General features: G+C 38.1%; 15 protein-coding genes across 30 annotated transcripts; 7 read left to right on the forward strand and 8 right to left on the reverse strand.

The window, feature by feature from the left end:
- Positions 1–2276: 2276 nt before the first annotated feature.
- Positions 2277–4030, forward strand: LOC108569689 (sorting nexin-16). Of its 3 annotated transcripts, none has more exons than XM_017931332.1 (6): positions 2277–2664; positions 2719–2891; positions 2946–3120; positions 3175–3480; positions 3544–3680; positions 3744–4030. In XM_017931332.1, the coding sequence occupies exons 2-6, from the start codon at positions 2740–2742 to the stop codon at positions 3799–3801; spliced, it is 828 nt and encodes a 275-aa protein (XP_017786821.1). In that variant the 5' UTR covers positions 2277–2664; positions 2719–2739; the 3' UTR covers positions 3802–4030. The 3 variants fall into 3 exon arrangements, with proteins under 3 accessions (XP_017786821.1, XP_017786820.1, XP_017786822.1); XM_017931331.1 differs by having other exon boundaries at positions 2731–2891; XM_017931333.1 differs by having other exon boundaries at positions 2731–2891; positions 2976–3120.
- A 4697-nt stretch (positions 4031–8727) lies between these two features.
- LOC108569699 (b(0,+)-type amino acid transporter 1-like) lies at positions 8728–14968 on the forward strand. The gene is made up of 8 exons (XM_017931356.1): positions 8728–9654; positions 13044–13247; positions 13316–13588; positions 13653–13881; positions 13965–14009; positions 14074–14301; positions 14358–14773; positions 14835–14968. Exons 1-8 carry the CDS (start codon positions 9645–9647, stop codon positions 14900–14902), a joined length of 1473 nt encoding a protein of 490 aa, XP_017786845.1. The 5' UTR covers positions 8728–9644; the 3' UTR covers positions 14903–14968.
- LOC108569700 lies at positions 14961–17194 on the reverse strand. The gene is made up of 5 exons (XM_017931358.1): positions 17113–17194; positions 16577–16762; positions 16045–16521; positions 15695–15979; positions 14961–15606 (listed from the first exon to the last, which is right to left on the reverse strand). The coding sequence occupies exons 2-5, from the start codon at positions 16703–16705 to the stop codon at positions 15103–15105; spliced, it is 1395 nt and encodes a 464-aa protein (XP_017786847.1). The 5' UTR covers positions 16706–16762; positions 17113–17194; the 3' UTR covers positions 14961–15102.
- Positions 16771–18885, forward strand: LOC108569701 (probable malonyl-CoA-acyl carrier protein transacylase, mitochondrial). The gene is made up of 4 exons (XM_017931359.1): positions 16771–17755; positions 17839–18056; positions 18131–18358; positions 18664–18885. The coding sequence occupies exons 1-4, from the start codon at positions 17176–17178 to the stop codon at positions 18829–18831; spliced, it is 1194 nt and encodes a 397-aa protein (XP_017786848.1). The 5' UTR covers positions 16771–17175; the 3' UTR covers positions 18832–18885.
- A 209-nt stretch (positions 18886–19094) lies between these two features.
- LOC108569697 (sodium-dependent nutrient amino acid transporter 1) lies at positions 19095–36751 on the reverse strand. Of its 5 annotated transcripts, none has more exons than XM_017931350.1 (12): positions 36475–36751; positions 31095–31463; positions 23419–23662; positions 23069–23211; positions 21419–21462; positions 21264–21356; positions 21019–21184; positions 20855–20958; positions 20560–20788; positions 20276–20501; positions 19946–20214; positions 19095–19888 (listed from the first exon to the last, which is right to left on the reverse strand). In XM_017931350.1, exons 1-12 carry the CDS (start codon positions 36529–36531, stop codon positions 19313–19315), a joined length of 2520 nt encoding a protein of 839 aa, XP_017786839.1. In that variant the 5' UTR covers positions 36532–36751; the 3' UTR covers positions 19095–19312. The 5 variants fall into 5 exon arrangements, with proteins under 5 accessions (XP_017786839.1, XP_017786840.1, XP_017786843.1 ...); XM_017931351.1 differs by lacking the exon at positions 36475–36751 and adding an exon at positions 31546–31792 and having other exon boundaries at positions 19096–19888; XM_017931354.1 differs by lacking the exons at positions 31095–31463; positions 36475–36751 and adding an exon at positions 30130–31031 and having other exon boundaries at positions 19096–19888.
- Positions 36752–37493: 742 nt separating this feature from the next.
- Positions 37494–46351, reverse strand: LOC108569690 (E3 ubiquitin-protein ligase MYCBP2). Its single transcript, XM_017931335.1, has 19 exons — positions 46270–46351; positions 46019–46204; positions 45579–45962; positions 45188–45518; positions 43226–44950; positions 42721–43172; positions 42496–42664; positions 42231–42438; positions 41479–42172; positions 41291–41408; positions 40876–41234; positions 40401–40819; positions 40110–40338; positions 39461–40054; positions 39214–39399; positions 39047–39154; positions 38785–38994; positions 38452–38719; positions 37494–37918 (listed from the first exon to the last, which is right to left on the reverse strand). Exons 1-19 carry the CDS (start codon positions 46273–46275, stop codon positions 37803–37805), a joined length of 6762 nt encoding a protein of 2253 aa, XP_017786824.1. The 5' UTR covers positions 46276–46351; the 3' UTR covers positions 37494–37802.
- Positions 46352–46723: 372 nt separating this feature from the next.
- On the forward strand, positions 46724–55788 carry LOC108569692. The gene is made up of 5 exons (XM_017931339.1): positions 46724–47100; positions 53456–53707; positions 53813–53983; positions 54042–54334; positions 54394–55788. The coding sequence occupies exons 1-5, from the start codon at positions 46912–46914 to the stop codon at positions 55541–55543; spliced, it is 2055 nt and encodes a 684-aa protein (XP_017786828.1). The 5' UTR covers positions 46724–46911; the 3' UTR covers positions 55544–55788.
- Positions 55789–56320: 532 nt separating this feature from the next.
- LOC108569693 lies at positions 56321–62440 on the forward strand. Of its 3 annotated transcripts, none has more exons than XM_017931342.1 (3): positions 56321–56529; positions 60509–60728; positions 60913–62440. In XM_017931342.1, exons 2-3 carry the CDS (start codon positions 60549–60551, stop codon positions 62113–62115), a joined length of 1383 nt encoding a protein of 460 aa, XP_017786831.1. In that variant the 5' UTR covers positions 56321–56529; positions 60509–60548; the 3' UTR covers positions 62116–62440. The 3 variants fall into 3 exon arrangements, with proteins under 3 accessions (XP_017786831.1, XP_017786830.1, XP_017786829.1); XM_017931341.1 differs by lacking the exon at positions 56321–56529 and adding an exon at positions 57702–58279; XM_017931340.1 differs by lacking the exon at positions 56321–56529 and adding an exon at positions 58287–58406.
- LOC108569691 (E3 ubiquitin-protein ligase highwire-like) lies at positions 62354–70146 on the reverse strand. Of its 3 annotated transcripts, none has more exons than XM_017931337.1 (19): positions 70053–70146; positions 69304–69967; positions 68931–69248; positions 68709–68876; positions 68266–68656; positions 67857–68207; positions 67520–67802; positions 67256–67466; positions 67060–67201; positions 66408–66998; positions 64624–66344; positions 64374–64568; positions 64105–64311; positions 63913–64050; positions 63443–63856; positions 63209–63372; positions 62914–63105; positions 62603–62862; positions 62354–62535 (listed from the first exon to the last, which is right to left on the reverse strand). In XM_017931337.1, the coding sequence occupies exons 1-19, from the start codon at positions 70124–70126 to the stop codon at positions 62387–62389; spliced, it is 6633 nt and encodes a 2210-aa protein (XP_017786826.1). In that variant the 5' UTR covers positions 70127–70146; the 3' UTR covers positions 62354–62386. The 3 variants fall into 3 exon arrangements, with proteins under 3 accessions (XP_017786826.1, XP_017786827.1, XP_017786825.1); XM_017931338.1 differs by having other exon boundaries at positions 67304–67466; positions 69304–69970; XM_017931336.1 differs by having other exon boundaries at positions 69304–69970.
- Positions 70147–70439: 293 nt separating this feature from the next.
- On the reverse strand, positions 70440–71583 carry LOC108569695 (negative elongation factor E). Its single transcript, XM_017931345.1, has 4 exons — positions 71438–71583; positions 70896–71386; positions 70786–70840; positions 70440–70728 (listed from the first exon to the last, which is right to left on the reverse strand). Exons 1-4 carry the CDS (start codon positions 71516–71518, stop codon positions 70543–70545), a joined length of 813 nt encoding a protein of 270 aa, XP_017786834.1. The 5' UTR covers positions 71519–71583; the 3' UTR covers positions 70440–70542.
- A 60-nt stretch (positions 71584–71643) lies between these two features.
- LOC108569694 (queuine tRNA-ribosyltransferase subunit QTRTD1 homolog) lies at positions 71644–73133 on the forward strand. Its single transcript, XM_017931344.1, has 4 exons — positions 71644–71830; positions 71888–72505; positions 72563–72762; positions 72827–73133. The coding sequence occupies exons 1-4, from the start codon at positions 71714–71716 to the stop codon at positions 73095–73097; spliced, it is 1206 nt and encodes a 401-aa protein (XP_017786833.1). The 5' UTR covers positions 71644–71713; the 3' UTR covers positions 73098–73133.
- Positions 73134–73327: 194 nt separating this feature from the next.
- LOC108569696 (titin) lies at positions 73328–82406 on the reverse strand. Of its 4 annotated transcripts, XM_017931349.1 has the most exons (6): positions 81878–82134; positions 81388–81773; positions 78234–80877; positions 75534–77373; positions 74082–75452; positions 73954–74023 (listed from the first exon to the last, which is right to left on the reverse strand). In XM_017931349.1, exons 2-6 carry the CDS (start codon positions 81419–81421, stop codon positions 74015–74017), a joined length of 5898 nt encoding a protein of 1965 aa, XP_017786838.1. In that variant the 5' UTR covers positions 81422–81773; positions 81878–82134; the 3' UTR covers positions 73954–74014. The 4 variants fall into 4 exon arrangements, with proteins under 4 accessions (XP_017786835.1, XP_017786837.1, XP_017786836.1 ...); XM_017931346.1 differs by having other exon boundaries at positions 73328–75452; positions 81878–82131; XM_017931348.1 differs by lacking the exons at positions 81388–81773; positions 81878–82134 and adding an exon at positions 82241–82406 and having other exon boundaries at positions 73328–75452.
- Positions 82407–83007: 601 nt separating this feature from the next.
- Positions 83008–91773, forward strand: LOC108569704 (phospholipid phosphatase 6). Its single transcript, XM_017931364.1, has 5 exons — positions 83008–83177; positions 83236–83367; positions 83455–83554; positions 83616–84017; positions 91677–91773. The coding sequence occupies exons 1-4, from the start codon at positions 83169–83171 to the stop codon at positions 84014–84016; spliced, it is 642 nt and encodes a 213-aa protein (XP_017786853.1). The 5' UTR covers positions 83008–83168; the 3' UTR covers position 84017; positions 91677–91773.
- Positions 84026–95544, reverse strand: LOC108569703 (alpha-tubulin N-acetyltransferase-like). Of its 3 annotated transcripts, none has more exons than XM_017931362.1 (7): positions 94676–95544; positions 93029–93181; positions 89613–89784; positions 88737–88909; positions 88535–88643; positions 88400–88446; positions 84026–84193 (listed from the first exon to the last, which is right to left on the reverse strand). In XM_017931362.1, the coding sequence occupies exons 1-7, from the start codon at positions 94777–94779 to the stop codon at positions 84148–84150; spliced, it is 804 nt and encodes a 267-aa protein (XP_017786851.1). In that variant the 5' UTR covers positions 94780–95544; the 3' UTR covers positions 84026–84147. The 3 variants fall into 3 exon arrangements, with proteins under 3 accessions (XP_017786851.1, XP_017786850.1, XP_017786852.1); XM_017931361.1 differs by lacking the exon at positions 84026–84193 and adding an exon at positions 84271–84994 and having other exon boundaries at positions 94676–95536; XM_017931363.1 differs by lacking the exon at positions 84026–84193 and adding an exon at positions 85054–85106 and having other exon boundaries at positions 94676–95537.
- LOC108569702 (putative mediator of RNA polymerase II transcription subunit 26) lies at positions 85738–88393 on the reverse strand. Its single transcript, XM_017931360.1, has 2 exons — positions 85981–88393; positions 85738–85927 (listed from the first exon to the last, which is right to left on the reverse strand). The coding sequence occupies exon 1, from the start codon at positions 87546–87548 to the stop codon at positions 86037–86039; it is 1512 nt and encodes a 503-aa protein (XP_017786849.1). The 5' UTR covers positions 87549–88393; the 3' UTR covers positions 85738–85927; positions 85981–86036.
- Positions 95545–106672: the final 11128 nt, after the last annotated feature.

Below are 106672 nucleotides of genomic sequence, written 5' to 3' on the forward strand. Positions count from 1 at the left end.
ACTTTCTGAACTGTCACTTGTCATATACCAAATATTATTTTCTGTTTATAAAGAAAACTACATAAACTACATACAAGCATTTATTCTCATTTTAATCACTGGGTTTTCAAGATCAATTTCCATGTTTCAATTTCTTTTGGGAGAAAATTGTAGTATATAGAAAATTGTATGTTGAGTTGTCTATACATTAGGCGCAAAATTCAAAATACCAAATATTTTATTCTGATTATAAAGATAACTATATTAGTTACATAGACGTATTTATGCTCATTTTAATCTCTGGGTTTTTAAGATCAATTTCCAAGTTTCAATTTCTTCTGGGAGCAAGTGCTAATAAAAATATAAACGTTTTTTGAAAACGTTACTTTCTGAAGTGTCACTTGTCATATACCAAATATTATTTTCTATTTTTGAAGAAAACTGTATTAGCTACACACAAGTATTTATGCTCATTTTAATCTCTGGATTTTCAAGATCAATGTTCAATTTTATTTTTTTTCTGGGAACAACTGTTAATAACAATATAAACGTTTTTCAAAAACGTTATTTTCTGAACTGTCACTTGTCATATAACAAATATTATTTTCTGTTTATAAAGAAAACTACATAAACTACATACAAGCATTTATTCTCATTTTAATCACTGGGGTTTCAAGATCAATTTCCATGTTTCAATTTCTTATGGGAGAAAATTGTAGTATATAGAAAATTGTATGTTGAGTTGTCTATACATTAGGCGCAAAATTCAAAATACCAAATATTTTATTCTGATTATAAAGATAACTATATTAGCTACATAAACGTATTTATGCTCATTTTAATCTCGGAGTTTTCAAGATCAATTTACAATTTTCAGTTTCTTCTGGGAGCAAGTGCTAATAAAAATATATACGTTTTTCGAAAACGTTATTTTCTGAAGTGTCACTTGTCATATACCAAATATTATTTTCTGTTTTTGAAGAAAACTGTATTAGTTACACACAAGTATTTATGCTCATTTTAATCTCTGGGTTTTCAAGATCAATGTCCAAATTTCAATTTCTTCTGGGAGCAAGTGCTAATAAAAATATAAACGTTTTTCGAAAACGTTACTTTCTGAACTGTCACTTGTCATATACCAAATATTATTTTCTGTTTTTGAAGAAAACTATATTAGCTACACACAAGTATTTATGCTCATTTTAATCTCTGGGTTTTCAAGATCAAATTCCATCTTTCAATTTCTTCTGGGAGCAAGTGCTAATAAAAATATAAACGTTTTTCAAAAACATTACTTTCTGAACTGTCACTTGTCATATACCAAATTGTATTTTCTGTTTATGAAGAAAACTACATAAGCTACATACAAGCATTCATTCACATTTTAATCACTAGGTTTTCAAGATCAATTTCCATGTTTCAATTTCTTCTGGGAGCAAGAGCTAATAAAAATATAAACGATTTTCAAAAACGTTACTTTCTGAACTATCACTTGTCATATACCAAATATTATTTTCTATTTATGAAGAAAACTATATTAGCTGCAGACAAGTATTTATGCTCTTTTTAATCTTTGGATTTTCAAGATCAATGTTCAATTTTAAATTTCTTCTGGGAGCAACTGCTAATGAAAATACAAACGGTTTTAATGACTATACATTTCAAATTATCACTTGTCATATACCAAATATTATTTTCCGTTTATGAAGAAAACTATATTAGATATTTCTGTTAGATTTCACACGCATTTAAATACTTTCTTATGATTTATATATTTTACTTTCATTAATCTATCGAATGACGGCTTTCGTTAATTCTATAAACAATAATTAAGCTAATTATAACTGTTTTTAAATTTTGGAACGAGACAATGTCATGTTGATTAATGGAACTAACCAATATTTTAAATTTAAATATTATATGCAAATTGTTATATTTTAAATTATAATCTACTGTTCATTAAATAACTAAAGTGTTTTCATTATAATTATGAATGAAATATGTACTAATCATATAAAAATATTTTTTTGTTAAAGAAATATTAGAAAATTGAATTAATTAATCAACAGTTTTTTATTTTCACTAAAAGTTGTTTATATATCTAATTTTAGATATTTGCCATTTAATTACGAAATTTCAAGCAGAATGTTTGTTTCTTGAGTAAGTATAATTACTTGTAGCATTTATAGTTCAATAACTGCAGCAGTTGTTGTGAAGAATCACAAAGTAAATAGAGTAGATGAACATTTAAAATTCAATTACAGTCTACAATGTAACTGTAGTATTATTTCTAAATAGGAATTACAATGTGTGTCATTTAAGAGTCGGTAATTGAATTAACAGAGTGTGGAATATGCATGCACTCGATTTCGCTAACGCAATTAACTGTAAATATCTAGTACAATTTGCGAACGGCCAAATCAAATGTTTTCGCTGCCGCGCAAACTTGAGTGCCTCAAATTTAGGCAAACAAAAAACACTTTCATCCTTGATCTTCAAAGGTATTTGTTACGTTCTAAACAGCATCACGCGACTTTCAACTTTAAGCGCAACTTAAGTTTGGACCAACCATAGCGTTCAGTTAGATAAGTACTGTTGTGATTTATGGTTAAGTCAACTCAAAATAAGTGAATCATCTGGAGAGTGAAATGTTGTTGTTGTTGTTGTTCTGAGAGGGTCATTAAGGTATTTATCAACAACATTAACTTGCTTATCACAGCACAACAATGAACATGCAAGTGTTGATTCTAGTCTTTCACTATGGCAAACACAGATAATGAATTGGCAGAGAGGTTCACTGAGGTAGACTTGAAGGGGGTGAGGGATGCAGGCCTGAACACCACTGCTGATTTGGATTATTGTGAGGAGGCGGTCACTTCAGATTCAGAGGAATATCTGTCGGACACATCAAGGTTAGTAAGAGTATGATGCATCAATTGCCTCAATTGAAACCAATTTAAATGCAGATTTGAGAACTTTATTACATCTACCTCCAGCGAGATGTCTACTGTAACGCTGACGTCCCAACTAGCAGCAGATGGTGAAAACAATTATAACCTGTGCAACGGCAGCTTCAACCTGAGCAACATAGAGATCCCAATTGTAGGCTACGAAGTGATGGAGAAGAGAGGCAGATTCACAGTGAGTAATCATTTTACAATCAAATTTCCTGAATTACATACTATTCAAATTAAGGTCTACAAATTGAGAATAGAAAATAAAGCTTCTGGAGATTGCTGGTACGTCTTCAGGCGGTACACGGATTTCGTGCGGCTCTGCAATCGCTTCAAAGATTACCCTAACATCGTACAGCATTTACCGCGTAAACGATTGATAGGTAACAACTTTGAACCAGCTTTCTTGGAGGAAAGAGTGAGCAGCTTGCAGACTTTGGTGAATGCGCTTATCACCGAGCCGGAATTAGCTAGCAGCCAACAAATACAAGATTTTTTTTGCCTAAATGAACCCCCAATTTACTCAGAAACCAATGAAGAATCTAGAGTGAGTTTCTATCTACTACAGTTGATTTAGTTACAACATTTAAAAAAAAACATAATTTTTCAGGCTATTTTTGAAGCGCTGGAAGACACAATCTACCAATTAAAGCAGCAATTGATGGAGAAAGACGGTGTTATTGATTCACTGCACGACAAGTTGCATCAGCAGGCAAACGAAAATGAAAATTTAAGGAAACTTCTCAAGTGAGCAGATTTCAACTTTCTAATGCAATAACTAAATTTCTACAGTCTGCACTTATTTTATAGAGATTCAAAGATGAACAGTCAGAAGGATAATGAGGACATCAGCAAGATGCTGAAGTAGCAGAGCTAATATTGTACCTAACTTACCATTACCATTAATTTTTATAATCATTTCATTTTAACATTTATTATTTTCAAATAATTTATTTAGTTTTAAGAGTTTCGTATGAGCACCAAATAAGAAGTTCTTTGATGATTATGTCAGATGTACATAGGGCTGTGTATTACATATTTTTATTATAACTTTGTAAGTATAGAAAAAAAGCAGGTACTTAAATGATATATTAATGTTATATTTTGGTACTATTCTATGGGCATGACTAAAATTATAAATAAATATATATATTTTATCATTACTGCTAATTTATTTACTCTTATATTCCATAATTACAAAAATACTTTCTTAAAAATTTCAATGATTCTTGTAGGCAACCAAATGTACACAATTATGAAAATATTGGGATAAAATTTAAATTATGTAATAAACATTCTGTTGATGCAATCAACTTATGGATTTGATGATTTAATTAATTTGATAATTAACGAAATAAAGTAAAAAAAAACAATATTAGAAATATGATAGTTCAAGCACTTTGGCGCTGCTAACAGTTATCAAAATTGTATACAGGCAACCCAATATACAATAAATAATTGTTTTTCAAAAATTGAAAATATTTACACCAGTTGGTTAATTTGCCAACTCATTTTTGAAATAGCAAAGTTTGTTAATCAATTATGAAGACACCATTGCAGTTACAAATTAATATAAACTCTCAATTTCAACAGTGTATATTCAAGATCAATATCCATGTATAACATTCTTATGAGAGCTTATGTTTACAAAAATACAGGTCATTATCTAAGACGTTTTTCTATTTGTTCATTAAATTGTATATGTATGTTTGGCTGCCTGCATTTTAGGCGAAAAATAAATTTCCAAATTTTTGTGACAACTGGCGACATCTGTTAGCAATATTTCAAAGGTTATAGTTCAGGCATTTTGGCGCTGCACAAAATCCACTTCCCTTAAAACGTTCTATTTTAAATAAACAAACATATCAAAATAGTGCTTGAACAATTGTAATCTTATTACTTTAGTCTAATAATTAAAATACTAATTAGATTACGAGTTATAAGCATTTTAATTAAGAGAATCAGCAACATCTGCCGGAATTTCTAGGAAATAGTCTGCAGCAGGCATACGTATGTGTGGTTGCAGACTGTTTCTTCATAACTCCGACAAATGTTTTTGAATCGCGAAAACTGCTAACTCGTTAAAGTTTAATAACTTTCTTATTGATTGGCAAAAACTAATATGTTTTGAAGCAAACGAAAGCGAAAGAAATATTTTTTAAAAGAGTAAATTAAAAGTTTCAAATATATATGAATATAACCATTTATTCAACTATTTGCTGCAATAACTTTACATTTTTCAAATTAATCGATTAACACTCATTAAACCATCAAATACGCAATTAAAGAGAAAACTACAACCTTTCCAATGAGCTAACTGCCGGCATTGTGGTTTGATCAGTGCATCTACTATAAGTTATCAAAAATTAAGCATTTTAATTTCATTCTCAATCCAATTTGGCGAGATAATTATATCATCGACCAAACACTTTAAAGCCGAATACCTCACCTTTCCAACGAAACTATTGGCATCTTCGTGCTGTCGTCAAATCACCTGAAACGACCTGTAGAAATTGGAAAAAAAAGCCAATAGGATTTTCTTAAAAATCGTTGTTTCGTTGAAATCCGATGAGTATTCACGTTTGTCCTTAATTACGTAACTTTTGTTGCATTTCATGATTGCGTAAGATGGGTGCCACATTTACGCAACTTTTTATGAAACAAAATTTACTTAATGTTCGTTACTTAACAGGGAATAGACAATTTTTGCGATTTTTTTTTCAGTATTTCGTGAATTTCTCGACAACCCCTTAAGATAATTACATGATCGACCACTCAATTGAAAGGTGAATGTCTCACCTTTCCAAAGAGCCTACTGTCACCTTCGTCAATTTGCTCCTAGGGCCTCGCAAAGTCATGATGCGAGGACCGGTCAACATAAAGCAGCAAGAAAGTTGCCTTCTCATTTCCCTCACAAGAAAATATAAATATTGCCGTGAGGAAGGACGAAAATATGCGTGTGCTTCGGTGACAAAGCGCGAAGTCTTTTGGGAGGGAGGACGCGGTAATTAAATTAGAGCCCGAGCAACAAATTGCGAACGGGACGGAACGTAACCTAACGTAAGGAAGGATACACACACACAAGTCTTGTGAAAATACGCGCTCTCTTGGTATTTCCATTATCTACTAGTTAAAGCCCCATTAACAATTCCCCGAAGTGCACAACATCTCACGTAATCCCTTAATTGAACCATCCTGTTTATTATTTGCCATTTACCTCTCTGTCTCTCTGCGTTATTAGCCCAAGATTTTTATTATTAAATTTAATGCGCTCCAACCAACGCCCGATTACAAGAAAATAAACCATAAATAAAGAGCGACTCGTTACGCAACCAAATTCATTCATTTAAATAATCGCAACAAAAAAAAAGCTGCGTATTCTCGTACAATTGTAGCACGAAATAACTCGATTCACTCTATTTATAAATATACAAAATAAAACGTTTCAAATTTATTTATGTTATTATTAGTTGTTCCATGTATTTACATGTATTTTTTAACGGAAAACATATTTTTTGGCTTTTAAGTTTTCTATCCTATTTATAAAAAAATGTTCAACAAAAAAAAATCAAGTGTTATGACTGGAAGATTTGTTTAACTTTGTCAGTGAACCAAAAATAAAAAAAGAAAACATATTTTTTACCATATGCGAAATAGAGACAGTAATATTTATTATACAGTGTACACAGTAGGATAATGACCGACATTTTTCGCCTTAACTAAGCGTTTTCCTTTATGAAGAATCAAAGGCTTATTTTTAGACAGCGCAAAGCGAATAATCACCTCCACCTCATTCTTTGTGAACATTGTTTACGAATTAGTAAATCATTAAAATTATTTATGTTTTTCATCCGAATGAGAATGAGAATGCATTCGGAATATACAAAATACCTTAATGTTATTTGATTAATTCGCACCTTGAGACAGTTTATCTTGACTTCAAATAAACGTCGCAGTATAAATTGTAAGCCTTCGCAATTAATATCAATTTGTAAGACATTTATTTTGGCCAATTTCTCCGTAAATATCGAGTCAACATATTTTAGTTATCGATAAATATTTGTTAATTTGTTTTCGTTTGCATTTGGTGATTAGAAAAAAAAAGGTCGTAGAGTAAACAAGTCATTTAGTTAATGAATGAAAATACGGATGTTGCAGATATTCAATGAAGTCATTTGCGTTTAAATGTGGATGAAAACTGTAATTGCATTTCGTAGAAAACCGTCCGATATCATAGTAAACATTACTACTAGACTTCCTAGAGCGTAGATGAACTAAATATTGAATCTGAGATTAAATCTTGTTTGTGGTACTTATCAAGAAATTGCAGTTTACTTTAACCAAATGCGCGTTGAAAATATAGCAAACAATTGTAAAAGTCAAAAGTTTCAACTTTAACATTGATTTACAAGAATACCATTTGTACATATTTAATTCTATTTAAGCCTTCTATCTTCAATAGATTTAGCTCTAATATACATATTTTACAATTAATCTATAATCATTATTTTTCAAGTAATGGATAAAAATGTGAAGATAGGTCAAATTTTAATTTTAAAACTTTGCAAGAGATTTACTCAAAACATATTAGTGCCACAATTGTATACATATACACTTTTTTACTCTTCATAGTTTTAGCTTCAATATACATATTTTACTATTAATCTATAATCATTATTTTTCAAGTAATGGATAAAAATGTGAAGAAACGTCAAATTTTTATTTTATAACTTTGCAAGAGATTTACTCTAAAAATATTAGTGTTGCCATTATATCATATACACTTTTTACTCTTAATAGTTTTAGCTTCAATATACATATTTTACAATTAATCTATAATCATTATTTTTCTAGTAATGAATAAAAAATGTGAAGATAGGTCAAATTTTAATTTTATAAGTTTGCAAGAGATTTACTCTAAACATATTAATACCACAATTATATACATATACACTTTTTTACTCTTCATATTATTAGATTTAATATACATATTTTACAATTAATCTGTAATCATTATTTTTCAAGTAATCGAACAAAATGTGAAGACACTATTGTTCCAAATCATCAAATGTGAATGTTTCTAATTTGTTGGAAATTTACACGAAAACTGTTAGTGCTAGAATTATTTCCATATAAACTTTATATTCTTCATAGTTATAGCTTTAATTTACATATTTTACAATTAATCTGTGATCATCATTTTTCAAGTAATTGATTTAAATCTGCAAATATTTTATTTTTGAAAACGTCAACTTTATAAGTGATTTACACGAAAATTGGTAATGCTACAATTATTTCCATATACTCATTTTATTCTATATAGTTTTAGCTTTAATCTACTTATTCAATAACTAATTTGCCATTATTATCTTACAAATAATCGGTTAAAATGTGAATACGCAACTTTTTTTTTTGTAAAATTTTAATCTTTCAACTTTGCACAAAGTGTTTGATGTTTTCATCATACCATTATCATTGATATATCTTGAGAAATGAATTAAAACTATGACGATAATGTGTTAGTAAAGTTTGATCTAATTATTATGACAATCCAAACAGAAAGAAAAAGCACATGTGTATCCGTTTCCTCGTCAAGATTCTCATCGAACGTAAACCAACTAAACGCGAACTTTCGCAATTAAATGCGAAGTAATACAAAGACAGAGCGCGCGCGATTGCGAAAAAAAAAAATAAACGCTTGATTCATGAAAAAAAAATTATAAACAAAAACCGCGACCGATGGAACGTCAGTAGCGATTCGAATTCCGCGCATTCACACATAAAAACATGTAGAAAATGAAAGAAAAACTTAAGTCAACTATTGTATAGTTAATATGTAATAGAAACGATGATTGAAAGTGAAACAGATTTGCTTTGATGCTTTGAAAAAAGAGGATTTGGAAATGGTTTTGATTTATACAAAGTTGAGTTGAATATATGGAATAAATGCATTTCCATTGTTCCATTTCCGCGGAGACAAAGATAGAGCGCGGCGAGTGCAGAATATAGGATAGTGTGAGACAAAGGATGAACGCGGCGCGACTATAAATAAAAATACAATTTCACCCGAGTGCGTTTACAGAGAATAATCAAAATGCGGTGCGAAACGCAACAAAGTTAAAAAAAAACCCGAGGTGGGAGAGTGAACGAAATTTGTGCATTCATCGACTAGGGATAAATAGGCGTATGCGAAACGTAGCAGATGTTGTTGTTGTTGCTGTTGTTGATGTTGTTGTTTCGGCGCTGCAGAGCGGTGCTGTTATCAGAGCGGACCGTGATTGGTGCAAAAGAAAACTCCTCCACGGTGCACGAAGAGCCATCGAGGAAGAAGTGAAACGAAGTGCGGCGAAACGCGATTGCCAGGATCACATCATCGCTTGAACTCTTATCAATTATCATGCAATTAATCTCTGGCTGGTATCTCTTCTCGCCGAGACACATTTCTAAATCGTTAGTGGCATTTAGTTAGTGGTCGCAAGTGGGAGCCTCACTCACTCCTGTTCACAACATGAAACAGACTTCGTAGTAGTTCTGAATGCAACTTCTAATCGCCGCTTCCACATTAGTATTATTTTTTGTTAAAGAACAAGTAGAATAACATTCTTCAATTCGGCTGAAGATCTAAAGAGACGATCCAACAGCAAGATTCCATCCGAGCGGGAAGTCGAATAAAGGAAGGAAACGAAAAAGAGAGAGAATACAAAAAAAAATATGACCGAAGGTAAGTTTGCGTTTCCACTTTCGGAAACTTATTTATTTTAAATATTCTCAACTGGACGTGTCACAAAAAGGAGCAGCACGTGCCCTTTTTTCCGCACCTTCGCACAATCAATTCACGCGTGCCACGCACATCTTCGTCCGCGCGCGCCCGCCCGCCAAAAACTTTCAAAACTTACTCAATTTCCCTTGACGCTAGCACGCGTTATCTAGGAACAGACTTTTCCGTGCGAAACGCATTGAAAACAGCGACTCTTTACACACATACAAGTAGAGAAAAATACGAGCGCTCGATAAGATTACAAAAGCATCAACAATGTTGTTCGGGTTAGTTGACCGAAGAGCGAGGAAATACCAATATAATTGCACTCCATTTACATTCTCAATTGGGCCGCATCTGAACATCACAATCTAATTAAGGAAGATCATTTCTTCATGCTGCTGCTGCTGCTGTTATCATTCATTATCGTCCTTCAGACCATCCGAAAATAAAAAAATTGCGCGACCTCTGACAAAGCCGATTTACGGTGGAACCATAAAATATTAAATTACGTTTGCTCGCCATAAAATGCTGCACGCAATTTCAACACTTACATAACTTGGTAACAATACTTTTTTTACGCTCAAAAACAGTTTTTTGTCCAAAAAGAAAACCCATTGTTTCGCTATAATAATTCGCTTCGAATCAACGGAACATTAATTTTAATTGAAACTGAAAATTAATCAAATCCTATACTGCGACAGTAATTGTGAAATATCTTTCATTTAGTTTCAATTAGATTAACTCGACTGAAATTAGCAAGGAAGAAACTTTGAAACATGTGAAGAACACAATTTTCGCAATCACGAATTGCTAGATCAATAGAATCAACAATAATTTCAATTTACAATACAAGTTTTCTTATTTTTCATTAAGCAAATTTTCAATTTTTGATTTATGAAATTACTAGATCAATAGAATCAACAGTGTTTTCCTCATGTCTTCATCTTCTTAGAAGTTTTCAATCTTTAAATATTCCTTGTAAGTCCTTTGAAACGAAAAGTTATGTAAATAATTGTTGAATCTGAGAATTCGTAATCTGCGATAGAAATGCAAACATAATGTCAGTGTGCATAGGGGGGAAGCCTTAACAAATAATTAGGTGAGCTTATTCTAAACCGTTTACTTATATAATCTTGTTACTCGCGTTTCGCGAAAAATCACTCGAACCGAAAAATTGTGCTTGTTTTTAAACCGAAATCAATTACAAAACCATTATCTTAATATGTGTAAGCAATATTAATGATGTTTACGAAAACCTCTGCGAAAACTTTCCATTTAAACTTCATCACTAACTTGCTTAAAATTCACATTGAAAATGAATATTTCCGAATTCCAACAACAAAATAGTGTAATTACATGCACACTAGTGAAATATAGAAATAATTATGAATAATCTCGTTATTATCGCGCGACACGTGCTGCATAAATAACTATAATACCAAAAAAGGAAACAATTATAGTTTTACAAATTCTTTGTAGAACAAAGAAATAAACGATGATTGCACAACTTTTTCTAATAAACGATTTTCAATCTCGTTTTCAAGGATTCTTCTGTGTTTCGCAAAATCCAGAAACATTTCTCAACGATTTCCTTGTTCGAACAAAACGAAAATTATATATAGTAAAATTGTAACTGTTGCTATAGAAATCTCGGGTTCAATTGAACTTACTGGAATAGATAAGAATATACTTTGTAATTGGGAAACGCGAAGGTGTACGTACGTACGTAACACTGATGTATCAATAAAACATAAGTGCTGATAAGTTACTTAATAACGTATTTTTTTTTGTTCCTTGTTTGACTTGGCAGCCATATAGAAATAAACTAAAACCAAAGCACACGCTTCAAATTTCGTGCGTTACATGTGCATTTACGATTACGACTTTTCGAATGTTGAAGCAAATACAATAAATTCATCTCGTGACTCAAACTTAATGCTGGATACAATACGAATTACGATAATGCAGGCTTGACTCATTGCAGGATGCTCTACATTGGATATTATTATTATTGCCGCATACATTTAGCAATAAATCAAACTTCAAACAAATTACATTCAAATTAAATGCCTATTAAAACTACTGATACGATAAGAACTATTAACTTAATTCTAAACTACTCGAGAAGCTTACGCAATCATCAAGTTTGTTGCGATTTAAATGTTGTTTGTTTGTTTGTTTTTTCAGTTATTTGATTAAGATGAGATTTGAACAATTATGTTATTTGTAGTTAGAATCAAGTTCAGATGGAAACATTTGAAAGTCGAATAAACCTTATGCTATCTGGAATCGAAGCGCGCTTTACTATTAATCGCAGAATTGATAAGGCCAAGGTTTTTTTATTATTATTTATATAGACTCGTGCATTACGAAACACACGAACGAACGTTTAAGGGTCTTTCGTAACCGATGTGTTTGTTTATTGCACGTTATGTTATGTTATTATTATTTTTATGTGCGTACGTCCGAGAGGGCATTGATGTAATAATTATTTATCAGTAGGTAAATAAGCGATCTCGGATAACGGGTCGACGTAATCACATATTTTTGTTCATCCAAAGACATTCATCATCGACGATTTGATTGATCAAACCGTTGTCGAAGAGACCTTAACATTCCGCATAATTATTGTACAATTACCATTTCAACGGCGCTTTCGAACACGGATTTCGTAACAATTTACCAATGGCAAAAAAAAACGATAAAGCTGATAACAATTTTTCGCTTCCGATTCGCGCAAATCTGTTTACTGCATGGATACACTACGTATCGTTTCATACAAAGTTCGATCAATTCCGGGCTCATTCATGTCATAAACACACACACACCTAGACTGTATTATGTCACGAGTTTTAAGGTGCCGAAATTACGATGAGCGCACTCGAAACAACTAAAAATTATCAATTGTAACGGTGTTGATAATCTAAAAATAGGTTTTTTTTGTATGTTAAGCATCAAGAACGAATTGAAGGTCGTCTTCAAAAAATCAACAAAAAAAAAAGTACTCGAATTGATTGATAATTGAGGTCTCGAGCGAAATTGGTTTTAAATGAAAATCGATACAGCGATTGGAAATATTCTTAGATGAAAATCACATCGGACGTAGAAAATTGCAATGATTGGGACCGAGTAAACAATAGCTGCGGTTTTTCCTATATCTTCGCGACTCTATTTTCATGTAATTGTGGTTTATGATAAAGTTTCTACAAAAGAAACGTGGGACTTTAATGATACTAGTCTCATTGGATCATGGGTTGTGATTTGTATATTTGAGCAAGTAAATATGGAATTAGCATGAAAATCCTATCAAGATAGATGAATACATAATATGATCATGTTTTCTTTTTCAGTGTCGAAATCAAAGCAGTCGCTGGAGAGCGGTGGCGGCGTGGGGCTGAAGAGAGAGCTGGGGCTCTTCTCGGCGATAAACATGATCCTGGCCGTGATGATCGGCTCGGGTATCTTCATATCCCCAGCGACGGCCCTCAAGCATTCCGGATCGGTGGGAATGTGCATAGTGGTGTGGACGGTTTGCGGATTGATCTCGCTTTTAGGTAAAAACTTAGAACTTTTGTTGTAAATTATTAAAACTAAACTAATTGAAATTTGTGACCGTGTAAAGGTGCCTTGACTTTCGCGGAATTGGGAACGGTCGTGCCCAGATCCGGAGCGGAGTACGCTTATTTCATGGACTCGTTCGGACCCACGCACAAGTTCTGGGGTAAATTACCAGCTTTCATCGCCTCGTGGGTTTACGTCTTAGTCCTCAGACCAGCAGAAGTGGCGGTGATCACGCTAACATTCGCCGAATACCTCTGCCAACCCATTTTGGATTTGCTGCAAGTCGACGTGGATTCCAGTCAGATCAAGACGTACGTCGCAATCCTCGCATTAGGTATAGATCTACAACAAATTTAATTATTTTTATATTAAACATATTCTAATGTGTGACTTTGCAGGGATCATCACTTATATCAACATGAGCAGCGTCAAACTGTTCGTCAAGATACAAAACATCTTCGGCTCATTCAAAGTCGTCGCCTGTCTGATCGTCATCTTCGGCGGTCTCTACGAGCTCGTCTACATGGGAAACACAAAATATTTGAGCAAAGGTTTCGAAGGCACCAAGTTCGACATGAAAAGCATCGCGCTTGCCTTCTACAGCGGCCTCTGGGCTTACGACGGATGGTAAATATCAAAAAAACGCAAATTCGATAATAGAAAACACAGTATATTTGATTCATCCGAATCTACGCTTCGTTTTTTTTTAGGAACACAGTTACAACGGTTACAGAGGAAATCAAAAAGCCCGAAGTGTAAGTTTTCGCAAATCTTCAATATAAAAAAACAATCAATTATATATATATTTGTTTTTTGCAGTAATATTCTGAGGAGTATCATCATCAGCGTGCCGATCGTTACGATCCTTTACGTTTTCATGAACATCTCGTACATGACTGTATTGGATATAGATGAGATGGTGAAAGCGCAAGCCGTCGCCGTCGTCTTCGGAGAGCGCGTTTTGGGCGTCTTCTCCTTCGTGATTCCAATTGGTGTAGCCTTGAGTACGTTCGGTTGCGCTCTCAGCATCCAATTCAGTGTGACACGGTAGGTGTCTTTAGAAATTAAATTTGGAATGGATGATGTTGATTGCTCTGTTTCAGTCTGTGTTACGTGGCCAGTCAGGATGGACACATGCTCGAAAACCTGTCGTACGTCCACGTGCGAAGGCTGACCCCAAGTCCGTCCGTGGCGATGCAAGGTCTCATCTCGTTGGGCTTCATCCTTGTCGGCGACATCGAACAACTCATCGAATTGGCCAGCTTCCTCATCTGGATCTTCTACGGCGTCGCCATGTGCTCCCTGCTGACCCTCAGGAAAACGAAAAAGCACACGCCGAGACCGTACAGAGTTCCCACGTGGATAGCAATCTTCATCATCCTCGTGGCAATCTTCCTGTCCGTCGTCCCGATCGTCACGGATCCCTCCCCGAAATACCTATTTGCGGTAGCCTTCATTCTGTTAGGCGTTTTAGTCTACTACTGGTTCATTTACAAGAAGAACAGGCCGGCAATCATGGGTAAATATTACAAATAGAAAACATTATTTAAAAAAAAAACTCATCTTTCGTTCTTTTCCAGACAAAATTACTTATTATGTACAAGTCCTGTTCGAGGTCGTACCACCAGGAACTTCGCATTCGGAGTAAAACAATATTGTTGATTTTTTTTTGTATAAATGTTTGTAATATAAATAAAAGATGAATTTATACCTATTTATGCACTACGTATACTGCGAACTAAAGAAAATGAAAAAATATATGTGGATGGATGGACTTGCGAACAATAATAATAATATTAATCATGATAATACAACTACTAACAATCTAAGTTTGCGTACAAACTTCTGTCAACTGTCCAGCAGCAGGCTAGAATGCAAGTAGTTATAAGATACCCTTTGCGAGTCAGTCAGTTTGATGCCGTTGCCGTTGTTCATGCTCGTATCATCACCGGTTTCAAATATATTTACTGGGCAGCTCTCACTAATCTTTAAACTAAAATCACTGCTTTCCGTGAACTGATGCTGCTTCGGCGGAGATACAACGGTCTCAGCTACCTGAGGTGGTGGAGGAGGAGACTCGTCTTCGCTCTCAGAAGACTCGCTGGTACTGAAGTTACTGCATTCGTCGTTCTTCGCCGAACTCTCGCCGCTCTGCGAATCCACATCAGAGCTGCTCGAATTCACGATCTCTTTGTCGCTACGAACTATGATGAACTTGTGGCTAAGCGAATGAGGCGTTTCCGAATACAGCTGCGACATCATGCAATCCGTGCAATAGTCCACCGAATCGGAAGAGCAATTCGTGCAGTGCCATCGGCTACCTTCGATAGGATCTTCTTCGCAATAATCGCACTGCAAATACAATAAAATACATACATTACTTTCGTTACTACAATGATGACGGCATAAAATAATAGGATCTATTAATATGCTTATTTACTTTGTATCCGTAATGCTGGAACTTTTGGTATCCATCAGACTCCTCGTACATTTTCTCCAATCTGATTTTCTTGAGCAAATCCAGTTGAATGTCGACGTCCGATTTGACCGGTTCCGATTTGTCTTCGTGATAGTTGTTGGAGAGTAAGTAGTTGGATGTGTTCGGATCGGGCAGTTTCGACGCTTGACTAGGACCTGGTGCATCTTCGCATTCGTTCATTACTACAGGAATGTCTAAGTCTGGAAAGAATGTCGATGGCTTCATATACGCATGTTTCCCGAATCTCTGCAAAATAAATAAAAATAAATAGTTGCTATTCAAATTATTAATAATCATTTTTTTTTTCTTACTTTTGACTTAAATGAAGATTTCTTGTCATGGCTTCTGGACTTTGGCAATCTGCCAGGAACAGGAAGTCCAGCCTTCACCAACTTCAAATAATACTTCTGCAATCTGCTGGATACTTGTTTCTGTGTTCTAGTCCCTAATTCATTTGCTATTTTACGTATTCTCTTGGACTCCATCTCTTCAGGAGGATATTTGATTAGAAGCTCATCCAGCTTTCTTTGTTCTTCTGTGGTCCAAGAACTGCTTCTTATTTTATTATCTTTCTCCTCCATCCTAACATCTTTGTTCATGAAGTCATTTGTGATTTGTTTTAGATACTGTTGCGGCACCTTAATGTTAAATTTTGACCAATTGATCTTGGGTATTTCTGCCAGTATCTGCATGTTCGGTACACCCAGGTCTCCTTCCCTGAGTTTCTGCACGCACAGCAGAGGGTCTTCCAGACATTCATTCTTTAACTTGATCACTCGATTATAGTCCTAAGATTAAATTTGATAAGTTTACAGATTTCAAACATCCATTATTTATGTATACCTTGATGGCCTGTTGCCTCTGCGCCTCCAGAACGAACATGGTTTTCAGAGTTTCGCTGTAGTCCCTGTTTCCTCTTAAAGCCAAGTGATCGGATTCAAAGTTGAAGAGATCATTTTCATTGTCGCTCATCTTTCAAATAAACCGCGACGAGCTGCGACATCTGCCGAGTGGCGGCGCGACCACTGTCTGGAAAAGCGGTGGGTTTATTAATAACATTGAAATCCTAGAATATCCGGAAATTCAGGCTATGATCTATACTGAGGCCATCGAAAAGCAAAGGAAAACGAAACCCTGGCACTCTTTCACGCTGTATTAAACGAAATTCCGCTACCCTGACATGTGATAATGACAGTTAAACAAACATAACCTCGGTGAGGTCTGTTGAAAGTGTGATTTTAATTAGTTCCAAGGCAGTTTTGCACCAGGGTTTCAGTTGGTCCTCGTTGGAGAAGGCTCTGAACTCGGCGAATCTCAGCAGCGGTTTTAAATTGAGAACGGTTAAAGGGGGTGAATTGTTAATAAAAGGAAAAACTTACTGTGTCGTTGAATTTCGCCGCCTGCGATCTTGTAAAAAGAGCGCGAAATTTGAATATGTAAATATGCTCTCGGCGAAGGCGCTGGGGCGACTGCTACTGCCTAAAAATAATTTTAATTTCGTCTCGTCCACTACGGTGCGATGCCTGTGCAAGGACGAATCTCCGCTGAAGAAGCTGTTGGACGATTCCGCCTCGTTCGAAGATGCGAAGGCGCAAACACCGGAACAACAATGGGCAACACTACCGTACCTCGATGGCACTAAAATACGGAGACAAGGGGAGGTCTTTCACAGGGAGAAGATGGACCCCAGGGATTCGAGCGTAATTCTGTTCCCTGGTCAAGGCAGTCAATTCGTCGGTATGGCTAAAGATCTGATGAAGTTTCCAATGGCCAAAGATCTCTTTGAACTCGCCAACTATATCCTCAAGTATGATCTGCTGAAGATGTGTCTGGAGGGTCCCAAAGATCAGCTGGATCAGACCAAATACTGTCAGCCGGCTGTGATTGTCACCTCTTTGGCGGCGCTGGAACGGCTCAAGGAGGAACGACCGAACGCTATCGAGAATTGTGTAGCGACTGCCGGTTTCAGTCTGGGCGAAATCACGGCCCTGGTCTTCTCCGGTGCTTTAGAATTTGAACAGGGTATATTGAGAACGTTTAGAAATCAGCAGTACCTTCTTTATACAGCCGACGCAATAACACTTTTGACCTTTTTTTGTCCGTAGCCCTGAAGCTGGTCCAGCTACGCGGAGAGGCGATGCAAATGGCAAGCGACAGCACGAAAGGAGCCATGGCCACGGTCTTCTACGGACCCGACAGCAAACTTAATTTCGCCTGTCTTAAAGCCAAAGAGTGGGCATTGGATAAAGGGGCTGAGGTGGCCGAGTGTCGCATAGCCAACTACCTGTTCCCGCATTGTAAGGTCGTAGCAGGAAACGTCGAGGTCTGCAAACGAAACGCACATTTATTGCCATGCTAATCGCTAATCCTCTCTCCCCATTGTATGTGTGTATACAGGCAATCGAATTCCTGGAGAAAAACTCATCTGAATTCAAATTGAAGAAAGTCCGGCGGCTTCCGGTGTGCGGGGCTTTCCACACTGACTTGATGCTACCAGCAGTTCAACCTTTCAAAAGAGCCTTGATGAAACTCAAGATCTCCGATCCCGTAATTAGCGTTTACTCTAATGTCGATGGAAAGAAGTACAGAAACGCCGACCACATCAAGAAACAATTACCTAAACAGGTAATAACAGTTTGTCAACTTTCTGAACAATTAACATCTCCTTTACAATATGAAAATAATCGGCATATAACACAAACATTATCCTGCTTTCAATTACGCAATAACTCAAATGCGCGTGTCGAGAGTAACGTATCAATTGGAGAGTATTTTTAATCTATATTTACTCTCTAATTAGTATAGAATTACAAGAGACACACCTGCTTAACTGTGAAACAATGAAGAATGTTGATTTTAATTATCAGTCTCAAATATACAATTAAGAAACTTCGATTCATGCAAATAATTAAACTCGATAATGATTTCAGATTGTAAAACCAGTGAAATGGGAGCAACTGTTGCACGTGGTGTACGAACGAAACCCCGACGATTATTTCCCGCGAACGTTCGAATGCGGTCCTGGAAAGTCCCTGAAGACGATCCTCAAGCAGGTCAACGCGAAAGCCTGGAACAGCTGCTTCAGCATCGAAGCTTAATTAGATATTTAGGTGTTTGTATAAATAAGAATAAACGTGTTTTTATAAAGATATTTCAATCTCGTAGACTCAAAAAATTCTTCCATATATTTTTTCAGAGAAAGTCATTTGATTTAGTCCTAGACAATATAAAAAAAATAATAATAAAGTTAAGTAAATATATATATATATAATAAGTATTACATAGAGCAGTCTTCAAGGTATTTACAAAAAAAAAATATTGGTAGTAGCATTAGAAAATAATCAAGAAACTATATGCAAAATATATATATACAACAAACGGTTTTCGCATTTAAGTACATTTTATAAAACGTATAAAGTCCCTAAATAAATAAAATGCCGAAATGCTAAACGATAATATTTGGTGTAAGGAAAATGTCGCCTCGGGTTGACTTCAAATGGAATGGCACTATCCGTTTTCTCTCTTTCATTCTTTTTCGTCTCTCAACGTATTTACAATCATTCAATTACAATTTTCCATTCAAAGTTCCGTTGCCTGCTCGTTGAAGCTGCTCCTCCTGTGACAGACGTGCTCCAAGCCGTCGTCTTCAATGACGAAAGGCCCTTTCCTATAAGTCCCGTAACCCTCCGAAGTCGATCCATCCGTGTGACCATCTAAATAACTGACCTGCACGGTCTGCGTGTTATTTACATTCGCCAGAGGATTGTAGTTGGTCTTGTATCCTCCCGACACGCTGTTCCTCTGAAAGGTGTTGATCGGCGTGGAATCCATCACGTCGATCAAAGAAGTCACCCTCAGCGGTTTTTCGTAACTGTTGCTGCGCAAATAGGATTCGTAGTTCTTCAGCTGATCCCCTTTCTTGTAAGTCAATGTTCCGGATATCGTGGAGGAATCGCTGATGGTGGGCGTGTAGCTTTTACTATTATACTTGCTACGATTCTTCACCGAATGCGTGTACTCTTTGGTACCGCGCCTCTTCAATGTGAAATCTCGCTCGCCATCCTGAGCCTTGCTCTGCCATTGCATCCAGTTGTGCAGCATCATCGGATCCGTAGGTCCCCAATTCCTCGACGGCTTGAAAGAAGCCACGAATTTCTAAGAAACAAATCAAATTATTTATATGCATTTAAAGAAAATAATTACCGCACTTACATCACCAAATGTAAAATATTCCACTTGCTGGGCGGCCGTGTAAAAACCAACGATTACTATGAAGACTAGTGCCCCGGCCACAACGGCCCAACCAGTGGCGTACACCCAAAGAGGATCGTCGGAATCGTATCCGGTCAACGGCATCGTCGCCAGACACCAAATGAAAATACCCAGTAAGAGCAGGGGACACAAATACCAGAGCCCCAGCCAAACCGTCGTCAAGCTATTACCAAGTATGAATTCAAAATCTGATTGAAGACGTTTTGGACCTAAAACAAACAAAAAACAATAATAGATTTGCCAAGTTCGTGATAATGAGAGCACACTCACCATAGAAAATCATAAAAGAAAGTACTTCCAATATAACAGTGATCATGATCAAGTTTCCTACGATGTAGTAATCGAAGATGTGCAGCACGTCCAGATCGGGGCAAAGAAGGGTCGCGCATCCCAGCACAAAGCAGATGAAGCTCAGAACGAGGCTCAACTGCCACCAACGTAGCTTGTTCTTCGTCTCGAGACTCAACGCTTTAATGATTGTATACATTATGGTTATCTGTTGGAGAACATGCGATTAGAAAGAAAATAAAAGCAACGATTTAGTTATTACGTACCATGCTTATAAAACCAGCAAACACGATGGTAACATACGCGACTACAGACCAGATCTGCATGTCCGCATCCTCCGCTTGCAAAACGACATCGTAGATGTGGGTGAGCAAGTGGATTTCGAAGATGGTCGTGTTGCTCGGCGCCGGATCAATGTTGTGTGAAACGGCGTAGTACAAGCAAACGGCCAGCACACCAAACACCAAATTCAAGAAAATGTAACCCAAAGAAGTCCTGCAATTAACGTATATAAATATGAACAATTTCAAATCAATTAATAAAATAAAAATTAAAAGTTACCAGAAAGGATTTGATTTTTTGTAGATTACGCCTGCGTTAGAGGTGAACACGCCGAATCCGAGATGAGTGGAAAAGAAGACTTGGATGGCCGCAAAATACCATACCTAATTATAATCAATTCATTAGTACTTAAGATCTCTCCTCCATTCACACTCAAAACTCACCTCAGACTTGGCCAAGATGTCCCAATCGACGTTTGTCACGAATCCCTCGATGCCTTGGAACTGGTTGGTTTCGATTGCTTTAACAATTAGAGCAATCAAACACGCCAAAGTGCACAGAAGAAAAACTATCAAAGCTTTCTCGTACGTTTTGGACCGTTTTATGCACCTGAAAAAAGCATAGAAATATCATCAGTAAACCATCATCTTTTATCAAGTTAATATTAAAAAAATGTAATTGTAATTACCAGGCCATGACGATTAACCAAATCAGTAATATCAATGCTGAGTATATCCCGAACCAGGTGGGCTCTTCAAAAGGTGATTCAAGAAACGTTTTCCTGCAAAAACGAAAACAATTAATTAAACAAATCCCATAAATTATGCAACGCAAAACACTCACTGGATGCACTCCTGTCCGCTGATTCCGTCGGCTTTGTAACCATCCTGGAAAGGAGATAATAAGAGTGCTGTTTAATAACGATAAATTGGAAATAATTGCTTAATTGTAAAGACTTTCATCCGGCAAAGTGCGATTCCATGTAAATTCGATAGGATTATATAACAAGTATTTTGTTTTTTTCCAAATCTAAACCATTTGATTATTAAAGCATGAAAAGTGTTTCCTTTTTCGCCAATACTTTCTATTCGAAATTTAATAAAGTAATAATTAATGAAACGACTTCGCTGCTAACTAATCTCGGTTATTATTATTAATTTGATTGCACTAAACGGCAATAAAGTGATTCATATTTAATTTACTAATTTTTATTTTCGAGAATACTTTCTATTTGAAACTCATAGAGGTAAATAGTAATTAAGCACTTTTTCCTTCTAAATAAATGCAATTATACTATTCATTTCTCTCATTGCAGATTCTTTTTTAAAATATCAACAAACGCGATTTGTCAATTGTGGAGAGAAGAAACGAATTCCAGCATCCGCGTTTCCATCTCTCCAAATCGCACGGTTTGTTTTAAATATAATAATAATCCGATGGAAAATAGGAAATGCTTTCTAAAAAATGAAGAAACGAACGCGCTTCATCACAGCCGTTGTTCCAATTGATCAGTAAATGTTGGAAGCCGAAAAGCGTTTCTTCAACGCCGATATCGAATTTGTGAAAGTGGAACCGAAGTCACAATGGTCATCATCATCATTATAATCAACATAACCGCAGCTGCTGCGACAAACGAAAACAAAGAAGCGGCCTTTGTTTTAATTCGCTTTTATGATCTAATTAATTGCGAGAGGCGGAGCGAAACTGCAGTGAACGAACAAGAAACAACAAAAAAATAAGATTAAGCTAATATTTATGTATGTATGTATGTATGTATGTATGTATGTATGTAACGCCGAGGAGAATTAATTTTAAAATTATTGAAATCAGGCTTTAATAGAGCGAGCACGTTAACTGTTCTTCACTGTTCTTTTTAATTATTATTATATATGTATAAATTCGCTTAATATTAAGCTCGAAAACCATGAAGAGTATGTGGTGGAGGATTACCTAACCGAGGACGCAAGTGCAGGTGAAATTCGTTTCGCCCGACAATTGCGTAATTATGTGAAGAAACTCGATGCACCGAAATTCTTCATCGCTCCACTTGAAACTCTCGTTGCTTCATCAATGCGATGATATTCTTTTCATCAATCTTTTCAGTTCTTGTTCTCATTGAGAATCAGTTTGAATTGAATTGATTGTTCGCTCCAGAAACTCGAGAGCCGTTGTTTAATCGTTCTCGTTGAAATTCAATTGGGATAGAACAGCATTATTACGCACGTATGAATATGTTATTCAGGATCTTTATCTTTGTTGTTGTTTTTTTTTTTAGAAAGGAATTTAAATGTAATGAACGCATCTCTGCGGTGAATCGGAGAGGATCATCATCATCATCAGAATTCCTCGTTTCGCAAAAGATAAAAACAATTACGGACGATGACGATGAAGTGCTCGAAACAATCCTTTTTCTTTGCATCATTTCGTAAAAGGCGTACGCAAATCAAGCACGTGTGGAAATCAAGTGTCTTCATTTGTAGGTGGACATATTACCTTTTCCATCCGGACGGTGGCGCATTCCAAGAAAGGCGGCGAGGCTTTCGCGAACCAAATCAAATAGTACAAAGACATCGCCATGTGCAGGGGATAGTAGACGAGGATCAGGCAGCCGGCCAACAGCTTCACGTATCCAACGCCTAAAACAAGGAAAAACATTGCGTTGCATGAAGAAATAAATAAATTTCTAAGCAGAAAGTTTGCGCATTCCTCCGGTCCGTCTCGGAGAGTTCCCGATAAGGCTTTTACGCAAGGAGAATTTCGCAATTCCACGCGGACGGATCGGAATGAAAGTCGCAGAAAACTTTCCTCCGAAGAACGTCGTCATTTTCGTTTGTTATTCTTACCTTTGAAGAATGGAACGGCGCGCCATGTCTTCATGAAGCCATCCTGCACGATCTGCCCGATTCCCAATTCGAGGAAGAGCAGTGGGAATCCGACGAAGACGAGGAGAATCGCGTAGGCGACGAGGAACGGAAGTCCGCCGTTGGAGATGACGGTCTGCGGGAGTCGGTAGAGGTTGCCGATGCCCGCAGCCACAGAAGCCGTGCACAGGAAGGTCTCTATCAGCGACAGACAGCTCTTGCATGACTGGAAAGAGAAGACAAAACAATGTATTAATAGCAGACAGGAAGCGATGGTTCTCAAGATGCATTATTGCAAAGCGGCCTTCACGCATGGACATCACGAGATTGTACCTACAAAAGTTTACAAGAATCTTAAATTTTGATAATTGCGTGACCGGTTGGTAATTGTGGAGCGATTGTGCTCGTATTTCTTGGCGCAATTAAAAGAAATTGCTGTATGTCACGTGTAACGGTGAAGTGAAATGTTTTATGCATATAAATCATTTACTTTTGCGTGCTGCTGCCGCTGCTGCCTTTATTACGTTTATGGAAACGAAAGAAGGAAAAGAATCGCGCCTGGTATTATGCAACACGGACGGATCGACCGTTTGCATTGCAAATTCCCATCTAACTGTTAATCAACGTGAAATTTTCGATTTTATAACTATCGATAAATGCCACATTGTTAAAGAAGTCCTCTTCCTATACGTTTCGTAAATCTCTCTTCGCACGTAATCCATGTAAACATATCTCTTAGAGATAAAGAACGTATAACGTAAGTCGAACTGGTTCTGGAGATTAAGTGCATTCTACGTATTAAGCAATACTTGATTACGGACTCGAATCGAAAACAGATTTCATAAATTTATTTTATTTTAATTAAACAAACTAACATTTACGTAATGTAACTATTATCAGATAAATTAACAAAATTTACATCATCTTCAGATATTTCCTTAACTATTGATTATCCTAGTCTAGGCAATTCATATTCTTGATGTGTATACCTAATATTGAAATGTACAAACAATCAACCTTCAAAGTACAATTTCTCTAAAAGCAAACGCAAGATTATTCATACTTCCACAATAATGATAATTGTATTCACATAATTATCAATCACAGAGAGAGAAAAAAATGTAAATGCATTCAAACAAGCATTAATATTTCTTCAGGTAATGGTGTAATTAAAACCACTTTGAAGGTATTTAAAGTACCATAAACCTAAGAATTCCGATCTAATCGTCCCTTGTCCAAAAAAAAAAATATGTTAAAAACCAAATGATTGACGACCTTCAAACTGCTATTGGCGTACGCAACAAACGAAAAGCACAGAAACCGAACGTGGTGGACGTTATTTTTGGCGCTACACTTGACCTACACAGCACGACGGGGTCTTGTTTGTAAAAATATTTCGAGAGCCGGAAGGATTTCTCTATGCACACATTTTTTTTATATGTTCGTTTTTCTTTTACATTTCGTCCTCCGACTCCGTTGATTGGACATGCTCGAGTCGACTCGTGTGACACAAGAAGTGTTATTGCACAAATCGCCTAATTATACACGCACACTCAATCCCTGTTGCGTTCAAATTGTCGTAATTCCTTGCATAACACATCTATGTATGTATGTACTTCCGAAAGAATTTAATGGGCAGCGCTCTCATTAATTGGACTTTCGTGTGGAATCATTAACAATTACAATTAGGATATCCGGATACCTTGGGCCCAATCAACATCATAATCACACAATTATAAACCTTCTTCAAAAAATTCTCCCTTTCTACGCCAATTAAAATAACTGATAGATAATTATAAACCGATACAAATTTTATATTGCAATGTTACAGCAAATTATTACGAAACACGAACTTTAATTTTCGAAATGAGTGTAAAGTGCATTTACGAAAACTCGTTTTCCGACCATTCCTTAATCCAATTACCTACTTTATTTCCATCAATTAGTTTTTATTTTTATATTTGTACCTTTTTCACGTACATTATATAATTGTGGAACAACAACTAATTAAAATGATTTCATAACTTCTTCTCTATAAATTTAACACTTTAACACATAAAGTTTTTTTTTAAACTAATGTAAAGTGAAAATTGAATAATTTAACTCTTTTTAATCGAAATTGTTTAATTATTTGTTGTTAAACTAAATTAATGAAATTTTAACATAAAACAAACGTAAATAAGATTTGCATACAGTTAACTAAACTGAGTGTCTTTGTAATTGAGGTTGTAGGAATTTTTTAAATGTTTTGTTGTCCTTACTCGTATTTTATTTTTGATCCACAACTTGATGCAATCTTTGGTGCTCAAGAAGTACTTGTACTTGTATCCCCAGTCGCCCGCATCCTGCGCCCGTTTCAAGTAGAATTGGGGCGGATACGTGTGGTACTGGTAGAAGTCGTACTGCTTCGGATTCGGATGGTTGAGGATCATGGCAAAGCGCCCTTGGGACCATCATCATCATCTCATGTCGCTCCCGGATCTTCGACAACTTTTCGTCGATTCTATCGTTGTCGTCGATGTTATCGTTGCGGTATTGTGTTGAGCCGTTTCCGTTTCCTTTTTTTTTAAAGCGGAATGGGGTTCAACACTGTCGCCGTTGCCGTTCAAACTTTCTCATGAGCGTTTTGCGGATTGTGCATGTGCATTGTTTTCACCGGGAGGCGCACGCGAACACTAAAGAACTAAAGAACAAACGTCCGACCGCGTGCACTCAGCAACAACAACAACAACACAACCACGACCGACGAAAGAAACCCCCCTGAAGGAGCACCGAGAATTCGGAATCACCAGACTGTAAAGAGCCGGCTGCCACACGAAAAACGAAACGGACGACCATCGCTAAAGAAGGAAGGAAGGAAGAAAGGCCGCCGTTCCGTCTTCGGTTCGGCATACAAAATTTTACTCCAATTTCTTCTTACTCGTTTCAGTTCAAGAAGCGAACAGATACGATCTTCGTTATCTCTCTTTTTGGCTTTTAACTTTGAGATTGTTTAATTGCGCTAATTTGCCACGAATTGAACGCGGCCAAGTAGAGTGCAAAACTGCGTTCACCAGAAACGCGGAAAGAAGTTCCCGGCTGTCGCGAAGATTAATCGGTTTATTTTTACTTCTTTCCGTATCAGTACGGGCGTTTCAAGGCAATGCAAATTGCATAGGGAAAAAAGCTACACAAATGCACTTTCTTGCCAACTCTAATCACTCTGCTTCAATCAATTCCGAACTTTGCTCTTTAAAGAAATATGCATAGCTTTAAATTGGGTTTACAGTGAAATTGCTCATAGTAAAAATACTCCACTAAACTAGAGTATTTATAACTTTTTTATATCGATTCATTCAGTCTTTAGACCTTAAGCACGTCAGCTTCAAATATATTAAACTTGCATCAATCATTTAATAACGTATAGTAACAATACTCCACTAAAACAGATAATTTAAAACACTAATTTTAAAATGAAATAAAAATGTTTTGTGTTTTCGAATCATTGGTTGAAGGTCAACACGTTAAGAATAAATAAAAGTTGAGAACACATAACGATTGATTAATGCTCAATTCATAGTTTTTTAGTATTCAATGCACTGGCAATCGATTACCGATGAATGGAAAAATGTCTGCAGAGATTTACACATTCACAACATATTGATTCAAGACATTTTTTTCAATACGTAAAAGTTCACGGTGCAAAATTCGAATTCATTCAATAAACAATTAATCGAAAGTTTCTTCATAGATTTATCAATTTCTTAACATTGTTTAAAACAGTTTTATTTTGTTATAATTAAGAACAAATCATTTTTAATATTATAAAGTCTAATTTAAATCGATTAATAAATTGAAAAACATAAGATTTTAAATTAATTCATCATAAATTTATAAAAAAAAAAAATCATAAAATTATCTAATAATTGAAATATTTGTACAAATATCACAAAAAAAAAACATGAACGAGACTTTCTATTTCTTAAAACTTATGCAATATATACTCAATAGGTTATTAATTATTCCTTGATTAGGTAATTCATTAATTTTTTTTTTAATAATAACGAAATCGTATATAATATTGTCTTTCATTCGAGGGTGAAATGAATGATGCAAGTTTTTTGGTTGAAACATCGTAAATTGTTGTAGTTATAATGGGATGGGAAACACACATGGCTTGGCACAAAGGGATATTAATTTTCTACAAGGAAATGCATAAATCTCGACATAAAATAATAGTTCTAATTAACATTAAACGAGGCCATCATCCTTCGTGTACGGAGAAGATTTCGCCTCAGAAGAAGAAAACAGATAAACGATTTATGTGTGTACATTAATTGGCATTATCTAGGATTAGCAATAAAACTAATTGCGATTAATAAACGCTGCTTGCTCAATACGTGTGTGCAATTAATAATAGCTTTGGCGAAACGGTTAAAAACTTCTAGTTTTGGGAGTAGCAAAGTGGGTGACTTCGTTCTTCCGTCCTCCAAGTAAAGCGCATTCGATATTTGGTTGTAAATTGCCGTTGCGATAAAAAAGAAACATCGTTCCAAGAATAGAACAAAGCGCTTTATTTATATTTACATCCCCCTATTTAGATAGTAATCTCAAGAACTATTCCCTCTAATGCCGCTTATCTAATCAGCAAACTTACGCAAGATAAACAAGTCGTTTAATAACTGCTCCTCTCAAGAGTCTTCATGAACTTTATTTATTAGTAATCACAATACCTGGTATAATTACCAAGATGTGTATACGAATCTAATAGCTGTAACACGTACAGTAAACATCCAGTTAACTGCGATAATAATCTTCGTATAGCAAATATAATTTATGGAAATCTGCGCACCGGTTTTTTTGCACTTCCTTTTTAATTGCTGCTCATCGCCAAACGTTAATTACACATTCTTCGATCGTTTCTTCGACTACCGCTCGCGCTCAAGACAATGCCTTCATATTAACCAATTAATTATGTACACGAAGAATCGCAATACAAGAAGAATGAAGCCCGTCCACCAAAAGTTATGACCGTGAAGAAACGATTCTGTCGCAACGAGAAACTTACACCATACTCGCCATCATCATCATTATTATTATTACAATACAATATGCATTATTTACTTTCGCGCAAAACGAAATTAAAAGTGTGATTTTTCGAAAAAAAAAAGCGACGACCTCCGATCTTTAAACGCATTATGTACGATCAAACAGAAACGCAATTACAGCGCAAATATTTGCAGCATCAAAAAACGGAATGAAATGCAAATAGCGACGCACGACATTGCGCAACATTAATTAAAAATCTTGTTTGTACAATGAATAAGTAAAACACAAACATTTCAATGCCGTGAACTCATTTCAACATTTCAAGTTTTAAATAAAACAAGATTTTAAAAAACTCTTCATAGATGATTACAAAAGAAATATTAATTTTAACACGAATATTAATTGTTCTATGATTAATCTCTAATGATAATAAAATGTTAAGCAAATAATCTGAATTATTATGAAACCAACAGTCTACTTATTAATAATTAACTAATCTTAAACCCATGCAGAGAATTTAATTGTGGAGAGAGCAATTTCTTAATTGAACAATTCGTATTTTATGGGATAAGAAATTTACAAATTTTGATTAATTTTATTGTTTAGTTTTGATTCGTTGCGGGTGATTCATGAAACTACTTAACCGGATTATAACATAACAAAGCCATTAATTGCTTCGAAAGTTTCTGCCATGAGTCGAGCAAATTGCGAAATGGAGCAGACGACAAATCACTGCGCAAACAACAAATGCGTTAAGTTATGATTGAGCCAGATGATATTTAATTGGCGCAGATGCATTCCTGCAATTGATAGAAATTACTCCAAGGCTTTTTTCACACCAATAATAATAATAATAAATCTACATAGTTTCAAATGCAAATAATATACAGCAAACATTTTGACACACTTCGATAAGAGGACGAGCAGTGATTTTTTTTTTGTTGGTTCGTTCTTGACACAAAACCCCGAAACTTATTCATAATTAATTAGATTGAAATTAGATTTAAATCTTTTGACCTTCTACATAACATTAGTTGCTGCTACTGCTGAAAAACATGTTCACAGATTGTCTCAAGTCATCATGTGATGAATGGGGGATACTTTGAATGAAGTGGAAAGTGGAACCACATGGCTACATCTTCGGTTTCGCTTGAAATTTTTAAGTATTTTTTGAAACAGGAGATAAGTACATAAAAAGTTTAAGACTGAATTGCTTAAGTAATGGTAAACTATTGTATAAATTAAGTTATTTTCGTTGATAATATTTATGGTGACCCATTCGTCTGGGTTAAGGAAATTAATGGGTTTAAATCCAATAAGTTAAAGAAAAAAACAACTACCTGTGTAATGGGTTTAAAGAATATTCTAGAGGATCAACAGTAAAAGGGGATTTCCGCCCGAAATGACTAACAATAAAAATATGTTGCTGGTCAGGTTGTTTTCTTCTCTTCTCAGGTGTGTAATTTATTGCGGCACGTAATTTCTAAATTACTGCGAGATGTTGTTAACATTGGATTTACTTCCTGGATTTAGCGATTGGATATTGTTGTTTTTTTTTAAGTTAATTGTTGGACTAAAATTGTAGAATGTTTGGGGTTGGATGAATTTGGGATTTCGCATTTCGAAGAGATCGTTGTAAAAGGGGAAGAAAATATTAAATTATACCTGCTGCGCGTTGTCCATGTTAAGAATGAAATGGACCCAACGAACCGAACCACCTTGGAGAGTCAGTCAGCACCTACACACGCACTAATCACCCATAACTTTGGCCGGCAGACGGGGACGGACACAGACACCACCGAAGAACACGCACGGATGGGTTCCTTCCCCTCTGATCTCGTTCTGCATACGACTCTCGTCGCTCTCATGGGTTGTTAAAGGAGAAGACGAAAATTTGCGCAACAGCTCCAAAAATTTACTTGAATATAATGTGTACATATGAAATAGATGAAGAAGATTCCCACACAGCAGACAGATTGCACAGAACAAAACGCACACACCACGAGTAGAAGACACAAGAGACGCCCGACGCGCTCAGCCTCTCAGCGACAAGTGATTCTCACGCGGACCCAAAAATGTTCCTGTTATCAAGGGGTCTTTGGAACCGATCGGTTCGAGGAGCAAAGAAATAGAAGGAAGGTAGAAGAAGTGAGATGGACAAAAAAAAAAAAAGGTGAACAAACAACAATAATAGTAAGTAAATCTCGGTGCGTCCGTTTCTGTTGTATTCCTGTTGTGTATGTACGAAAAGAGAGAGACGGAGAGCACAGGCAGTAGAAGCAGAAATGCATTTCCATTGGCCTTCGAATCCTGTGTGTGTTTGTATGTGTTATATTGCATTTTCTATGCCGAGGCCATTGTGTTTACCATTTCGTGTGTAGCCTGAAATAGTCCGATAAGATGGCAAAAAGGGGAAGAAGAACCGAGCCAAACTCATGCACAAGTGCTGTTGCTGCTGCTGCTGCTGCTGTTGTTCCGAAAGGAATTCGCGAAACCTGTTCTGCAATCTCTAAGCGCGCACTGAGGGCCCGAAAATGTTACGCAACGAGCGCTCAGGCTCCGGTGGTAACGCGAGCCGCTTACAGCAATTGAAGACAATTAGGATTGGATGAGATGAGATGGAGACTGACCTTTTGGACTTTCGGAGAGACCAGCTTGACGGTGGATCCGAGCTCCTCCTTGCCGCTATCCGAACTCATCACCGTATTCGACATCGAAGATTTCGAAGCCATGGTTCCGTAGCAATCCTCCGTGGTGTAAATGTGCCCGGAAAGAGTCATATCACCGTGTATGTTGCACAGATCGACGATCCTTCCGTTCCCCGAATCCTTGGCGTGGATATCACCATCCTCCTTGATGAAAGTCAAATTATCGTAGCATTCGCTCATGTCCGCATCCGTGGAGATGTTGTTGTAATTCTTGACCACCCTCATCGACGGCGCCTTCCGCAGCAGTTTCGGCTGGTAATCGTCGGAGAACAGCGTGAACTTCGTTGCAATCTAAAAACACAAACAATTACATTAATTACCAAGTCTCGAGGAACCGTGACAATTAGCAAGAACAGCAAAAAAACCCACTAACCCAGTAATTTCGGCGCTGCTTCAAACGAAATATCGCTACAACAACAACAACAACTAACTCTCAGATACGAACCACTCGCCGCACACGTTACGAAACGAATGAAATTATTGCACCTAGCGAGTGCCTCCACCGATTGACATTAAAAATTCCCCTCGGAATAATTGGGTTTTAAGTGGGCGCGCGATTCCCGGAACACCTTTCGCTTCTGGACGAAAAACGCAGCACCCGCTCGATAAGAGATAACAGCTCCCGTTGACGCGCTTGATCAAACAAGAAGTTACGTTTGCGAATCGATAATAACAGCAGAAAACAAGTAAGCGCAATTAGAATTTATTTTTTTTTGCGAAGGTCGACCTTGCCTGAGTCATCCCACTTGTATAGCTCGGAATTTCGTGACCTCAAAGAAGAGGTATCCGCATTTCTGAAGAGATATGTGATAAGGCTTCAAATGAGTCGATGATGAGGATGATGATGATGTTGATGATTCGCGTGATTCAATCATTAATTGTTTTTAGCGGAATTTGCGCTCACGAAAATATTATTCGGAATTGATATGCGCAAACGAAACGAGTTTAACGACCGTTACCTTTCGGTTTTACAATTAATTATTTATTTATGCAAGACGCTATAAAAGTTTAAAATTAATAACAATTTCTACAGTCTCAAAAACATATAATATTCAGCATTCTGGAGAAATAAATACGAAAGTCCTATTAATTAGAAATAATTGCAATTTGCAAATTTCGAAAGTTACTGTTTTATTTATTAAAAATCATCGAAATTTTAATAAAATCTGTTTTTTTTTTAAGTTCAAAACCTATATAAATGCACCAATTTAACTAATAATCAACTAATATTTAGCATTAATTTATTCTGGAAACAAAAACGAAAGATCTTCGTCGTTTAACAAATCTTCAAAGTTAAACTTAAAACCCTAAAAAACATCTTCATTGATAATATTTGTGTTCTCGCAAGTTTATGAGTAAATTGAATAATTTTTGATTATGTAGCATATCTGTATATAACATTTTAATGTAGAGTTTCGTGAATCATCCGAATTACTTTTGTTATCGCCCGGACAAAGAGTCGATAAAATACCAACGCACGCGAAAATAAATATACGCTCACACAATTTTACTGTACGTAATACGATTTTTTACAGAAGTTCCTGTATAGATTCGCGACTTCCTGTCCCACTTTGATCCCAGATGAATCAGCGCGCCAAGTCCATGAGAAACGTTTTAGATGTATATACATAAATATATATAAAAAAAAAAGAAAAAGAATAATAGTTAGCGCTGCAGCCTTCGATATTGAGAACATTAGTAAAACAATTAACTTTGCAATCGTGTTTTCTCTTACGCTTCGTGAAAATAAACATTATTTTAGAAAAGCGCAACAATATTTGCGACTTATCGACTTCTTATCGTTGCGCTTTTGATCGTGCACAAGAAATATGCGTTCATTGTTTAAAAACATCCGGGACGACATGTGGAAATTAATCATCCTCGCTTATTCACAACAATTTCTTAATATAATTTTAATATCATCTTTTAATTGTAATTTATTTTTTTGTGAAAACATTGAGTAGATTTGTTCGATGACTTTAAAAACTTTCTCAATTCAATATAAGAAAATCTGTATACTTTATCTACTTAGTCATAATATGTTAATGGATAATTATGATTTAAACTAAACTAAAAACGTTCTTTAACTAATATATGAAATTGAGATTTATGTAAACTAAATTGCATATGTATTCTAAATAATAAATTTAGAAATTTGAATATAGATTGAAAGTGGATGGAGAGAAGAATGCGAAATGAAATTGCGTGCAAGATTTTTGCGGAGAACACAAAACGGGAGCAGAAAATGTGAAATTTAATTTCTTCTCGTTGAAATGCAAGTAAGAGGATTTGCAAATCTCCGAGATCTATGTAGTGTACATACGTACACAATACGTAGTCGTTTAGTTATAGTTTTATTCACCAATGGGAAATGTAATATTTTACGCTAGTCGTTCATTAACGTAATGTTAAAAAAAAACATGCACACACACAAACCGTTTCACCTTGATGATAACGAAATTAAATAACATGCCTGGCGCTCACTCAATGCCATCACCTCATAACTAATACGTTTTCATAAGCACGTCAGACAATTAAATCATCGAATGAAACTTGCGTTTCCTTCCATTATATTCTGTGTGTGTTTTTTTAAACCGAAGCGTTAATTACTTGCAAGAAAGCTTTATTAAAAGAGACTCCACGATTTGTATAAATAGAATGGTTTTCCGGATCGTTTAGGCAATTATCAATGAAATATATGATTTGAAAAAAAAAAACGAACGTAATTTTAACGTGCGCGCGCGATGTTACGTACGATGCAAGTCAATTGCATAAGTCTGTCTCCGCGTTAAGTAAGTAAACCAGAATATTATTACTAGCACGCGTTTTGCTTCAGATCGATTCGACCGGTTACGCAATCCACCAGAAATGATTTCATATTCCGAGGAAATAATTGAACTCTTACAAAACAAAACACTAAATGAGAAAGAAAAGAAAAAAAAAACAAGTACAGAAACAATTGTTTCCCCTCCACATTTGGTAACAGATTTTGCATGTCGCGAACGGGATTACGTAATTACCGTGAAAAACGAAAATCGGATTAATTGCGTTCACGCATTATTTCTCTCTGTTTCTGTTTCTTTTTTAATTTCCGCTACAAAACGTGGACCTGTTTGTATTATTATATTGAGAGCAAATGAAAAAAAAATAAAAACATGTAATGGTAAAGGTCAGAGTGGTCAACGAGTCGCCATTAAATCCGCAGACATAATATTATCATCGTCGGTTGACTCATGAAGTAAATAATAAAACGGCGCTGAAAGTGCGTCCGTAAACATACACACATTCATATCTACAGGTGGCGTTTGTAAATATGTATGCAGCCGTGTTATTGTTATTGGACCGGAATCGTAAACCGTACAAATTTAATTAAATTACAAAAAAAAAGTATTTAAAACCAATCGCTTTCATTCTGACTTTGCGAGCTAACTTTTTACGTTGCTATTAGCATTCGAATCAAATATAAACATTTTAGTTGTAGGATTTGCATTCATTTTACCTCCAGAATTGAACATAGAAACGCAAGGTTCTCAATTGGTAAAGAATAATAATCCAACTGATATCCGTTACGCGCGTTGCTAAACTTCCTCCTAGAGCCGTGAAAAGTGTCAAGAGAACATGAGAATGTTTACGCAACGTATTACATAGTTAGCGGAATCCTCGACGATATTTAGCAACAATTAATTAGATTCCGATCTAATATGAAAATAATAATCAAAGGACAATGGGATAATGTATTCGCAGCGAAACATTCAATTAGAATTAATTCTTTCGCATACTTCTGCTGCTGCTGTTGTTGTTGTTCTCTTCGTATTGCGACAGCGATGGGAGTTGCGCAAGGGACGATTCCCACTCGGTGATTGTGCAAAACCGCTGCACCATTCTTCAATTCAAAATTTGCTCCTCCACCATATATAATTTTTTTCCCGCATTCATGATGTGATGATGATGATGGTTATGATGATGCCGATCGCGTAAACAGTTTCAAGGATCCTTCCGGGATAGCGGCGCGGCCGTTGCGCAAACCCGCGGATGACTTCCGGCTTCGGCGATTCTATGCTTAATTGGAGAGCGAGAAAAACCTTTCCGATCCGATTCTAGGCTAATGAGGAGGTACCATCACCGTCGTCGTCGTCGTAAATTGGTTTCCTTTTCCGATCGGTTTATTAGATTCGATTAAAAGCAGTTTGCAGATAGTTAGAACGATGTTCTTCCTCATTAAACATGAACTTAATTTCATTCATTTCATTAAAAATCAAACTGCAAATGTGCATATTCTGAGCAGTTGGTGCTCTTATAAGTCTTTTAGAGAAGAACAAACATTTCGTTAAATTAAGTATCGAAAATATTTGCTTATATAATTATAATTGCATTAATGTATGGGATAAGAAAATAAATGACAAAATTTAACAAAATGGAAATTAACTTTCAAATACATGAATTTATCAATCATTTTCAAATATCTTTTTTTTTTATCTAATCTTATATTAATATGTACTAAATTGTTCCATTCTTTATCAACAAAACCTTCTAGTTTATAACTTAAATTACTGTAATGATTCGAAACTTTACTGTTTATTTACAATGAATTTAAGTAAAGATGAGATTACAATTTTGAAGAAAATTACATTAAGATTGCAAAATTTCATATTTCTCGGAAACTTTAATACTCTTTAATGACTACAGCATATTCAAATGGATAAAGAAAATAACGTTGATTGAAATATTAAGGATTGGTTTTATAACTGCAAATAGACATTGATTGGATTCGTCGTGAAATATTCATAGTGGAAGAGTGGATTTTCAAACGAATTACAGTAAAATCAATGTTTATAAATAAATTGGATTAAAGCGGATCAACAGTTATAAAACGTGTTTATCTATATATTTTATTTTAATTAAATTGTGAAGGTGATTTGATAAACTAATTGATAAATAAAATTACAAAGTATCTAAAGAAACAAAAAAATGTTGGTAATTGCGGTTTTTAATTTTAGTTTCTGTTGTTTAATTGGGTAAATAATCGTTTATGTTAATATTTAGTTTTGGATTTTAAAATTGTTACAATTTTGGATAATTTGGATATTTGAAATGCTCGATAAATTAGTGCATTTGGTGATAGATGAAGTTAATTTTAGTTGATTTTAATGAATTTATTAGTAATAATATATCGCGATAAGGGATATCAATGCTTTCTCTCCGTCCTATCCAATATCGTTTTATCGATCGATTTCGCAAAAGCATGATTGAATAAAAGTAATAATATTAAATTAGTATTGGCAATAAGATATGATTGACTCACCGGATTGCCATCGTTGATCCTGCTGTTCTCGCCCTTTTGCCACCACTTTTTCCGCATTTTCCACTGCACGCACGCATTAAAGTTTCACAAATTTCTCACAGAACAAATTAATGCCGAAATATCGGTGAGAGTCCGTTATCTGCAGCTCCGTGTGCAATCGCGACCAGATAGTGTGTTCTAATTAATAACAATTAAGTCGTAAGATCTCGAGAGAAACACGAATTTGTTGCGATGTTGATCGCTCCAGAGCGCGACGAAGAATGCTCTCTGATAACGTTGATTAGTCGTCGTAGAGCGCGGCGTATTTTCAGTCCCGTTGATGCGGAAATTGCGCTCTCCGCGTGTACTTTCATTTTTTCCTCTCTGTCCTCTGTGTGTATTATATACATGTATGGATGTTTGAATGTTGTATTGCATTCAACAAAAAAAAAATCCTCGACTTCACGGTACAGGTGCTTCGTTTCGGAAGCAGCCTTGGACTCCTCCAATAATAAAAAGGTGGTATAATCTTCGTCCTTCCGGTTTCGGATTCGCAGCGAATCCTTACGACGACGACGACACGACATTCGATACACTCTTGAACCCGCATAGAATTAGCAGTGAAAAAAAAACATATTATAAATATATGTGTGTATACAAACATATATGTGTCCTTGCGAATTACACAAAGGGATGTTTTGGTCTTCCCCCGAGGTCAAATTACAAGCCACGGCCGGGTTTCGGGAGGTGAAGGAAGTCCGTATGATTTACCACTTTAATAACAGCAATTATTTCTTCGCTTCACGAAAAAATATATATACATATATTTATTCTCACAGAAAAATAAAATACGTAACTGTTTCCTGATTCTCGTCGTGCCATGGTTCATTAGCAACAAAAATCTCCCACAAATTTATACTTTTTTTGTTGTTGTATTATTTCTTTTTCGTTCGTTCTAATTTCACGGAAAATTGGAAATCGGGAAACGGATGATTTGCATGATGGGAGAGAGAGAACAAAAATAAACAACGTATCCTGTGACTGCGGCAAACATATTTTCATTTTTCGACTAATAGACGCTAAATGGGCTCAAATTGCAGCCGACACAAATTTCTTAAATAAACAGGCAATGCGAGCACTGCTACGGACTAAATCTATAAAATAAATAAATACATTAATTATGTAAATAGTCATCACAAAATCATTAGATAATATATATATATATATTAGTTAAATATACTGAGTGGCTCCTGTAAATGTTATAAAATACTCGAGTGCAGTCTTAAAAAGGGATTACAAAAAAAATGAAGAGACATGGTTTCCTTCCTTATTATTTAAGGTGGGTGCGATTAAAAGGTATGGGCGTTCCTGCAAACTCCGCAGCCCAATGCAAACTCTTCTCCTGTGGGCGGATGTTTCACGTGGAGCGGACACTCCTCACCATCCAATTGCTTGGCTTTCGGACCTACAAATCGAATTGAAACAAATTATTCTCCTAAAAATCATCTTCAACCTAAAAAAAATAATAATAATCAACTGTAACTAAAGATAATTGGTGTATCTTCGGATTTTATAGATGTACACTCAAAATGAAATGAATCGCGTCTACTATGTCACTGGGACGCTCTAACGGATATTCTTCGGGACAAAGTATGTTGGCCTACAATGGTTTTATAAAAATAATGCGAAGAGAATATATCGCGTTACAAATTGGCAGCGGCTGCGGAACTCGTCGTAGAGCACTTTTTTTTCCTTATATTGTTGTTTTGTAAACCTAATTATTATCCATCATCAAAGCTGTCGCGTATCGTTATAGAATTACCATCGCAAATGCAATTGAAGCGCACCATAATACAAACACTCTCGCGAATGTTAATTGGAATTTTGAATAAAATACAATATACTGTGCGCATTTGAAATGTAAATAGTTAATGCAATTAATTTATTCCTCGATGAACTTAATAAGGAATGCGGTAGAAGCTGAGAATATTTAATTACCTGCTGGACAGGAGGGTAACTCGTTACGTGGCAGATTGGTGACCCTCTGGAAATCGTCGTGGCAAGGATTGCAGAAATGCGTGCTTCCGAAACAGAAGAAGACGGCGACGGAACAGCAATATCTGCATTTATACTCGAGGAAATCGGTTCCATGTTTTGGGCACATTTGGGCCCTGGCCACATCGGAACAGCCTCCACAAACTAACTCTGCTGGATCGTACTGCTCCCCGACCTCGGCATCGCACCGAGCCTCACCGCCGTAATATGCCTTCGAAACGAACAAAAAAAAACATTATAAATCGGTTCTAATTGATGACCACTAATCATAGGTACCTTATTGCATTTGAAGCAAACATAATAAGCGTATCTATCCATAGCGTAGGTGGCAGGGTCGTTGAAAAAACGAGCGCCCGGCGCTACGATGGCTTCAGTTGTATGCAACCCCTCGTACTCCAATCGCATCAAAGCCTTCCTCCTCACGTCCTTGTAGAGATCCACCACAGGCTCCAGCAATTCCTTGAGCTCCTCATGCTCAATGTTGCCCTACAATAAGACAATTAAACGCTGATTTTTATAGCTACGAACAATCAATTACCTTGCAAATAGGACAAAGCGAGAAGCTGAAGGTGATCCTTGGCCCCGCCCATCTCTTGGTCAGAACTGTTTTGCAACAATGCAAATGGAATACATGACCGCATCTCAACTAAAAAAAATATGATTTATAAATTAATTGTACAATGGCACAATTATTGTAATCGGTACCTGAATCGCGGGTGCGCAGGATAGTGCTTCAGTGAAGCAGATCATGCACATATCATCAGCGTCTTGCCTCAAATTGGAATCGGAAGAACAACCGTGCAAGCATGGCAAGCAGTTGGTTTCATTTTGAACTCCGCCGCACATGTGGCCACAATTCATGAGTTTACTGCATGCAGTCTTTGCGTATTCCTGAAACGAAATTAAAGATGTAATTTAAGAGCAATCATCAGGACTATATTGAAACACTCACTTGACATTCTTGATCGGCGCAGACGTTGCCAATAGCCAGAAGACCTGAGCTGCCGACGGCTCCGCAAAATCTGCAAACACCGCTAGTCTCCGCCCCTCTGGATCTGGTTCCACCTTCTCTGTATTCAATCAGGGCTTTCAGAGTTCGGGCATCTGCCAAAGCCAATAACCAGAACAGTTTCGTTCTTCCGCATCCTTCGTGCAATTCGACTTTGATTGCCTCTTCCTCTTCCTTGCAAACCTGTCGGTGGTGGTTCCGAGTCTTCCGATGCAAATGCAAGAAGCGATCACAGTCTGCACATAAATTCCCACAAGAGGTGCATTGGATCACTGCGTTTGTTTCGCCGTCATCGTGATTGGTGCATGTCGGCCTGGGCGGAGTTGGTTGACCATCTGATTTGGTCCATTGACCAGAAGATAACCTTTCAACATGATCTTTATCCAAAACGCAGAGCGAAGCCAAAGCCAACCAGAGAGTTGGAGTGCGAAGGCAATGCGTCGGTACCCTTTGTTCATCACTTAGATGAGTCAAATAAAGAATATTTTGAGCTATAGCACCTTTGGTGATGTTACCCCAAGATTCCGAAAGTTTTCCCTATAAACAAACACATAATAATATACATATTGCGTAAATAAAAATAATAATTTACCGAAGCTAATTCTTTAATTAAGTTCACGATAACTTCAGCCAACTTTCTGTTCGTGCATCCTCTTAACCACCACCTGTTGCCGACATAATCCTTCGGATGAATCGAAGTTGCCAAAGTCACCGTGTTAATTTCTTTGGTGGCAGCGCCGGTACCGTTCTTACCTTTAACTTTTACCTGTACAGTTAAAGATTTAGCAATGACACTCAAGAAAACGTCCAAGATTCCCATGCTAAAACAAAACGCAATTATATTTTAATAAATATTTTCAGTACATCGATTTGTTAATCGTACCGATGAGTATCGAAATTGCCCGATTTGTTTTCAGCAGAGACAATGCTGAAATCTCTTGGCGGCAAGTTATCTACCGCAACCATCTTAGCGAAGGATTCCGGATGTATTTCAGGTAAGATTCTCTTTAACAATGAGGTGACTTGTCTTTGCACTCTAGCACTTCCGGTGTGCAGTAAACTAAGCAGATCTGAGATAAGACCTCCTTGATGGGAAAGATATGTTCGACCGACGGAACTTCCAGATAGCGCCAAAACCATCGATAACATTTCAAAGCAGTACGTGTCTGAATTCTTGGCCACGTCACCGCTCAATCCAGAGCTTCCAGTTGAATTACCTGTAGCACTGCAAAGAAAGCTTTCCCATTCCTCTCTAACACGTATTGTTTCCTTGCGGATTGCTTGCACGATATGCACGATCACCTTAAATTTAAAAACATTTACATATATGTTTCAATAACGAAATAACTAGAGTTTACCTGTTTTTGAAGGTGGGTCAACTTGCTACGACTAAATAATATCCCAACCATATGTTCGCGCAATTCATTGCTTTCCTCCAAAGGTTCTCCACCTTCCACAGTAGAAGACAGGTGGTTGTTTTCTTGGCTGATATCGCCATCTCCCATTATCAATTTTCCAAACACCTGAGAAGTGATCAACCTGAAGACCCTTAATGTTTCCCCTTCGCAGTTCCTCTGCTGAATAGTGGAAGCACTGTAGAGTTTTCCAACTTTCAGGCTCTCTCCATCGATTTCACCTAAAATAGATATTTGCCGAATGCGCACCGAATTGTCGGGACCTTTCAATTCCAAACGCAATACGCTGTCGTGATTTCCATCTGAAAATGTGAAAAATATATTATTTAATGCAATAATCATAATTAATGAGCAGTACCTAACAAAGGACAATTTACCCAACCACCTAGTAATCTTGTCTCAATTTCAACACTTCTTAGTTTTGTTAGTTCGTCAGAATTAGGTCCTGAATAAAATATTATATTTGATATTTTATTCTGAAAGTTAATGTTATTATATTAGTCACAACATTTTGATTAGCATAACAATTATAAAAAAAAAACTTACCGCCAAATCTCGACAATTGTCTATATGGACACAGATTAATTTTGGATGGTGACCCTGAGCGCAAGCAATAGTGATGCTCTTAGATTTATTGCGATCTTCATCTCCGGACTCCCAAAAGGTTTCGGTAGATCCATCTGTTAAACTACCGACCATGGCTTGTCTGCTGCTTGCTTTGATATCTAATAAGGGAGTTAAATCTTTGAGACCCTCGACAGAGCAATTAATGATATTGACACTCTCGTGCATGGACACAGCCGTGTCCTCCAATTCCTCGCTTCTCGACAATATTTTGCTGATATTACTGAAGACCTGCGATCGATGCAGGAACGTATGATCAGATGTAGCAAATCGCAATCCCCAGCATCTCACAGCCATCTGCTGTAACCCTGAACCCATAGGTAGAAGTACCATGAGATCTGCTATGGTTTGCAATAAACTGTGAAAAGTTCCTGGTAGAGGATGGACCGCGTCTCCGGCGATGGTTATATCAGAAAGAGGATGCTCGCAAACGTTCATCTCCTGTTCGTCCAACTTCTTCGGAGGTTTATTGTCGTCTTCCGTTTCGAGCTCTACATCTGCAGGGGTTAACGATGTCACGAACCACCAGAGCAAATCGTGCAAACATATTGGTTGCGTCACCGAACGCAGCAGCCAATTCAAAGCTTGCATCGCGTACACTCTGCACATCGCCTTCCTTTAATAAATTAAACAAATTAAATGGAATCGTACTATTGTTGCTCATCAATAAATACCTTAATGCTTGTTTCATGGCCAATTTTAACGATATTAAATCGTGCTGCTGCACTAAAAATTGCATGACCGGCCTTTGCAATAACGATATTCCATCCAATAATTGTTCAGAATTCAACGAATGATTCGATACAATTGCTGAACTGTCCATTTTGGGCACTAACTTTTGTAGCGCTGGCGACGGATTGCAAAGAAGCGAAGATCCACCCTCTGCAATTAATAATATTAATGTTAACGTATACATGTTTATATTTTAAGAGTTATTACCATTTATCATTTCCGAACTGCTATTATTTCTCTTTCTCAACATTATAATCCGACCATCCAATCCACCTTTGGCCCAGGGAATTCCATTGGTTCCCATTGAAACGGATCTGTGGAAACGCATGCCTTTCCCAAAGTCTCCATCATCGGATAAAGATACTTCTGACAATGGCTGCAATTATTTTAAATTAATAAAAGTAAATAACATTGTGTGTCGTCATTTTTTACCCTTTGACCATTAGAAGGACCTGGTAGGTAACCATCTATTAAAGCACTTTGCCTACGAAGAACTTCTTCGTAGAAAGGCGCATCCCTAGCGTCATGAGCTCCTAAAGATTGTAGACATTGGAAGGGCGGGATTGGACTGAAAGGCCCGGACACTTCCGGAGGAGAACTGCCATTCTCGGCGACGGAAGGCATAACTGTCGAGGACGGTCTTCTGGGATGTGTAATGCCGGTATCTGCTGAACTCGCTAATTCCAATAGAAACATAGCGTTGTTCTTCATGATGACATGAGCCTCGTTCCCTGCAGTCGCGCAAGGCGATATCAAAGATCTCACAAAAGCATTCTTCCTTCGGCAAGACGCACTTTTAGGTTTGGCAGGCATACTCTTATTCTTGGAAGCTTTCAAAAACTTCTCACGACATCCTTCGCACAGCAAATACCAAGAACTTCCAGCTAAAAATATAAAGTTAAATATTGAAAAGCGAATTATAATTATAATCACTTACGCGTTCCACCCTCTCCGCAACTTCCCGCCCATCCTAAACAATAATTTCCACCTGAATTATACCCTTTACTTCCTGCATGCTGCCCGCATCCTGGATGCATTTGTCGCATGTGGTACGTAACCGGGTGAGAAAATAATTCTCCGCACAATTCGCACAGTGTATCCCTCTCACTGTTGTTTTGCACAGGGGGCACACCAATCTCCTCCATATAGTTCTTCGGCACGACTTTTTTCTTTCTACTCCGTTTGCTCTCCTTGTCCAGAGCCGAATTCTTTTCTTTCTCTTTCATGGAACCCATTTTCTCGTACTTTTTAGACTTGCTAGTCGATGCTTCGTTTGTCGTCATCTGCTGGGTGATTGCTTGCAGACAATTAGTACTCAACTCTTCCCAAAGGAAAACTAAGCATTTTAAAGCTGGAGGAAGCACCGAAATCGTGTGGTAACCATAGTTCTCGCCACCAGTAGCAACGTCTTCTTTAATTGTGCTCTCTGTAATTTTTCTACTTCGATTTCTATTCGCACTGGCGTTGGCTGCTGAACGGGTCAGCGATTCCAAAACTGATGGTTGAATGTGTAAATAATTTCCCGTCACCTCGACGGAATGTCTTTGTCTCGCTCTTTCCTCTTTAGTTAGTTCCTGCTTGCGTTTATCCACTGGGGAATCAGAATTGGGATGTCGCGTAACCACCTGTGCTCCTTCTTTCGGTAAAGTTGGATGGAACTTGAGGAAAGAAGCGCAGGCCATGGCATCGTGAACGATCCCTTCGTGCCACAAGAATGCGGCAAATACAGCCCTGAGAGATTCAGCAACAGACGGGCTCATAGCTTCCTTGACAACTTCCACAGTTGGATATTGCACTTTACTGGTTGTCGGAATTTGCTGGAAACTTGTGGGTGAAATAGCTCGCTTCGATCGACCCTTACTAATTGCTCTATCTTTTCTTATCATTTTCGGGGAAACTCGGTCTTCCTTGCTAACTGTACCTATGGAAAAGGATCCTTTCAAAGGAGGTGGCGGAGTTTGACTGCTGTCTTCGGGAGACGTTTGTGTTCCGGTTTGCGTTAGCAATTTCGGTGCATCATCTGAGATTGTTTCTATCTTGGAACTTTCAGATTGAGTGTGCAATGAACTTCCACTTGGACTAGGAGATAAATCTTTAGCTTGGGTTACTTGACTAGACTGTGATAAATCTCTGGTAATACTGCTGACAAGCGCGCTTGTATCCGATTGATTCGAGCTGCTCCTTACTAACTCATGACCCGCGACTAAAGGAGAAATCCCTATGCTCTTCGGTGATCCAAAAACTGGAGGACTACTTGAGGTGCTATCCTGGACTAGATTCGTTCTTGGAGGGATCGCAACTGGACTGGAACTTCTGCTGCTCATAGGTTTCGGAGAGAAATGTCCCGCACGAGGACTGCACGATCTTTTAGGAGTGTCTGGAGGTGTTACTCCGTTACCATTTGCACGTGATTCGCCGATGGCTTTAACCAAGTCTTTCACTGAGACACCGGTTAATTCAGAGTCTTTGACGTCACCATCGCCTTTGAACCATTTCGGCAAACTCGTCAATTTAGCATCTTTTTTCTCGCGTCTGGGAACTTTCGGAGAATCTGGTCTACCGCCATCGCCAAATACAAAAGGATTGCTTGAGGTTTGCGGAGGTTCCACCGGTCGGGCCGGAGGTGTCGGGACTGGATTCACTCCGAATGTGAAGGGGTGTTCTACAAAAGTTTGAGTAGTGGTGTTGAAATCAAAGCCTTTAGTTTTAACCGAAGATATCGATGGGGTTGAATCTGATGGATTTACTGTTCCCAAATACAGGGTGTTATTGTGACCCATGGCCAAAGACCAGGCCTCCCCATCGATATTAAAACAATATTTTTCTTTGGTTGCTTCATCTAAAAGCACCCAGCACCCGTCAGGGTTTACAATGTACTCGCTAACGCCGATTCTGTTACCTAAAACGAGCATTCCAACGGGCGGTGCTTTCAAGCTGGGCCTGGATCGGACGTTATGTCCGGAAGCACCGCATTTGATCACCTGGTATCCACCAGAGAACCCATTGGATGGCGTCTTTCGCCTATCCTGTATTTCCGGGACCGGAACTTTTCGCATACTTTCATTTAACACTTGATCTAACATCGTTTTAGGTTCTTCTACTGGTAATAGTAATGTTTTGCCTAGATGTTGATTGTATTGCAAACACCAAGCTTCGATTATAGCGCTATTGCAATACTGTTTGATGGTGTCAGCGGAAAGCCTCAACCAAACACCATCATCATTATGTATCTGAAATTTATTTTTATTAATATTTGAAACGTGTTCATTATCGGATAAAATGAAATTTACTTCGTCGATGAAAGCTATGGTACCGTTAACATGTACCACACCGATCTGTTCGCTTTGTAACGAAGGATGCGAACGGATTCTTAAACCAGCTGAGTTTTTCGCGACGAATTTTCTCAATTTGCTTGGCTGATACGAAGACTTCTTAGCCAAGTTTTGACTTGGCGGCGTCATGCCCTGTGGAGGTTCGTTTACTTCCACTTTGAATTGTTCCTCCATTTCGTAACCATCGATGTTGACCATTAACGAATAGCAACCGACGGAAGCTGGCGTCCAAGTGGCGGAGTAAGTTCCGTCTCCGTTCGGTCTGACCAGCATATTCTCGCTTGACCTCTTCACAGGTGGCGAGGTGTATCTGAGCTCCTCAAATGAATAATTCTGATACGGCTGGAAGATCATCACACGTGTAAATAGCTGCCACGGAATGCGATTGAATTAATTACCTTCATCACGGTTATGGAATGGAAGCACATTTTATCGCGGACAGTGGGTTCGTAAGGATGATGGAGCGGTGGAGGCGGAAGCCCACCAAAGGTCAACGGATCCGGTTGGCTTACGCGCCTCATTTTCCGGCCTGCATCGCAGTCACCCAATTCCTTCTTGTCAATGGGGATGGCCTTAATTTCCACCTGAAAGATGAATGAACGATAAATGATCGGACAGGCGGCAAAATTTATTAAGATGTTGAGCGCACCTTCATATTGGGGACGTGCACGACATCCTTGTGTTGGTCGCAGGTGAGCAGTGTGATAATAGCTGGCCATCCGCAACGAATGTCTTCGCGCGAGTAAATTACGTGACATTTAGAAGGATCCACGCGACTTCCTGGCTGCAGCCACTGGGCCAAGCGACCGCCGCTTGACCCGGCCACGCATCCCACGAAATCTCGGAGAAACAGTCGCTCGTTTGATTGCACTCTGCAGAGAGAAAATTTAACATCATATATACATTTTAATCTAAAAAAAATGAAAAATAATAATAATAACATTAATAACGAAAATGCAACGCGATAACGAGTAGATAAAGGGAGTGTCGTTCGTGTCTTTGATGACCGAAACCATCGGCATGCTTGAATCCTTCGAGCTGAAGTCTCCTCCCACCACAACAACACAGTCCAATAGTTCAACGAGCGGCGAGCGGTTCTAAACTTGCGACAACCAGTCTTGTGGTTCGGCCAGTGTTGTTGTGTACGAGAGTGCGTGTTGTAACCCGTATACAAAAAGGGGAAAGGAAAACTTATTGCAGTTTCTGTTGTTGATCTGATCATCAAGATCTCATCGTCGAAAGAAAAGCCGATGTGCGTCGCGAATTGACTAAATAATGAAGAAAAGTTATTATGGGTGTTCAGTGGATTATCGTCCAGTTTATGGTGATGGTGTGCTGTTCGGTGATGTTTCTGGATGGTGTATCCGCGTACAATTCCAAAAGGGATTATAGCGATGAGGAATTATGTCTGCACTCGGCCTGCAATTGCACCAATACCGCAAATTGGAAGACCATCAATTGCACCTTACAAAACACAGAGGCAAGAGAACGAAAACCATACTATATATATTAACTATACTATATTAACATAGCGCACCTATTTAAATCCTATTAATAATAATAATAATACAAATGGAATAACATTAGATTAGATTTAACTACCGAATATCTTTCGGTTCGCTTTCACTTGCTTATCGCTTTAGGCTTATCTGAAATCTCGTTATTCTTTCGACTTTTGACCAAACGTACAATTATTACCATCTGTGTGCTTTGTAGATAGTTCAAAGTCTTGCAGAAAAGTAAAAGCAAATATGTTTAGGACTGAAATATTGTTTCCTTGGTTGGCTGATCAGGTGCAGCGCTTCCGGTTTTATCAAATATTTACGGCTATAAATACCGGCGAAATGAGCAGGAAGAAAAAAACAGATAAACAATGTTATAATTAGGTATGAGTCGGAGAGAAAACCATTCATAGTCCCTTGACTATTTTTAAACCGTAAAGGCTTTTATGCGTCTGTCTGGGCCGGTCTAGGAGCTATTACTCAAAAGAAAGACTATCGAGTTATATAGAGAGAGTAGTCGTTCCAAAAACGGATAAAATAAATCACTCCGCCTTGGAATTTTGTGTAAATTAAATGATATTTCGTAATGTTGGACCAACGCATCGGGTTATTAATTATCGCCTTTTCCATTAACAAAGAAAACATACTAAGCGATAACACATTTTCCCACTTGATGAGCCCACATCCCCTTTTGCGTGCGAAGAATGAATGTGCGGTAAATGTTATTATGGGAAAAAAAAATAGCGAGAGAGTCCTTTCACGGTACGTTTCAGACGGCATTTCAGCGAAAATCATTACAATTCCACGCCAACGCTAGCGCATTATCAAATTCAACAAATTAAATCTCCAAGAGTAGTAGAGAGGTTGTTGTCCACGGTGCTGTTGCACGCACAATCGTTCCATTCTTGTCTGTCTCCCCCATCCTTCGGAATTCCATCGCCCCCTAGTTTATACCCTACTTAGAATCATGGGGGATGGATTACATCTTCTTTTCCCACACACATTTAGATTTTTTTTTCTTCATATTTTTTTTTTCTTCCTCTACTCCAATCACGTCATAATAGTGATAGGTCGTAATGGATTCACATTTTTTCGGAGACTTATTTTTAAGTTATAAAAATAAACGTCCGCCGTTCGTATTGGATAACATCGTTGAAAGAGCGACGAATTGTATACAATGCCAGAGAAAAATAAAAAGACAAACTAAATTTAAATGCTCCAAAGGAAAGGACAGTTACAGTTTTCTGGATAAAAGCAAATAAAATATAGGAAATAATTAATAAACCGCAATCAACGGAGCGTTAACAGATTTACTAAAAAAATCTATCCCAAGAGGTGTTATTTATTTATTTTTATACAACTACTCCTCTTAACAACTCAACCCAAGAAATCTCGATTTATGGCTATTTCGGAACAATATTTAACAAGAGATTAACTCGTATTGTTTGTATAAGTTAAAAATTAAAAAATTTCAGGTCACAAGTGTAAGACAATAAATCACACTTGAAAATATATATAAATTTTAATTTATGATTACGACAGTCTTGGGTTAGCTTCTTAGCAAAAATAGTTTTACGTTTCTAGGTAAGGAGAGAACCCGTGATAAATGTAAATGCAAATACATAATGGAAATGGGTTTCTGCGAAGTGCTGCAAGGTCGCAGGTGTTTAGCAGCTGAGATTATGAAAAAGTACGATTATCGTTCATTGGGAAAAAGAGATTTTAAAGAAAAAACGAGGCTGCATCCTATAGACTGAGATAAACAACAACACCACACACCGATAATAACAATTGTAGTGGGCGAAATCTGTTATTTTGCGCAGCTTAAACCCCCGATGTTTACATGGTCTACCTGACTGAATTTTCTACCTGTATTTTCTTGAAAAAATAGGGAGACACCGAAATACGTTTCGACAGAGCGAGGAAAAGGAGATTCATTCATTTTTCGTTTGGCTTGAGAGAACAGGTTGTGTGTCGGAGCTGCAGCATTCGTAGACGCACATTAAATATCCTTATAAAGGGGGATATATGCGAGAGACAAGAACTAGAGCTGTACGTCACGCCGTATACAGAGAGAGAGTTCTCCACTCTTTATACATTTCTCGTTTTTTTTTTTATGTTTATTTATTTATTTTTTCCATCTTCAGCGTGCTGAGCAGCCAGCATCTCCTCTCTTCCCTTTCGAACATGTGCAGGCCACACAGCATCTCACTCTCTCGAGAGAAACGCTCTCCTCGTCGTTTCACTCCTTCCTTCTCCTTCTACCTGCTCGATCTCGATGATAATAAAGTGGACAAGAAGAAACCGCTGCGGCTCGGTGAATGGTCGTATCCTTGAATCGATTCCCGTCTTTATTAATTAAAAACGTCGAATCGAGGGACGTGTTCGTAATGTAATAAGCCCAAGTCAGTCGAGCCACTTCCGGCTTTGCCTCTTATTTTTAACTTTATGAATAAATTCTTTAATATTCCCTTCGGAACGGCCCAAAAGCCCAACGCGTCTCGCATTTTAAAACTTGTTTATGTTTATAATAATCATCAACCTCTCGTTTCGACGAAATTTGTGCGTATTTCGTTCATAATTATTATTAAGGCCACATCAATTCTTCGCTGCGTTTATTTGTGCAGGAGGAGCGGAGACAATCGGTGATGTGTGCTTCGTACACAGCATGCTATGTTGCGACACCGAAACCAACGAAAAAAAAAATCAGTGTTAATATCATTAACCAGAACATCGTAATGGAAAATGCCGCCGCCTCAATTTATTTCGAGACATCCGACTAATTCGATCAATGCGAATGGAAACAATTACCATCAACTCTTCTTGTTTTCTTAATGCTTTTTTTTCTTCTTCTTCGTTGTAGAGTCAAACGGTGGAGGTGTTTGTTCGTTTTCCGTGGGCCAAGTCTATTTCGGTGGTTACGGCATTGTTACACAAAAACATTACGCGTTTCTTGATGCATTGAACCCATCCAAAATAACACTTGGCACTTGGGTGCCGAAGGACGAGCAGGATGAAAGCTCCGACGAACATCTCCGATTGTCTCAGATCTCTCCTGCTTCAGAAATAAACACTCTTTAATGAATGACTACGAGCGACTGCCATAAGGTCATGGCCCGTCACATTATTGACCTTTTCACACACATATATATGTGCTCGAGTTAAGATAATAATGAAGTGGATCGTGTCGAGGTGCGGTGCATTTATTTAGGGGAATTGAACGAAACCTGAAACGTGCATTGAACCGCGCGCGCTGACGCGACCCGTTTTCTCTTCCTTCTTCATCATCATCTTCTTCTACTACTATTACTCGGGGAGGCAAGCAAGCAAGTTGAAGGTGATCTTCGTCCTGAAAATCGTGTGCACTCTTCTATTTACGAAATACGATCGGCGTCTCTTTGTTTAGCGGAACGCACGTGGAGAACATGCATGAATCATCATCGTCACCGAGTTCTTGCGATTCTCATTAAAACTGGAGATGTTCAAGAATTCCGATACACGTTTTTTATCGCGTACACCATATATCCTCCTCGACTTCCTCCAACTGCATTCGACCTTCCAGCGATATCAGTTTCACAAATGCTCCAACGGACGCCGATGCAAAATAAAATCGTTGCTGTGTGTTAATTCGAAAAGGTTAAAAGCAAACGCAACAAGTAATAATGTTTCAAGCATCGTTTCACTTGGATATCATTTCTGCTAAGCGTAAATATCGAAATACAATACGTTTCTCTGTTTTCCTTCCCCTCAGGGAATTTGTTTTGAATTGCTCTTGTACACAGAAAGGACACAAGCGCTACTCTCTTCGCATAACTTATTGGTCTTCGAGAGTTAATTGCGTGCCACTAAATATTAGTTATATGCCACGAACAATAGATAATTGAGTTATTAAAAGTAACGAGTCTATAATGATGTCATCTATTGTACGGCTAAATATATTAATGTTTCATACATAACTTGATAATTTATCTATCAAATATAGATAATGTTGTGTACATTAATTTTATCACTTTCGTTCAATATTGTTTTCTGTAGAAATTAATTTAATGTTAAAATTACAAAAATAAATTTAGTAAAGCGCAACCCAATTGGAAATTCGATCAGCGACAGAGTATAACTTTTAAGACATTGCACACAAAGCGAAAAGATTAATTAAGTTTTGGAAATTAATTTCGTGAGAAACAAGTAACTCATTTTTCATCAATAATGTCGGGAATAGTTTCCTCGTATTGGGACAGACTCGAGTTTTCTTTAATAGAACGTACCCTATTTTTACTTGCTTCGACCAAAAAAAAAACAACGACAAACATTCTTTGTCCATCTCGAAAATATGCGCATCACGAAAGGAAATACGAGGTAAATATGTTCGGCATCTAAAATTGCAAATGATGAGCAGATTTCGCTTGTGCCGCGATCTACTTTTAAATGATTTGGCTTTACTAGAGTTGGCATCCAATTTAGACTAAAAATACCAGCTTACTCAATGTATTAAATTTTAATACACACAAACACATATTTTGTGTAAGTTTCAATTCGAAATGATTCATTGTACATCAAGAAAATGATAATGATAACAAATATATAATTATGTGCACAACATCTCTTTATTGATAACAAGTATTTTACACAATATTGATTAATTAATGTTTGATTATTTACAAATGCCAATGACAAAGATATGTAAAAATAATCAAAGCATTTATCTACTGGAGTGTTGTTATGCGATGACTAAAGTAGCCAGTCAATTGTTGAACAGCAATCAATGGGAATTGAAACAATCGGGAGATGATAAAAATATAATAAATGGTTTAATAATAGTCTGGAATGTTTGTGGAAATAATCCAACATTGTTGTAATAAGTTCGATGGTCTGAGAAACTAACTGGAGTCCGGAAATGATTTGCCAATCGATTCTGCGTTTTGTTATGGTTTGGGAGGATCTGTGTGTGTGTCTGGCGAAAATCTCTGGATGCGTTCTGTGTTTCTGATGGTTTACGCCTAGGAGCTGAAGAATGCCTCCAGGTCGTATAAATCAACAGAGAGAGAGTGGAAGACGAAGGAAAGAGGGCGTGTGTCCGGGAAGAGGAGAATGATGAGGGAGGAAGAGGTGGAGGAGGGACCGCAAAAGTGCTAATTTTAAATGGCACTTATAAATAGTGGAAATTCGCGTTTCTCGTCGGCCAACTGGTTAATCAGGTGACTAAATAGATGACTCAAAGCAACCCCCGAATGGAACCGTCCACAGGAATTTAATATTTTTAGCATACGCTCGCTCATTGCACGTACTTCAGCTTCAAACAATAGACTATTTGCCTTCGTGGAAGATATTAAGAGTCGAAGACCGTTGTCCCAATATTTGTCATAGATTGATACAATGAACTTACCGCAAAGATTAATTTAGACTATCTTCGTCATCCCGGCTAAAAGCTCGTTAAGAGCACGATAATTCGTTTATAATCTTTATTAACTCGAAGAGAGATCTCATCGGCACGGAAAATGGGACGCTTTCACGCACCGCCGCGTCCAGAATCGACAAACACTTTCATCCTCAAAGTAAATTTTGTCCAATTATAAAGTGAAAATCTCCTCTTCTCTCTTGAGACTCCATCCACCCAGATAACAGCGACTTGCGTAACAGTTTGCTTTAATTACTAACAAAATAGTTACATCACCGCTGTTTTGCATCCGCAAATTGCCAGTTTCCGTTTATTAAAAACATATTTTTTTTTGTTTGTATTGTTTCGTTTTGAATTGTCTTTTGTATAGGAATGCTGAGCCGGTTAGTTTAGTTACAGACTGTTCACAAATATCTCTAAACGCATCCGGTTTTCTATGTTACAAAAAAAAAATACATAGTGGTGTAGATGCGACAAGAACAAAACGTAACACATCTGTTCGGTTGGTTTCAATTCCAGTTGTCGCTCCAATAATATTTACATACACCGATCATCTGTAATTGCTGCCTCTGGTTTACTGAGATCAGATGGAGAGCAGGAAGCGGCTCTTGCCTGCTCTCTTCCGCCTCGTTTGACGCCCTTATGCATCAATTTAGTTAATTGATGGCAGGGGTTGCATCAATTACGACAACACTCGACGATCCCGAAAAGTATTGATTTATATAATGTTTTGCTCCATTTGCTGGGAATTGTATTAATAGTATATTCCAGATGAGTTGCATTATTGGGCGAGGCAAGCGACTCGGCCTGCAGAATATGTGTATGCGCGAATATCTTTCCACAGGATTAATTAATTTATGTAATCTATACTATTTTAATAACAACAAATGATTAAAAATAACAAATCATATAATAATCACATTTTGTATGTCCAACAGAATTTACAAATTAGGCATGGATCTATCCCTGCAACCACCATAGAACTATCCATATCCGGAGGAAACAAGATCGTCATCTCCGAGCAAAGCTTTCACATGCACAGAGGCTTCAATTTGCTGAGGGTCGAAGGGGCTAAGAGCTTCGTGATCAGCAAACATGGCTTTAATAATCTGAACTCGACGGCGATGGACCTACAGGTGCACGGCTGCGAAAGATTCCTTCTAGAGAAGAACGCCTTCAAGAATATGGAGGTAAGAGAGCGCGAGGAGAGCACGTATTTCCTGTTTGCGCCGAAAATAATAAAGCACGCAGGTGTTGTTTTTAGAAGGCGAAGGATAAATGTTGAGTGTTTTCAGACGCCGATCAGGGTTTCCATATCGAACACTGCGTTCGTCTCGATCGAGAATTCCGCCTTCGGTAGATTGCAGGACGCTCGGTTTCAAGGCATAAAGAAGCTGGTGTTCGCGGAAGGTGCCTTCACCTTCGAGAATCAAGGGGACAACGGCAGACATGGTCCTGTCACTAATGTAAGTGCATTTTGCAAGTGGTTATTTGTAGTTATATATGTATGTGTATATTTTACAGTTGTCGTTTAACAATGTTAAAATACCGGAGATACCTCGTGCCACCTTTGTGTCCGCTCTGGCTTTGGTGAGCATCCAGGATTCGGAGATTCAAAACATCAATATGGAAGCGTTCAAGGCGACGCAGATTAATGAAATCTACATCAACCACACGACCATCCATAAATTACGTTCGGGTGCTTTGAGCGAAGGCACCTTGATCGTCAACTTCATCCTATCCAAATGCTCGATCAACGTGATCGAGGAATACGCTATTTTGGCTGCCATAACTAACCTGACCATACAATTTTCGAGGTAAGCAGACTAACACTAAATTAGGATGGAATCGTAATAAATTGATCGTTCCTTTGTAGTATAACGGAAATCCACACCGGTGCCATAAATAGCACGATGAACGTGAACATCATGATCTCGGATAATCAGATCAACTCTCTGGCCAAGTCCAGTTTGGTCTTCAACAGTTGCAACCGATTCGCCATGGAGAATAACATCATAAAGATCTTGAAAGAAAACTTCTTGGAGGTGCCATACAAGGAGGACGTGATTGAGTTTGTGTTCGCTGGGAACGAAATTCACGATGCGGAACGAGGAGCGTTCGTCGCACTTCCGTTGCTGCAAAAGCATTTGGTCCATTTCAAATTCAACAGTAATTCTTTCAAGAAGACCTGCTACTGCAACATTTCCGAGTGGCTTTCCGAGTTGCTCCTGAACCCGAACTCTTATTACGTTTACGATACCAGTTTCTGCACAGTCGACAACCTTCTGGCTCGGTGCTTCGTATTGAATGAAGGGCTGATCAATATGAAGAACTTTACTGCGTTGACGTGCGGCTCGGGTAGCGACATTCACTGCGAGCCGTATCGCGGGGAAACCAAGAAACTGAACACTACAAAACCGTTCCTGGTAGGGGAGGAGGGCGACAAGAACATCCACCATTACGTGACCGCACTCAGCATTCTCCTACTCTTAATCGTAGTTATCATTATATACATTTACGTTATAAGGCCGAGATGTCAGAGGCGATCGAGCCTCGAGTACGAGGAGCAGGAGGTCGTCCCGCAGGACGGCGACTTGGATTTAGAGCATGTAGATTACACAGACATTCCTCCATTAACTGAAGAGCTTCTGGTGCGATTGCGCAAAGAACTGAACGATCCGGACACTGCGGAGAACGCCGCGACGATGATACAGAAGCTGTACGAGGAAGTGGTGAAAACGGACAGGGTGATCAATAACAATAGGCAGGACGATGAGGCACATCTGTACGAGGAATTAGGGAACATGCATTCGGGTCATCATAGCACGCAGATGAACAGGCCATCGGTGAACGACTATTCGGAACCCAAGGATGCCGCTCACCACGTCTACACCGAGCTGAGGACAAGGGGCGAAGACAAAAGGGCATCCCTAACATCCACCGGAAGCAAAATGGCCACAAGGCCTTTACCAGAACAACCCAAAGACGAGAACGAAGAGGCTGGCCCGTCGTCTTCTGCGCGCTGATCTCCAAACAACCCCCTCACTCAGACCCACACCTCACCCAGTCATCCTTCCCCCCCCAATGTAATTCCAAATAATAATTAAAACGAGACTGTTCCAACGATCGCAAGCGAATTAAAAACACTTGCCCTATCGGAAGCCCAAGGCATTGTACATAACATAAATAAAATATAAATATAAAATTATATATGTATATTTACACGTAAAATGTCTTGGTCTTTGAATCAACTGTGATAAGTGGACACAATCTCATAAAGTCTGTACATAATTCTTTAAAGAAAAAGAAGAAAAAAAATGAAGATATATATATTAAAATATTTAAAAAAAAAAACAACAAAAGTGCTAATATTTTATTTACTGTATTGTGAATCCCTACAATTAGGGATGTTTGAACAACTATTGAACTACAACGCCAAAAGCGTATGGATTTTTGGCCATATCTTTTAAGTATGATATTACATTTCTTATAAATAAATATACATAATGACTAAATCACTTCGTACAAAGTATGCAGCAATTCGTTGAGCTAATGACGCTCTCCGAATTGAACGAATTATTTTATCCTACGTGTCTTTTTGTATGTACATGTTAATTCGTGCTGTGACCCCGCGGGGAGCGCGAGGACGCGACAATAAGTGGACGTAGAAAACAAATCAACAACAAAAAAAAAACAGGACGAACAACCAAGATGTAGATATGCAAGGAAACGAGATGGAGCAAACCACAAGAGTGTACAAACAAGTGGAACAATAATAAAAAGCAATTTAGAGCAAGTTCGTCGGTCGTCGGGCGCGAACCAAAGTTTCGTCGCGGTCCTTCCTTTATTTTTTTTTCACCTCGCAATGAGCGCTAATGAATTCATCCTGTTCGTGGTGCGAAGTGGATGAGGATGAGGCTCGTCGCTCCAGGATTTACATTTACAAGATCTAGCGCATTAATTGATTTTGGTATTTGCTGAATACCGGGTGAATTCCCGCACCAACAACAGAGTAAGTCCGAGTCGATGCACCATAAACGCATCGAAGTGTAAATAAATGATTGAGACATACGAATGCGCACGAAGACAGATAGATAGACCTATCCATTTCTATAATTAGCCAAGGACTTGCATAATACGTGCGCGGGAATGTTAAGAGGAAGGCGGAAGATGGCGTACCGCGAATATGTACCGCCTTGGATGATCAATTCGAACTGAAATAAAGCACCCAACTTGGATGCAAATAAATACTCTCATCTTTGACCCATATACAACACACAGTCAGTCACATACACAACAGCGAAATCAATACGCGCGAGCCACCGCGATATTCTCCGAAAATAAATCAAATAAATATTGTTCAATTGGTTTCCAGCTTCTGCTGATAACACAATTTAGTGTCATTTTTTGTATAAGTGTTGTTAACTGAAACCTAAACAATTAGTCATTAATTTGGAATTTTGATTATTCATATTCGGTTACGGATTAATAGTAAACATTTCTTTTATTTATTAAAAAAAATGCTGAATCTAAATAATTAATTGCGCGATGAATCATTCAGAGATAACTAAAAAGTAATATTTAAACATTATTCAACTGCAAATTAAAACAACAATTAATTTCGATGGAAAATTCTATTAAGGCGAACTCTACCGAAAATCCATATTTGGAAATATGCCAATTCGTTTATTTTAGATTCAACCTTAATATTCTTATTCATCTTCAAAAATACATCTATTCGCTATTGCGAAAATAAAAGTTGTTTGTTTCAAGCAATCTTTTCAAATAAGTTAACTTAATTTGAACTCAGAGCTACGTAAATAAAGTAATTAGAAACATCGACTCGAGTACTCTACTTCATGAACGTCGACGTCTATTATAACATGAAAATATATAATGAATTTTGTAGGCAACGTCATGGACCATCTAGGATACTGGAAAGAATACTTGACGTTGTGTTGAAATATAATATTTTGCTTTTCAATTTTCTTTGAAATATTTCATTATATACAAATATTGTGTAGGCATTTTCATTTACTTCTAGTCCAAAATGTATGTGATAAAAATTAATGTTTATTTAGTATTTATATGTTTCTAGAAGGAAAGTATAAACAAAGCGTAAAGTGATATGACTTTGATTTCCTTATAGTGTGAATTGTCCTTAAATCATTCGAATGGTGTCGAGTATAATCGAGTATATATTTGGACAAAAAGCGAAGTAGCAATCGAGCGTATAATCAGACATTAAACAATGATCAATCTGGCGCCTATTGTAACAAGGTTCCGGATGTGATATCGTAAATGGAATCTGCGCTTTGTGATAATTACAATTATTGTTTGATCAAACGCTGCATGCCATGCGTAGAATTGATAACACGATCCTCAGATATGCTGTACACATGCATGTCTACTAATAACGCCCGTCTGCCAATTCAAACATGTACATAAAAAAAGTTGGAGAAGGAAGATTTCAAAGTCTGGAAGCTGATGCCTGTTCCGGGGATAAAATCAGCCAATAACTGTAACTCCAGCATTTTCTTTCGGGACGTAATCGTCCCGCAGGATTGCTTCAGTAAATCTCGACCTTCCTTAAAGGATCTAAACGTATACGTCTGCCAGTATGGACTACGACGACGGCGGCGCCGCGACGCCGTTCCCATGGAGACGTATCGTCAAAACAGTATATCCAGCGGCACAGAAACACACATGAGTCCATAACAACACGAGCCCCGACTGCGCTTCCACCTCCGCGTGAAATCCTTGTGAGTGTTCGTTCGTTCGTTCTTTCTTTCTCTCTCCGTGACCTCGGCAATGATTTGAAAATGCTTTGAAACTTCTACCGCTCGTACTCCGTTTGACCATTTTGACGAGTCGCAGAACAATTGGACAGTAAGTCGCAAAAATCATAATACTTAGAATATATTGCGGACGCAAAAAGTGATCAATAACCGTTGTTATACATACATACAAGAGTTGTTGATCTATTTTCGTTGTTTGCTCCCGTCCACAGGTGTTTCCAAGAAAACGGTAGATATCACCCAGGAGGGCGAAGCGACAAACGTTCGTTCTTGTTTATTTGCCCGCCACCCATATTTTCTTAACATGCTTGCTTTACGTAAACACATGGGAAAGCCTGACGAAAACACAATTTGAAAAAGAGCTGCTTTGAACCTTGCCCAAACCGATTTCGCTTCATAATCAACTTTGCGCGCTTGTCCTCTGTCTCATTCTATCTGGTTTTTTTTTTTCGCGCTGTAACAACTGCATACAAAATTACGTAATGCCGATCATAGAGAAAACAAGAATGACGATGATCATTTTCGCTTTTATGCTTGAAACAACAGGATCGCTAATTGGAATGGATATTATTCAGGATTTCGCGTGTCGATGCACAATTGCACAATCATCGCCACACTTATAATATGCCGACCATAGCAAATGCACCACCAGATTTCAAATCCGCCCTTGGATAATGCGAATCTCAATATTTCTACAAATAAAAATAAGAACGTACAGGATAATGAAAAAGAAGGTTACAAAGAAACTAATATTGGTTTAAAATGATGTCATATATTTGCTTTGCGGAAATTGCAAAAATACGTCTTCCGAGTAAAAGCGAAGCTAAAAAACATAACCACTTCGTCGCGGGGGTTTAATTATCAGCTCTCGCAATTGGGTCAAAGCTAACAAATTGCCGAGAAATCCAATCGCGGGAAGCCCCGAAAACCACTATTTCTTAGCGGAAACAACTGTCTCACGTAGAAAATTAAAGGCGAAAAAAGAAAAGGAAACAAAATATATATAAAAGGTCGATTATAGTGTATGTGTGGGAATTAGCGGTTGATGTGTGATTTATATCGTGGAACGTGACTTTGATGGCATCCAGGACGTTTGCATGGAATGCAAAACGGCAGATGCCCGAGCTGCAATGCCGAAACACAATGGTCGACGAAACGCTTCTGTGCTCCACTTGATTTGGTTTACTTCTATTTCACTTCGTTTATTCTTTCTTTTTCGTCTCTCTCTCCAGTTACTCTAATTGAAACTGAGCTTTGCAAACAATTTAATTTGCACATGCTTGCAAACTTCCCGAAATAAGCACAATCTCAAACTAACGACCTCGTTATTGCATAACCGGCAGTTATTCAACTTCTATTTAAATTGTTCGCATTGTTTTCGAGGATGAAAATAATGAGAAGAATTTTAAATACGGTTAAAGGAAAAAAAAATAGCAAACTTTTAAATGTTTTAAGTTTGATCTTTGACCGCGGAATCAATAGGTAATGAGAAATTATTATTGTTAATTATTCGCAATTCGCATTATTGTTTCGTTAAATATATATATGAATTTATACCAAATTAATTACCATTTATTATTGTGTTTTAGAAGAAACACGTGTAAATTCCAGTTCAAAGTTCTCCAACGTACGTAAATGGAAAACAAACAAGGCTCGTAAATGCACGAAGGGTTTTCTGTTTAATTATCGAGTCGGTAATAATGTACACACAGATGACGATGATGATGAGAAAAGGCGACATGCAAAGCAGTCTGGTCGCGTTCGACACTCCAGTCGCATCTTCTGGTTGTCTTTTCTTTTTAATACCGGGAAAGCCGCTTTGACCCGAAGATCCCTTTGGCGCGTCGCAATTGGGAATCGTCATTCATCCATAGAAATGTACTCGTTTTACTAGAGAAAAATATGTAAACCTTTCGCCAGAATGATTACTCACCTAACATAGTGAGTGAGTCGCGTTGATAAGATTAGAAGTGTTTGTATGAGCTGGAGGAGTGTGCTTAGTTGTAGCGCGGATTCAGTGCAGCGTTGTTCGCAGCAAATTGCGCGCCTCCTATTTAGTTCATTTAAATTTCTTTCTTTTTTCAAAGCGCTGCTAATTCATTATTACTTGAATTATTGATGTGTTTGGTAATAATATTGGACGAGAGCAGTGACATAGTGTATTCAGATAAGATTAATGTGTTTACGTTTCAGGTTTGACATTGAGCATTGTTATAATGAGAATACTGTAAAGATGTGGCGAAAGGTGACAATATCTGGAGTCGCGTTCTTCTGGCTGGTGGTGGCCACTGCGTCCGCGATCCTAAACGGTTTCGAGACCACCAAAGACTTAACGGAGGATCCGAATTTCAACTGCAAATGGTCGGGAGGCACGGACTCACGATTGGAATGCTCTTGCCTCACCGGGAACGAGGTAATTATCTTTATTTTCGTTTTTAATCGAAAACTATTTCGAAACATTCTCTAACATAGCAACAGACTGATAAATACGCCCGGTATTTGGGAAACAAAAATACAACAAAAAAGAAACAAAATCTGTGTGAATAGCCGTTCAATATTTAGAGAGCGGCCAGAGCTAATATAACAAATATTTACAGGAATTCTACATAAAGAAGAACTCGATACCGGCGACCGATTTGTACGCGATCAACATTACGAATTGCGGCAAGATCCGTTTCGGGCCGAACGCTATTTCGGACATGAGGAATCTGCGGATTTTGGAATTGAACGGAATTGGATCTTTATTCTTCGAGGAGGAGTCTTTGCTTTGGACTGGGTATACAAGGAACAAAGAGAAAATTGAAGATTGGGACTCGACTATTCCATCGTTGAAGATATATGTTGTTGGGGGCACGATCAAAAAGATCTCTAGTCACGCGATCAAGGGCCGCATCAACCGCATCCGGTTCCAGCACGTAGAAATCGACGAGATAGCCCCATTCGGCTTCAGCTCGTTGGAGCAGAATCAGGAAATACAATTCGATCATGTCAACGTCCGAGAACTTCTACCGCAGAGCTTCAAGAAATTCCCCACTGAAAAACTGGTGATTACTAACTCGGTGTTTGGAGAAATTCCCAGTAGGGCTTTCTACGATGTCCTGGTTAAGCATGAGTTTCTTCTTAAGAATGTCACGATAGAGACACTGAAGCCATCCGGATTTATCATCGTAAACCCGCACATCTTCGAGCTCAGGGATTCGACAATTGTGAACTTCAACGGGGAAGGTTTTAAAGTGACGACGCGTGGAAACGTGCACGTCAGGAACAACGAGTTCTTCAACGTTGGAATGGGGGCATTCCGCAACATAAATCTGAATAGAGAGGAAGTCCCTGGGCTGCAGCTTTTCGTGCTAGAGTCGAATACTTTTCACAAATTGAGCAGGGATGCGTTGGTCATTAACGAAACTAGTTTCATACCGAAGTTTAGCGGATTACGACTGCAGGAGAATTGCGATTGCAACAACGAGGACAAGTATATGAAAAGCACGCACGAACTCAACTGCTTAGTAGACAACGAATGGATTAGCTTCAACGATTATAAAAACATGCACTGCTCGGTGCTCACCAGCAAAGTTGGCGTTACCATAATCGTCGTCATAGTATGCTCATGTTTATTAGTGATCGGTATTATCGGGTTTGTTTGCTACTTCCGTAGATTATACAGATGCGGTAGTTATGGTAAAGAAGGCGCGGAAAAGCAGGGCAAGATGAGCATGATCGTACCAGATGGCAGGACATACAGGGAGACGGAATTGCATGTTATAGTTGAAAGAGCAGATTTATTGACTACCGACTTGTAATGACTTATACACCCCAAGCCAATACCTCTATATTGTTTGATTCAGTATTGTTTCTACGTACATTTACTTATTTGTATCGCGTTAATTTTCTGTGATAAATTAAGTTTAGAATTATTTAAATTCAAGTTACCAAAATTAGATAAGACAATAATGTTAAGTATACAAAGGTGCATGTAACCATTCTAGTAACTATAGACTTCTGTTACTGAAAACTTTTAAGAGAAAATCTCAAATAGACATGCATCTTCTAAAAAATGTAAAGAACGAGTACTCACCCATAGGGAAGTAAACCATCCAAAGCTTGAATTACGGTCGGAGGACAATTTAGAGCCAACCCCTTAGAAAGTAGCGAACTGTGCGATGCCAAAGTCTGCGCCGCTACCATTTCTGCCATATCTATATCCACCTCAACATCATCTACTGAAATTAGTTAGAAATAGTGATTTAATAATAATAATATACAACTTTACTATATGTTTTTAATTACCTCCTCCCACTGGTAGTATAAGATCTTTTTTGATGAGACTAGCAGCGCACATTCCACCTAAAAAGGACAGTTCAGCTTCGAGCTGTTTCAGACCTGCCAAAGAGGTAGCACCACCCACCGGTGGCGATTCATATCCAACGACCAGACATTTGAAACCATAAGAACTGGACTTTTCGTCCTTCAAATAATCCGATGCTGTTTCTAAAGAGAACAAGACCTCATGGCCCGGCAAAATTAGGGAATTTTGCGGCCACTGCATGCTGAAATATAGAAGTGAAGGAGATCCACAGAAAGATATTTAACGGACTCACCAGCTCGTGAATTTGTGAACCACAGGCCAATATGGTAAAGAGACAGTCTCCTCGTTTTCGTTTTCATTTTTTTTCGCATGATCTCCTCCAAGGCTGGGAACGTACAGCTGGAGCGAGTCCTCTGGTTGTGCAGTCGAGCATATTGGATCGAATTCAATTGACATCCACTTCACGCTTTCTGGAAACTTAACTCTGAAAAAAAAAGTATAATATTATATTATTTTTTTTAATTATTTAAAATAAAAATTCATTAAATGAATTAAAGTTATGTTTAGAAGGTATTAAATTAACTTACCTATAATTAGATACGGTTGCTGGCTTGTAAGGATGATCGCTTTGAACCCATGTGTAATGGTGACTGGTAGTCGTAGTTAAATCGTCACCTCCGGAAGATAGTAAATTAAGCGCAGCGACGTGCGGCAACATTTCTTGGATCAAGTTCAATATTTGTACGGCACTCTGAAATATTTAAAGAAGAACAAAATAATAATAGAACAATTTGGTTTCAAAACATTGTAATAAAACAAACCCTTGGATCCGCCGTTACTAATGGGCTTATATGAGCCATAACCAGTGGTAATAAGATCCTAATTATATCAGCCGATCCTAAAATTTCCGAAGAAGCCACCTCGTCCGCTCTTTCCCGCGCTAATGTTAACAGTTTACATGAGCTTTGTATGATGGAAGTTGTCATCGCTAAAGCCCCTTTCCTAGCCTGCTGCTCGAGTTTTCCACTAGTAACACGACCGCTCTCAACGGGATTGCTGTAGTACAATATAATAGGGATTTGTCCGCGCATTATTGTAGTTCCATTAAAGCTTAAAGAACATGTCGAGAAACAGAATGTGGTATTATCTGATCCCTTAATGGAAGTCAATCCACCATCTCCATTATTAGTTCTTCCGCCGTGATTTCTCAATCTTATCGCGTATTTAATATTTTCCTAAAATTGTATGATTTTTTTTTTAAATTTAATAGATATAATCCAAGAAAACTTACTTTAATCTGTATGGGTTTGTCAAACTTTATCTCGGTCATATCGGGAGCGAAATCCTCAGGACCAAAAGATCCTCTAGTAATTTCCATGCTGTTCCAGCGCTGAGTATGAGTGTGGCTTTCACTTCCAACAGTGCTTTGCTAGGTAATGATCATAATGTTATTGATGAATTATTGTTAAATCTTCAAACTTACATCCTCCAAAATCTCCAACTCATAATCGTAATGTCCAATTCCCCCGTATACACTAACTCCTGCAATGGAAATACCTGGCCTGTCAACTTGAAAACTAATAGCATCCGGAGAACCGTTCCCAGTATTCCAAGTTCTCGATTGATTGGTTCTTGTAAACCGAGAAGGCGTCATGTGTAAAATCCTACCGCATCCACTCTGCATGTCATCCTACGAAATATTAAGTAAAAATTGATCTGCAAAGCGTTTTTTTATTAATTCAAGCTTCTCACCTCATTAGCGCTGCATTGATGTACCAATTCTGCAATTACTCTTCCCAGCAAATGGCAACAATTTTTAGTCAACCCCGCCAAAGGTGCTATTTTATTACCTTGCAGCACTTTATAAACTGGCTCTGAAACAAGGTTCAGCAAACAATCGAGAACTTCACGCCAAGACCAACTGAATCCCGTTGATAGCGATTCCATCTACAAAATATGCATTAAGTTTGTCTAAATAACATATAATATAATAAATAAATACCTGGCTTCTGTAACTCATTTGCTCTACCAATATTGGATAATGGTGAGAATCTGACCCACTCATCATTGGTAAACCAGTGTTATCGGAAGGGCTCAAACCTTTGTGCAAAGAGCTGTCATTGGAAATGTTGCCACCAAGAAGAGGAAACGTAGAACGCAAACGGACGGTAGGACCACAAAGAGCACAAAGGACGGCGCTCAGAAGTCGCTGACTATTGACGCTGGAAAAAGATTTGCTCTCGTTCTCTATATCAGCCAGTAGATCACATAAGCAGGTCCACTTCAAGAAAGCAGTTGGATAGAAGGCATGGAAGCAGGACACAAAAGTTTTATGGCATTCATCCAGGATCCCGTTAATCATTTTCATGTATATACTGCTCGTTTTAGCTTTGCATTTACTAGACTTTTTATTTCCGAGCATTGGCAAACTGTCAGATAGTATTTGCTTAAGTAGTGATCGAACGTCACCGATGCTTTCTGCCAAGTGAACATTCTCCAGAGGATTTTTCTTGTTAATTTGATTCGGATAAATCTCGTTAGTGTACGTTCTGATCAATCTTAAACTAGCGCGAGAGATGTAAACCAATCGCTCCAGTTCTAAGGCAGTGTACATGTGTTGAAGAGACTGACCATCCGCTATACCTATCTTGAAGGTATTCCAGGACCACTGCAGTAGCGATAGCAAGCTCTGGAAACATTCCTTAGTTACGCATCTTGAGAATTCTTTTGTTAAAATGTGTATTGGTTCCCCTAGGTCTAGAGGTCTTGGAGGGCTTTGGTTTTCCGGAGTAATAACTTTGTAAAGTAATTGTGGAAGCTGACCTGCGTTCACGTCTGTCCCATTATTTGATTTCTTCGAAGATTTAAAATAAAATAAAACTTGATCTTCTGTAGTGACCATAGTTTGACCTGAAGATCCGCAATCACTGCTTGGACCGCTGATTCTGCACCAAGCGACATACCATCTATGTGCCTGCAATTGGACTGGTTCCTCAAAAAGCATAGGGAATTTTTGCCTGGGTCCGCATTCGTAAGGTACTTCTTCAGTTTCCGCTAACAAATCTCCATCACCTTCCTGTTCACCCCCATCTGGCCCAATGTCCAGAAGCTTTAATTTCCCAGTATACTCCCCCCGACCACCAAACAAACCAAACCCTCCTAACAAAATATCTGTATCAGCCATGAATCTAATTGCCTCGATACTATGCGCGGAGTAACCCCAACCGCCACCGTGACTTTCAAACCTATTGACCATTTGGAAATCTTCTCTGCTGTACTGCTTTCCAGATACCAATTGCCTTTCCTCGATCTCTTCTTTAATTGTACACAATTGCAAATCATGCGCCACCGTTAAAGTGTCTAAGCAGCACAGCAGATGTATAGCAGCTTGAAGCCTAGTAATATGACAGCTCGAAACAAATGGCAAAGCTAATTCTGGTGTTAAAATTGACGACATTTGGAAATTATCCACTTCCTCAGAAGCATTTCTCTTATTCTCTTCATTATTTGTTCGCAAATCGGATGAAATTATATTGAAATAAGACATCTCATGATTGACTGGATTATATGACCACAGTACGTTGTGTATTGGATCTAAGCACACTATCTTATTGTAGAAATCGACTTGATCCTTACACTTGAATGAATTGCAATTGCCGTCACGTTTATTAATAACCAGACACTTGAAACTGGCCGCACTTTCCATTTGATTAGGAATCAGCACTGAAATTAAATTGAAATAAATGAGAATTATATCAAATGAAGTCCAAATGTATGTTATCTTACCAATTGAGTTATTGTTTGCCGTAACTGTAGACTTGGACAAGCTCACCGAGTTGATTAAACTCTCGTCGATCTTTAAGTAGGTTTGATCACCAGATGCTCCGACCCATGTGGCTCTTCTTCCGTGCTTCGGACCTACGTTCGGTATAGAACCAGGGGTAGAATACCAAGGACTTCTGGGGTTTGGATATTTTATAGATGAGCTTTGACCCGGCTTTGAAGTATCCGTAGGTGAATTTGGAGGAGGCGACCGTCCCAATTGTCCTTTCTGATAATTTCCAAAAGTGAAGATTTCGCCTTTGGATGTTAATATCGCCGAGTGGTTGCTTCCAGCTGCAATGTGCGTAGCGCTGCATGGTAACTTCACCAATTGCATACTCGCCTTCGCCAAGATATCTCCACATCCCAGTTGTCCATACTGGTTTGAGCCAAAACTGTAAACCTGTCCATTTTGCAAAAGCAGAATGCTATGGTGTAGGCCACATGCTATTTGAACTACAGGACTCTCTGAAGGAACTTGTATTTTACCTGGCGGTAAACAAGCAATCCTCGTTGTATCTCTTTCTACATCAGATCCAGTTTGCTGACTTTTCGCTAAAATATATCAAATTTTAGATTAATTAAATATTACAATTTATTGAATATATCATCATACCTAAATGACTAGATTGCCGAATGGCATTGTTTATGCGATGAGTCGGTGTGGCCAATATATTGTAAGTTTTCATTTTTAGAGCTTGCTTACTGGGTCCTGCCACTGGTTTTCTTCCTCTGACTTTCTTTTCATCGACACGAGGCTAGAAATTACGAACAATTCATTGAAATTCTATAATAATCTACAATTTGCATACCTGTTCCGGTACTTTTACCCTTTGTTTAGGTTGAACCAATTCCTTTACCTTATCACGCAAAATCAAATCCAACCTCATCATACCGGCCAGATTAACAGCACCGCTAGGTTCAAATATCGTGAGCTCAGAATTATCCACATTTTCTTGAGCGCAAATCCTGCAACAGCCGCACACTGAACATCCGCTGTCACCTTCTCCACATCCACACTCACTGAAACATTCAAATTAATAAAACATTATAGATTATGAAATGATGATACGCACTGTCCAGGATTACGATCCGGTCTCATGGAACTTAAACAGCTAATCGAATATCCAGTGCATTCTCGACACACCGTGCATATCATACACATTTCATGGTTCCAGGTGTGCATTCCAGCTGGACAAACGTGGTGATTGTTTGGTTCGGCCTCGTTATTAGCATCCGAACTCCCTGGTTGGTTTTCCAATTCTTCGGCAGGTCGATTGACTTCTTCCACCTCTTCATAGATATCCTGATCTTCGTGGCTTATACAAGTATCCATGGCCACTATTGTGGGCGTTTGATCTAAGGTAAATCAATGAAATCAAATAATAATGGAAAAATATATATGTAACAAACCTTCTTTGATTGCTATAAAATCCCTTCCGCATTGATACTTGTTGTTGATTCCGAAAGAGAAGACTTGTCCCTTGCTGTTCAATGCAACTGCGTGCGCCTTACCAAGAGCCACTTGCACTATAAATTCGCCTTTCAAATTATTCACTATTCCAGTACTACTATCAGCATGCGTAGTATCTTTTCCAAACATCAAAAGTTCTCCTTCGCGGTTTATCAAAGCCGTCGTTCCATTATTACAGGCGGCACATGTGATGCTCTGTCCATCAACTTTGATCATTTTCTTTGGCTTCACCGGCTTCGGTTGTCTACGAACTTTACTCTGATCTCCATCTTCACCTCTCCTAGCGGTACCTAAAAGTATAAACATTATGAATATCGTGCAAAAATTATCTGAATAGAAAGATAATACCAGCAAAGAATACAGAGCCATCTTCAATAATTAAAATGGCATGCAATCCATCGTGTCCAACGGCGATATGTGTTACTTTTGGGGATTTGCTTAAGGCCAACTCGGACCATTTGCTGGTTCTGACACCAGCCTGTTTTATTCCTAGACTTGAGGCTTTTCCACAATACATGACTTTCCCATTGACAGTTTTAATTAATCCGAACTCCTTTCCGGCGCAAATCGTTGCAATTTCTTCATCGTTACAAGAGTTGACGGTGTGGAACTGGGGTTCTTCTTCAAATGGTGCAGTGCCCAGTACATCGATACATTTCCTCGCCAATTTAAGAGGAAGTTCTAATGCCAGAGATGCTGGCACCGTAGTATGATTTAACATTCGCACCACAAAACCGTCCTTAAATATATAAAATTAGAATTTATAAAATTTGGTAAATCCATAAACGTACATCTTTAGCAGGTGAAATGGTTCCTAAATGTTCACCATCAGAGAAAACCACTGAAGCCATAGCATCTCGACTGTGGAGAGCTATAGATCCGCAAATCAGTAAATTCTGTTTTTCGACTATAAGGAATTCTATTCCTCTTCTTCCGGACAATTTAAGATATAAATTACCCTAAAAAGGTAATTATTTAAAATCATTCGTTTAATTTAAATTAAAGGAACTTACGGAGCAGAACAATAAGAATCCTTTATCACTGGGATAAAAGTCGGGTTTCCAAACGTATACGTGCCCCTTCAAAGTACCCCCGTATCCAGAACCAATTTTGAATAAACCTTTGGATGTAAATAAATACAAGTATTGTCCATCGCATGCGAGCGATTTCAACACCAAAACAGTGTTCTGGATTTCGGAGGGCATACGAATTGGAAATGTCTCTATGTGTGATGAATCAGGAACTCCATGAGAAATCCAATCAGGCCTAACTATTTTCCCCAAGAGAACTCCATGAATACTCCGTTGTAATGACGTTAATACCACCGGCATCTATATATTGAAAGAGTTAATTAACAAATAGCTTTACAAATTGTTGAAAATTTACTTGTATATTCTGCATGGCCAAAGCTCTTGGACACATAAGTAATGCAGCGGTTGCAGCTAGAAATTTTCCTGTGTCGCCGCGCACTACAACCAGCGATAGCAAACAAGCACAGGCTATCGCCGTTAAGTGGCTCCCGTCGTTGGGATAGGTGCTTTCAGGTCCATGTAAAGTTGCTAAATCCAATAGCAAATCAAACAATGGATCAATAACATCTGGAGGTTCACTCTTTAAACCCTCTGGCGCCTGTCCTTGCAATACATCCAATAGAGCCAAAAGTGCTTTGCTGCATAACTTTGGGTGACTGTTGCGACTCTCCTTGATCAACTCAAACACAGACCTTAAGCCTAGACCAACTATTTTTGAAACCTTCATGGGGACGTAAGTGCTGCTCTGTGTATTATCCTCAGTGTCACTCTCGATTTCACTCTGCTCAGCCAATGGAGCACTGCAGCTGCTCTGCAGATACTCTTGATTAGCCTGCCTCATCCATCTATCCAATACAGCCAGTCGGATTGAGGCAAACATGGCAAAAGCAGATGCATTCCCTGGGAGCTCCATCTCAGGGGGATTCAGAAAGTCTGTCTCATTCATCATTTCCAATTTGCTTTTCAGCTTGTTACTGTGCTTGACCTTTTTCTTGATCTTCTTCCATTCCTGCCTCTTTCTGCTCCAATACAAAAAATATATACATATAAAAAAAAATGAATAAATTCTGACTAATATAAATTGGAAGGAAGAATTCCAATTACCTCTGTTGGGTCTCTGGGAATTGTCTGTACAATTCATGGAAGTATTTCTCGAAATCCTTCGGCTCCGGCAGCATTTTGCAAAATAACACAATAAGGGATTATCGATTTTTTTAGTCCGCTCACAATTCACTTCGCACGTAATGAATCATCACTTGATATAGCGGGCAGTTGGTTCCACGCACCACCGAACGCCACCCTACTTCGCTACCCTCCGCAGATGGACTGACAACAATTCGGGGAATAATCAAGGTACATTCATTTGTTCAATAAATTCTATTTGATTTTGCGCGAAGCACAGCCGTCGAGATCCATTCAAACTGGATTCAATACAAAAAGTCGCACAATGCTACCAACAACAGGATGCGCAACTGAAGAAATTTGCAACGATTTTCTTTTATTAGCGTTTCAGGATTAATTTATTTGTATCGATTATATGCACATATATCTCTATATCATTAAAATTTAAAAACAATAATTATATCTGATTGATTCAATCAAACATATCATCATACGTAACCAGCTCCCTCTTGTCTCTATGATTACCCTTTTGTGAATGATTTGCAGCAACTGTGGACCATGCCGTTGAAGATGTAGCATCATTGATTGGCTCAATTTGGGGCTGCCTCCTAGCCAAAGATACTTTCAACTCAATTCCGGACACCATACAACCATCCATCTGAATAAAATAAAATTATTAGCAATCAATACATTTTTGCTCTCATTAAATACTCACTTCAGTTATAGCCCTGTCAGCACATTCCACCTTATCGAATGTAACAAAGCCCCTACTGCAAATATAAATAAAATAAATATGGAACAAATAAAACTTACAAAAATACTAACTTCTTTTCAATTTCCATAGAAATATTGACAATACTGCCAAAAGTAGCGAAATGCTTTTTCAAGAATTCATCAGTAATTTTATATCCAGTAACGTAAATGGTATTGCCCTGCCTAGGTTTATCAGGTTTGTCTTTAGGCTTTTCACTGATCCCTCTCTCCTCTCTATCACGAGCAGATGCAAAACTATCATACAAATTCTTAATCCTAGGTGGCTTATTCTCTGGATTATCTGGACCCACTTCATTCTGTACAGCTGAGAAAGGCTGATACCCACTGACGGTCTTCTCTGAGACCAATTTCCTTTCAAGTCCCCTTGGTCTCTTAAAACCTTGTTCGGGTTGCTTCTGCTGCTTGGGAATTGCTGGTATAACTCCAGACTTCAACAATTTCTTAGCGACTTCCTTTGCATCTCTTGCCTCAGCTGGCCTCTTTGGAATGATCGGTTTCTCTGGTTCAGGCTTCGGAGCTCTTAGAACCTGCAGAGCTTTTTTCTAAAAATAAATAAAATTAATACACAACAAATTCTGCATAGAGACACAAACCTTTTTCTTTAATTTCTGGTATTTATTCTGCAGCATCAGCTCCTCTTCAGTGAAATTTGCAGGAAAATGTATATAAACCATCTTAGAACATAACCTTTAATAATTTCGTTGAGAAAAGAAAGAAAACAATAATATTATTTAGGGAGAAACAAACACAGCTGATTCGGTTGGCAACATTTATCCCATGTGTTCGTAAACAAATTCATAACCTATTATTATTTTATGTAGTATTAAATTTTTGAATTGTGATTTTATTGATTTATATACAAAAAGAAGATGAAATTTATTTTGGAGGGTTTAACGAAATGCGTGCCTCGCATCGGCGCCTTGAAGGAAATCGAGGCTCATCCTGGGCTTTCCATTGAAACACCAATGGCAATGCTCTACACTCGGGTATGTAATACAAGAAATTTAGTTTCTTATTTTCATTGATTAACATCCTCGTTAAAGGGTGGAAGTATACCACACATAACGCATGAAGTGTTTAAAATTATAAGCAAAGAGCCACAAATCATCCAAATCCCAATGGTCAGTACTTATCATTACCAGGAGGTTATGGAAGAATATGATGGGAATATATCCGAATTTGTTGGTTTGAAAGATTGCTTAACTTGCGTTTCAGTGCAAGATCCTGGTGACTTGACTCAACCTGGTCATCATGCCAAGGATCACATTCCTTTATGGACGAGATCAGGGAAAGTTCTGCTGAATGCTGAACAATATATGAACACAGTGGAGGCATTTAAACCAGACATGTATTACTTTCTGTCTGATGGAGATACCAACGCCAAGAGCGCTACAAAGCGTATATCAAAGTCTGTGGAGAATACAGTCAACTTCTTCAAAATCTGCTTGGACAGACACAGGAAATCAGAGGTTTTAAAAAATTCATTTGTACTTTCTGCAATAGCTGGTGGCTATTGCACCAAGGCCAGAAAGAAGTGCATAAATGAGGTCACCAAAGATGATATAGTCAAAGGGGTTCTGATTGATGGTCTGCACAATAATGGACCTGAGGTCGAATTTATTGCCTTTGAAGAACCAAAGTCTATTGTGGAATTTATAGTGGTCAGTGAGACAATATTTTCACACAGTTAATGGGAATTAACTTTGAACAAATTTTAGAACTATTTACCTGAGGATAAGATGAGAGTTGTTCAGGGTTGTTGGAATCCTGTTGTTATACTTAAACTTGTGCGGATGGGCATCGATGTTTTTGATACATCATATTGTAATTTAGTTACTGAAAGATCATCGGCTTTAACGTTTAATTTCGATAACGTTAGCGAAACCCAACAATACGAGATTAATTTACGACAGAACCAGTGAGTTTTACGCGATAATTATTTCGTACATTAATTGGTTTAAATTGTTTCAATATTCTTTTAGGTTTGCTGATGATTTTAAACCTATTATTGAGAATTGTGCATGCTTAGCGTGTAGGAAACATACGAAGGCGTACATTCATCATTTAGTAACGGTGCAAGAGCTGTTGGGACCTCTGCTGTTAAAGATACACAACAATTACCATTTTATGAAATTCTTTGAAAAGATTAGGGAAGCAATCAGGAACGATACCTTAAAGGATCTTGAGGATGTTGTCGAGAGACAGTTCATGGCGCATCAGCGAATGCTTTTGAACACGAAAGCAACCAACTGACCTAATTTGTTTTATTGGATACATAACAAATCATTAACCACATAATATATTATATAAAAAATATTTACAGTAGTTTTATTTTTGGACCTCGCTAAAAAAAACTTTATTATTTCTTGTAACTAAAAGTTACGTCGTATTTTTTTCTTTTTAAAACTCGTTATAATTAACAATAAATTTTATTCATACAGATATAAAGAAACTTAAAATATTACAAACATATTTTCTTCTCTTTTTTTTTGTTATTTTGTGTGTTATGACTAGATAAGGATAGAGCTAAAATGTAATGAAATGAGCAATAGAGAGATAGAGTGAGGATTAAATATCCTTTGGAGGATTGAAGTATTCCCAGTGATGATGATGAACGTTCTTGCCGTTGCCCCATCCCAGCAGTATGATACTTGCCACGAGGACCAAGAGAACGACGACGGCCACGTTGACATCCTGTTTACCATCGAGGCCGGGTATCGAATGACCGATGATCAACTGTGTGAGGTGCCGCAGAAGTCTCTTCAGCTGTTGATCAGCAGCGGTCACGCAAGCCCTGGTCAGCTGACCAGTGAGCTGAGGAATCGAAGGTTCCGGCGTCCGGTGTCTTCTCCTCGAGGGAGGTGCCGCCGCCTCGTCTTCGCTGCTGGACACCGATGGTACTGCAGCCTTGTGTGGACGACGTCTTCGTGGTGCCATAGGAATGTCATCGTCAATGTCAAAGTCTTTGAATGCTACTGGCGGTGAGCGCAAAGCGTAAAAGCTCGGCGGCGGTTGCGAAGGGAGGTAAATGGGATCCAAGGCAGGCTGTGGTGGTCTAGGAGGCGGTGTTTCCTGTGTTTTAATCTCCTCGTAAATAGGAGAAATTTCCTCTTTGCACGCCTCATCGACTTGTTCGACAGTGGTCTCTACTGTTTCCACTTCTTTCGCATCTACAGTTTCTGAAATTTCTTCATGTGTTTCCTCCACAATATCTTGTGGCTTGCTTTCCTTACTTACCGAAGGTTCCTCTTCATCTATGGGTTCGTAGATGTGTTCCTGCACTCTTTCCGGGACTTTCTCTGCTGGCTCAAAGGTGCGGGGCGGTTTCTGGGGCGCTACGTTTTCTTCAATCGGAGTTTTTTTTTGTTCGGCTTTCTCGGCTTCGTCTTTCTCCTTCTGCTCCTGCAGCTTCTCCACCAACTCCCTGAAGAAGCTCGGTGGCAACTCTATGCCGCTCACCACCAAATTACCAGAATTGCTGTTTATTTCGTTCACGTTAATACTGCTGCTCTCGATTTCCCCGACTTTAATCTTGCTCGCATGTAATTCATTTACAGCCAACCTGTCCACATCCAAATCGGCAACCTGTAACTTTTGTGTCTTCAGCAATTCAACTTCTTGATTTGGCTCCAACTGGGTGGGGACGTGTCTCTCGATTATTCTCTCTATGACCGCCGGAGATTGTAGTAACTTAAACTCTTCGGGGATTTCGGAATCCTCATCGACTTCTCTTCGGATTGTTATGATACGTTCAGTTGACTTTGAGAAAGTTTCCATTGGCGTTTCTTCTATTTCTCCACTGAAAGGTTGCACTATCAGAGCTCCATGTGTAATGGTCTCTTGATGTTCGAATTCCCTGATCGGTTTCTTATCCACACTAGGAGTAATCACCTTGTCGTGTTCCTCGTGTACCAATTCTTCGCAAACGAAGTCATCGGGTAAGGGTTCTGTTTGAACTGAAACCTCCGCTTCTTGCAGATTTTTCTCTGGAGTAATATCTCTTAGTGGTGCTCTTTGCACGTCTTTCCCTCTTCTGGGAGGTCGAGGTGGCGCCGGTAGTGGTCTGTCCCTCATCTTTTGAATAACATCTCCGGACTGCAAGTTCTTCGTATGATAATCATCCTCCATTTCGATGTATTGGCTACCAGTCACGTTTTCCTTCTCTTCGTCGGTTAAATTCGGGACGGATCTCTTTCTGGGTGGTCGGCTTGGTCCTAAGGTACTGTAGTTCCTCAGAGGTCTTATTGGCTGTTCGTTGTTATATAATCTTCTGGGAACCGTGAAAAAGCGTTCCTGTTCTTGCTCAGAAACATTTGACTTGACTGATCTCTTGCGTCTGGGAGCGCATGGCGGTAATGGTGGGTCTCTTATCCTTGACTTGTCTATAACTGAGTAACCCATGTAGTCGCAAAGTACTCTTGAGCATGGTTCTTCCGCGCATGGAACGCATTCGCTGTCCAGAGAGTCCGTTCTCTTCGAAGATAAATCTTCTTCCTGTTGAATGCTTGTGGATTGTGAGCGAGTCCTCGAACGAGTCCTGAAAGGTCTTTTCGGTGGCTCATCTGGAGTGGGTATTTGGTACTCGTGTTCCATACGGTACCGTTCGATCTGCAATTTCAATTAATTTAATTTGTTTATTTGTTTTAGTTTATATATGAAATAAAATGTATTGATAGCAAATAAACTTACGCTATTTTCCATGTTCTCTTCGTTGATGGAATCGTTGAGGCTCTTGAGACTTTTGTGTTTTCTTGGTGGAGCTGATGGATTGACGTGGAAGAACGCTTCCTGGTAAGGATCGGACACGACTATGCCCGGTTGCTCTATTCCTTGCATGTGTTCGTTTTCGTATAGAATATTTTCATCGGATATTTCGCGATTGAGTTGCCTTATGATTTGGTCCTCGAGACCATCCAAGTCGACGTCATCGTTTTTCTTGTTACGTCTTCTCGGTCTTTCCGGTTCCGGTTCATCTTCAGGATAGTATTCCTTCGGATACTCTTCCGGCTCAGTGTTTATCGAATCTTGATCGTAATGGATGGCTTCTTGTGATACGTGCGGAGTCTTCTTGCGTTTGGGTTTCTTCATGGGTCGCCTCTTCGGGGCTTCGGGAAGAGAATGATTCGATGATCGGATGTTGTCTTCCATTTGGTTCAACGCGTTGCTGGGTGTGCGGAAGGCTTCTCGTATTTCTGAACTCAGGTAAGCTACCACCTCCATGTTGTCCTCGGAAATACCTTTCTGCCTTAAGAAGAATTCATCGGAGTTGATTTCTTCCAAGACGCCACGTCTAGGCAGATCACCCGAGCTACTGGACTCTTGCGGCGGCAGTTCTTGTGGTGCATCCAAATCGGTGATCTGCGGCTGGAAAGTGCCGCGACTCCAGCGTTCGTTCAATTTCTCGTTCATGGAGCTGGCGCGTTGAATCTCCTGGTTTTCTTTGATGTAATCGCTTTCGAGTTCCATTTCATCTCGGTACCTGTTCTCCGCTTCGATCTTATCCAGAGCCATTCGTCTTTCCAGCGAATCCTCGCGGCGTGATCGCTCAATGCTTTCGCGCGCTTCCTTTGAGCGAAGGTCCAGGCTTTCCCTGTCCATCGACTCATCGGAGTGGAGCGGGATTCTGTAGGAATCGCGTGTATCTGTGCTGCGTTCGCTTTCTTTAGACACCACCGAAGTGCTGGATTGTACCGGAACGTCCTCCACTTTGGCCTTGGTAAACTTCCCTTTCCATCGCGAGAAACTAGGCAAAGTGGATCGCTCCGAATCAGGAGTTATGTCCGTTCCGTTCCTAGGCGTCTGCACCTCTTCTTCGTCCTGCTCCTTCTTTTTCTTGAATAACCTCGGATAGGTGCTAAAGTCGAATATGTTTCTTTTGGAATCACCGTAGTTCGATTCCGTCGAGTATTGTCGGCTAGTGTGCGCGGTGCCGCCGCCGCCACCCTCCTTCCTTTTGGGCAGTGTGAAGCTGATGTTGGGTTTCTTGATATGCGGTAGATTCGGTTTCTTGAAATGAGGCATCGATGGTTTCTTGAACTGGGGTCTCTTGAATTCCGGCATCTTCGGCCTGTTGAACTTCGGCATGTTCGGTTTGCTGATCTTCAGTGTGGGCAAATTGGGTTTCTTGAACTTCGGCTTATCCATTTTCGGTCTCTTGATCGACTTGACTCGCGTGTGTATCTTTTCCGCTTGACTGCTTGCTTTCTCTCCAAGGATGCTCGCTTGCCTCCTCAGATTCGTAGCTTGATGTTTGATCGCTTCTTGGAACTTCTTTCCGTGTCCCTCCGCCGGCAGTTCCTTCTTCTCCTCCACTTCCGGTTCCTTCAGTGCCGATGAGAGTGGCACGAAAATAGCGTCCACCCCCTTGGATTGTTGATCCTGCACGGTGATGATTCCCGTCGTCCTCATCTCGATGTCAGCAGCCCTCGCTGCGAGGAATTCAATGTCACTATCTGTGACCGGAGTGGACGCCTTCGTCGTGCGGTGTAGCACCTCTTCTGGTGGATTGATGGGCTCGTATTCATGGTCGCTGCAAAAATCCATCTATATTTATTTATGATACATATATATATGTAAATGGTGAAGTGTAGTGAACTTTGCGGTCGCTGCCAAGTCTCCCGCGATCCACTATTAATAGTGGCTAGCGATTGCAATTTCTACATTATTACCGAAACCAAAAAAAGAGAAAAAAAAAGAAAAAGAAAGAGGAGAAGCGAAAAACGAGTCGTGTTCATGAAACATACCGAATTAGATTGACCTTATTGATGGCGTTCGCTCTATGGGTTTGTTGGAATTTGCGGTCTGGCAATAGAGAATCGCATTGGAAATACTGACAACCGCATCGTACATCCAAAGAGATCGCCGATGACCCATTGGAATCCTGACGCGTTACGTTCGGCCGTCGCGGTTTTCTCGCGGTTCCTTCGGACGTCGATCGTCCGTGTACCAGCGCATCACCAGAAGGTACAGATCTTCTTCTGTAGCGCGAGTTTGGAATCGCCGGCCTCGATGGCTCCATAACTCACAGTTCAGCCATTCTCAATCGCAGTCTTTTTATCTCATTCTCAATTAGTATTAGTGTATATATATATATATCTTCTTTTTTGCGTACGTCTGTTGCTGCTTCCCGCTTGGATCTCTATTGACCACTAGTTAAATTTAGTCGAATCTATTGTTAGCCGCAAAGTCCGAGATCGCCGAGTCCGTCCGAAACGAAACGCGGTTTTATTTTTGTACGAGATGCCTCTAACATTGAAACAATATTACATTTCTTCTGTCGCCTGTCGCCGTGCCAAAAAAATACGTCCGAAAAAAAGCAAACTCGATGTGTCAATCTTTCCTAATGGAAGATGAGACCAATAATAAAAAATAATAAACTAGAGTACTCACTTTACTTTGGACCATTTGTCGTAATCCTCCTCAAGAGACGTATCTTTCATGATCTTTCCATCTAGATAAGTCTTCTCTTCATCAACGGACATGGATTGGCTTATGTTCGCGTTGTCCCCAGCAATCAGCACGTCCTCGTAAATACCTTCCTTTTCTTCTTTGGATCTCCGCTTGAAGGATACTCGTTTCTTGAGAATTGGAGATAACTTCTTTAGCTCTGTCACATCCTCCTTAATTATCTCGGCTAGTACCTCAACTACAGTTGATTCCGTTTTCAATCCATCTTCTTCATCCACTGACATTTTAATTTCATCCTTAATACGTTCTTTTTCAACAACTGGAATCACTTCCTTCTCAATGCTTACATTAATAGGTTTAACTTCCTCTTCAACATTCACCTCATCAACAGCTTTAATATTTGTATCATCTTGCATAATCATATCATCGATTGGTTCTTCTTTTAAGGTAGTTTTGTCATCAACCTCACTTCGCTTTTCATCGATAACATCGATAGGTTTCTCTTCTTCTACGAGAGTTTCTTTTTGTGTAACATCTTCTAAATTTGGTGTAGCAATTATGTCAATTGGTTGATCACTAATGATATCTTCCTTCAAGCGCAGGTCTAAGCTCTCTCTATCCATCGACTCTTCAGAATGTAGTGGGATCCTGTAAGATTCACGTGTATCCTTGTTTCGTTCACTTTGCTTGGCCACCACTACCGGAGTTTTGACCGGAGCTTTAACCTCTTCAACTTTAGTTTTGGTAAACTTTCCTTTCAAACGTGAAAATAAAGGTTCTTTCTTATTTGCTTTACCAGCAGATTTATCATCAACTTTTTTCACAGTTTCTTCCTTCTGTTTATTCGTTACTTTCGCAGATTTATCATCCTTTAAAATACTCTTTATAATTATAGGTTTAATTTCTTCTGCACTTTTCTCGCTAGTATCTTCAGCTGTCTTCACTTCTTTTAACTCGAGCTTAACGTCTTCCATTTGCGTATTACGTTTATCTACGTTATGCTGTTCATCTAATTTAACAGCTTCATTCACTTCCATTGGTTTATCTTCTATGATAATCTTATCTTGTTGATTCACTTTAATTTCCTCCTCTTCCATGTTATTTTTATCTTGTTCAACAATTGTCTCCACTTGCATTGGTTTATCCTCTACGATTATTTTATCTTGTTGTTTTAAGGTGACATCATCCTGTTTTTCGGCGACTTCTGTTATTTGGTTTTTGGGAACGTCCATTGGTTCATCATCCTTATTTTTCTTAACGAGTTTAATATCTTCGCTCACTTGGTTATTAATAACGTCGATTGGTTTCTCAGCTTCGCTAATATTAGTGACTTGTTGCACATCCTCATTCACTTGCTTGGCAACGTCCATTTCTAGAGTTTCTTTCACTTTTGCGTCATCATTAATGTTCACTGCCCTTTTAATATCGTCTTGTTCCTTCAATTTATCATCGTCAGTTTTCCGCGATTCTGGAATTTTCAATTTAGGTGCCTTCTCCTTTTTGCCCTTTTTCTTCTTCTTGATCGGTTCTTTAATTTCGATTTCCTCAGTTTCCATCGGATCATCTGCTACAACGCTTTTAACTTCTTCCACCACTTCGACAATTTCAACTTCTGATTTTTCTTTTACTTCGACCACGGGTAATTCTTCTTTGATTTCCTCGATTATTTCCTGGTTAGGTTCTTCGTCTTTCAAATCGAGTTCGTCTTCGATTTCTTCGATGATGACTCCTTCCTTATTGGTGATGCTCCTTCGTTTGGTTTCCGGCGAGTATCTGTCCACGACATCCCTGGCGATGGTTTTCAACTCGTCGATTCGCTTGTTGTCGAAGAATTTTTTATCCGTTTCCGATGGGGTTTCTGGGATTGGGGTGTCGTCCAGGATTTCGTCATCAGAAGGAGCGGTCAAGATGATGAACTGGACCGGCGAGGTTGGATCTATTGGAGTCTCGGGTGTTTCCTGTTGTTCAGTTGCTTCCTCTTTGGTTTCCTCTTTGATTGGGGCGATGATCGGTTTGTTCTTCTGATCGTCGAATTCCAAATGAGAAAATTCGTCGGTTTCGCCTGGCGGCGGTTTCAAGGGGATGTGTATGTACATGGGTCCTTCGTTCTTCCTCGGTTTCTCTATTTTCTCTTGCGGCTTTGCAACTTCGGCTTCGATCGGTTTCGATTTTTTGTTGAGCCTGCTGTCCGATTTGGAGAAGCTGAATTTGGGTAGTTTGATTTTGGTTTCTTTCAGGCGTTTGAGAAAGCCCAACTTGGATAGGCTGTATTTGGAGACGCGGCTGTAGCTGCTGTCGATCGAGAGTTTCCTCTTCCTTCCCGGTTCTTCGGATTTGGCGCGTTTGCTTTCCATCTGCTCCGGAGATGCCGATATGCTGGGTTCCTCCTCTCTGCTCTGCGATGGGTGGACGTCCTTGTCCAAGTATTGGGAGACGCTGACGTCGATCGAGCTGGTCGAGCCGACCATCAGCTTGTCCTCCTGGGGTTTCTTCTTCTCCTCCATCTTCGCGTTCTCATCAAAAGGATCTTTATCGATGTACGTCCACGGGTATCCTCCTTTTATTCGGGCCCGCCTCACGTCCTCCCACTGGTAGGTTTTGATAGGCACGGGCGGATTGTGTTTTACTAAAGTTAAAATCACAATTAAGGTGCGTGAGAGACAGAGTGAGTTACATAATAATTTTTTTTGGGGTTTTCGCTGCTTTATATCTTTGGTTTGTTTAGTGATAATTTTTTCGCGTAAACAAATTAGCTTTGCTCGGTAAAGGAGGAGACGGAGCAGCGCGCGTGGGCGTCCACGTTCTCGGCCCGTAGTTATTTCTGGGATAAACTCGCGAAACACGTATTTATTTAGCGGAGTCGAGGATTATTTCACAGAGCCCAGCTCTCGCAGCCGTATTGGAGGGGAAATAATAATAATAATAAAAAAAAAAGTATTACGAGCAGAATTTCGAGATTGATAGAAAATGATTTCGACGCTTTGACCTATTTGCAAGGCATGCCAAGAAATATTGGTATACCAAGAGTTTTGAGCGCGCTTGTGTTTTTATATATATATATAAATCATATGCGGTTGCTTCATTAGTGAGCGACTATAATTAAAAAGAAAAGAGATTTGTAATAATTAGGTCTCACCTTCGGCGTTCGAAGCCGTTTCAGCGACGTCCATCCTGACGGACCGCGGTTTTCCGACTCCAAAATTCCATGTTCATGCCAAAAAATCGCAACGGGTATAGAAAAAAAAAAGCGACGCGAACGAATGAGTTTGTCTGTGTGTGTGTATGGATTCAAAAATAAATATAAATCTCCTCCAATGCGGGGGTTGATTTGCGATGATCAAGTGAAAAAGAAAAGAAAAAACTTGTCGCTCTCTTCGTCCAACCCGAAGGTAGAAAGGTGGAGCAGGTCTTCTGCTCTCTTCTCTTCTCCTCTCCTGGCCACTTCCTATCTCTCTTCCCTGTTGTGCACACGCGTGAAACAATCTTCGGCGACTGCGGTTCAGTCCGGCTCCGACGTCGCAACTGGACAGAACGGTTTATTTTTGGGGATGCTATTTTCGAGATGTGTAATGAAAATGACGCCGTTTCGCGAATCTCGTTTTATTTTACCCACCTAGAACACTCACCTACTCTCCCTCCGTCCACCGTCTACTACGATGATACGATATTATAGTCTGCTGGTTGCCTGGAGTGAACGGATGCTGCGAAACCGCCGATTTATTGATTCCCGTGGACCACGCAGGAGATGACGCGCTCCGACGCTACCATCCACCACCGACTCGACTGGACTCTCCAACCACTTCCTTCTTACACTCCTCCTTACTTACACCGACTCTCGCGAAAACCAATTGTATTTGAATTACTCGTTAGCGAAGTCCACAATGGTCGGTGAAATGCCGTCCGCGTGTATTTATAGAGTACACGCGTAATATGATTCAATGCGCTCATGCCTTAGCCACCAACTTCCTCATACCAAATATTGCACTCACCTTCCTGGATTCTGGATTATTCTGGATAGGTCGGATGCACCTGTGCCGTTTTGTTCCCTGACCGACTCCTCCTAATTGTATTATTAAAGCTGATTACACAATCGCTGGACCTCAGGGCTTCCTAAACTGCTGGATGCGCGCATCTCGCGCGGCGTCATCTTTATTGTTAGTAGCAGCATTCGTCTTTGGACGCGCTCTCAAAAGGGGACAAACATTCATTCGGCACCAAGGACCCAAACAAAAACATATTCAATTGCGTCCAATCAAGGTGTTTTCTCTACATATCCTCTGGGCGTTCTGCCAAAGTAAATAAACCTCTGCGGGAAATGCAGTAAACCCATCGACACAATTCAACATCTCAACTACATTTAAATATGAATTTCATAATTACAGAGAATTCGAATCAATTCACGCAACTTTTTAAAATATTTTATCTCATAAATTTGGAATGCGGATTTAGTACAGTTTAAAATCTTTGTAATATTGCTAAGTGCTAAAAAGATGTTCAGCATCTTGCCAATGATCTAATTACTAAAGCAAATACTTGCATAACTATTGCAATACACATCGTATCGAAATCTTATCGCAACTGCTTATTTAAAGTATTTATTAAAACAATTCATTAATATTGTGTTAATAATATTTATTGAGTAGAATAAGTTAATTTTTTGGCCTGGAAATAGTGTTAAATAAATTGAATAAGAAATTATGAATATTGCAGAGTTAGCTATGAATAGAATATTCAAAATGAAACAGGCTGCTCCCCCTGGTGGTGGCATTCCTACATGCATTATTCATAATAATAGAAATAAGGAGTTCTTCGTAGAGTGATGTACGTGTCCGCATATCTATACTTTGATGACTAATTAATGTGATATAATATAGATAAGTACATAGGTGAAATTCTGTGATACAAGTATTTGCAGTGATGTCGCAGGTAAGGGATCTCTGAGTTTAAAAGACTGTACATTTTACTATTTGTGTATATTTTTAAGCCAAAGAGAGAAGTGCCGCCCGTACTAAAGGCTATCCTCCAGAAGGATGTGGAGGTGACGAAGAAGCTCGTTATAATGGCGTCCAGGAAGATGAATTTGGCTAAATGCAAAACATATTTTAAAGGTTTAGAGGTAAAATGGGGTTATGTTAATTGATGACATTTATACATATGTATATTTGGTTGCGTTCTTTTGAATATTCAATTGGTTTCCAAATAGATTTCTTGCCACGGCATCCCCTGGTTTGCTTTCTGGATCGGTTTTACATGGTTATTCAATGATCCATCGCTTATACAAATGCAGGTCAACATACTTTTAGGTAATGTTTGCAATTGCGAGTTTGCGTTTATTGTTTTATTAATAAATTGAATGTGTTTCAGGTTTACTTCTTGATATTGTGTTTGTGGCTTTGCTGAAAGCTTTCACACGCAGAAGGAGACCAGTGAAGAACACTGATGATGCTCTGGGTCAGGTTGGACCAGATGTGTTCAGTTTTCCATCAGGTCATGCATCAAGGGCTGTATTTGTGGTGTACTTTTTTCTGAACTTGCATCCAGCACCAATAATCTTTGCTCCTCTTCTGATCGTCTGGGCTACAGCTGTCTGCATTAGTAGGCTCTTAATGCACAGACACCATTTGCTTGATGTGATAGCTGGCGTCTTCTTGGGATTGTTTGTTGGAATTCTCATGGGATTCTTGTATGTTGAGGATAGTACTGCCAGATGGATGATGAACTATTTATCAGATGAAAAGTTGGATGGAGGAGAGTACCATGTTTAAAGTGAGTTGTTTATACAATATTGTTTGTTCTTTATTCAATTCTTACATGTATAATGCGAAACAAATAATAAATTCGGAAATTATTTATATTCTGAGTGAATGCGTTTTAAAAAAATTAAATAAATTGGTTTTCAGTGTATCATAAACAGATCGATATAGATGTTCCTATACATTTTTCTGCAAAAATTAGAAAACATTATTCTATAAACACATATAGTATTATAAGACGAATATATAATTATATAATATATATATATCAAGGTATAAAAACGTGCCAACTAAAAATTTAACACTTAGTAATCGTTTAAAGCTATCAGCTATGCACTTGAATAAATATATTTCCATCAAGAAATAAATAAATAAACTAAGTGGTAACAGACTCTAACGCTAAATAAACCGAACGACTAAATAAACTAGAATTGTGCTAAAATAAATTATGTATCCTTCTTATTCATCTCTTTCCATTATATATTCTCGTTATAATAAATAAGTACACATTATGTAAAAAAAAAACGTATGTAAAAGGTACCTTCTGTAAAATAATCACAACAATTAGCATTGCACAATGAAACAAAAAAATAAAAATAAAAAAAAATAATAATTTCCCAACCCAAATGCTAGTTTTACCACAGTTTGTTGTGGTAAAATTTCAAGTCGAAGAAGCCCTGGTCAGTGAGATGACTGGGCGTGGCCTTCTTCTGGGGCGTGTCACTAGAATGTTCGCCCGCCTCCTTTTCACGGGAAATGTGCAATTTGTCCAGCTCGTCCACGATTTTGGGTACCACCTCAATCTTCAGCGTCTCCTCGACTTCTTCCACTTCGTGTCGCACGTCGTTTTTAATATTGTTCATGCCTTCGTCGGTGCTAGTTTGCAGAGACAACGTTTGCGGGCGGTCCAGTTTCGGATGGAGCGGCGGAGCCTCCAGGGCTTTCGCCTCATCCTGCTGAGGTTGATGTTGCGGCGTTTCTTGAGACTCACTGGAATATCGGAATTATTTTTTTTTTGTTGCGTGTCGAACCGGATGAATTTTTGTTTGTTTGTTTGTATGTTGTGTTTGCTCGTTACATTTATTGGGACGCTAGCTGCAGCCTGTTTTTGGTTTTGTTTAATTCAATCAGCAGGGATAAACATAAAATAAAAAAAGAAAAAAAAAGAGTAAATAAACAAACGAGAACGTAAACGATACACTAAACAATAAGTAAATAAAATCATGCCGAACTTACATAACACAGAAGGAGGGAGTGTGGATGGAATTGCATTTAAAGGTGAGGGAATTTGGGGGTATTAACGGATGATTTTGTGGTGTCGCGTGTGGGGGTTTATTATTATTAATACAACTTGGGGGAGACCATACTCTGCATGTCCCTGAAAGATGATTTATAAATCGTAATTTTTTTAGCTTTAATCTTTGGTTGGTTTTCAAGTTTGTTCTAACCCAGTGGCCTTCGGTGAAATCAATCGCAATTTCGACTCGGTCATGTCATTTTCCAAAGCGTTGAAGATTTTCGACTGGCGCTCAAAGTTCGCCCCTATTTGGCTTTTGCGTAACGCCGACGTTATATTCCTCTGCAGACTATTGACAGACTGTTGCGGCCTCTTGTGCTGGTTTTCTTTTGTCAGTTTGTTGTGTGCCTTAGCTTCTTCAGATTGGCAAACTTTTGAGGTCCTCTGCATTGCGTTCGGAATATTATGTTGGCTGGCCACGAATGATCTGGGTCTGTTGCTATTCGATGATTTTGCGCTCATCTGATTTGTGCGAGACGGTGTGACCGGATATATGGGTTCCAAATATGGTGCAGATTCAGGTTTCATCTTTTCCGACTCATTTCGCAAACTTTCATGGTCCAATCCTTGTCGGTGTTCATTCTGCTGCGGGGAAGGATACTGCTGTTGCTGAGACATTTCTATCTCTAAAAATCGGTCTATCAGAAAATAATATAATATACACTGAATGCAATTTTACGTTGATTATTCGGCGATTGCTGTTGCTGCATTTCTGCTACTTGATTTGCCTGAAATTCAACCGTTACACATTTCTAATAGTTGATTTAAATTATTGAAAACCTGTTGTTGTCTGTTGGCTTCATCGGCATTATTAAAGGCAATGGCGTCCTTTTGCGACGTTTCACTTTGATGCGCCGTAATTTGTTGTGGCTCGCACGGCTGCATCCTGGGATAATTCTGATTTTGTACAGTTGTACCTTGCAGCATCATCCTTTGTGGCACGTTTTGATTCCCGTAAAAATTAGCATACTGTTGTTGTTGTTGATGTTGCTGTTGCTGCATCCAAGACGGCTGCATTTGATTCATCATATACTGCTGATTCATAACCGGCATCGCGTTTTGATTTTGCATCGTCGTTGGCACTGCTGTTTCTTGAGGTTGTCGGGATTCTTGCGGCTGCGGTGTTTCCTTCTCGGCAACATTTTCATCGATTTCGCCTTGATGATTTGCAGGTGGCGGCGGTATGTGGTCTGGTTGCTGCTGCTGCTGCGTCATTTCTCCTTGTGCACCGGTAATTTGTTCTCCCTGCCGAAAATCCGCAAGCTCGTTGCGACGTTCCCCTTGCCCGATTTCCTGTTTGTACGGTTCGTTTACCTTAACTTTGCTCTCCTTCTGATTTAGAACCCTTTCCCCTTGACCGCTCTCAGATATTTCTTCCGGTTTTCCCTCTAAAACCGGTTGCTCCTGCAATGGTTGCTCCACAGGCTGAGCTTGTAGCGGCGCTTCAACCTGCTGCTGCGGAGTTTGTTGAACATTCATCGGTTGCTGTTGTTGTTGATACTGTTGATGCATGTACGGATTGTGATATTGTTGTTGCGGCGGCATCATCTGCTGTTGCGGTTGATAGTATAATTGGCTATTGTAATATGGTTGTTGCTGGTAATTCGCATAGTTAATAACGCGCTGTTGATTGTTCATATTAGCATATTGTTGTTGCTGCTCCTGCTGCTGATTGATGAATGTATTCGGCATATTACCTTGCCGCTGATTGTTCAAATTTCCTTGCATTTGCTGCGTACTATTCATACCGCCAGTCATAGCATATTGTTGTTGCTGTTGATTGTTCATTAGATTTTGTTGTTGATTATTCATCAAATTTGTTTGCAAACCATCAGCCATCGTATGCTGTTGTTGATTGATCAAAGTATCGGGCGCAATATTTTGCTGTTGATTACCAGTGTTTAGTTGTTGTTGATTATTTACATTGTTAGTTGTCAAATTTTCTTGTTGCTGTTGGCGATTTATGTTTTGTTGATGCTGATGGATGTTTTGCTGCGATTGACGTGTGGGTTGTTCCATGATCTTCTGTGGTTCTTCCGAAATATGCTGTTGGTGAGCGGATGACGAGGGTCTTCGTTCGACGTGATGTAAATGTTGCTGGCTGGGGTTGCGTGCTTGCTGAGCACTATCCTGCTCGGGAATTGCCTGTAATTGGCTCTGTCTCCTCGATAACACCACCTTCGTTTGCGATTGCGAAGCGGAGGGCGCGTTTTTGTAATAACTATAAGGTTGATTCACGTTAGTCATAGATGGATGATGGAAGTAATGCTCGCCCTCCTTGCTGAAGCTGTTCAGCAAAGTCCTGTAGCTGCCGACGTCGTCCAGCAGCGTATTAGTCTGAAGCCGTTTGCTGGACGAATGCAACGTCGAATTCAACCCAGCCGAATGGTGTCGTCGCTGCTGAGGATGTTCCTTCTGCGTTATGGGAATACCGATCTCGTCGGTGGGGACCTTCTGCGGTTTAGGAGGCTGCTGATGCGTGCACTGATTTGTTATGAGCTCGTGTATAGTATCGCAGCAGGGTTTCGCGTGCAATTGAGACTTGTCAATCGATGGATACTCTTCGGCGGGTTTCGCGAATGGCCAGTAGTACTGCAGAGATGGTTCTTGCGGTGGTTGTTCTATCTGCCCCGTCGCAATAATAGGTTCGGGCGATTTATCCCCTAAACCATTCCCAACTGTTGCAACCTTTGAGATGTTTGTAGCTGAAACCGTACTAGTAGTAACTGGCTCGCCGCTCGATTGCGCGCAAGGCTCTACAGGGCCTTTGCTGTACACACATAGGTTTGGATATATTCGGACATGGATAGGTAATCATAATGGGATAGGTTTTGCTACTTACTTTATCACCCGAGGCGCGCACCTCGGCTGCTCGTCGGGTCTTATGTTCAAACTAAAACTAGGAGTTTAGTAAGCGTGCTCATGCGAATATTAAATATAAACAACACGAGTGCAGCTCCATTTGAATGAATTACCCCACTCTGCGTGCGTGTTTTAGCTTACACCATCTTTGTTGAGTGGTTACATAATGGGCAGTAGTTTCAAGTGGAGGTGCAGCAGTTCTCAACGTTTATGAATAATAATCCATTATTACTCACCCTGTAGGTTCCTGCGCCGCAACAGCCGACGATTGGTTATGTATTATCTAAGCAAATTATTCGATTTAGTATGCGCACAATGTTTGTTTTGAGAAGTGTATGAACGGTATGGTAATTGCGTGTATTATTAATTACCTGTCCCATGCTGCACGCCGGTCTCGGTGCTCCGTAACGGCCGTAAGGTGATGTTACAATCTGCGCTTGCAGTCCGTTCGCTCCTCGCATGTTTTTATTTGGTGAATTGCTAATTATTAATAATTTAGTATTTATAACAACTTTAATCTTCCGCCCTCCACCGTCCAATTAGATTTGCCATTATTAGTGCAATCATCGTTACCTGTTGTTATTGGTTGCCTCCATCTCTTTAACGCTCGGGAAGAATCCGTCGTAGACGACGTAATTGTTCATCTGCTTGATCGGATCGACGAGGCTGTAGTGCTTCTTCAAGAAACCAAGAAATTTGTCGCTAGGCCTGTCGATCGCCAATTTCTCCGGATGCACAGTCTCTTTCTGCAGAGAAACAACAAAGATTGTTAAAAATATGTTTAGTTTTGTTTTCCATTCTCATTCGTATTCTTTTCTTTTTTTTGTAACGCCTTTTTAAATGAATCCACGATGCATAACGATGCATACCTAACAGTAAAAACCTTCCTCGACAGAGTTACACACACACAAACACTCAGCAACTTTGAACGCTCGGAATAGCAATGACCATAGAAGGCACTCAACCTTGCACTGCCAGCTCAGCTCAGCTCGCCCGAAGAACAGAGTCTGAATGTCTGTGTCTGTCGCCTCTCTTCCTTAAAAACAAATGGATCGATCCTGCGTTTCACCTTCGGAAAATTCGGAGATCGGAAAGCCGTTATGCAAAACGATTACGTGCAAATACTCCTGTTTTGTTACATTCTTTGTTTACTCAGCAAATCACGAAACACGCAAAATCTCATGCGTCACGGGCATTTCACGAATTCCCAAAAGATTTACAACGTACAAACGGATTTTGATTCGCGCGGAAATATATTTAGAAAATAAAATAAAACCGTATTTATTTATTTTTTTTGATAGATAGTTGTCGCAGTTGCTGTGATCGCAACGCACTCGATTCCCAACGGGAGCAAACAATTATTATGCGGGTCCGTGCGTGTCTACTGCTGCTTTAGCAACTTGCATTTTAATTGTACTTTAAATGGGGGAGAAGAGATTTGGATCTTACCTGGAGCATGTGCTCGAATAGGGTTTTCCCGAAGCCGGTCCTTTGCCTTGACTCATGCACGTAAAAGTCGAGGATGCATGGCGCCTGCACGTGGTAATGGTGGCCGTCCCTATCGAAGACGTAGAGGCCCTTCTGTCCGGTCTTCAGCAGTCCAGTCACGGCCCCTTTACCGCTGCAAGAAATAACATTTAAATATATATATACACAGACGTCGTCGTCGTTAATGGATGAAATTCAATTCGAAGCAATTAATTCGGCGAGCACAATGGGCTTTAACCCACTTCTGCGGAAGCCGCTCATCCATTGTTCGCAATGCCGCAGACGCAAGGAGAAGAGAAAGCCAGAAAGAGCACAGTTACACACATTACATAATCAAGAACGAATTCAATTCGCTGCCTGCTCGCGTAGCCTAATTAAATGCGATTTTACATCCCGTGCGCGAATTCCGTTTCCTCCTAAAAGAAAAAAAAAACCCTCCAACGAACGAACAAAAGATAAATGTCTGTAATTTTTACGTCACCTTCTCTTTACATGCTTAATTAAATTACTACCAGACCTAGTTTCACAAGTAACTTGCCCAATATAAGCTAGCGTGTAAATACCGATTTTAAAACAAAGAAAATATCTGGTGTATAAACAAACAAACAAAACAATCAAATCCCATAACAACAGAAATACACGCTAGAATGCAAATTCTTGATACATTATCCAATCGCGATTGGTATTATGTAATCTGGCATTTCAGACACCCACTCCAGCTAAGGTTTCTGAATATAATTATAGCTTTCCACATTCCTTCTTTTTTTTTTCACCTCTAATTACATTGAAAACATATAATTTAGCGTTTTTCGATTGCGCAATCGGTGAAGTTATATATATCGTGCGGTTTATGTACTTGTAGGCGACAAGGCTGGATGCACGCGATTCCAGCTCTAAAAATAATAAATAATTCATTTCGCATCAAATCGAAGCCAAATATTAATATTTTAAATTCACTTATGTTCAATTTCCTCCCCCCCCAATAAAAAAGAAATTAAATTTTTAGTTTAATATAAATTTAGCTCGTTGAAATATTTTATAATATGCGAAATTATTTTTGCACAGGAATGCGTTTGGAATTCAATATGCAGAATATGTTAAATATTTAAAATTTTCATCTAAAATCTATATTATATTACAGTTTATAAGCAACATAATTGACATTTGCAAAGAATGTATTATTATTTAATACAATTAATGAACAAACGATCAAAGTTCAAACAAATTACGGAGAATAATTACCACCGTCAACTTGACCCATCTTCGCCATACACACACACACACACACTACCCTCCTCTACTCCGTCTTAATAATTCTCCGAAGGTTTCCCAGCATCGATTTTATCCTCCCCCGTCCGTCCACACATACACGTGGTTTAATAATTAATTTAAGAAAAGCGGCCTCATTAAAACGTAATGATATACTTGCCGTCCAATTACAACAATTCAAATTGCATCCTTCGCTTTCTTGCACGATCCCATATTGCTACAATAATAATAATATAACATTAATAACGACGTCAGTGGACGTGCTAATTCCGTGCTAATCTCCGATTTATTGCAAACAGCGTTCGCGTGAAAGTTGAAAAGGTTAAACCTCGATAAATGCAAAATTTAAATAAATAAATAACATGCATGCACCGTACATTTCCATTAACAAACGCTGTGACACGATCGTTACGTGTTGCTGAAATTCAATTTAACACCACATCGTGTGTTTCTCTATTTTTTTTTCCCTCTGTATACATTAGTTTTATCTTCTTTTTTTATATCATCCTCCATCATTTACAATCTATTCCATTATAACTTTGAGTGACTGTTATTTCTTTTAGTATCGTAACAATGGTGCAGGTAGCGTTAATCAAATTGTAACGGTTCGTGCAAACGTTTCAATCGTTGAGTTATTAAGTAATTTATACTTCATTTTCTCTTTCAATTTGAAGGTCTACCTAGATTTTGATTAATGATGTGTTTTTTATATATTTATCAATTTTATGTATTAATTTTTATATTTCTTTGTTCTAGGTTTTGAATTTGAATGCCGCTTAAATCAAACCACGCACTGTGCAAAAGTTAGCTGTTCAGAAACGCAATTGAAATTAAAATTATCCGCAGATCTTTAGTGCGTTTTTCATTTAACTTTCGAAAGTTAACATGTTAGAGGAGATCATCAAAATCTCTCGCTAATTAACGACTCTGGTTTGCGGTGTGGAATAAGGAGAAGGAGACCGGTCGTTAGGCCTTATGGTTTTTGTGGCAGATGCGAAGCGGCTCTTTTCCACTTCCATTTGAGCCCATCATCATAGCGGTACGTCGCTTTGATTAGAGCCAAGAAAAACAAGAATATAATGAAGAAAAAGAAATGAGCAAACTCGTCCGAGCATTCCATTATGTATATATATATATAAAATATGCCACGAGCTCTCCGACCAATATTGACTGCAGTTTCTCCGGCGCTAAGAAAATTTAATAACAAGCCGAGGAGAAGAAGTTAATAGCTTATCGATTCCTGCGGCCCTCGAAACGTTAAATAGGTAACAAAAAAAATGTGTAATATAGTTATGATATATTTCGAAATTACTTTTCCATCGATTTTCGGCCGTGTGTTTACGCAGCGTCGAAAGGGCCAACGACAAGAGAGAAAAAGTATAAAAATTAAACGCCGATTGCGATTATATAATGTATATTTATATAATGGCGATCTCGTTATCAGCGCGATCCGCTCGTTATTTCCACGCGATAAGAGCAATTTTGATAATGGCACGTCGGCAAAGTATTTGTGTTTATAAGGTAATTAGAATCTCGAGATTTTTATCGCGAGGTGTGTTTCCAAACACGAATCCGTTCTCGTAATCGTCCTCTGACCTCAATCGCGCTACCGCCGCCGTTAATACATAATATTTATATCATAGTTCCGATTGCTTGCTTCCTAAAAGCAGCGAAAAAATAACTAAATTACAAATAAGCGAAAGTTCCATTTATAGCCGTGATCTCATCGCATCGACGCGCGACGGTAAATTAACATCTCATTATTCCCGGGGTGTCCACTTCAATTAAGATCGTGGAACAAAATGTCGTTACGCGGATTGAATGCGAACGAGAAGGACGATCGTGTCGCGCGACTTCGACACGAAATACACTCGTAAACTCTTGTTCTTTTACTTCTTTTGCGTTGCCATAATTTCGTTCTTTGAATGAATCACGACCCACACGATGTCGAAGAATTAATGGCTTCGCAAAGTCTCGTACTACGAAGGCGGCACGCGATTTCTTACCCCGAAAAAATAAATAAATAAATATAATTGTAAAGTGGACTAATTAAATTAGGCATCGCGTGGAATTAATGAATGGATGGGTTGGCTTGGTATTATACTCACTTGCATGCGTTGGGCTCGATGAGCAGGTAAAGGTTCTGGTTTTCGGAGTTACGCAGTCTGTCCGCACTGGTTATGGGTTTGGTCAAACCTTGGGCAGTTGCAGAGGCCGAGCCCATCGCGTTCACTATGTCCGTTACTTTGCTCAAAGTATCCCTAAAACAAACAGACACAAATGAAAACATTAATTAAAACCACCAGGTGCGCTATGTTTAAACGTCCATCAATTTGTCAACGATCTCTCAATTACTACCAAAGAAAATCGAAACAACTAAATTCTTTGCGCATCTCATTTAACACGGAAATTTCACACAAACTAATTATTTCTTACTCGATCCTCAAAATTATATAATAACCCAATTTCTCCTATTCATAATAGAAATTTACATATTTGTTAATTTACTTTCAAAATAATCATTAACATAACGAAACAACAATACAATGTGAATTTCCCATTTAAATACACAAAGACAATAATAAATTTTCTTAAATTTGAGAAAAAAACAACAGTAATTATAATAGATTTAACAGTCTTCAAACAAAGACTGCAAATCATCAGTTATAAAAAGATTTAATTAATTCCAGATGAAATCATGCGTCATCGAATATGTTTATACATACAGTTTACCAAAATTGATTTAATTGAATACCAGCAATTAGTTTACAAATGAAAGAAATAAATTAATTACAAGTAAATAATTTTTTATGGGCATTTCACATCGAAATACAACTGACCGTCACGTTACAACGAATCCGCAGATCCGACAATGACACACATCAAATCACTTCGGAAGTTTCTAATTGGAATAGCCGCTTCGAGATCGAAGGTAGTCTCATTGAATTTGCAGATATTCAATAGTTGCCTAAGGTCGACGTTATTTCATTCCAGCAATTCAATTAAGTCAACTTCTATTAATAAGTTAGTTAGATCACGGTTCATAAATAATCAAAAAGAAAGCATCCGTTGTGTTTACAAACAACCATATCCACTTACACAATAAGAGATTGAGAAGAATTTGGGGGAAACCTGTTCAAATAAGTTGAACAAAGTCTCAAGGTTCGCATATTCCATTGTTCATAAGTCGTAATTTACTTAGATGATTTAATAAGATTAGACAATGATGAGTCAGTGAATTTGTAATTAAATTAAAAAAAATAACAGACCAATTAGCGAATTTTCTTTTTCTGCGTCCAATTAATCAACAGCTCGCTTTATTTGCGAACGATAAGAGAGTGCGCGCGATAAACGAGATATAAAAATCACGGCAAAATTGATGAACATATGGAATAAATGTTTGGGATGTGTGTTTTTTGGTAATATTTTAACAATTTCGGTATCGATTGTGCAATTGTTGCAGCGGTGAAAGTAAAGTCGTTCCGATGTCGCCTACACGTTTTACGAGCGGCGCGCGTTTTATTTTTTATTATTTATACTGTCTGGCGACGGATATGGGCAAGACGAGGACGCCCTTATTTTCTCAAGGGCCGCCCAATTGGTGCGAAGGATCATTACTTCATCCATGTCTCGCCTTTAGCATCTGTCTCCCAAATTGATAGAGATGCTAATCTCTATAATCGTAGTAGTTGCAATTGATGGTAATGATGATTGAGAGGAGGGTGTAAAGGATGGAAGGAAGGCGTGATGATTACCATAGCGCTCTGCGGTCCCCTTTGAAGCCCTGAGGGATGAGAGTGTGTCCCACCTGGACGATGGGCTGCTTGAAGATCTCGTTCACGTTGAAGCGGAATTCCATCTCGGAGCAATTGAATAGATGATGCAGCGATATATATGCGAGATGATGAGATCTATAAAACTATACTCGCGAAAAACTCTCGTGCAATGAATCGCGCCCGTGTGCTTCGAGTGCGTTTTCGAATGAATCACTCCGATGAAAACCACATCAAAAAACGCGCGCGCTCTCCTCACTCCTACTCTCTCTCTCTCTATATATATACCCTTCTCGCTTGCACCCAATGAATTCTAATGTACGGGGGCGGCGGGATTTAATACGTTTCGAACAGAGTGTCTCCCCCTCGACGATATTCACACAGACTCCTTAGTTCCGGCACTTTCTGCTAATTATTAATTACAGTTTCCGCTGCCGCTGTTCGTTGTTGTTGTTGTTAATTTTTTGTTCTTGTGTGTCTGTGAACGCGCACCCCCGCAAACTCGACTGACAAAACTGTTTATTTATTTATTTACTGTCACTGTCTGTCGTTGTTCTGGCAACGCTTTTGTTGTTCGAAAGGAAACAATGTTTTTTCCTTTGGCTTCTTCCACTTTGTGGTTTCTTGTTGCTGTTGCTTTCGTGCGAGTTTCTTCTCTACGAATGTATGTGAACGGAGTAGAAAACCAGCGCACTGGGTTTCCTGCCAGAGGCGTTTCCTGTCGGGTGGGAATCCCCGCTCCTTTCTTAGCGCTCTTTCAATATTACGCATTTAAAACAAGGAGCAACGAAGCAGAGAATTCCATTATTATTTGCTTAGTTTTAGAAATTCACTCATAAATATATTCATAGATAAGAACAATTCACTTGAAAACACCACATAGAAATACTCAATTGATTATAAAAATGCGTTTTAAAAACCTCGAAATGCAAATATATTTCAATATATTTTGCAACTTTTTTAACATTTAAAATGTTCTAGTTTCAATGTACTGAAAATTTAAAAAAAATAAATAAAGTTTTGGTGCTTTAAAAACTATGAAATTCTTTCAGTTTTCACAATGGAATCAAGAACAATCAAATGTTTCAGCCATTTACAACAAAATAATAAAATGAATTAACAAATTATTAAACTATAAAACAAATTAAGTTAAGTTAATAATACTTAAATCTATTTGCCTAAGTATAGGGTATTTGTGTAGTGAAAAGGTATTTTCCTGAAAATGACGATGATAAAACTGAAATAAATGGATTTTCATAGATGAGAACTATCCTAGTTGGGACGTCAATGGTTTTATAGGATGTCTATTGATTGTTCCGGTGGTTTTAGGGTATGGCAGACTTGCGCTCTCGCCGTTGCAGCACACATGGCTAAACCACTGAGAGTTAACTGCATCTCCGCATCTCGCCTTTCCCAATGCAGTTTCCATTTGAAGGACTTCATCATCGCCGGAGTAAGCTGAGAGAAGGTCAAGTTTGTGCGACGAAAGTACATTGCAACAACAGCAACAATTCATAAAAAGACAGCATAAACAATGACAAAAAAGGAAACAGGTGGAATGGTTTTTGAATTAGCAGGATGGAAATGATTGGATTTGCGCATATGCAGGAACGCAGTTTTGAATGTTTGAAAAGATTCCTGCTGGTCAATGCTTTCGGTCGATGATAGATGGCAGCATGTACATCGAAAGGATCTATTAAGGATAATTTCATAATACAGTAAGTCCTCGACTTACACGGTTTCATATATACGCGGTTGAGCGAACTTTCGTGTATGCAGGAGAGGTTTTAATATTGCTGCAATAAGACACAAATTATTTTTGACTTAGACTGAAACTTTTGGGACGAATTGACCGTGAAAGTCAAGGATTTAAGCAAAATAAGAAGTGTATATTCATACAAAAAAACTAGTGTAGGAGGAAAAAGAATGAATTAACAATTTATTTCCTAGGTATTAATTTTAATGAAAATATAAATACTACAGAAAATATTATTAAGACAATAATTACATCAACATATAGTTTGACAATATTAGTATAAACAAATTGTTAGTAAAAGTATTAAAATTTTGCTAATGGGTTTCCTTCCTAATTGATCATTGAGGTTTTTCGAATATTGACACTTCAAATCCACCACATAATCATTCCATTTAATACATTAATTTCAATATCAAACTCAATACATTTTACTTAAGTTATTTCTTCTTAAGTTTCGTTACGTTAATGATCAAACAATTAATTAAATTTAATTCAATTCATTTATGTAGGCAACCCAATTAACTTCTTATTGGAATCTGAAACACAAACGAATTGTATCTTTTATTCAAATTCAATGCAATTATTTCTGATTAGTTTATATTATACACAATATAAATGTAGACAATATACACTAACAATTTAATTCATAACTTCAATTAAAATTAGTTTCACTTTTGACATGATATGTTTTGTTTATTCGAGATAGAAAACCCAATTAACTTTTTAATAAAATATAAAAACATGTATCTCTTTTACATGATTTTGAATGAAATCTTTGTTTTAAAATATATCGTATTAAGAATAAATGTAGTAACTAATATTGAATAAGTACACGAATGAAGAAGAACTAGAGGAATTAGAAATCTGCATACGCGACGTGGTGAAATGATGTAAATGAAGGTAGATGTAAATTAGATGAAGATATACATTCATTGGTTTTTCAGCTGCTGAAAGATAGATGGCATTAGTTGCTGCAAAGTTAGTAATTTAAAAGTCACTGATTTTATAAACATTTCATATATTATAATAATATTAAGCGTTTATTGTAATAGTCGTAAAAACTAATTAATAATTCTAATAATTAAAACCATTTCGAACTAAATAAATTTGTTACAATTTTTTTTGTAATGGTAATTGGACTGACTAAAGAAAGTTTTAATTGTAGCAATACATTTTAATTAAGCAATTGTCTTTGGATTAGTTAAAACTTGATTGTTTCTTTTTTGAGACTTTATAAGATAGGAACGAGTTGAGGAAGAAAGTTTATAATTGAGTTTAATGAATGGTGTGTTGGGTAAAAGTAGGGAGTTATGATTAAGTAAACTAAAAAGTGGTTTAGTTTGGGTGCAATTATAAAGGAAGAAACACGACATTCGAAGAAGAAACGTCTCGTGGGTTGTTATTACCATATTCAACTTCTTCGTTTTTTGTTTTTTTTTGGAGGGTGGATTGTGAAGGGTTGGTAAAGGGGACGAGGTAAATATTAAGTAATTGTGGGTTAGCTGTGTGCGAGTGGGCCAGGAGGAGCCAGAAGAGGAAAAAAAGGAGCAAAAATTAAAACGTTTCATGTTATCCTTGCACGGGGGAAGGAGTGAGCGTGACATGTAAATTATAAAGAAATAGCATGTCGATCCGGTACGGCATGTAAATACACGAATTACGTCTTCAATAGTTAATCAATCGCAGAGAGATTCGATGACTACTGTCCGAAGTCACGGAAATGTATGCCGTGTGGTATAAACGGATGGAAAGAGATGGATGAGGAATGGGAAAGGACGATGAAGAAGGAAGGAAGCAGCCTTCCCACCTTCATTTCCAGCCTTTGATATGCTGGATATCGTGCAGCGATAAAAATAAATACCTCCTTGATTGATGTTGTCAAGTAAATTGTTCTTTGCATAAACATAGAGAGGGAGAGAGAAAGAAGGCGGTGGAGGTGGAGGAGGAGGAAAACGATCGAGAACGATGGGAAAACAAATGGAAAAACGGGAGCAAACAGATATCAAAAAAGGGATATGCATAAATGTTTCTTTACGTTATTTGTGTGTCCAAATACGTTGTAGAAACATAAAAATCACTATGCAAATAATGCATTCGAAACGGGATTAATTCGATCCATTCTCTTAAATAAGTTGTGTGATTGTGATCGGTTAACATGCATGCTCTTTTTCATTCAACAACAATTTATCATCCTTTTGTAATTTCTCAACATAATTTCCATTTATTTTAATACATTTCTTAAGTCGGTAGAGCCACATTTCAAAACATTCCTCAAAGTCGACTTTTTGGATCTTTTCAAGTTCGAAATTAACTGCATTAATGATCTCCTCATTCGAACTGAAGACTCTTTCCCTCATTTTTTTTTTAATTTCGGAAACAGCTACCACTTTTGCCCTGATAAAGCAAAACTTTACATGAAATAATCCATAAGATATTGACTGTAATAATTTGTCTAATAATTATAACAAATCTAAAAGCAACATAAAAATTATCGTTAGAACTAATAACACTTCCAATCAAAGTGTCATGAAAGAAGCTTTACTATTTCGTCTGTCTCCATTTTTTCTTCTATTGCATTTAAATCAGTTTTAATTTAACTTTTGGACTTTCTTTATATTCAACTACAGATAAATGAGAATCTTATTGGAACGCATTCACTCAAACGTTACGCTTAAAGATTGAAGCGGTTATTTCATTATTCAAAGAAATAAATAATTGTGCGGCGCTTTAGGTAGAGGAGGGGACGCCAAAAATTACTCTTGCATGAGAACTACCCGACGGAAATAATGGCGGGCGCCGTTTTGGCGTATGAATAAAAACTGGTGCAGTTCTCATCCTCTTCATTTTTCATTGTTCCCTCCTTTATTCTTACACATTCTCCTCTCTCGTCCGCGAGGAGAAAGAATGAGGTTTTTTTTTCGTCCTCACGGAAACGTATTGCCCATAAAGCGGAAATAATTCGCCATTACGCGAAATATAAAACAATACCATCCATCCTTACGTCCCAAACGCACAGTTTCGCTCACCCCCGAATCACCCGCAATGAACTATAGAAGAATGCTAGAAGAAGAAGTAGAAAAAAATGTAACAAGTTTGTTCAATTACTCACATTTTTTTTATAGTCGATTCGCAAGTATAAACATTTTAGTATTTGCTAAATAAATACGCAAATATGTATACAATTATAAACGTAATGAAATAATATGTACGAATATACAAATATTTAACTTCAACATGAAACAGCTAAGATTTTCATTGAAATTAAAATTAAAGAATTACTATTATTCCACATTTCCTTGACATTTCAAGTCTTCTGTAACAAAAATGTAAGGATTTTATTTCATAATAAAATTAGATTCCATTAAAAAGTTTTCTACTGAAATGAAACGATTTAACTAAATAATTGATTATTGAATTAGTTTTGCGTTGAAATGGAAGTAAATGTTGGGATTATGGAATTATTGATATGCGAAATGTAAATGTTCTTTTATCGTATTCACTGCGGTTTTTGCAGTTTCGTGTTGTAATGATTGTCGTCGCAAATTGTCTTCAATTTGCGGAAAAACGCCGGGCAAATCGATTGAAAATTGCAGCAATCATTGTGACAATCGAAAAGGGGAAAGATAATCAAGGCGTTTGTTCGCAGGATTAAGGCGAGAAAATACGACCTTTAACGGTTTTTTTCTTTGCTCTTCTTCGTTTGTGTGTACAGGTGAGAGACATTTTCCGGAAATGACTGTGTGTGCGCGCCATCTATATCCGCCGGCACGTCCGGCCGAGACATAAAGCCGGGACGGAATTAAAGAAAGGAATGGCCGTCCCCGCGAGTCTATAAACATGGGGCCCCATAAATTTGATAGCCCGCCTTCCTGAATATTGATGCAAAACTACACAAGATACAACCTAAGGAAAGAGACCGACCGACCGACCTCCTCCACCTCTTGCTCCTTCCCATCCTCCACCCAATTCTAGATGTTTGCGGGTGTATATAAATGTACGCAGCCCGAAATTGCATAGACCACCAAGAAACGGATGAAACAAGACGAAGAAATAAAGAAAAGGAAAAAAACGATTTTTTTTTGCAAGCATAAAAGAATTCCCAGAACGAAGAAATTTAATTAATATTAAATCATTCTCGAAACACTTATACGTTACGCCAGAATTGTAATTGTGTCAAATAAATCTTATATAATAACAATTTCAACAATTATACATAATGTAAGTTTATTTAAAAAAAATCATAAAAATAATAGAATATCAAGTACAAACTTATTACATATTTATGAAACAAAACGAAAACAAATGAAGAATCATAGTAACAAGCTACCTCTGAAGTACAGTGGAACCTCGCTTAACGAGCAAAATGAATTGTAAGAAAAATGACTCGCTTAACGAGCGACGTTTCGCATAACAAGTGAGGATGAGAAGAGAAATCCCTAATTGCTTATATACACTTATGTACACATATTATGTGTATTTTTTGAATATATTAACCATCTTCGATTTTCTTTGTTATCTTTGCTTAAATCAGACTATAATTTGCAAATATAATTTGTGTTTGCTGTAAATGTAAAACACAAATATATTGTGTCCAACAATTATTATAATATATAAACACATTATGTACGCTTTTTTATATAAACAAATATTAAAAGTATAAAGAAACTTCCAACAAATCCCCGAATTGATACAAGTAATATAAACAAATATAAACTCACTTCACCGTGTGTGAATTGGAAAACAGTTCTTAGTGTTAGTGGTCATTCTAGTTGTATCCTAGTGTTGTTTGTGATCACAAAATATCCAAACTTGTGTTCAGACATGTTATTTGTGTTTTTTTGAATAAAATTTTAATAACAGCCAAAGAATAAAAAGAACCATACATCTGAAAAGCAAAATCATTAAAAATCGAGACCAAGTTATACTTTTTTTTTCTTCGGCATTAGTTTATATAGGAAAACGTGTTTCACTATACGAGTAAAAATCCGGAAATTTCGCAACGAATTAAACTCGTTAAGCGAGGTTCCACTTTATTTGAAGAAATGTAAAGAATGCCCAATGTTTGTTAAAACAAATAATCAGATGTAAAAAGTTGCTTGATATGCAAATAGAATGTGTTTTTTTTTTATAAATTCGTAAAATTAGTTAGATCTGAAGAGTGAAAAGTTTGATTTTTGAAATATATTAAATCTTTCAGTATTTTCTCCATATCATATTTATATTCTTTTATATTGCCTTCATTGATCTTTACAATTATGTTTATTATTAAAATCCAAAAAAATTAAGTAATTTAGTTAATAAAAAAATTAGCAAAACGAAGTAGATTTAATAAAATGTAGATCACTTGACAAATTGACATTAAGTTATAGAATTCTTTAAAAATGTATACATTTTATCAAGTTTGATTTTTGAAATATATTAAATCTTTCAGTATTTTCTCCATATCATATTTATATTCATTTCTATTGCCTTCATTGATCTTTACAATTATGTTTATTATTAAAAATCCATAAAAATTAAATAATTTAGTTAATAAAAAAATGTAGATCACTTGAAAAATTGACATTAAGTTATAGAATTCTTTAAACTTATATAACAATTATAATAAAATGTATAAATTTGTATACGTAATAAACAGGTCTTAAAGCGTGAAGTTGTTTTGGGGAAAGTTTTTAATTTTAGTAAAAGTTTTCAGACTCTCTTGAGTGTTTTGTTTGTTTTTGGTCAGGTTTCAAGGGAGACATATCCGCGTGGCGTTTGCTACTTAGGTTCATCGCGAAAAGGGAAAGAGAACGTCGGATGGTATCCAGCGGTCAGCTTAAAGCGTCGGCGGTGGTGGAATATTCAAGAGGGCAATTCTAATTTTCGTGGCGTTGAATAATTGTGCTCGAAACTGGGCCCTGCATGCATATACATCACAGCGTGTGAATATTGCATGCGGACGGCGTGAAAAATGCATCCCGACTGGCCGACAAATGTATATAATACACGGGAGGAAAACGCGGAAATAATTTATTCAAAATATAAAACCGCCGGCCAGAGCAGGTCGAGAGGATGAAATGAAGTGAAGAGGATGCGGTGGTAAAGGAGAAGGAGGAAGAGTTGAGGCTAACGTAGGAAGAGTATATCTTAGGCTTGCAAATGAGGAATGGCCGACGTCCGAGCGGCCCTCCGCGGTCTCACAAATCATCCCTGGCTGACCCATTCATCTGCATTTCAAACGGCCTCATATTAAACTATTTAAAGGCAAACACAGAGCGAACACCGCTACGAATCCATGGAAGAAGATGTAAGGTGGAAACGGAACGAAGCGAAGCAACGATTTTCATTGAGACCATCCGAAGCCAATAGGGCTCTAAGGCATGTATCTTATTCGGACAGTCGGAGGAACAAGTGAGGAAGATTCGACGGTGGCCTGATTTCCCTGGAGCTCGACCACAATACTACCTATCCAACCAACCAACCAACCCAACCTTCCTTCCGACCAACCAGAGAAAAAGCACAGACTTGTATTTGCAGTTTACCTACACCACTCCACTCCACTCTCTCTCACACAAACTCTTTTTTTTTGTACTCCAACACAAACCCTTCGCCCAATGCACGAAATGAGATTTTTCAATAGCCTCCAATTTGCACTTTAACCCGGATAAAATAAGTCCACGGCTCGCTTTCGCTACGGGTTTCACTTTACATTTAGCCGCCTACTCTTGTTTCTTTCTCCTTTAACCTCCCGCACCATCCCTTTCCTCTTCTATTAATATTTTTTTTTTCTCTCGTCTTTTGTCATATCCCAACCCCCCAGGAACCACTTTCGAAATGCTCCAGAAACATTTATTCTAATGCAAACAAAAAAAAAGTCAAAAGACATTTGTATAAATTAAGTTCCTCCGGTTCCAGCACTCGCCTCGATTGCTAAGCGAATACAAAACAAAACAATAAAATATAATTAACTCTTTGCAATATCTAGTCCATTTTTAATTTTCATATTCATATTCAATTTCAATTGTCAATTTTTCTCTTTAATTATTTTATTTACTCATTTTTATTTGAGATCAAAATCTTTGAGATTTTTTTAAAATTATTATAACAAAAATTGGAAATTAACGAAATCATCAAGGTTTTATTGAATAAATAACGATTCTATGTAAATTAAGTAAGAACATTGATTCATTTAGTTTTCAATTAGATTTCAGAAATAAATTTCAAAGAATTTAATAAATTAAATAATTAATTAATTTAATAATTTTCAAATATGAGACGAATATAGTTTATACATTTGTTTATGAAAAACAATTTGTTACAGTCTAACGATATTTCATGCCAAATTTCAAGAAGATCGGTAAGAATGGTTAGGAGAAAATGCAAGTAGAAAATTGGTGAAAATTCCATCAACACTGCAAAAAATTGTTTTGCCATTCTCTACGGATTTCGACGTCAACTCAAGCCTATGCAAATTTTCCAGGAATGCCAAAATGCATATGGTGTGAATGCATCATCCCTTATGACTATTTCCAAGTGGTTTTGAAGATTCCAAACCGGGCATTTTTCTGTTGAAGACGAATCTTGTGATGGTCGCCCGAAATCTTTCACCGACGACACAAATGTAGCCCTGGTGAAGGCAAAAATTGACGAAGATCCAAGAATGACACTGGAAATGGTTGGTGATGAACTGGGCTTGAATTTCATGGCTGTGTCATCACTTGGGCTACACGAAGAACTCCGTTAATGTCGAACTTGAAAAGCTCCAAGAAGACGATTTTGGAGGAATGTTTTGAAAGGTATTAAAATAAATGAAAATTATGTTGAGAAATAACAAAAGGATGAAAAATTAAATATGTTATAATCAATTGAATTAAGATTTCTGTACAAAGGTTTATGCATAGCATTCGGTTAGCTTCCTGAAGTTGAATTCGAGATGGATGTATTTCGTTCGTGCACTTTTTCTTTCTTCTTTACGTTTTACGTTCGGCAAAGGAATAAGTACAAAGAGGGAGAGTAAAAAAAGGGGAGAGAAAGCGAGAGAGAGAAGTTAAGGTGAAAAATGTAGGGAATGTGAAATATGGGGTGAATGAAGAAGGAATAGGAGGAGGTAGAGCAGCAGCAGCAGGGATCAGGCCCTAAGTGTACGAAAATCCTATAAAGTGGGGTCTGTAATCTAATCTACGGAAGCTCATAGACCATGAATAGGAATAACAGTGATCCAAAAACGATTACAGCTGCCAAAAAATGAGCAGCGCCACCCCATTTCGCTCGCTCCGATCTCTCGCGGGATTGATAATATACAACAAACATGTCGCATATAAAAAGAAAAAACGAGTCGAACGAGGGAACAAAAGGAATTTTGGAGGAAACTGCTTCGATATCATTGACTTCCCCTGCCAAATGTACTTTTTCTCCCCAATTTACATCTTCCATAGAATGCGTATAAACTTGATGAAAATTGTCATAAAATAAAACTAAAGCATACAAATAACTTTAGTTTTAAACAAATCTTATTCAAATCTTTAGTTAACTAAAATTTACAAATATTATACCTGTTTTATAGATTATATGTAATTGTGAATTATATAGTTTTGAACATTATAATTATGTTTTTTTTTTAAGAATTTTGATGAAATTAAACAAAAATTTACAATTTACTTTATATTTAATCAATTATGAAAACATGTTAAAAACAACAAGAAAATAGTCTAATTCGATCAATTCTTATTCAATTTTGAAAATGTGCGAAAAAATAGCAATTAGTCCACAATAATTTGTAAATCTCATATTTTATGTTTAAATTAGTTAAAATTTGATACAAATGTTCGTAACTGATGGTTGTAATCATGAAAAAAAAGTTATATAAAGTGCAGTAGTTTTTTTAGTTGTTGTTGGAATTAAGAGCGTGTAACTTAAGATATGAGAGTGCATTTGCGTTTGATGAATAATGAAGATGGTTTTCGGTGTACGGATCTTCTCAGAACACAATGATGAAAGTAGTAGTCGTAATAGTGGTGGTGGTGGTAGCAGAGATGCCGTTTGAAGATGGACAGTGTCCACGGGGGAACGGCGAACGAAATAATAATTTATGGATCGTTTGCGGCCGGACGGGAAGCAACATTTCTTACTTACATACGCAACGATCTTCTCAATGTGTTTGTGTGTGTATGTATGTACACGTATGTTATGTGTGTGTGTGTGCGGTGTGGCGTTCAATTCAGTCAGGACGCAATAAGTTGCGATGTGGCAATTTGTATCTATATTTGATGCGTGTTTTCTTGGCAAACGCCGGGCCCCGACGCCATACATATTTAATGGTACGTCATGGACTGGAGCGGGTGGTCATCTCTGGCTACCCGACCATAAACCAAACGAAACCCTCTTCCTCATCCTCAACATATCCTTCTCTCTCTCTCTCCCTCTTCCTCATTTCACATATATCTATCTCTTCTCTCTTCTTTTTCCATCTAGTTTTCCTGCGAATTGCAGTGGGCGGTGGCGGCGGCGGTGGTCAGAATAATAATAAAAAGAAAAAAACAATTTCGAAATGCAATCAAAGTTAAAACGATTGCTGTGCTAATTGAATTATTTAAAAAGCGTTTTCGGCCGCATCTGTCGAAGCTCCGGACGTCCGAATGAATAATAATGCTGATGATGATGTTGATGATGATAATAATAATAATATTTCTGGTGCGATTAATTCGAAAGCCATAACTTGCAAACACCATTACAGACCATTAAATAATCAACGTTGATCCATAATAATTTTCGTCAAATCGCATTCATAAGCACTATCAATTATGGATGTGATATAACTCACTGCTACCATCCACCGATATATATGAATTAAATCATGGATACACACACACATCAACAACATCAACGAAACGGACATCTTTTCATTAAATTTCCTTTCAATTTAAATTTGTACATACACAAACACACACATTATTTATTTAATAAATTGTAAATTAATTTATTTACACTATTCATTTTAGCTTCGAGTAACAGATTTAATATTACAATTACAATTAGTATACTATTTTCAAATCAAAATTTTTGTTGTTAAATTATGAATATAAGAGAAAGATTTTCATATAAGAAATTCAATATTTTCAGTTGATTTTTTTTAATCTTCGGGAAACTATAATTATTATAATTACTAAAATTAGCATGCGAAAATGGACATAGATTGCTGTAAAAAAAATTGAAATAAGAACGTTCGAAAAAGCAGTGTTTTT

Source organism: Nicrophorus vespilloides, unplaced genomic scaffold (assembly GCF_001412225.1).
Source record: "Nicrophorus vespilloides isolate i.1.1-1 unplaced genomic scaffold, Nicve_v1.0, whole genome shotgun sequence".
NCBI lineage: Eukaryota > Metazoa > Arthropoda > Insecta > Coleoptera > Silphidae > Nicrophorus > Nicrophorus vespilloides.

Bases quoted from the DNA above. Each gene is read 5' to 3' on its own strand.
- LOC108569689 (XM_017931332.1), top strand. From the start codon at position 2,740: ATGGCAAACACAGATAATGAATTGGCAGAGAGGTTCACTGAGGTAGAC. The intron at 2,892-2,945 runs GTTAGTAAGAGT...ATTTAAATGCAG, and splicing joins TATCTGTCGGACACATCAAG to ATTTGAGAACTTTATTACAT. The intron at 3,481-3,543 runs GTGAGTTTCTAT...ATAATTTTTCAG, and splicing joins AAACCAATGAAGAATCTAGA to GCTATTTTTGAAGCGCTGGA.
- LOC108569699 (XM_017931356.1), top strand. The intron at 13,882-13,964 runs GTAAATATCAAA...GTTTTTTTTTAG, and splicing joins CTCTGGGCTTACGACGGATG to GAACACAGTTACAACGGTTA. The intron at 14,010-14,073 runs GTAAGTTTTCGC...TGTTTTTTGCAG, and splicing joins GAAATCAAAAAGCCCGAAGT to TAATATTCTGAGGAGTATCA.
- LOC108569700 (XM_017931358.1), bottom strand. From the start codon at position 16,705: ATGAGCGACAATGAAAATGATCTCTTCAACTTTGAATCCGATCACTTG. The intron at 16,522-16,576 runs GTATACATAAAT...ATTTAATCTTAG, and splicing joins AGAGGCAACAGGCCATCAAG to GACTATAATCGAGTGATCAA. The intron at 15,607-15,694 runs GTAAATAAGCAT...TTGTATTTGCAG, and splicing joins TCCAGCATTACGGATACAAA to TGCGATTATTGCGAAGAAGA.
- LOC108569701 (XM_017931359.1), top strand. From the start codon at position 17,176: ATGCTCTCGGCGAAGGCGCTGGGGCGACTGCTACTGCCTAAAAATAAT. The intron at 18,057-18,130 runs GTCTGCAAACGA...GTGTGTATACAG, and splicing joins TCGTAGCAGGAAACGTCGAG to GCAATCGAATTCCTGGAGAA. The intron at 18,359-18,663 runs GTAATAACAGTT...TAATGATTTCAG, and splicing joins AGAAACAATTACCTAAACAG to ATTGTAAAACCAGTGAAATG.
- LOC108569697 (XM_017931350.1), bottom strand. From the start codon at position 36,531: ATGCGGAAAAAGTGGTGGCAAAAGGGCGAGAACAGCAGGATCAACGAT. The intron at 23,663-31,094 runs GTCAGTCTCCAT...TTCTCTTTCCAG, and splicing joins TCTCTCCGAAAGTCCAAAAG to TCATGCAAGAGCTGTCTGTC. The intron at 20,215-20,275 runs GTGAGTGTGCTC...TGTTTGTTTTAG, and splicing joins TTCTTTTATGATTTTCTATG to GTCCAAAACGTCTTCAATCA.
- LOC108569690 (XM_017931335.1), bottom strand. The intron at 42,439-42,495 runs GTAATAACTCTT...TATTAATTGCAG, and splicing joins CAGTTCGGAAATGATAAATG to AGGGTGGATCTTCGCTTCTT. The intron at 40,820-40,875 runs GTAAACTCTAGT...TTTAAATTTAAG, and splicing joins TGACCCACCTTCAAAAACAG to GTGATCGTGCATATCGTGCA.
- LOC108569692 (XM_017931339.1), top strand. From the start codon at position 46,912: ATGGGTGTTCAGTGGATTATCGTCCAGTTTATGGTGATGGTGTGCTGT. The intron at 53,984-54,041 runs GTAAGTGCATTT...TATATTTTACAG, and splicing joins GACATGGTCCTGTCACTAAT to TTGTCGTTTAACAATGTTAA. The intron at 54,335-54,393 runs GTAAGCAGACTA...GTTCCTTTGTAG, and splicing joins CTGACCATACAATTTTCGAG to TATAACGGAAATCCACACCG.
- LOC108569693 (XM_017931342.1), top strand. From the start codon at position 60,549: ATGTGGCGAAAGGTGACAATATCTGGAGTCGCGTTCTTCTGGCTGGTG. The intron at 60,729-60,912 runs GTAATTATCTTT...AAATATTTACAG, and splicing joins CTTGCCTCACCGGGAACGAG to GAATTCTACATAAAGAAGAA.
- LOC108569691 (XM_017931336.1), bottom strand. From the start codon at position 70,126: ATGCTGCCGGAGCCGAAGGATTTCGAGAAATACTTCCATGAATTGTAC. The intron at 64,569-64,623 runs GTATTTATTTAT...CATATTTTGTAG, and splicing joins AAATGAGTTACAGAAGCCAG to ATGGAATCGCTATCAACGGG. The intron at 64,312-64,373 runs GTGAGAAGCTTG...AATATTTCGTAG, and splicing joins ATCAATGCAGCGCTAATGAG to GATGACATGCAGAGTGGATG.
- LOC108569695 (XM_017931345.1), bottom strand. From the start codon at position 71,518: ATGGTTTATATACATTTTCCTGCAAATTTCACTGAAGAGGAGCTGATG. The intron at 70,841-70,895 runs GTTAGTATTTTT...TTATATTTGCAG, and splicing joins TCTATGGAAATTGAAAAGAA to TAGGGGCTTTGTTACATTCG. The intron at 70,729-70,785 runs GTGAGTATTTAA...TATTTTATTCAG, and splicing joins CTGACAGGGCTATAACTGAA to ATGGATGGTTGTATGGTGTC.
- LOC108569694 (XM_017931344.1), top strand. From the start codon at position 71,714: ATGAAATTTATTTTGGAGGGTTTAACGAAATGCGTGCCTCGCATCGGC. The intron at 72,506-72,562 runs GTCAGTGAGACA...AACAAATTTTAG, and splicing joins CTATTGTGGAATTTATAGTG to AACTATTTACCTGAGGATAA. The intron at 72,763-72,826 runs GTGAGTTTTACG...ATATTCTTTTAG, and splicing joins ATTAATTTACGACAGAACCA to GTTTGCTGATGATTTTAAAC.
- LOC108569696 (XM_017931346.1), bottom strand. From the start codon at position 81,421: ATGGACGTCGCTGAAACGGCTTCGAACGCCGAAG. The intron at 80,878-81,387 runs GTGAGACCTAAT...TTTTAACTTTAG, and splicing joins AACGGCTTCGAACGCCGAAG to TAAAACACAATCCGCCCGTG. The intron at 75,453-75,533 runs GTAAGTTTATTT...TTGAAATTGCAG, and splicing joins AAGAGAACATGGAAAATAGC to ATCGAACGGTACCGTATGGA.
- LOC108569704 (XM_017931364.1), top strand. The intron at 83,368-83,454 runs GTAAAATGGGGT...GTTTCCAAATAG, and splicing joins CATATTTTAAAGGTTTAGAG to ATTTCTTGCCACGGCATCCC. The intron at 83,555-83,615 runs GTAATGTTTGCA...AATGTGTTTCAG, and splicing joins GCAGGTCAACATACTTTTAG to GTTTACTTCTTGATATTGTG.
- LOC108569702 (XM_017931360.1), bottom strand. From the start codon at position 87,548: ATGACTAACGTGAATCAACCTTATAGTTATTACAAAAACGCGCCCTCC.
- LOC108569703 (XM_017931361.1), bottom strand. From the start codon at position 94,779: ATGGAATTCCGCTTCAACGTGAACGAGATCTTCAAGCAGCCCATCGTC. The intron at 93,182-94,675 runs GTAATCATCACG...TGTTTGTTTTAG, and splicing joins GGGGACCGCAGAGCGCTATG to GGATACTTTGAGCAAAGTAA. The intron at 88,910-89,612 runs GTAAGATCCAAA...GTTTCTCTGCAG, and splicing joins TATTCGAGCACATGCTCCAG to AAAGAGACTGTGCATCCGGA.